At 38.3% G+C, this 117031-nt stretch overlaps 3 protein-coding genes across 9 annotated transcripts; all 3 read right to left on the reverse strand.

The window, feature by feature from the left end:
• Positions 1-16532: 16532 nt before the first annotated feature.
• On the reverse strand, positions 16533-57343 carry VCAM1 (vascular cell adhesion molecule 1). 5 transcript variants are annotated; one of them, XM_033067747.2, is made up of 10 exons: positions 46596-47613; positions 30413-31649; positions 29894-29991; positions 23632-23710; positions 22660-22938; positions 21661-21978; positions 21167-21439; positions 20308-20571; positions 19629-19895; positions 16533-17485 (listed from the first exon to the last, which is right to left on the reverse strand). In XM_033067747.2, exons 4-10 carry the CDS (start codon positions 23693-23695, stop codon positions 17325-17327), a joined length of 1626 nt encoding a protein of 541 aa, XP_032923638.1. In that variant the 5' UTR covers positions 23696-23710; positions 29894-29991; positions 30413-31649; positions 46596-47613; the 3' UTR covers positions 16533-17324. The 5 variants fall into 5 exon arrangements, with proteins under 5 accessions (XP_032923638.1, XP_032923640.1, XP_032923641.1 ...); XM_033067749.2 differs by lacking the exons at positions 30413-31649; positions 46596-47613 and adding an exon at positions 56530-57343; XM_033067750.2 differs by lacking the exons at positions 30413-31649; positions 46596-47613 and adding an exon at positions 36030-37085.
• Positions 57344-57446: 103 nt separating this feature from the next.
• On the reverse strand, positions 57447-60710 carry GPR88 (G protein-coupled receptor 88). The gene has a single exon (XM_033067593.2). The coding sequence runs from the start codon at positions 58552-58554 to the stop codon at positions 57484-57486; it is 1071 nt and encodes a 356-aa protein (XP_032923484.1). The 5' UTR covers positions 58555-60710; the 3' UTR covers positions 57447-57483.
• A 966-nt stretch (positions 60711-61676) lies between these two features.
• Positions 61677-116568, reverse strand: CDC14A (cell division cycle 14A). 3 transcript variants are annotated; one of them, XM_033067823.1, is made up of 16 exons: positions 116438-116568; positions 115928-116018; positions 105143-105218; positions 98833-98925; positions 96493-96572; positions 90167-90233; positions 87410-87472; positions 83298-83385; positions 81498-81728; positions 79346-79484; positions 76727-76883; positions 75960-76072; positions 74114-74161; positions 72944-73072; positions 71693-72011; positions 61677-63481 (listed from the first exon to the last, which is right to left on the reverse strand). In XM_033067823.1, exons 1-16 carry the CDS (start codon positions 116541-116543, stop codon positions 63452-63454), a joined length of 1830 nt encoding a protein of 609 aa, XP_032923714.1. In that variant the 5' UTR covers positions 116544-116568; the 3' UTR covers positions 61677-63451. The 3 variants fall into 3 exon arrangements, with proteins under 3 accessions (XP_032923714.1, XP_032923715.1, XP_032923717.1); XM_033067824.2 differs by lacking the exon at positions 87410-87472; XM_033067826.1 differs by lacking the exon at positions 71693-72011.
• Positions 116569-117031: the final 463 nt, after the last annotated feature.

Here is a 117031-nt window from a genome sequence, read left to right on the forward strand (position 1 = left end):
ATGAAAATAAATTGTTGGTAGTTAGTAGTGTAACTTTTCTCTTTTTTAAAACATCCTGTCCTTTTTGAGTATTAGCTGATATTTACAGGGCATTACTTGAAGCTTTTTAACTTTCATTTTTGTCCATTTACAATCATAATTTTTAACTATAGGGTTGGATTAAGTCACTTGTGAGAATGTATTAACCTTTTGTTCAGGAAGAGATGAGACATTGCTTGCACCTGCTCCACAAATATGTGCAGGGTTTTCTTATGTTAATCAGGCACATTTGAATCTTATATAAAAACTTCAGTGTGGGTGTACAGATACAACTAAGATGCTTACATTTAGTACTGCTCAAACAAGTAGTGGCAGTGACTCAGAAGTTCTATGTACCAAGGAAATGGGATAAATCCTCTCCAATTGTGTGTCTCTGGTGTACTTGCATGAGAGAATTGTGTTTGGATGAATGCAATGATCGGAGGCACTGCACTCAGGTATGTGGGACTGGAGTTGCAAGACAATAATACAGGCATTATATGCAGCCAGTTACGAAATTTTCTCCAGGAAATACTGTGCTCTGGTTCTGACTGAACTGTGCTCCTCTCAAAAAGGATATTTTTGAACCTTTTCATGCCCTTAGATCTACTGGTGACTGTTCCCCTTCTAAGCCCAGGTGTTTCGTTCTGGTCACTGAAATGTTAGTAACACATTCACTATTTTCTAGCCCAGTTGCTTCCAGTTTTGGGCCCCTCCATCCAAGGAGAGCACCAGTGGTGGAGTTGGTCTGAGGCTGGAGCCCCAGAGACACAGAAATGAGAGTCGCTCAGCCTGGCCAGAACCCTGACTGAGCCAGCTTGAGCTCAGGGCTCACCCTGCATTGTACAGCAGTTTTGACCAGAGGCCACCTGTGATCCCTTCCCACTTCATCCTATGATCCTGAAATCCCTATCCAGCAACTAATGATCATCCAAACATAGCGTGGAAAAATTCTCTAAAATATTCCAGCACAAGTTATGTGTAACTGCAATGCTGAAATCAACCCGGGGTTAAATAAAACACTACACTAAACAAAGGTGCATATAGGAAAAATTGCCAACACAAATTCTTCAGAATGGGAACAATGAAGGAATTTTAGAATTAGAGCTACATATTGAATTCAAAAGAAGTGACTGTAAACACAAACACCAAAACTGTTGGTGAGGGGAGAGAATAGGAAGTAATATCAATATCTAATAATCAAGTAAAATAGGTCAGCTTCCCTAATATTTGGCTGCAGAAAGGTCAGTAAAGACAGGTAAAACAAGTGAGAACACAGTCCTGCGTAAACTTGGGCTGAACCAGATTTTTACTTTTAATCCCAGATTTTCTACTGCCTTGAAGACCAAAGTTCAAGGCTCAGGAAGCCTACAGATAAGTGCACTTAAAAGCTAAAAGCTCTTGTGGAGTATGCAAATGGAGAATGTCCCAGCGCAAGCTGCATGACTGAATTTCTGTCCCACCCAACTGTCTCTCCTGTGCCCAGGAGGCTTTCTGTGCAGTGCTTTCCAAATCCAAAGTATTTGGGATCCCATAATGATAGGACATCTGCTAGAACAAGGGACTCTTATTTGAAAACCATACTTTCAAAATAATAACTGAATCTTTTTTTCTCATAAAACTTTTTTAGGATTACATTTTAGACGTTTTATGTCACAACACAAGTCTTCAAAGATCCATAAAAAGAACAAATATTAATTCAGAAAACATCTAATGTTATTTTTTTCTCTCCTTGCAGAGATATTTTTCTAGCTACTTAAGACTTTCATTACCAGATAAATGACTCCTATATAAAAAGACAATCTGTGAAAGGGTTTAATGATTTTTTTTTTTCATATGGAGACCTCTCTATAAACAGAATTTTACATGCATCACACTCTTCTAGTTTATACAACGCCAGCTGACTTGAAGTTTATCCAACTCTTGTAATCCAGAAATGCTTTAGTAGTTCATGTGTTTTTTCAGCTATTAATGTTTGTATCATCAGAACAAAGTCAAGCTTCTGTTACTTCTTTCTTATATTGGTATTGCATTGCATTGAAAAAAGTGATGAATAAAGCATTCACTTTATAACAGAATGGGTCTTCTACAAAAGGTCTGTGCAGACTAAGACAAATTCCAGAATACTGTGTTTTAGAAACAGCAGTCAAGGCTTCATTCTAATATAATAGCAAACATTTGCTTTTAATATGATGAAACCATGACCATGGGGATTTACATTTGTTTAACTGAAGATGGAACTTGGGCTATAGGCATAAATTAAAATGATTATTATATTATATAATTTGGAAAGAAAGGGAGAGTAAAGCAGTGAGTCTAGATGTCATTTCCTTCACTTTTATTCTACCATCATCTCCCCCAAATTCTCCACAGACAGCTATGATTTTAAATTCTATTTTGCTGAAATGGCTTGTTAAGAAATACTTTGCAGCAAATGTTTTATGCTCACTCAATATACCTTTCAGGCACAAAAATTTACCAATTATATTGTTTTTTACAAAAGTTAGTCCTTTCTTCCCCTGCTCCATTTTAACCTATCAAGGATAGGTTAAAAGTTCAGTCCTCTATCAACACCTCTCTATTCTAAGCTGCAAGGACAAAGAAAGAGTCTCAATTCACAGCAATTAAATTCACAGAATATCCAAGTAAGTCAATGTTGTTGCTCTGAAGCAGCCCTGGAAAGCACTGGCCCTGACTGAAGAGGGAATATCAACATGTGCTGACAAATCTTAGATAGCTACAGTGGACTCGTCATCAGAACTGAGGATAAGCACATGGCCCCCTTATGTTTAAGTGATTTGGTGGTGCTGTATAAATATCTCTTATCAGAACAGGATTGCTAGCATTCTCTGCTATGTGGGACAGTTCATTTTCATAATCAAATTATCAGATGTAAAACTATAAAGAAAGACTCTGTAAGCCAAGCTAAACTGTATGAAGTCAAAAAAGGACTTAAAAATTAATCACATTTTATAAAGACCAGCAAATCTTGGGCCTTCTGTCTATTCAAACCTTTCATCTTTTTATCCCCACATATTCCCCACATAATAGCTTTGGGCTTTGAACTTGAGCTCTTCAGTTTTACCCACGATCTTGCTACACTCTGTTGTGTTCTCAGCTGAAACATTCTTAGTATGACCACTGCTAGGGTTTTTTTCCTCTTTTCATTCCAAAATGTAGAAGTCTCTTCTCTCAAAAGCATTTGAAAATAACTCTTAATTCTGCTTTTTTCTTTATATCTTTTTCAATTCTAAAATGGAATTATTTCAAAAAACAACTACAAAAAAATCTGTCCGAGCTGCTGATTTTGTTGAAGGGAAAGGGAAAGAACTATACAGCTATTTCATGGAAACATTCAAATGTGCAGATTTCTTTCACCTTATTAATTACAAGTGGAAAATATTTTCAAACTTGATGGACTTCTGGAGATAAACAGTTAACTGGTTTGGAAGTTTATCTCTTTCAATAGGACAGAGCCTGTTGCCAGGTAAAGTTGAGAATATTTACATACCTGTATGAAGTTTTGATTCCAGAAGTGGCTCTTTGTATTCCCACTGAAGTTTACAATTTTTGCAGTGTGTTCAGCTCCTCTGAAACTGAGAATATATGTAAGTTTTCTTGCTTTTTTTTTTTTAATATCAGTTGTAAAACCTGCACAGCTGAAGACAGATTTATTTAGTAACAATGAAATAGACTATTTAGAATGGGTTAAGATAGTACAAAAGCCATATACCAAACTAAAATACTTTATATATTAACCCTTCATGCTTGCAGTGAGAAATTAAGGTAACAGAATCAATGATAGCCACCTTCACAGAGGAAAAGGTCAATGTGATGGCGAACAAAGTTGCTTTTAACATAGTTTGGTCAGTCAGCGAAAAAAGTTTTTAAACTGTGCTTTTAGATAGATTTGTTTGCTTCCGTCTCATAGGATGGTGACCTCCAGGACAAGATTTATGTCCTCTGACTGCAAGCCAGATTCCTGTATCCTGTTTATTATTTAATATGTGCCCTGTGCAATAAGCACATTTTGAAAAATAAAATCATTCAAATGCTTTGCGATTCAGTCAAGAGTCAAGCCCAAGCCCATATTTTGACAGAATTCAAGTGTTTTATCCAATGACTATTTAATGATCCTGAAACAGAAACAATGAAACTTTCTTCCATATGAACACCCCAGTCATCTTGGTTATCATGCAGGAAAAAGGGAGAGGCTCTGTCCCACAGCAAATTGGACAGTTAGTGATTATTGCAGTTTGGAGGGAAAGGTAGTTAAATCCATTCTGGCAGAGGAAGAAGTTAACATGTGGATCTTTTACGCTTGGGAGATGCTTTAATGCAAATATTGTGAGAAGAAGGAAACCCTTCCACCTCTTGTTCTGACTGTTAAATGACTATTGTGACTTTCTGATCAAAAGGCTGTGGGTCCCCCACAATACAAGATCACAAATGGAAGGAATCACATTTTCCTGCTGGGTGAACTGAGTTTTGAACTTAGCCACATACCACTTAGGTTCAGTAGCAGCACCAAGGGCTTGGATGGTTCCCTGCACCACTACTTATGGGCTGCACAGTGAGCCTGGGAACACAAACCGAGGCTCCCACTGTCCAGGAATTTGAGTCTCAGAGCCAGCCACCACAATCAAACCATTTTTACTTAAAGTTTCTTCTCCCACATGTGAGTGCCTGAAATTCACATTTCCAGTAAATCATAAGCAAACTGTTTCCAAGATCCATAACTCCCCAACTCCCCTGGGTGTGTAGTATGGGTAAGAAAAATAAGGACAAAATTCAGCAGAAGAAAGAAAGAAAACCTCAGCAAAAAGTACACAATTTTCCATAGGATCTCATGACATGTTGCAAAATCTCTGACACTTAGAAGGTTTAAATTACTCTATTTATCTAAGCTTCTCCTTCTTTATTTATTTTGTTCATTCATTGTAGCATGTGAGCCTGTGAAGAAATGAGCAATGCCCATTTCCTGCACTGCAGACTATCAGTGTCTCTATCTTGCAGACTCAGTTGCAATAGAGCCAAGTACTTATGACAATTTTTTTTTTTTTTAAATTGTCTTTTTCACTTCTTGGTTTTTTTAAATTTCCTTTTCTACTTCTATTTTTATTTTCTATGTTCAGCTTTCAAGTTCATTTCTTTCCTGTTTTATGTGCATTTCTCACCTTCTCTCCAGCTTTCCAGTTCCCTCATTTCCCTCTTCCCCCTTCCTCTCACACTACTTAGAGAAGCATTATAAAATCTAAGTATTGTTAAACGACAGAATTAGAAGTACAGTCTGGCTCCAGCTAACCTTGGTCCTTGTAAAACCACTTTACTTCCTGAAAACCACAATTGGAGATGCAGAGAACACTCAAGGACATCTCTGGAAGCCCCTCCTACAGTGTAAATGAGCAGAGGCTCAGTTCCCGTGAATGCAGCAGCCGTCTCTGCCTGCAGGGACAGCTGCAGGAACGGTGGTTCATGACTTCTTAGCAAATAGAAGGAATACTGGATTATGGGATTCTGCATAAATAGGGGAGAGACACAACCTCCTGCAGAGTTGGTTTGGGGTTCTCTGCATCAAAAAATTTGTTACTTAAACCACATGAAACTGAGGCAAATTAGGCTCGAGCATATAATGCTGTAGCTGTGCCTGTGTTTATGGTCAAGTTCCTGGAGCCAGCTGCACCCACAGAGCCTGGAGGGATAGACTTTCATGGGAACCAGGCTGTAGCCATGTCTGAGTCACTCCTGGCAAGTTCTTGGCTCATCCATCTTAGACAAAGTGAGATTTAATGTGTAGGCAGCATGAATTATCTGGGAGTACTGGCACAAGGAAGCTAAAAAGTAAAAGTCAGTCAAATACCATTGTAGCAAAAATGGATCCCCATTGTATACATGGAGATTTCTGAGGGCCTGCAATTACCTTTCAGTCCTTAGCAAAATAAGTTATTGGCCCATAGACAACAGACATCTTTGAAAGAAGGGTGGTTTTCTTTTAGTACTCCTGTTTAGGTAGCAGAATATTCTTCAGAGCATGACTAAGACTGCATCTAAACTGCTGGGAAGCTGGGATGGAAATTTCACAGAATTACTTGCATGAGTTCCCTGAGGTTTCCCAGCTTCATCCAGGAAAAGAACAAGACTGAATTTTCTCACATAAATGCAAGACTGACCTTCAGTTAAACCAAGATACGCAATATCCACACAAAGTCCAGAAATAAAAGATTTTAAAAAAGGTGTTCAAATTTTAGAATAATCTCTTTCCCAGCACTTTCCTTCTACATATGCTTTATCTACCCTGCACTAAAATTGCCACCATGTGAGGAAGAGCATTCTTCTGCCTCAGTAGAAGTAGCAAACAGCATAAACACTACTCTGGCACAGCTTTACTACTTCATGCAGATAGAGACATACTTCACCCTTTAATCTTAGAAGCAAATAGTAGTAGTGTTGGTGGTTGTGACAAACAGCCAAATTTAGGTCAGGGGATGACATAGCTGCAGATCACACTGTAGTTATGCTCCTCTAAAAAGGCACTGCTGTTGGTTGATATGAATTTTGGTGTTACACAGATATGTGTGTAAAGCAGCTGCCTCTAGAGTACCATGGAAAGTTATTTCCTAAGCAATTTCTTTATGAGAAGGAAGACAAACAGCAACTATTTGCAGATTTATGTGCTTGACTCATGGATTCTGACATAAAGTTTTGGGGGTTTTGGCATTTTTTGTTGTTGAGCAAGTGAGTGATAACACAAGACAACAGGAACAAAATGTGTTCTTAACCAATTTGCTGTTTCAAAACAATGCTGGGAAGATGCTGACATAACCAATGTATCCCTTGTACAGCAAAACTGCTGAAAGCAATTCAGAGCACCCATTCATCTACAGCACTGTGTCTGCTCCCTGGATTCCAGACTGCAGGATTTCTCCAGGGGGAGTGGACACTGAATCACCATGATGCAGCTCACAGCCCTGGGGCAGTGCTGGTGTCCTGTCGTTCCACCCAGCTGGGCTCTTGGCTAATACAGTTACTGAGATGGAAGCCACTGAAGAGTTGTTACACCAGTAACAGAGGGAAGCACCGGAGCTCATGGGATGTGCCTGAAATGGTCACACAACTCTAATCCAGAGAGGATGTACAAATGAGAATTTTCAAACTGAAAGGAGCAGAAGAGGTGTTTTCTGTGACTAATACTGAACAAGAAGTGAAAACTTCTCTTTTACTCAATGCTTATTTATTAAAACCAGAATATTCTGACCTTGCCCTACAGCAAAGTTTCTTAAAACTTTTCATGGTGAACAAATCTATGTTTTCATGGGCTTTTTTGATATTATTGGTGATTTATGGATGGCAGATTCTAAATGCCATTTACAATAAACTGGAAAGGGATATGGTTGCAAAGCACTGCAGGGCAATTTTAAGAGAGATGTAGTCCATCATCACATCTTCCTTTGCAGAGGCTGAATTCTGTACCCTGTGTGATCTCTGACGGTCTCATTAATATTTACAGTACAGGTCTTCACACTTAAAAGAATGTTAAGGCAATCTTAAACTCTTTCTGGGAATACAGATTTACTCTCATATGCTTTTCAATCAGGGATACTCTAAAGGAAGTCCGAAGTCCTAAATGTAGTTATCAAATACACTGAAACTGTTCTAGGAAATAGAAAGTATTTTTCAGTCATCTTAGTTGGAAAATCCAGGTCAGACTTTATAAATACCAAAGACTTCCAGAGAGCAGCCAACTACTTTCCACTTCCTGTCCACAGGAAATTTTTGCTGACATGTTGAACAATGACCATTTACATGAAGTTATTAATAAGTAGGCAATTAAAAATCACTATTCTAGGTGCAGTAAAAGTCTCTGCTGAGCATGCTTCTATGGTTAAAAAAAAGGGCATCTAGCAGGGGTAACATCACAGACACTTTCAACTGATGCAAGAGTGGAAGAGACGGCTCTGTCTTCATCCTGATGGTCACTGCCTCTGCCTTGGTTGCACTAGCCTAAATAAATGCAAGATCCTATAGCAATTTCGATTCAGGACCGGATCCAGTAAAAAATGAACCCAGAAGAAAAGAAAAAAGGGAGGGGTTGATGAGAAATTAGTTTTCTGTAAGGAACAGATCCTCTTTTTGGCATAGTATTGGTGACTGGGATTGGAAACTATGGATATCAGTCAGACCATGTCATCTTAAGATGACAAAAATTTTCCAATGCAAGGAATAAGAGGCAGAATAATCCAAGAAACATTATAGCTCCTTTAAGGTAAGTAAATGATGAAGCTTCATATGGAATAGAAAGTACCACACTGATAAGTGCTTATGAAAGGTGACATTGCACTAGAGGTTTTAGAGGGTGACAAATTATCAGAAACAAGGAGACAGAAAGGAGAAGTGTTTAAACCAATCAAAGGAAATACTCTTCACAAAGTGTCTTATTAAACTGTGCATGTCTTTTCCACAGGAAGTAATTGGGACAGCACTTAAAAAGGAGTCACAAAATTACTGGACTTTTACACTTATGACTTTGCCACAGATTTGGAAGCTAGATTGAGTCTTATGCCTGCATTTAGGCAATATATATCAGATTAAAAAAAAAAAAAACCAACCAAAACTCTTAGTCCTGCAGAAGCAGGTGATCCTAAATCTGTCTTCAGGGATGTCTCTTACATCCTCCTGTGAAACTCTGGTTGCTTCTTATTGCCAAAAATCAAAAATCAGTGTCTGTTTGAATATATTTCATCTGATCTTGTGTGGGAATTACATTCCTCCTTATCAAAAAACAATGATATCTCATGGAAGCCTCTGTCATGCATAGATACAGAAAAATGTAGGCAGGGATAATCACAGGAGATTATCAAGTCCAGTGTTTCACTGGAAGCAGGGCAAACTTTACAGTTAGATTAGATTGATCATGGCCCTTTCCAGCTGAATAGTAGAAAACCCCAAGGGCAGAGGTCCTACAGTTGCTGAGGCACCCTCACCATGTATTCATTGCTCATGTACAACTGGAAATTCCCTTATCACGTGTCCTGGCCATATCCTCTTGTCTTTTACTGTTCACCTCTGAGAAGGGACCAGAAACACACTTCTCCCTTCTAAGATGCGTTTTTTTACCTAGCATCAGTACTTAGACATATCTGCATCTTAAATACTTCAAATTGCAAAACAGATTAAATGGCATGGAAAAGTAGCCCTGCATTTGCCACAAAATTTCTCATACTTTGGTTTTTAAACCTGCCATCAGTGTATTTTTGAAAAAGTCATGCTTTTAACTCAGTCTATTTGTCACCTCTTGAATGTTTGGAAATCAAATCATCAAGAATTGGGTTGGCCAAGCACGTTAAATGAAATTTAAGGTACTTCTTTGTACAGTTTGTGTTTGGGCCATAATCTCAGGGTGACCTAGAAAGTGCACTGCACTACATTCCTTTAGACTGCAGACTTCTGTCTTTTTCCATCCCGAGGACGGCTCTTTTAAGATACTCAAAAAACATGCTTTCAAGATGTCTGTTCTTGACAGTTCAACTGCAGAAAAGATAACTGAAAAGAGGTATTCATTTTTAAGTACAGGCAAGGATGTTAATCTAGTGGTTCAGAACTGACAGTTTTTCTTTTCAAGTGTCATAGACTTGAGCTCTGATTACACACTCTTCAGAGGCTCCAACAAAAGAAGCTCTTGTTTCATCTGTGCTTCATGCTATTGGTCTATTGTTTCACATATTCATTTTGATAAATCTTACAAAATGCTACCTTGAAATTAATTTTTTGTCATTAGCAGTGGAAACAATACTTATGCAAACAATCTTTTACAAAATTCTATAGGTTTTAAAAATGTTCTACCAATTCAGTAAGATTCCAAATATTTCTCTCTTATCTGTTTTATAGTCTTTACCATGTTTTATTATTACTCTTATTAGAATGAAATTAGTACATTTAAGAATGCATTAGTAATTCATTAATACTCTCTGGTCCAGATTTCTACATACCAAAAACATTACTCTCCTACAATCCAAGTAACCTACTTAAAAAATTTTCCCCGTGTTTTTGTGGAAACGATCGGGAAGGCTTTCATTTTGTTTGCAAAGAACAAGAGCAGGTGGGGTGGCTGGTCTTGATCCTGCTAGTCCTGAACATGACTGTCCCAGCCATCCCCAGCTTCATTGAACTTGAATATTAAATAGTTGAGAGTTCTTCAAATGTGGAAGTAATTGATTACTCACCTGTATCATGTTAAACACAGTAATTGACAATATAAATTGTATGCAGAATTACTCCTTAATAGGTCTTCAGCTCTCCAGCTAGGTTGTGGGATCACTGCCAAATCCCTCTCTCCTGCTGTTGACAGCTTATGGCAATGCTGTGTAGAGTTCTTCACACTACATTCTCTTGTGTCCCAGACATTATCTAGAAATCTAGATAGCTCAGTGTTGAAAGATGGCTCAAACTTTCTCCCATTTTGAAGAGAACACAAACCAAAACAACGTAAGGCAGAACTTTCAAAAGCTCCCAAACATATTACCACAAGATCTCAAACTCAGCAAAGCAGTGCTTCTTCTCTTGAAAACAAGAATGTTGTGCATGCTATGGATTTACATAATTTCAAGTGACAAGATGAACAGCAAACAAACCCCCTGCAAGTTACTAAATGCAGTGAAGAAAACTCTGACTCAGGAAACTCCTGAGCTTCAAAGCAACTAGAGGTTGGGAATGCATTTAGAGAGCATATTATCATGCTTGTTGATTTTACAGCATTTTTTAGGTATTCAGTTTCACCTGCTGCTGGTTAAAAACTTGGCTTGACAGTGTGGTCATTCTTATGCTCTACATCATAATGAATATCATTTTCCTTTCACTGAATCTTTCCACAATTATCTTGTTACCTTCTTAATTTGGTCTCATTCAAAAATTATGCATATTCAACCATAAAAGACTGCAGAAATCTTGTGGGTGATTCAGCAGTAATCTCACGCAGAATTTAACTGCTCTTCCCTATTAAATCAATCCCAAGGATAAACAGGTGCCTTGATCATAACTCACATCTACTCACCTGTCTCTCATTTTTGCAGCAAGAGGATTTTGCTAATTAAAAAGCACATCTTTTGTAAAGTAGATTTTCATATTTGAAGAAGTGAATATTGGAGGTTTATACTTCTCATTTTACTGAATTAATGGTGAGCTATACACAGGAAGGAAAACAGGAACAATCACACACAGTTTAGAGGTAAAGTGTGCTCTTCAACTGCTTGCAACCACAGACACTACTGAACAGAAAACAAGAGAGGGAATCATTAAGTTCTGACAAAAAAGTTTATACACGCAATAAAATTGATAGGATATTTCAGTACATTTGTGTTTTGAACATAGAATTTCAGCCTAGGAATTACCTTTAGATGTGGAAATACATTCTCTTGCATTCTATTAATTTCTTTATCTACTTCTACAGATATACCACTTTTTTGGCAGTCACACAAAGAAAGCAGAGCCTAATTCTGCCGTGTTCTTGCTTTTTACTTCCCCTCAGACAACTTGGGAAAAGTCACTTATGCCAACATTGTCATGATTTCTCAAAAGAAGTGATCTTTAATCAATACAAACAAAATATTGTTATCTGCTCCATCCCCGCTCTGTTATCAGCACAACTCCTTTGTGAATATGCACTAGAACAAAAGCCTCAACAACAACGTGGTGCTGGAACTTAATTTTGTTTGTAAGAAGGAAATTTTCTTTCCTTTTCCCCAGAGCTTATCTACAAAACCTAAATTAGCTCTCAAAAATATTTATTTCTGCATGGTTTTCAGATATAAGCACCTGAATTATTACTCAACAGTGAATAATCATGCTGTCTTTCCTCACACAACTGTTTTGATGTTTTGATATAAATGATAAAATAGTCAATTTTAGTTGAGTGTGAAATCAACAGAAAACAATAGTAGATGTATTTTCAATGTCATTTCAAAAAATGAATGCAGTTGTGTTTTAAATCTATTTTATATTTATTCCTGATATAGAAACAAGTAAATGAATGCATGATTTGTGGTAATATCTTGTTGTTTGAGCCCATTAGTTGAAAGTCAAAAATATCACTGTCCTATGCTCTGAAGTTCTCTATTCAGCTGCATGTTAGCAGTGGTGCCAAAGGGTCAAGTGCTATTCTCTGTCCTTTACACTAAGTGCCTGGGAATGGAAAAACTAGTTTAATCTACCAGATTTGACTAGCAAAGAGGCTCTGTGGCTCAACTGGTAGCAGAATCTCAAAGTTACATCACTGTAACTGATAGTCTCCATCACTGGAAATCTCCAATACATATGAAACAACAACATGAAATATAACAGTTGGAGATACGTGGGCGTGTTCAAGACATGACATCTGTGTTGGAACATTGTATGCCACCATTTCTTTCAGCTGCTGAGAGCAGATGTCCGTATCTGCCTCTCATTCAAAAGGAAAGGAAAAATATTTAAGAAAAAAGCCAGCAGCATTAGGGCAGAACATTTTCATTTTTACAGTCATGCAGAGCAAAAATGATTAAAATGAAATGATCTTACTTTCCTCATATGCTCCTGTCTCTTTTAATACATATGGACATAGTGTTTATTACTGCAATTAAAAAAAAATATAAAAGGAAAGTAAGTATTGTCCTCCTTCAAGTCACATACACACTTGAGTCCCAGACCCCCTTATCACATCTATTTATAAAATATGTATTTGCCTTTTGAAAAAATAAATCTTTGTATATAAATGTCCCAAATTCTTCACATTGCAAAAATAAAAGTTCCCCTTACAGCGTAAATTTTCAACCTGTCAAAAAACTGTTTCTCTTGTTTCATTTGCAATGAACCTTAAACATAGCAGAACCACTGAGAGGAACCAAGGACCTTGAAAACAAGGGGAACTTCCCAGCCACGTATCTCACGGCCGCACATTTGGCCATTCCATGTACCTCAGCAGCACCAGGATTCCTCAGGTGAGAAGGGAAGAGGGATGGACAGGAGATTTCCCTGCTTTTGTACCTGCTGGGTACCCAGGTACTTGGAACAAAATGCTACTAAAGATGCCTGGTAGCTAACAGCAAATCACATCACTCTTCTCACAAGCATTTCCATATTTCTGGTAACATAACTTGCATCACTTTGGTGGCAGGATAAGTAGCATGTGGATCCCAAAAGATTGTTAGGCTTAAAAACTGTTGAGCTGCACAACAGACAGTGGAAGAAGAGAGGGAGTTTCCCTGATATAACCACTTCTTTCTTAAATGTGAAGTGGCCTTCAAACTGAGTATAGCGTCAAAAACTCTGTCAGGTTTTGATTGCTCAGTTGAATGGCCTAGGTAAAATTCAGTCTGGTTGGTTTGACAAAGTGTTTTTGCCTCATGTTAAAAGGTATGTGTAGTGCTGGATGGGATTTAGAAGAAACGACAAGGATTATTTACTGCTATAGAAAAGGCATAAATGTAGGTTTCCAACAGCCCTATGCCTTTAGTTTATCAAAGAAATCAGAGATGACTTAATTAGAGCATGCAATTATCATTTGGGTAGAATGGTGAAAAAGGACAGAAAAATTGGATTATGAAGTAGACCATGACAGGAAGGGCACCACTAACAACGAAGGACAATTGCATACTCTCTGTTTGTGAGGAATTTCCAGATCAGATCCCTTACAGGGGAGCACACTCTGCTTAAAGAAGTTACGTGGTCTGGCTCAGCAGTAAGTCTATGAAGCTGAATGGCTGCCCCATTCAGAGACATCTGATCATAATTTGGCCTTAAATATCCTGATTGAGTTCTGTAAGTCCCTGAAAAGAGGAGGAGCCTGCCCCTTCAAATACGAGGCCACCCATGTTATCTCCAGCAGATAACACCACCTCTCTCATGTGATATATATTTACTATCCCCTTCAGTATACCTAAAAAAATTATTTGAAAGCATTCTTGGAAACATTTAAAATATGTATATTTTCTTGTTTGAGCTTATCATGAAAGAATACATCCTGAACTGACTTCAGGGAGTGAGATTTGCAATCACCAGAATCTCATGAGCATTACCCAATGGTACTTTTGGGCTAAACTGAAGACAAAAAGACAAAGCTATGCCTGAGCACAGATCAGACAGGGGAAAATGCAAATCTATAACTTGTGAAGTGACTTTATAGAGAAAACTTGAGAGGACCTGTCACAGACCCCTTTCCTGATTGTAAAGATTGGCCCTGTGGCAGGGATTCTTACCTAGACCTTCAGGCAGCTCTGAAATCACTTGCTGAGCTGGAGCTGCTGTTTGTGACTTTTTGCCAGGGCAGAGGATCTGCAGATTGCTTGGTGAGAAACTGTGTAAGGAGAAGCAATATTCCTTCTGTAATTTTGAATAAAAAGAGAAGTTACTTGACTGTGAACTTTCAAACTTCATAGGACAAGCTTGTACTGATATCCTTAAGCTCCCTGGAAAATACCGAGTGTCAGACAGTAGTGCAGGAAATCCCCTGGCAAGACTTTTCTTTGTGATTTCACTGCTAGGAAGCTCACTGCCCACACAAGAGCCACCTCTCCTAAAACGGGAACTACAAGTTTTAGCTATTCACTTAAGGTTTCTGGGGGAAAAGCCAACCCTGTCGAAATCAAGGGGCAATTTATGTTGACTTAAGTCACTTAATACCTTAATGGAAGTCCTGAGAAGGCAGACAAGCCACGTGGATATTAACATCTGTATCTGTATCAGAAATACTGACAAAACTAATAGCTGAAAGAATGCTAGAAACTCGTGGAGGAATTTCCAGTAAAGACTACTCAAGCACCAAAGCACTGTTGCAAGATGGCTCGTATTTCTCTCCCACCCATCTTTCATCTTTTCAGTCCACAGAGGAGGTAAAAACAGCACAGGAACTTTCATGCCCTTTCTGTGAGGTCTGGCCCAAGGCTGCTCAGAGGAGTAAGAAAGCAAGGCATACCTTTTTGGGTCTCACTAGTAACCCAACAATCCAGGATGCCTCCAGCAGTGAAAGACACTATTTCAGGATGTCATACTCTGCCCACTTTTTCTGGTATATATCCCGAGAATTGCTCAACATCAATGCCCATTGAATTAAGGATGCTGTACAGTACATTTCTGTCTACTCCCTTTCTTTTTTTTTAAATGGACCTTTAGCCCATTAGTTTTTCCATTCTGCTTTTAAAGCAATTGATACTGAAGCAATTATCCCCCTGACCCTTCTGCAGCAGCTTCTAGTAGATTAACATTCACTCTGTAAAAAAAGTACTGTTCTATTATTTTTTTTAAACCACTTTCTCCTTAGTTTGCATATCCTGTAGTTCTGGAATTGCATGATTTAGCAAACAGTTTTGCATCTGTTGCTTGCTATCAACTGCCTTCACAATTTGGAAAACATCAGTCAGAACCCCTCCTCCTTCAGCATTCTTTCTCCAAACTGGAAAGTCCCAGGCATTTTCTTTTGTCCTATTTTCCAGTCCTCCTTCTCTGTATCTTTCCTAGCTATTCTTCCTGCTGTACAGACATCACAACCTCAATGATAAGGCAAAATGTGTGTGCAACAAAGTTTTGAACAGTGGAAAAAGTCATGCTTTCTGGTTTATTCACAAGACAGCACTGAGACAGGCCTGACATTATTCTGAATAAATATGCCTGGCACCACCTCCAAGAATTTATGTCATGGGCCTGTCAAAGCTCTCCTCCTCCTCTGTCTTCAATCTTTTCTTCACCCTCCTACTGCATGCTCACATTCCTCCAAGCCAAGTCCACACTGATCTCCCATTTTTCTGCTACACCCCCAGTTTCCAAACCTCCCTTTCCAATCTAGATAGACATCCTGCATGAACTGATTTACTGTGCACAAAACACTGCTGAAAACACTATGAAAATATATGGGAGATGTGCACCACTGCCTCATCCTAGAGCTAGCCTCATCCCAGAGCTAGCCTCATCCCAGAGCTAGCCTCATCCCAGAGCTAGCACCCACATTTGCATTGCTGTTGGTAGCGGTTGTTACCATGTGTATAATGTAAAGATATATACTTCTCCCATATCTCTGCTTGAGCTTCTTGTGTGCAAGTTTGGAGGGGCCAGGCCCACCTTAGCACAGTGGATCAGACCACAGTGCATCAGGATACATTTCAACATCTCAGCCACAGAACCTGCACCTCCCACAACTTTGCCTTTGGTGCTGAGCATCAGAACCCAGATGAGTCAAAGCACCACTGCTAATCAGGAGAAAGGAGGAAAGGAGGAATACTATCAAATTCCACCTCTCATTGTCTCCATCTTTACTTTTGCACAGAAGTCCACTATTTCCACAGTGAGGAGCTTGGGAAGGGCATTTCTTCAGGAAACAACTCACCCCCATTGCTGAGGAGCACAGATTTTGCCTGTGTCCCCTGCTGTGCCTTGAGGTTGCTGCTGGACTTGATTGTGCCTTTCCCATGACACCCACAACTGCTGCTGCCAAGGACAGTTTCCTTCCAGAGTAATGTGTATTCTGGCATAATTTTAAACAAGCATCACTAGGGGGATTTAGTCAAAGAAATCTATGGGTAGTTTTATTTTGCAGTGGAAATCTGTAAAGCATATTTACAATCCGCTAGAATTTTACAAGGAGGGTCTGATTTGGCTCATCACAAAATAATAGAATTCTGACATTGATCTGAGAATAATTGAAGCCAGCAAGAATACCTTAGCAGTCCTAGAACTTACAAGGTTATAACCCCAGATATTTTTTAATAATATTCAAAATGTTTCACAAATGAGCCTCAAAGGCTTAAATTAGTTTAAATTTGTTAGAAATGCATAGCCCAGTGATTGTGTAACTTCATTGAAAGTAGAGTTTATGGCAATTTCAGTGAAAAGAGAACATTTTCCAAACATTACCACAGACAAAGTCTATAAAAAACATTCATACTGCAGAGTAACACAAAATAAAAATCACCTGATCACCTCAAGCAATATTGATTTTTATCTTTGAATTAACAAAATTTCTCTGTACAGCTGCAATAAAACTTCAGTTTTACAAACTGATATTTAGTTGAACATATTTATAACACAAATTATACACTATGTACAAATCTAGTTCTCCACAGAACTCTTTGTTCAGAATGCTTCAACACAGAAGTGATTTATCAATTTCTAACTCTTCCTTTAATTTAAATACCAAAGTACTTATAAAAACATGAAAATAAGCCCATTTGCTTATCACATGGTGCTGTTCTTAAGTCACATGTTTGTTACCATATGTTACAGGAGAGTAGAACCAGTCACAGTAATAAATAAATGTGCTTATTATCAACTAAAGACTTATATTCACATGATCAAACTTTCAACCTGAGTGCTTTTACAAGACTGTAGGATCCATTGATTTTTGCTTGTCTTGACACGTAAATCAAAATTGCAACTGCAGGTACTGCTACTGCTGCTACAGCTGAGAATGCAATAATCAGTGGTATCGTCTGGTCTGGTTCTTCCAATCTTGCTGAAAATGGAGAGAAAAGGAAAACAAAAATGTGTAAATATTGTCTGAAACAGATACATGTGCACCACTGTAAAAGCAGCATTATTAATGACCTTCATTTGGAACATATTTCTGTTATCATGCACAAAGCATACTTTTTGTGTTCTCCTTACATTTCTTTCTTTAGCAACTTAATATTACATACTTTAATTCCTAGCCTTTATCTTGGTCTTGAATTTGCTATGCAAGTTCAAACCTATCTGATATCATCTACAACCAAGAATACTGTGAAATTCAGGAATACTACATATTATACCCAGGAAACTGTCATGCAAGGATCAGCTATGAACTAGTTGTACTCACCTTGACACAAATTGCACTGAAAAGTGCAAACAAAATAGGTTTAAGGCAATAGACCCAGCTATCTACAACTGGTCTCAATCTCTGTAATGCTGTTCCAATCTTACTGAAATATGAAGGACATATATGCTTGCGTAATTTTTGTTGACACTGCAGAGTATAAAGTTTCCATTCACTGATGGGAGAATAATTTCTCCTGACGGGCTGTTTTTCAGGACCATCTTTGAGGGTGTATGTGCTACATATAACAGTGATATTTTCTGGTGGATATACTAACATAGTAATATTTTGGAGAGGAACTAAAAAGAAATGCAAGGTAGAATTTAGCAACAAACAGAAGCAAAACGCAGGAGGCACCAGCAGCTTTTACATGCAAAATACTAATCCAACTAGTGGGCCCACTGTAGTAGTTGAGCATGTAGCTATAGACACTGCTCTGTCACCAGCTGTCCTTCACCACTGAAGCCAACAGCAGCTGGCACAAAGAACATTTTCTCAATTAATAGATTATGTTGCATAACTTTTACATTACATGGACCCTCTTTTCCTTTTTTAATTTCAAATTCACTGTTTATTTGTTTGAGTACATGAAAGGGCACAGACCAACAACCCAGAGGCTGATGTCTTCTTTCAACAGAAGAAAAACAGAAAAGGCAAAGGAAGGAGTCCTAGAACTGTATTTTTTTTTTTCCACAAGGTTCTGCAATTTTATATCCTCTTTTCAAAAGATGAAGTGGAAATATGAAAAAATTTGAAGCAGCAATTATTTTATGCATCTGCTATTTTGGAAAGAAGTTTTCATTAGCATTAAGACCCTATCACTTATGAGAAGAATCTGCACAATTCATGTCAGTTTTTTTAAGACAATTAATTCTAAATGAAACTGAAGATGTCACTCTGTGTAAAACAAATCCTAATTTGAACTCTGCACAGCAGTCATGTTAACTAACCTTTGACATGAGTACTGTGTGCTGAGGCTGCTCCCCAGTTCATTAACTGTGTATTTTCCTGCATCCCTTAGCTGAGCCCTGTCTGTGGTATATTTGCTATCTACTTTTTCAAGGGTTGTGAACCCATCACCAACTTTCTTTTACAGACTACTCCTAAGAGATGCAACACCTGCAGATATGCGAGGAATGGTAACACTTTGTCCTTGTTTCGCTTTGCCTGAAGGGGAAATCAAAAGTGTTATTTTATGGTGCAGCTATAAAAATAGTAAAGAACAGGGAAGACAGCTGAATTGGTGGCAGAAGTGATCCCTAAGCAAGACACTGTTGCTATGCAATAGGCAGAAGCAGCAGAGCTAAAGCAGAGAAGTCTGATTAGTATTGAAAATGGAACTTCGCTATCATTCTGTCTAAGTTGAGGAATCAGCATTTCTTGTAGCTTAAATGCAGGAGCAGGAAACAGAGTTGTAGCTTAGGGAAGGAGCTGTGATACACTGCTCCACAGAGAAGCTTCAGCACGTACTGTCTCCTCAAATCTTTCCTATGCAGATACCCATTGAGGCCTGCTAGTCAGGATAAATCCTTCCAGGCACTGCATACCTTCTTTACCTCATGCATACATTTGTCAGTTGGAAGGAGTGATGGAAGCCCCACTGACTTAAGAACTTCTCATAAGCTATCTGTACTAAGGCAGACTTCACGCTTCATTGTTTAAAGCTTCCAAAATCACTTAGTGACATTAGGGCCACCTTTTAACTCCACTGACATCAAAGACACAATTACCTCATTCTTCAAAAGAAGACCTGGACCTAAAATACATAAACCAAAAAACTTGTTTTCCGTCTTGTTCTACAAACCTTGAACAAATAATTTCACCGCTTTTTCTTCCTTGCCAAATTGATTATAAGCTTCACATTCATAAAGCCCCAGATCTTGACTTTTCAAGTTCCATATAGTTAAAGTTGCATTTTTAGAAATTTTCTCAGACTCTCCATTGGCCTTCTTTTTCTTCCAGGAGATCACGGGAGCTGGGTTACCAGAACTAGTACATTTCATTGTCACAGTTTCTCCTTCTTTAAGAGCAGCAGTGGGGATAACAGTGATCATTGTATTCCTTGGTCCATCTGAAAGGAAGAGTACTATAGTTAATCATCACTGGATTTTTTAGAGATGGATCCAACATACTCTATTGGATACTAGATTGTTACCCTCCCAAGCTAATTTCTTTTTCATTCTCAAAACAAAAGTAAAGTACCTGATATCAGAGTTTTCATACAAAGCCTCCACAGCCTAAACATTCTAAAAAAACCACTTCAAATCATGTAGGTAAGTTTCTCACTCATTCAGATCTGTCATTACATTAAAGATTTTATGACTTTGTTTTGTTCATCAGCACTGCTCCTTTCTTAGGGAAACGCAGAGGATTATGGTGATTTTTTGTTCTCACAGGGTTTATTTTAATTTGATGGCTATATTTATCACTGAAGAACTAAATAATTATTTTTAAATTAATAGGAAAACTTTACACATACGTACATTTCACATCAAGTGTGATTTCACTTTTGCTCTTCCCAAAGTTATTTTCTGCTAGACATTCATAGTCTCCTCCATTTTGGAACATCACAGATGGAAAAAGAATACTCCTGGCACTGTAAGGCCTCATGTCTGCCTTGTCATATTTTCTCCTTAAAACAATCTTGGGAGGAGGGTTACTTTCAGCAGAACATTGTATGGAAACATTTTCTCCTTCTTGAACTGTTGTAGAAGGTTCAATGGAGAGTTTTGTAATGACTGGAGCACCTGCATGACAAAAGAAAAGGCTGCTAGAGTAATGCAAAGGTACTAAAGACGGAGAGAAAGCAGGAATTTCTTGCTCAAGTATCTGTTTATTTTGGTTTTGATCCCAGACTTAATCTCTGTCAAAACACCAGTCCATCAATCAATCATAAAATATTACAACCATAATATTATTATGTCCAAAAGAGTTTTACCATTGAATGCCTATTAAATTTATTACTAATGACTAAAACTACTAGTTCAAAGAAGGAGACTGATGTCCTCGTGAAACTGGTACACACATTATATTTCAAGGAAATAACAGTGTGTGTCCCCCACCACTTTTTCAGATTCTTTAATGACTTTTAGTATTGCATTTTGGAAATGTTTAGAAGTGTCCATATACAACAGCAGTACTGAGAGAATTAGCTAAAAATTAAATATAGAAAGAAAAAGTACAGCCCATGAGGAACAGCCTTACATTGAAGCTGAATCCTGAATATGTAACAAGGAAAGCCCTGTATTTTCCTAATTTTTGGTGTTTCAGCATCCTCCACCCTCACAGAGATCAGCTAGTCAGATACTGGATAATATAGGTGAAACTCAAGCAGAGTTTTACCTTGTATAATAATGTCCACGGTTTCTTTCTCTGTTTTATTAGTTACCAGATTTATTACTTCACAGATGTACCGTCCTGAATCATTGAAATGGACATGGGGAATGGCAAGAACATTGTTTTTTATCAGATGCTGAATGCTTTCTTCAGCCAAATATTTACTCCAAACTATTTTTGCTGGAGGGTTACTCTGAGTCACACAAGTGAGGTTCAGAGAATCTCCTTCCATTGTCGAGCTGCCTGGAGATGCAGTAATGACAGTGTTTTGTGGACCAACTGTAAGAGAACAAAAGGAAGACAAGATCAGTATGCAAATGAAGAATGACATGCACATCTCTTAACACTAGTTTTTCTAGAGGTACCTGCCACAGAACACCAAAAAAATGAAAAATGTGTATCCCAGTAGCACAATGGAACAATTTTTCCAACTTAGCAAGATGTTTTCCTTGCAGCTTTGAAAACTAAACTAACCAAAGCCCTCGTACAAAAATACTTACAATTTACATTAAGTTTCTGAGAAGATGTTTTTTCTTCGGGTTCAAAAGTCATATCAGCAATTGGTAACTTGGCCACACAGGTAATCACTTTCCCAGTATGTTCAGCCGTGGGGAGAAATGGATATGTCACAATTTTGGTCTCTGTATTTGTGTTGTCATCTTCAGGAAAACTCTGGGCATGAAGAATGTGTTCACCTTCCTTTAGGACAACTTCCAGGTAGGAAGAAGGATACACATCAGGAATTTTACAGACAATAGTGGCTGGTTCTCCAGCAACTAAGGATGGGCTGATCTCAATGACAGGATTACTGGTGAAAGCTAAAAGAATAAAATCAATTTCTTTAGACTAGCAGAGATGAACAGTAGGGTCAACATAAAAGCAAGATCCAGACACCAAATATTTTGAGTTTAGAGGTGCTCAGAACATGACATTCTATCAACATTATTACAAGACATATCTTTATCTGAAGACCTACAGGTTATTTATAAGCAGTTCATACACTAACAGGAATTTTATTTGTACAATTGCTGAAACATGATCACAACAGGTCTAGTAAAATTCAGCATGGCACCTAAGCACTGATACAGCTGCCAAACTGTAGGCATTCAGAGCGATCCTTACACTAGTGCTATCCTGTTTTCTGGGCTGGTAGGTTTAGACATCTGAACTACTCCCCTGCAAATATCTAAGGCTTTGATTTTTTATCCCCAAGCTCTGGGAATGCATTCAGGCAAGTGTATGCTTTGGCTTTCAAGGATTACCAAAAATAAGAATAAATAATGCTAGTACAATCTTCAGTGCAGAAACCTAAGCAGAAAAGAGTTAAGAAAGTGTCCTGAACAGACATACAAAGGAATCTTAGAAGGAAGTATATGTTGAGCTATAAGAGACTCATTATCCTAGAATTAAAAGTTAACTGGTAACCACAATGTCCAAAACAATTACTGAGTTTTCTATCAACATGTACTATTAAAAGAAAATTTTATATTTTTACTTACAGTAAATTTGAACTTTGACACTCTTCTCCTTTTTCTCTCTGCCATCACAGATGACAGTGCATAGATAAGAGTGAGAATTCACAATGCTAACTGGATTCATAGTCAGTATAGAATGTGTCCTGTAGCTGCTGACTTTTCCTCCAAGGGGGCTGTCCATCTGTGTTCTCCAGGAAAAAACTGGTGATGGGCAGCCAGTGGTATTGCATGTGAGTATGAGTGTGTCTCCAATCTGTGCCACAATTTTCTCAGCAGGTATAATTTCCATTTCAAAAGGTTTAACTACAAAAGGGAAACCACACATCAATTCAGCAGCTTTCTCAACTTTTATTTTCCTATTTCTTCTCATGTTCTACTTTATGCTTCAGTTCTTTTTGGTTGTGTGGAAGTTAAACACAATAAAATAATAAACAATAAATCTCATACTGTGGTTTATATATTCAAAATACCCTATAAACATTGCTATTTTTGTCAAAGACAATACAGGTTCAGGTGACTAACAGACAGTTTTCATGTATAAAATGGCATAAATCACATTCAAATAAACGCATTGGCACATTATAACCTTTTTTGTCAGTGGATCTGGTTCTAAAACTTTTGAGGGGAGAGGTAGCAAGTAGATGGCAAAGACAACAGCAGAAACACTTTCAACAGGACATTTAATACCAAACTTGCCAGTACTGTCAGGAATGACAGTAAAAATCAAGCATGCAGTGATCTACTGCAGTTATATCCTAGACTGTCTTTTAGCAAACTCAATAGGAAAACGACTGAGTCATTGCAGAGCATAGAAAAGCTCAAAGCTTCCTGACATTTTGACACAACCACTTAATTGTCAGTTGTATTCACTAAAATGAAAAGATAACTGGAGAAAAGAGAAATAAAGATCAAGCAGCAAAATTTAGGTCAGTTTGCACTTAACAAAGTTTAAAAAAATAAACCAAGCACCATCAACCCCCACCTTCCCCAACTTACCAGTCCTTAACACACACAAAATTACTAGCACAGCCAGGCTTGTCCTTCCCATCTCCTTTAACATTTGGAATTGTTGTTACTAGGTAAAGAAAGTAAATTCAAAAATTAACTTTCTATCTCCTGTGAAGAAGCACTGTGAGACCTTGCTGCTCTGCAACAGCTTATTACAAGAGCTCCAGCGTGCTCTTTTTATAAAGGCAGAATGGGAAATCCCAGTTCGGGGAAATCCAGAGCAGGGAGGAGCAGACCCATATGGATCGGGAGGTGTCCGCTGGCTCAGCGCCCTCTGCTGCTTTTGTGAAAGCTCAGGAAAATAAACAGTAACAACCATAAATACAGTGCCTACTGCATTTCAAAAAATCTGTTTCAGAGCTGATTCTGCAAACGACAGATAAAATGAAAGAATGTGCGCAAGTCCAAGAAATTGAATGTAACTATATCTCAGATGAAAATGTTATTCAAATTTGCTTTTATATTTTTGTTGGACTGAGTCTTCAGAACATTTCTAACAATGCTCAGCTCTGTAAATAACATTACATGACTCAGTATTTCCTTTGATAACTGTTCTACCAGTTTAAGAGGTGGTGTTACTCATGTTCCTACATATTTTTGATCCCTAAAAATGAAGAAATAAAGCAGATAACAGAAGTCTGGAGATCTGACTTAATCAGCTTGAATCAGGCTCATAGCTCATACTGTTCAAATTAACTGAATAAACTAATATTCCCAGTGCCACTTTGTAGTGGATACACAAATCCAGTTTGGAATATTTTTGAGGACAATTCTTACTGGCTAATATGGTGGTGATGTTAGGAAAAAAAATAAAATAACATTTTCAGTGTTTGATTTTCAGTTGGAAAATGCTGTGAATGCAAAGAATGGTTAAAGGTTTGGTTTTTAATTCAAGTACTTCAGTAATTCAGGTACTACAGAGGGATCCGGACAGGCTGAATAAATTTGCTGAGGCCAGTTGGATGAGGTTCAATATGGTGAAGTGTCAGGTCCTACTCTTGGCTTACAAAAACCCCATGCAGCACTACAGGCTTGGAGGAAGAGTGTCTGGAAAGCTGCCCAGTGGGAAAAAGCTGGGAGTGCTGGCCAACAGCTGCTGAACATGAGCCAGTGTGTGCCCAGGTGGCCAAGAAGGCCAGTGGCATCCTGGCCAGTGTCAGGAATGGTGTGGCCAGCAGGGCAGGGATTGTGCCCCTGCACTCGGCACTGGTGAGGCACCACCTCAGTGTTGTGAGCAGCTGTGGGCACATCACCTCAGGGGACACACTGAAATGCTGGAGAGCATCCACAGAAGGAAAATGGATCTGGTGAAGAGGCTGGAGCACAGGTCTGATGAGGGGCAGCTGAGGGAACTGGGGTTCAGCCTGGAGAAATGGAGGCTCAGGGGGAGCCCTATCACTCTCTACAGCTCCCTGCAAGGAGGCTCTGGTGAGGCGGGGTTGGTCTCTTCTCCCAGGTAACATGTGACAGGACAAGATTAAATGGTCTCAAATAACACCAGGGAAGGTTTAGATTATATATCAGGAAACATTTCTTCACTGAAAGGGTGGCAAGGCATTGTAAGAGGCTGTCCAGGGCAGTGGTAGAATTATCATCCCTGGAAGTGTTCAAAAATGTGTGGCTGTAGCAGGTGGGGAGATGATTTATTGGTGAACATGGTAGTGCAAGTTCAAGGGTTAGATTTCATCTTAGAGAGCTCTTCCAGCCTAAAGAATTCTATGATTCTATATTGGTCAATTAAAAATCACTAAATAAAACCAGCAAGAAATTAAAAATGAACATATATGTTTTTAAAATGTCTCTGGCAAATCATTTGGTATGTAATAGGTAATTTGATGCCTGTATTTTATAAACAACACAGATTCAAATATCTAGGGAGTAATAACTTACAAAAATAAAGGCTGAAGTAACAATGGTGTAAATGCTAAAGAAATGTATTTGCTGAAAAGTTGGCTCTACATCAATATGTATTTTAAGTCAGTCAAAGTTTCCATGGTTAATGACCTCATGCTAGCTTCAAAATACCATGCTCAGGTGAGAGTTGTATCAGAGGATGTAAGGGTCCTGCTGTCCTACAGGCAGCATGTCTTCTTCAGGAACTATTTTTTACGGCTTTTTACTGACTGCAGCTTCTGCCACACCTTTGCATCTCCATCAAAGGACAGCTGGACAGTACAAGCTGCCACAGAAACACACTGGGTAAAATAAGAAGTATCAACGACTTTTTTCATGCACTCATGACAAACTCATAAATATAAAAGGGATGAAAGATCATGAAAAAATAAATTTGTGATCTCAGGCAGAAAGTATGTAATAATAATAATAATAAAAAATGAAAAAACATCCCAAGACAATCCAAGAATTACTCAGAAGGCAATAAAACAGGGAAATCTGAAGCATCTAGAAATGCCTAACCAAAAGTCATTAAACTAAAATTCAATGAATTTTACAATTGATTCTACCATAATAGTTTATTTTTATTAGTTTTTAAATTATTTTTTATTATTTTTTATTAAATTTTATAATTTTTTTTGTTGGAGGAGGAGGAGAAGCTGGAGAAGGAGGTGGAGAAGGAGGAGGAAGAGGAAGAATAAAACATTCCTAAGTGTCATAAAATGCAAGCAGAGCACTGTTCTGGAAGTACTGCTATCAAATCCAAAAATCCAAAAGCTATCCAGGATAGGAAATAACACATCTACAGGATGTGATTTTACTGTAGAGAAAATGGTTTTGTTGAAGGAAAGTCTACCCTCTCACTTAAACTGCAAAGAATTACTTTTAAATGATAGTCAGAGAGAAGCAAGAAATGAAACTCTTCTGCTTGGACTGCTTAAATAATCATCAGAAGCTAAGCTGAAAGAAAAAGGGCAATGCTTCCTTGTTTCTGGGAAATCAGTTTCCACACAGAAAAAAAAAATAAACATAGGAGGCCACATCTGCATACTGGAAAAGTTTTAATCAAGTCCTTCATCTGATAACATGAAATAGGAAATAACCCTGAGCAACTGCCATTAACTTTGCTGGAGCTGGATCCTTACCAGAGGGACTAGTATACTGTCTGATCAGACAAATTCAACTCAGTTTAGGTAAGAGCAGAGTTAGTCAACAAATATTACTAAAGGAAGCAGAAATCTGCCAAAAAATTAAAAAGTTTTAAAAAACTTTCTATTTCCACAACTTCAAATGTGAGCCCTCTATGTATTTTAGAAAGAATATGTACATTATTGTTGTTCCTACTATCCCCAGTATCAAACTCAAAATAGGAAAATGGGCATCAAGTTGAGTTATTTTCAGAACTATCTGTTCTGTCTGTAAACAGAGATCATCTTACAAGTTTTAGCATTTGACCTTGAGAGTCAGATAATCAAGTGTTTTATTCAAACAGCACAGAGGAGGATGCTGGGGGTAAAAATAGAGGAAGAATCTACTTCCACAGTGGGATAAGTATTATAGGACCAACTGGAAGAAATCTTGACACATGCAGAGTGTAAAGAGGACTAGAACCAAACAAGTATTACAAGAATTTTACTAAAGGCAAAAAAGATTAAAATATTTAAGCACCAGGATGTAACTACATGTTTTTCAATACATCTAGTAATCAAAAGAGACTTCTAAGGCTTTGATGGACAAACAAAGATAAAACAATTGTGTGTTGCAAAACAGAGTTTGGAAATACTGAACACAATTTTTGGCCTGGCATAAGAAATCACGTGTTCTTCAGGAAACTAAAATTTACATCAGACTTGTTTGGAATTTAAAAAAAGAAACCACTTCAGAACTGTGCTAAGCATTTGCTTTAATTCATACTTCTGCAATCCTGTTAAATACCTACAGGATGCTTTTATTAATTTCCTCTAAGCAAAAAAGATAATAGGTTCTTGAAATCTTAATGAATTTATTTAAACCAAATGCATGTTATCCAACATTTTTATACCTCTTCCTGCATTTTTAATATATTGCCCTAATATACTGTTTCATGGAGGCTGTTAGTGGAAAACTGAAAAACTAATCTTTTGCAGAATCTGGACTCTTAAAACCTTCACCACCGGTTTTATTTATGGCCAAGGACCTATGGTGAAGAGAAATTATCTTTTTGGCAGAGGAAATTTAAGAAAAAAGAAGGTAGAAGGAAACTCATCTAATCTGATATTCTGTTTCCTGTGTCAGCAATAAAATTCTTCATGGCACTTCATTACTGTATCTGCATCTAGAGGCACGATTTGGGACTTCTGCTAAAAATACTCAGTGCTGGAATCATAACTTCTGTATAGGAGCCCAACACAGAAACCTATCACTAAAGATCTCTGTGTTCCATCAACTTGAGACGTCAGAACCTTCCTCTGGAAGGCTCGACATTCTGGAGAGAGGATGCAGCAAAGTCTTACTCAACAGTCCTACAGCCTCATATCAAAGAGATGTCACAGCAAGTCCATACTTAGGGCCCCTATTCAAACTGCAGCCCTCACACATCTCAGGAAAGATATTCTTGGGATGTGCACTGTGGGTCTGAGTAAAGAAAGCTCAGAGTTTTGGATGCTTTACAGAAGCAGCTGGGATGAAGAGCTTTCAACCCAAGCAAAGAGTGTCTGATACCTCTGCAGGATGATCATGCCTGAAGAAAAAGAACCAGAGGACTGTGCTGTAGCTCAAATGAGAACGAATCTCAGAGGGAAAACTCACATATACTGGCAAAGAAGGAATGTCCTTCAGAGACATGCAAGGTAGTACCTTTCATATGGTCATATCTTGATAAAGTAAGTGGAAGAAAACGAAACTGGAGGACAGGTATGAAGACTGCTGATTACATGGCTAATATAGCAGGAAATGATCTGCCAGCCTCAACATTTTCAGTTCTCAGCAACATCAATAGCCTGCTCTATGGGTTATACACTGTCTCCTTCCGCAGAACACCTGGATTTTTGGTTCCCAAAGCTCCCCAATACTTTGCTTCTCCTGACTCCCTCTACCTGCTTTCTCACCACCTGACAATAATACAAGCTCTGTATAGCCCCAAGAGGGGGAGGAGAGCATTACTGACTCCCTATAATTTTCATCTCCGGATGGGAAGGATGAGATCTACATGCAGATCTATTTAAAGGGTTGTGTCTGTTTCAGGAATTGTAACTTTGTACCTAACTACAAAAAGAACACCAACGCATTACCCTGTAACCCACATCACACTCACAATTGTACTCCACATCTATCTTGTCATCTATTGCAAGAAGGAAAAGAAAATGAAACATCTTAAGAAAGTTTTATCATCTGCTTCTTTTCCTTTTCTGGAATTTCTTAAATACTGCATGTAAAAATAAATGTATCTACTTCCTGCATTATCTTTCTCAGGCACCAGCTTCTCAGTTAGGACACTTCCTGTCTGGTTAGTCTGAAGGCAACCAGCATCCACAAAGGTGCCAGATAAAATAATACAAAAGTGTGATAACTTGCATAGACTACAGAATAGCTAATTTCTTATTTTCTTGTATTAAGAGGCATTGTCCACTTCACAGAAAGAACAAAAATTTAATCTAATAATAAATAAAAGCCACTAGAGAAAAAAGTCCCTACTTTTAATCTTAGTCTTTTGTTACTGGCAAAGAAACATGCTGTGGAAATTCCAGACTTAATTTCTAAAAAACTGAAAGTAAGATTTTAGTGGTGCTGGATCTAAAACCGAAACTGTTGGAGAGCCTTGAAAGTGACAGATTTTGTATTCCAAGCCAAACTTCATTAGTTTGGATAGCTGAGCTCCTATTGTCTTCATAGTGACATAGGCAAAAAGAAGTTTCCCTCCTGAAATACTATCTAATGTATAACAAGAGTCAAATTCAAATATAAGCCTTGAAGTATTCAAAATCTCTTTGGGAATTCTGAAGCAAGACTCCAGTTTCATTATAATTTTGATCTGAATATACCAAGGCATATCAAAATCATTTGTTCTCACTGGAGAAAACAACAAACAAAAAAAACTTAGACAAAACTTATTCAAAATGGACAGAGTGAAAAAACAAAGTGGGTTTTGGGTCAATATGCAGATGATAGCCAGAACCTAGGATATGGCAAGTAAAAGTCAGATGAAAATATTTAAGAAGGAATACAAGCAAGTTACGTAATTCCCCCAACATGCCACAGGAAATTTCAATACCATTAAATCTTGTTATGTACTTTATTAAGGGCAGTATTTCACATGGTCAGAAGAAGCTTATCAAGACAGTTGGGAAGAACTTTTTGACCAAACTCTTTTATTACTCACCTGCAGCAGCTCTCCAATACACTTGTATATCAGCCACTTCCCTGTTTCCCACATCCTTCCTGCTCTTCAGTCATGAGGTTCATGGATGTCTCTATGCACTAAGGAACAAAAAGGGGAATGATGAGAGCGAGATCTGTAACAGACTTGCAAGAAATACAGAACTTGGATTCTCTTAGACAGGCTACTGAAAACTGCACTGCTACTAATTGATTATCCTTCAGCTTATCTTCCAGAATATATTTTTTTATTCTCCTAGAGTGGTTCATATTCTGAAATACTGTGCTTGGCTGTGTGTTTTTGCTGCCTTGTGTCATAGAAATGTTATCTTTTTTGTCCCCCAGTGGACTGGCTCACTAACAGGTAGAAATTTTACACAGATGTCAGAAAGGAATTAAATTACTTAACTTTGCAGGATTCAAGATTCATAATTTTTAAATCTTCCTTATAGGTAGGAATTATAGGGATTGCTAATTTTATTTATTTTTTTAAATACACAGACAAAGGACATCTTTCTTTTACCTAGATTTTGTCACCTTTCCCTCTCTGGAAGTGGACGGGAAGTCCTGAAGACACTGACCTTCTAAATAAAAACAACTGGGAATGAACCAATTTTTATTTCCATCAAGTCAAAATGACAAGTGTTCATGAGAAAGCATTAAAGCATTTTGCAGCAGCAAAATACGTATGTTTGTGTGTCTGTACACATACTGATAAATCAGCTGATGCTCAAAACCAGCTGCAACTCTGTTAAGGATCTGGCACCTTGCTTTTGTCTCTTGAATGTGCTCTATCTTAAATAAAAAACATGCTGGTTTGTTACTTGGACTTTTTATCTCTTTCCTTTTTTTCCCCCCTACACAGTTAGGTATCATCTTAACTGCTTTGTTTGTTAACACTTCTACAAAAGGAATATGCCAAAGTAGGAGTGGCTAAGTGATAAAAACCATAAGTAGCTGAATTTTTCTCAACAGGCAAAGGTAAGAAAGATGTGAGTTACTGGAATTTATTTCCCCTTCCCAGACAATTACTTGGCTAGGCATCAAAGCCCCTGCCCTTGTAGTCTGATATAGACAACTGAGCAAGAATGACTTTCATGGTTCTGTCACCTTTTATCACAGACCATGTTACTGTCTAGTGATAAGAGAGTTAACTTGAGAAATGTGTCACATGTTTGAAATTGCTCTCAGGCAGGATAAAAGTCTGTGCTGAATTAGTATGAGAAATACCTGACTTCCAACATTTCGATACTTCTCAGCCAAGGAACTCTCCTGAAATTTCCCAGTAATTGTTTGTGAATATCAAATCATAAGTAACAGATTGTTTAATGATCCTCTTGGTTGGATAAATTTTGCCTTGAGTTAATTTCTTACTATAGTTAGCTCCACACCATGAGGAACGATATTGGCAGCTCTCATTCAACAGCTCAGCTCAGCTCCAGGCAAACCTACGTGGTTCACTTGCAGCTGAATGAAACCACTGCTAAGGGAGATGACCATGAACCTACTGTCAGGGTTTTCACTTGGAAGCTGGGACATCCTAATGGGAAACAATTCTGTGCAACCCACAGTTGCCAACAGATAAAGAAGACAGAAATGTTTTAAGAGCAGTGTTGTTTCAAAGCAATGTTTTAAAAGCAGATCCTTTTGTGGATCAAGGATCAACCAGTTAAGTTGTCATAGGCTCATGAGCTCGAGATTAAACTTACCTCTGTTGCACCTTTCAGTACCCAGGATATCAGTAGCATGGTGACTTGGATCTGCAAGACCATCAGGATCCAGGCACAGGAAATTTCCAGAGATGCATGAGGGTGAATTCATTACGATTTTAAGCAAATCATCTTACACTGAGTTTCCCAGATTATTTTAATGAATGTAATACAAATATTTCACACTAAAAAGAAATACACTCCAGGAATTCTGTATCACTGATTTAAAGTGTTTGATACAAACCCATCAGCCTATAGGTGATTTATTTTTATATTTTATTACACTGACTCATCTGCTGTGGCACCAAGATCCAGTTGCTGATTTTGCTTTTCTTGCACTCTCAGGTGTCTTGTGCCATGACTATTGAATTTTTGTGGCATGAAGAGATTTTCATTCTATCTCTAAGGTCAGCATATGGATCCTGCTGTAGCTCATGGTTTCACAAAATGTGCTGTTACATAGCAAATAGAGTGTATCAACAATTTAGGATTTCAGACAATTTAAGAAAAATTGTTTCCCTTTATCCTGCACATTGTATTTATTAATAGGAATATTTATTTTAAATTTATTTTTCTAATATATTAATTGGAAAATTAATAAATAAAATTTTATTTAACGATTACTACAATATTTGCACATTTAATATAAAGGAGGATAAATTTTCAGGTCAAGTCTATAGCACAGAATGATTACAAGAATGAAGAGAAATTTATCACAAGATAGAAAAGTAAGCAGAGCATATGTTCAAAACTCCGTAACTACCCAGGAGGAAAGCAATTATTAAATTAATCTGCACTATTTAATAGTTCCTACTAGCTCACCATATTCCTTTTTTAATAAAAGAAACAACTGCTTTCTAATTTTTTGAAAGGACTGTACAGCTGATAAACGCTACTAATTTAGACTAAAGCTGCTGATGGTTATAAAGGTGAATAAATGAGGAGATGACAATCCTGCACAACATTCCTTGTGAAGTCAGTTCTGGTTTTGTGAATCACTTGTAAACTTCCCTTGATCTTTTATTTTCTTACTCTTCCTAATGAAATCTAATGTTTCAATGAATGCATATTATGGCACTAAGCTGTTATCATAAGGATTTCTATAATGTGCCATTTAAGACTCAGCTTATCCTTCCAAGGCTGTTTTAGACAAAAAATTAAAGCAAAAACTCAGACAACCACGTTAGTGTATTGACTGGCAAAAACAGTTACCTAAGGGACTTGAGTGTGAATAGCACTTTTCTGGCAAACCACTGTGAATAACTGGAAATCCTGTCAGGATCTAATTAGAAGAAATAGGACATAAAACCAAGTAAGAAGTTGTCTGTGACTTCTTGGTAATCTCATGACTACAGAGTGACATCAGTTGCAACAATTTCATTGTAACTCCTTAAAGTCACTGAGGGTTAAACACAGTGCAAGCCTAACTTATATGTGATCGGAACTTCAGTTTCACCTTGGCTGCAATTGCTGGCTGTGTCTCAAAAGCAAGACCTCTCTCTACATTATTCAGAGAGCTCTCTGGAGCTCATGGAATGTCAAGAGTCTGCAGGGAAAGTGAGTGCAGCCTGGATTGCCACGTCTGGCTTTACAAAACACAGAAGTGTTCAGTAACAGTGAGAGCAGCTTGATGCTTCCTGTATGAGCATGCTGGAACTACCCAGGAGCCCAAAGCAGTTTTAAAATCTTGCTGTTAAAGAGAAATGAAATCTGCCATTCCTGCCAATGTAACAGTGCTTTACATAAATTTCGCAGGTTCTTCCCTGAGAAACTTACTACTCAAGGTATGCATGAATATTAGACTCTGCCACAAGTTTATTTGTAAAATTTCCAGGGTCCACATATTGAGAGCTATTTGAAAGAGTGTTAAAACAATTGCTTTTAAATATGATAAGTTCTTCCTATGCTAAAACTTAAAATCTTTCTTGAAAAACTAGGAATCACTTACCATTGCTGCACAAAACACAATAAATAATGCAAATAGATAAAAGAACAAAAAACAGAAGAAATGGAAAACAGGAAGTAGGTATTAAGGAAAATTCTGAAAACATTATTAAATAGTCTTGCTTCAGTATCTCATGTATTTCAGGAAAACGTTTTTCTTATGAAGTAGCTCAAATGGAAGGACAAATGGTGCTAGCACATATAAGATAAAAAATATTGTAAAGCATATTCCTATTATCTTATTATTATTTCCACATATTACAAAATACATTAATGTTTTGCATTGGAGGTTACACTTTTTAATTTCTCTTGCCAAAAGGAAACTTTTTCATAATTAAGTGCTGCTGCTGTTTCTCCCTTACATTTAGAACTATCTGCTTATTCTCTTTTCCAGTATATATTAAAAGAAGCACACTTGTGTACACTTGTGTACACCAAAGCATTTGACAGAAAGGCTTGATTTTGCAAGAGAAAGAAGGTTTTTCTAGTCAATTATTCCTCTAAACCTTGGTAAGAGTAATGGAAAGTAGGCTAGAAGCTGGCTAGTACCTGAGATTTCATTCCCATTTCCCCATTTCCAGTCTTTGGGAACTGAAATCCTGTTTGGATGTGCTCATCAGTCTAGTTCTTACAAAGGAGACAGAGATGGACAGAATATACCTACAGTGGATCAGTCAGAATTTTTTCAAGTCAGAATCCCACCCCTGACACAGGCCAAAAGCAGATTAAAAGATAAAATCTTGAGAATGGTGGAAGCACAAGGGATACAGTTGCTTACACAGGGACTCAGAAACAAATGGTCACTGCATTGAGTCTGTATATTCGAGACCATAATTCAATACAAGAAAAATCTATGAACAAATGAAATTTGAAAAATATCTAAGAGATTTAGAAATACGACTTTACAGACATATTTCTAAAGCTTGCAGCCTTTTAAAACTTATCCTAAACAGCACAGAAAGACAGAAATTAATATATCAACTAACACTATTCCAGTTAGAACTAGAAATCACCTGCTCTGTTCTGCCACTCTAAAACCAGTTCTGCTGCTTTACTCTCTCTCCTCTTGCACTACTACTGCAAAACATTTTTCTCCTGCAACTTCAAAATAAGCTCTGTCATTTCTGAACGCCACTGAATTTTATCAACTGAGCTCTTCTTAGCATCCCAGCTTTGCATAGAGCCTCTGCCAAAGTTTTGAATTGTCCCACAGCTGTTGCTGCCTGCCAGCGCATTGCACCCAGGCCATATCAGTGCTGCTGCCTCTGTTTGGCTGTGTCACCATCTGCTGACTTTGCAGTAAAAGTGTCACAGAGCTGCCTGTTGGCACCCACCTGTAAATGTAGGATTTTCCTAAATTAATCATGTCACCTTCTTACTTAGGTTTGCACTCTGGCCTAGTCTACAGCTCAATGGACTCAAACAGAGAATCTTCAAGATACACTGTTAGACTTTGCATTGTTCTCTTCATCTGTGTAAATGATTTTTTAACCCTGAAAGCACCACATTTGGAATGACTGAAAGGCCCAGGAGCTGCTTTCCTTACTTCTTTGCAATACGGATTGGTGTAACTGAAATAATGAGGAACATCAGAATTCAGAGAGCTCCCGCTATGCTGGGCCACTCAGCATAAGCATGCATGGATGCAGGCTCAAGCATGAAGCATGGATACAGAAGAAGGTTGTCTTTGCCACAGCACAAAAATTTAAAAATTTTATCATAGGAATACACATCTTTACTTGAAGAGTGCAAGTTGGCTTTGCAAAACAGATTGAAAATCATGTCAAAATTGATCTCAAAATGCAAAGATGTTTCAAATTAAATATATGAAATAGTAAATCTCTAATGCTTATAATCAAAACCACTTTTCTTTCTTTGGTGTTTCTTTCCACTCTCCTCTTGGGAGAAAGTTGGCATTTAGCATTATAATAGCATCTCTTATCTCTCTTTAAACATTTCTCAATTTTAGCACAGAGGCCTCCACCTTCTCCCAATACACAATAGACGAAACCTTTCTAAGGCTTCAGCCTTTTTCAAAATCCCAAAGTCACACACAGGATGAAGAAAGAAACAGGATGTTCAAGTAAATTATACATAAATAGGAAGAAGGTTGTTTATGAAATGGCAACCAGAGTCCTGACACATACAATATTCTCACTGTTTTTTCCTTTGCCATAAGTTTTCTGACCCTTCTGGCTGTTTGTTTTGTTTTGGTTTTCTCTGGCTGATTTATTCATCAGCTTTTTCTATCACTATGGCAAAGGCAAATATCCCCTGGAAGGAAGACATTTTCCCTCCTCCAAGCTTCCTCTGGGACACAGAAGAAAGAACATTGATTTATCATCCTGCCAAAGTTGGCCACCTGGACAGAGACACCCATCATTCTCAGAACAGAAGTGCAAAACTGGAGTGTGCTCTGGCAAAATCCGCCTGAGGAACAGATCATTTCCCACATTTGCCTTTACTTAGGTCCAATGTCTAACTTACAGCAATAGTCAACATCAGCGGCTTCAGCAGAAGATGAAGACTGCTCGTAACCAGCAAAGTTCATTGTGCAATCCTTTAAATAATTTTCTTATTTGCTGAGATTATGTCTCCTTATTTGAGGTATCACTTCTTTCTTTAGCTTGTCTTACTTTCCTCCAATTATTATTCCATCAACAGTGAAAAACCACAAAATTGTTTTAAAAGTCATAATCCATTCAGAATGAACAATGCACTGGAAAATACTGGTGCATATAAATTTGTCTAATTTGAACTTTTTATCTCTGAAGACAGGAAGAAACTTCCCGAAAGTTCCCCACCCACAAATTATCATATAATCAGACAGTATCAGTATCAGAAATCATACTTAAATCAAGGAAATACAAAACATTGACTGGAAATGAGAGGAATTCCGACTTATTAAATCACAGTTCATGCTAATCTTCAGATTAAAAACTTAATCTTCCTCGTTTCATCTATGCTGTGATATTTATAACATTCAAGCTGCCTTTACATTTGATCTTTAATTGAAATAAGCTAAAGAAAGGTAGATTAAAAGATATTTTTTTTAAAAAGGAATTTAAGGTTAATTTGGCAATTTATGGATGCACCGCAGATTACTCCTGAAAATGTCTTTTGCACGCTACCTTTATTCAAGGTACATAAACACAAATTTGTTTCCTGGTGCCACAAAAATGCTATATCTGCATCTATTTTGCCAGGATTAAGACTCATTTTAACAATGAATTTGTTAGTCCCATTTTCTACACAACAGGGAATTTATAGCTCAAATCATCTTAGGTGTATTTAAATCTCAGTTAATTTAAAAATGCTTTTCTCAATTTGCAGGTGAATGCCAATATCACCAAGTTGTTTGCACGCATGCAAGTGGAGGCCAGGGACTACTCCTTCTAATGGAAACTCATTTGACTTGTCTAATAAGCTCAAAGGAAATGGAAAACACTGTGAATGAACTACACAGGAAAGTTTAAGACTTATCTGTAGAAGCAAAAGGAGAGAAAATGCTTCAGTATTCCAAGTTCTGTCGGAATCCTTCTAGACAACTCAAATGTTGAACCAATGTATCTATATCCTGAATTACATCAATCTTCAAAAGTACTGTATTCTCTACAGGGCACAACAAAATCCATATACGAGCAATTAGGGAAGTAATTTTTAATTTTAGTTCTCTTTAAAACATGGTTGAAAAACATAAATTGAAAACAAATAAACACCTTGATGTAACTGTCATGTGTGTTCTCCAATGGAACACAGACTTCATCTCCCTGATGCAGGCACCCAGTTGCTTTAAATATCCTGGGTTTTTTCCTTGCATAAAATATTATATTTCTTATAATATTATTATAGTTGGGGTCTTTTAGTTTATATTCATATACATGTGTATATATATATATATATTTCTATCAGCATTGTCATGTAGAAATGCATAATAGATAATAATAATAATATAATAATAGTTATTATTATTATTATTATTATTATTATTATTATTATTATTATTATTATTATTATTATTATTATTATTATTATTTAGGGAGAAAAATTAAGGCAGTTGAGAGGCATTAAAATTTTTTATTTGCTTCTCTATGGAGAAATGTGTGACCAGAATGATTTGGCCATACAAATGTCCATGAGTCTTTCTTAATAAGGGCCCTGTAAATTGTGCCACCAAACAGGTGGCAATTGTAAGTTCTTTATTTGCAGTAACTTCAGGAAATTATTGGCAAGGATTAGCACTAGCCATTGAATTTTGATTCTTTTGCTCCAATTCAAAGTGCCTTGTCTTCCTTTGGAAGGACTTCAAAATTATGAATGACTGCCGAGAAAAGCAGCCTTTGCTAGGAAGAAACAATACAATGCAATAGGTCAGTGGAAGTTTCCCTCTAAACTTTTTTTCATGCAGCCTTTTAGGGAGCAAAGGGAGGGAGAGCCTTCCATTAAAAATAATAAACCCCAACTATGTTACAGAAACACAAGCATTCACACAATTATGTTAAAGAGCATTAGGTGCCTCTGAAGTTTCCATCCTGAAATAGTTTCCTGTTTTTCAAAACTTCAGCTACTGATGCTAAATGCTAATAGATTTTCTTTAATGCAGCTCATCTCATTACAGCCCCTACGTCCTGTTTGTAAATCTGCCACTGAAATTAAGCTTTCATCCAGCTGTGAAGTCTGTCCAAACCGACCACTGTTACATGCCACTAGAACCTGATGTGAACTTTCTTGAGTTAAGAACTCGTCTTCTCTTTTTCACTGGGGGATACCTCATGTTTCTGAGATCCTACAGGAATAATTAAAAGCCTTAAAAATACACACAAAAAAGGGAAAACTGAACCACTGAACTAAACTCATCATCCAGTCCTTGAAGAATTTTTTTCATACAGCTATAGGGTTAGTTATAGACTTTAAAAACACTCATTGAAACCATAAAGATACATTTACAGAAACACATCTTCACAGGATAAAAGCAATTAGTCACGGATCAAATACTGTTAATGAAATGGAGGAGCTTTGTACTTCCAAACTTGTTCTAGGGAAGATGACTATTGATCAAAACACTTTCTTAGAAACTCCCACATCAATAGCTATATGTAGAAACAAAAAAAAATTACATAGTCAAATCTGTATTGACATCATTTGACTAAACAAAATTCATCTCAGGGTCCCTTCCAAGGCATATCTCTGTTCTAGCCCATTTTCTCTCTTTGTTTAAAAGAGACTGAGTCAGGCTTGTAAGAAACCTGGAAAAGAGATGTCTAGAAAGTACTGCCCTTCCAGGTTATGCCAAAGATCTTGGAAGACTTTAAAATGATCTCAGATTTTTTTTTCTTGTAAAATATGAATTCTCTGAATAAAGATGTAAAATAAGATTTTCTCTAGAATCTCTTAATTTGCTTACTATATTATTTTTTCCTGACATCTCAAGCAATAGTTTTCGAAGTCAGGGTTGCAACAGCATGAAAGCCACTTAGACCTGCACTCCTGCATTACTGCACTGATTTTCAGATTTTCAGACTTCCATAAAACCTCTATGCTTCCAAAACACAAAAACCCCAACCAACCAACCAACCAAACCAAAAACAAAAAAAAAACCCAAACCAAACCAAACCAAAAAAAAAAAAAAAAAAAAGGTGCCTCACCAGTCCTTACTCATTATCTCTACAGTTCATGAGATAAAGCATATTGATGGGAATGAATTACTGTATCTTTCCTACAAAGGCTTTTTTGGCTTTGAGATATCCTCTGGCAATTTAGATTATTTTGAAATTGTCACCCCTATTTAACTCCACCTGATTGCATGAATTTTCCATACTACCAACATCCTTAAAAATCACTACAGAAGGATGTCCTAGATAAAATCTGAAAGTACTCAACATCCCTTTTGATATTTAAAATTTTTTTTCAATCTGTTAAGCTTTGAATCTTGATCATTTTCTACACATATTAATGCCTGTGTACATCCGTATTTTACAAATACAGCAGAAAATGTGTTTTACAATTCTTGGTCATTCAACCATTTAGATTTTAAAACTACATCACCAGTATTTTAGCAAACTTTGTAGAAAGCAGACTGGTCATAGCAAAGGCCCCAGTAGATGTCATGGTATAAATGCTAATCTTACAAAGTAATTTTTAATATCTTGCATCCCAAAACATACAGCTGTTCACATTCCTTATTTTAAAATGTTCCTTAAAACACTCACAACTCTGTGAATTTTTACTGGTTTAATCTTTTTTTATCAAAAACTTCAGTTATTTCCAAATGGAGGTATTATCCAAGTATGGTGCATGGCCAGACCAAACACAAACTCCATCAATCCTTCAGAGCAAGCAAACCTGTCTCAGCTTTTTCTTGCATGTGTCCAGAGTAGTCCTAAGTGCACCTGCATTGTAGGTCAACAGCACAGCAGGTCTGCTGGGGCTGCAGTCCCACAGTCTCTGTCAGTATGACACACTAGGAAGGAACTTCTGCAATGAGACATTTTATTTAAAATTGCTATTAAGATTGCAAATCCACATACCAGAAAATGGGAAATAAGATAACTGAAGTTTGTATGTTTCTATGTTCCCACATACATTTTTTTCCCCCAGGAAGCATTCCATTTCTGTACTAGAAGAGATAAATAGATTGTGGTACCTGGTGAGGGGTTGGACTATAAAGACTCTTTGTACCTGCACTTTGTCTCATTTAGCCTTAATTAAAGTTACTGAACACTGTCATTTGTTCTATTTAGAGTAGCAAGGAATGTTCATTACTTTGAAAATTTAGTTCTTTAACTTAGTTAATCAAAGTTAATAGAGTTGAGGTGCTCCGGAGAAGCAGGTAGAAAACATCAATAAATTAATCAGTGGCAGTTTCTTTCACGTTTTGGTGATCTACATCAAGTATGTTGGCCTAGGTACAATATAAACACATGTGTTCAATTCAGTACATCTATTATCTTCTGAATAAGCTCCAAGGGAGGAGAAGGTTTTTAAATCCTGTTACTAATAGGAATTGCTGTAATATCCTCATGATTATGAGGAAATGCTTTGAGATTACAGACTAAAAAAAAAGAAGACATAATAACAGAGCCACAGAAAAAACAGCTTTAGGCCATATCCAGCTTCCAAATATTTTTTACATGAAAAGTAACACCCATTTTGTCCCATCCACATTTCCTTCATCCACAACCACTTCTACAAGGAAAGAACATCAAGCAAGACGCAGATTCTCAGCAATTTCCCTTGACAGAAGTTCCCATGTTTTGCTATACTTAGTGATTCTGAATTCCAGACAGCTCAAGGGAAATGACACCCCCGAGCAGAGACTGCGATTTTAGTCCCTGGAACACCACACCTGTAGAGTTCTTTGGTTACATGAGAAAAGAACTTGTTTTTTAGAAATGGGCCTGATAAAGAACTGTTCTGTGGCAAGCCATCTTATAAAACACAATAAATCCGAGCTCAGTGAAGTTTGGATGAGGAGGGCCTCAAAAATAACAGCCCAGCACCTATGGAGAACCCAGGTGCCTGAACCCAAGCAGCCAGCAGTGCCTGCTGTGAGACGCTCCACAGCACAAGTTTCTTTGGGCTCCTACTAGAAAATCTTACAGTTAACCATTAAAAATCCAGCCAGAGAGCTCATCAAGCAAAGAACACCAATCAGACTATGGAGAGAAAAATCTTGGGCAGAATTTAGATTCAGTAGTGATTCCTAACTGTGAGGGATTTTGTGTGATGTAACACCTGTAGTATGGAGTTACAAAAGGGAAGAAGTACTGAAATTTGGCCTGTTTAGTATCAGATAAGCTAATATCTTTTACCATTAAAAGATTACAATAAACACACAAAAATATATGCTCTGGAGGTATTAAAAGAGAATATTCAAAGGTTAGATTTCACCTTGGAGGTATTTTCCAACCTTAATGACTCTCTGGGTACTATTATCTCCTTTTTCAAACTCGGTTGGGGTATGCTATGAGGCTAAACTTCAGACTCTCATGTTAGACTCTTCTGCTGCAACTAGCTGTGGTACCAATCACTGCCAGTTAGACATCCCATGAACAACAAGCTATGCTATACAATGACAAAAATAACAGCCTGCCTTTTAACATGTTTACAATATACACAGTTTTATGTGCAATAATTTCCTTTTGCTCTTCTTTTGGCACTCTGCAGTTGTGCAAATGCCTTCCAAGTATGGCAGTGGAAGTCACAGTATAAATATCTAATGAGCACAAATACGTAAAACCCCTGTATCTTACAAGCAGATAGCTACAAAGAGAAATGCACCCTTGGGAAGCTCCCTCTCTGCCAAGAACTTCTGTAATACTGCAATGGCAAATGCCCCAAGTTAGTTTGATGAGGCCAAAACTGAGGAAGCACAGCTGTGCAAAGCACTGAAACAATTTACATGCTACTGTTTGTAAGGTATTTACACAATGCTCTCATAAGTATACAGATCTCCAGATAAACAAAATTGGTCTCAGACTCAAAGGAACTTAAAATATTTCCTCCTTCACTATCACATGTCTATACTTCCTTCTTGATTATTACGGGCCCAGCATCCTCTGGTTCTGTGCAACTGCTGGGGACGTTTGTCCAGGCAAACAACAACCTAGAACGATGAGGAGAATCTGCTGAATAAGGCAACTTGCTCTGACACTCTGTCTTTACAAATATGTAAAATACGAAACACTGGTTACCCTCCCATGGTAGAATAATTCAAAGTGCTAGCATTTAAAGTCACAGCAGGTATATAAAACTTCTGAAGCTTTCTTGCAGTATCATCTTTTAAGTACCTGTTCTCTCCTCTTTCAATTTCTTTTTAGTTACCAGTAAATTAAAAGTTATTCTGAAATTCTTCTTTCTGGTAATTAGTTTTTCATCTTATTTTCAGAGTTCAGTTTTACTATCTTTCTTCTTAATTATGAAATCACCTGCACCTTTATACACTAATTTCAGCACACCCAATTTTCCTTTGCATATTTATTTTCTCTTCCCAGTTAATCAGAGGTTAACTTCAAAACTGCTTCTATTTTCTTTAAAGACTCTCTTCTACACTGACAGGTCTCAGATTTCCTATCACCATAATTGGTAATGGGACTTTTTCCAGTCCTCTCAAAATCACATGCTGAATGTTCTCATTTCCTTTCCAAAAGGCATTTCTTACTTTGAATTGCAGCCAATCTCTTAGCTGAACACCTTTCTTATGCCTTTGCACACATTTCCTCACCAGCACCTGGAAAAAGTTAGCAAGATCACTCAGATGACCAGATTTTCACAAGCTATGGTTCCAGACTCTACTGACTGTAGCCTGCAGTTTAGGTTCCCTGACAGTTAAAACTATCACAACTGTAAAAGATGTAAATTACGTATGTAATATGTAAATTCTCAAACTCCTTGCTCCAAATACTTCCCAAATCTAGCCCTATATTATTTCTTAGTATTGTGTGCTCACACTATTGTTCTTTTCTCACCTAGTTCCTGCTCAGTCAGTCAGTTACTTCTTTGTACAAAATCAGTACAATTAATAAAGATTTCCTACTATTCTTTCTTTTGGAAAGAATCTGTTGGAATGCCCCCACCTACTGAGAAACATGGAAAAAAATTTCTGAGATATCGAAACTAAAACCTACTCCAGGAGACTAAAGAAAAAAGAAAAAAAAAATGATAAAACACACTATTTGTAAAATGAAACAAAACAAGATAGGATTAAAAATTCTTGATACTAATTTCAGTGTAGGCTCTTAGCACACTGCAGAATCTCAAAACCGAAAGCAAAATTAAATGCCACTTTACAGGTACTTATTTCTGATTATTAGTTGTGTAAAATACTGAAGTATATACATAACATGAGTAGAGGGTATTAGTTTCAGTTAACTGTGTAATGGAAGCCTCATATATGCTTAAATATTTTGCTATAAGAATCCTTACTGCTATTAAATAAGAATTGTAACTGGAGGTATAAAAATGCAATAAACTATTCCTTTAGTTGGCAGAGCATTCAGCAATGAACTCAGAGGCTCACAGACTTTGTGTAAAAAATCTCCAGCAAACTTTTACTACAGCAATCACATCTTAAGAGCTCTGAACATGTTTTGTACATATGTACTAGAGCAGACACTGTTTAATGAGGGTTTGAAATCTGTGGAAATACCCTTGTAAAAGAGAGGAAATGGAAATCCCCTTTGCATCCATTATCACTTCAAAATATTTTATATAATATTAATACCATAGTCATGGTGGAGTTCAATGTTTAGGAATACGGAAAAATCTTCTTGCATTCTGGATATTTTGTGAGGATCTGTAGGGGCCCTTATGGTTCCAGAACTTCCTGCTTGTAACTATTCCCACTCAGCAAAATAGTAATCTGTGTTAGATATTGGTCCCTTCTTTAACTTTTATGTTGCAAGAACTCTTGTATTTCACAAGACTAGACTAGAACTGAAATAAAAAGAAAAGGAATGTACTTGGTCAAATTAACTCCTGCTTCAAGCAGATGCTGCAGACAGACCAGGCACAGGGAGGCGAGGCTCCTTCCTCTGGCTTCTTACACTGGTTATGAACGTTTTCATCCTTTCCTTTAGTCCTCACCTGTGCTGGAGCAAGTTGCTTTTAGACATTCCTGCTGATAATAAAAATACTGCAGCTTAGAACTTCAGTACTGGTCAAACCTTACACTCAGGGAGAAAATAGAGAGAAGAAAAGCAAAAAGAAGAGTGAGAGGCAAGCAGGAATCTCTGTCCTTCCCCCACACCATGGGTCCAGAAGGAAGGAAGGCTGCTGCTCCCAGAAAGGTGGCTCATAAGTGAGGAACTTTGGGCAAGCTGCATTTAGTCCTTGGGCAGGCAGCCTGGGGATACCCTGTACCTGAATTAGGGCAACTAACTTACTGAGTCAGCACTGGAAATTTGTCATGTAATTTGCAATGGAATAAGGAAGCATATATTTACAGATAGAAATAAACATAACATGTTTGGCACCTTCCAAGGACGTTAAAGAAATTCATTTACAATAAACTATTTTTATGGCAGAAGAGTGATTTTCAGTATCCATAATAATTATCTGAAATTCTGATCTGCTCTTCTAATCAGTATGTTGTAAAATGCCATGTCAATGAAGAGCCTATTCAACATCCTACTGGAATGTTGTATATTTCTAATACACTCCTGGCATTTCCAAGAAATTATCTTCATTGTAATAAATACCTGTTGGTTTATTCAGAGCAATTAACAACTTCAAGAAATGTTAATGTTTTCATGTACTGTCTGTGTCTTCTGCTAGAAGACGCACAAGGCTCTAGGCGTATTTCATAGACCCTGCTTGGACTTCCTGTGAACAGTCACCAGCCAAAATTTAACTATCCTAGTACTTCTAGTATTTTATAATCATATGGCCCATAAAATACACTGCTTTGATGAACCATCTTGTGAATAAATTCACACAAGAACAGTGAAGTAATATAAGGAGTTTCCATGTGTGATGAGCAGCTTAAAAATATTAATGTTTAGAACTTTTTTTTAAACATATTCAGAGATTCAAAGCACATTAAATTTATCAACTCATGCTATCTTCAGTTCACCTGTAACACTAAATCCACAAACAGTCATGCTGGATTTCTTGCTGAGTGTGGCTATTTTATGGCTGTTGCTGCAATCCAAAATTAGTATTTTATTTAGTATCAGCACTTTCTTGAAAACAAATACAAAGTTGACAGTTATTTTTAAGAATGTGCTGCATCACACATTTAGAAAACACAAATAATACCAGCAAACATGAAGGAGATGTACCTTATGGAGTGTCACAGGAAACAGAAATCTCACAGAACAAAAAGATCTTCCTATCACCAATAACTAGAATTTGAACTGCTATTGTTTATTTAAAACATAGGGAAAACTCTGCTTCCTGTCACTATACATGTATTTTTGCTCCATATACAACATGACCCTTGACTTATAATAGACATTAGAGAACTCCTTGGCTTCTATTCAGTTCAGCCACTACACACTGAACCTGCAGAAGGTTCAGCCAACATCCACACTACTTTAAAAGGATTTGACACATCATCAAAAAGACCAAAATATGAGTTTCCTTGAATTCTAGGAGGAAAGCACTTGAATGGCAAAAAGAAAAAAAAGAAAACCACAGAAATGCTGCCAGGTCAGACAGTCCTGCTTCTTGTTGCTGAAACAGCACAAAGCAAAATTCCCAGCTGTACAAGTACTATATCAGCTCTCCTATATTTCTTAGGTATTTAGAATGCTGAAGCCTGAAGTCAGTTCTCCAAAGTCCAGAACCAAGTGGCAAACTGCATAGTACAGTCCCCACTAAGGAAAAAATGTGTGATTCCCAAATAAATTAATAAAAGATATTAAAAAACTAAGGCCGGTTTTTAATAAAGCAGCAGGAATCTATGGTTAACTAAGGACAAGGCTCATGATCTGCCATGTCTGAGTACAAGCTGGAGGAATGGTAGCACTGATGGATGGTGCTCCCCTTCCTGGGTAATCTACAGCATCTCTGTATTCCATGTCAATGGGCACAGCAGCAAGTAATTGTTGTCTCTAAAGGTGTTAACAGGAACGAGAGTTTTTCACATGTTGCTGATAGAAGGGAAAGACTTAGTGATTGGTTATAATTTTCTCTGAATTTTATTCCTAAATCCCACCTCTTCACCATTTTGGTGATGGAGGCCCTTTACATTCTCCATCTCTCGGGAAGCGTAATTTTTTCCCATTTAAACTTCAAGTATGTCTTTCTAGTATACTGATACTAAGTACAGGAGTTAAAAAGGACTCTGGAATCACCAAATACACAATAAAGTAGGATTTGGCAAATTCTGTGTATCTTAAAAAGGGAGAAAGATGTAAAAAAACCCCAACTGCTGTGAAATAAATTTCTTTGATTTCTTACTTTTAAACAGATTGCCAAGTTAAAAGTAACTGACTTTTTGGTATTTGCTAACCTAAAGGATATTTGTTTTGCTACCACTGATTGCTCTAATAGCCTTCTACTAGGTTCTCCAAATTTGCAATCCCACTTCACAAATTAATGTGTACCTACCTCTTCACACAACTTCTACAAACTTTTGAACTTCCTCCACTGTGCCTTCTGTCCACAGATGATTCCTTCTCTTCCAGCCTCTCCTGAAGCTTCTTCCATAAACTTCCTGTTTTCTTGACAGTGTTGACTATGTCCGTTATCTCATTTTCACTTCCAAGGAGATGTCTTGGTCTCCCATTCCTTCCGATCCCATTTTCTCCTCTTTGTTCCGACTTCTTTGCTCTGTTTGTTTTCCTGCTTGTTCCTTAACACTGTCCTTGTAGGCCTGCTGTTCTATGAATTTGCTTCAATGACCTTTATATGCTCTCTTGCAAATGTGTGATCATTAAAATTCTGTAGCTATATTAAGCTTTTAAAGTCATCTTGCTCATCCTATTTTTTTCAGGATTTGCAGAAGTTCTGCAAGTGTCTTCCTAGCAACTACTAACCTTGAAGCTTTCCTAGCATTTCCAAATTATTTACATGCTCATCTATACCTCTTCCTGTCACATTAATGATATACTGAATTCTGAAGGAACAATATGGTATTTTTTGTTACCTTCTGCCATGATAAAATCCTACTAAATCAGTTATTTTTTGCATTTCTTTCATGACAGATGCACCTTCGTGTACATTTTACAGCAATACCTCACCTCTAAGACAACAACTATTGAACTCCTCTAAAAAACAGGAGTCTTTCTTTAGCAAAAGACCTTGGTTCAAATATGGAATACTGCAATGCAGACCCCTTCACTGCATAAGCAAAAGATAAAAATGAAAAAGCCTAGAGGCTGGCTTCACTACAGATGTTTCTCTAATGGGGTTCTATTTACTTTCAAATGTTGAGACTTTAAAGTAATCATAAATTAAGACCTCCCCAGACTTCCAAAGCTCCCAGATGATTTTATTTTTTTTTTGTGTGTTTTAACAACTTTGACATTGTCCTAAGCAATTCTTAAGCTTAAACTGCCTACTTGTGCAGAATTCCAAAGCTTCCAGATGTTTTTGTTTATTTGTTTTGTGTTTTAATAACTTTGGCATTTTTCTAAGGAGTTCTTAAGCTTAAGCTGCCTACTTGTGCTCTTAAATAGTAATTACTGGTTAGGTAAAGGTTTTGGTTTGCCTTGCAATTTTAATAAAAGCTATATTAATATATTCTTGTCTGACTTTCAAATGGATGAATTACATATATTTGTTACCTAAAAACAGTAAAAAGCAGAGATTATAGAAACTGACATATCATAGCAAAAATATATGTATATAAAGACAACTTAATGAGTTCTTACCATAACTGTCCCAGATATCTGCTTGAATGAAAGGTATACTTTGGTAGTGTAGGTCCATTTACCTCTATCCTTAAAGTCATTAAAGGAAGGTTTAATGAGTGCTTCAGGGTGGATTATTTTTCCCCACTAGGTTGCTGGACCCAATCAGATGAGTGCATTGATTTCCTGTAATTGCACATATGTGGTACATAGCTTATCTACTTCCATAAATAATAATGTATATAAACAGAAATATCTGAGCATATGTTTAAAAATCACAAATATGTTTAAGTTATGTTAAGGCAATGATGAAGAAACTATTTCTCACAGCTTTATCTGTGTAGGCAATCTTACAGCCATTTTACATCTGCTTTATTTTCCATGTTTATATGCTTAAGTCTGGTTGTGTTATAAAACCCAAACGGTAACTAATTGTATCAGCCTGTTCTCTCCCTAATTCCACTTCAAAATTTCTGACCCTGTTTTTGCTGATAGCTACTGAATTCTAGAGGCTTTTTAGACCAGATAACCCTCACAACTTCACCCTGTTCACCAGCAGGACGTGGTCCTTTTGGACCATAGTGCCATCTAGCTTCTCTTTTCCTGACCTCAGTAATTCCATGTGTGGAACACAGCTGAATGATGTAGCAGAAGAAGGGCCAGGGAACAATCATTTATAGAACTATCAAGTCAGCTGACTATTTATCTAGACATGCAGCTGAATTAGGGGAACCTGACAATAAACTCTTCTTTGATAATCCAAATGTGAGACAAAAGAATCTATTTTCCTTTGGAATAGGTCTTACTGCTTCCCTTCAAAATGGGAAAATCATAATCTTTACTGATGTTCTAGGCAAGCTACCAATGCCTTTGGGAAAGCTCTGGCACCATACAAATACCAATACTATTACACACTTCACAGGACAGCAAGTACAGCGTGGCTAAATCCTCACACACTGCTGAAGCTATTTGTTTCTTACTGAAAAATCTCTGGTTTCAAAGGAGAACAATTTGAAAATTTCGAACATTCCTTGAGGTGCCTAGAAAGGAAAAATTCTAGAAAAAGTATCCTTCCCTTCACATGATGGTGGGAGGGTAATTCCTTGCATACACACGGAATCAAAAATGCCTGGGTTTTATTTGCCTTTGCAATATATGCAGGACCTAACGCTATGCAAGCATACAACAAATCCAGTCCCTTTAATACCTGAGGGTATAACTTTAGAAAAAGAAGTGCAATTGTAGAACACAAAGAGTCTCTTCCAGGTCTGGGTCTGACTAACATCCTTGGCAGCTTCTGCTGGACTACAATCTAGCTTGCTAAATCTTTCTTTTTAATTCACTGCTGTGCCTGTTACTACCAGGAGGGATAGATATTTCATGCTGTGTCCCATGAGCATGGTTTGTTCCTCCACTGGCATCATTATATGAACTTTTTACTACGGATTGACAAGTACTTAATGCTGTTAATGCCTAAGAGGAAAACAACTGATATTTCAAACATTTTTTTTCAGAATGAATGTCAAGATAAAGATTTTCCATTAAATCCTACTAATCAACAGAACTTCTTAAATGATCAAGGTATATTTAGGTCTTAATCGCTAAATAATTAACAAATTAATTGAGATTCCACTGCTCTTTTTCCTTTCCACATAAACCACCTTAAGTCTGCAAAGAGATGAGAATAAATGGGCTACTGAACATGTAAAGGTGGCATAAATGTGCAGCTCTTAGAGAGAGGCAGGAGTTGTGGCCTTTTCCAATGGGCTTGTATGAGGGGGGATAACTCAGATCACTGGCTGGCCCCTGTGAAAGAGCAGCTGCAGCTCAGCAGCCCTGTTCCCAAAGAGCCAACAGACACAGCTGTCTGCACTGTGACAGCTTCCACCAGCATCAGACACCCTGGGTTAACAGCTACCAACAACCTTGGCATCACTGACAGTTTTCATGGACATTCTTGCCTAAAGCTTGCCCACAGACTATCTGAATGAAATTATTTATACAATAGGTTTTTATTCTGCATTATTTGCTCCACAAGTTGCGTTCACACAGATTCCTCAATATGCTTTTCCTAGAACCTTTTTTACATTTGGGAAGAGATTGTTTATACATTTGTATACTTATGAGACAACATTTTTTCTTTATAATTAAATGAAAAATTTCTCTGAAATCTAAAAGAAAATAGGCCATCTGTATAAATAAAATCTGAAGAAGCTAACAGATAGTGACTTAATTTTTTTTCTGAGAGCTCTGTCACACATAAACCAGACCTATTTTATCCTCTGTGAAGCCACACTTTCTCTGTCACCCACAACCTTGTGCAGTCTTGTAAACATATGTCTCCCAGGAGTCCTGATCTCCAGATCAGCTTCTCGGCATTAGGGCTCACCAGTCTCTGACATAACAGAGACCTCGGGAGGAGCAGCCAAAACATCTGGGACACCATGTGCTCTACTGCAAAAGGGTATGGGGCTCATCTACCACTCTGACACATGCTTTCTCTGAAACAAGATTTCTCTGAGCAATAATTCCATTTTTAAAATATTCCTAAATTTCCAAACTCAGACAAAGGGATGCTCATCAAGGGATATGAAGTTCTGACAAGTTTCGTCTATCTCAAATGAAACAAACCCATAGTTCAAAAGGCTACATATTTTTTTATTACATACACATGTATGTACATGTAAGTACGTAATTCTTGAATGTTAAGAACTCAGTAACAAAATATCTTCCCCTCAACGCTCTCAAAATTTATTTGTGTTTGGGCTGATACCAAGCATGGGACACTATCATCTCAAGGATTTTTTTAGCATAGTATGACTACATTGCAGAAGGGACTATAATTATAATCTTGACATTACCATAACGACCGTGGTTGCTATCAGGTGACAGGTATTATATAGATAATCAGTAGACAGCAATATTTAATGATGCATGAGATAAAGGAAAATTAATTCATGCCTTTAATTCAGCCCAGAGCTATCATTTGTTAAATCTGCATGTGACTCTCCTAATCATGTTCATATGTACATAACAGTTACATTAAACAATAAAGAGCCAAGCAAGATATCTGCTGTGAAATTCAGAAAGCTCATATTTACACTTTATACAATTAATAATTTTGGTGTTTCTATTTATTACTATTTTAACACAATAGAGTTCTATGCCTTGATTTAATCAGCATTTAAAAAAAAAAAAAAAAAAGAGCTAGTAGCCACAGTGGAAGGGATAAAAAAATAGAAAGAGTAGTGAGTCTGGCTATTTTTTGCCCATGTTGCAATATACCAACCTTTTCGTTCAATCTGTCCAAGAGAAATAATGCCACAAACTGAGAAAAACTAATCTAGAGTAAGGGGAAGTGCTCTGTTGAATGAAAGCACCACAGTTATGCTCACTGGAGGAGCTAAAATGGCTGAACATTTCAAATCCTGAAAGATTTTATCACTATCTTTATAAAACAGGACAAATTGAAAGAGATATTTTTATGGAAAAGGACACTCCTGAAATGAAGCTATTCCAGAATGTGTACAGGGTCATAGGTGAAATGCAATAAAAGACAGAAGAATAATCTTCAAATCTAGACATAAAGAAGTACTACTCACATATCTTCACAATATTTCTGGTTACTAACTCTGTTCAAACCTTGGTGCTCCTGTCTCCACAGTGACAACACTGCTACAGCCATCTCACTGAACCTTAGAATGGAAGATGCAAAGTTTATAGAGAATCACAGGAACATGTGCTTAATGAAATTACATCAAACTCAGTGTCAGAGGTTCCAGGCTGAGAAGAAACTGGTTATCTCAGCACTGTGGTTCACAGAGGCAAGGCAGATAAAGGGCTCAGAAGAAAACATAGAGGATATGGAACACACATGAAGCAAAGTTTGCACAATGTTTTATAATACTGACTATTTTTCAATTCATCATCTTTGTTTCTCAAGCTCTCCCTATCACAGTTTTCCTCTGTTGCTAATGCTCATTTTATTGCTTTATGACTGACATTACACCTCCATCACATCATCAGCTTCAGAACAGATCAGGAGGGATGCAGCTCTTGCCTGAAGCATAGTTCTGTTTTTAATTCTGCCCTAAGACTGTCACAGAGCAGGTGAAGACAGCCTGAACACAAGGCATCTTTGGTCTTAAATGAATCTTTTCAATAACAGCAGCTCTGTTCTTGTTCTGTGTGCCTTGGCTCTTGAACCACCAGAGCTGATTCAGTCCAGTAAGGATGAGATTTATTCTTCCTTCCTTTGTGTTTCTTTAGTAATTAATACTAATTATGCTTTTCATCAGCTGTCAATTCTAGAGCAGCAGGAGTCAATCTCACAGAAGTACAGAAAAAAGAGACTTTTAAAGAATGCTGAAAAATTTTGGCAGAGGCACATTTATTATTCATAACTTCAACCCATTGTCTTACAAGAGGATAAGTTCAGCATGGTGAAGTCTAAGGTGCTACACAGCTCCTTTGATTGGCTTGAGTTCCCCTTCCAGCTGGTAGCTTGCCTTCCTTCTGAACAACTCTCAAAAGCTTGGCTCTAAACTGGCGACAAGCCTGATGTCTGGGGTTGCAGGTTAGACATCCTACAGTTTTCCCTAAACACTAAACAGTTAACCTTCCTGGAGTGGTTATTATTATGCCTCTTCAGAAACCCAAAGCTTCAGGCAAGAAAGCAGCCACAAACTTCTTTTTTTTCCTCAGGATTGTTTCCAGTTCTTTATTTTCATGAATATCCATCCCGACTCGAGGTAGGGCAAACTGTACAGGGGCCCTTACCATGTTGAACTCCTTGACAATAAACAGACAAGGTGGCCCACACTCTTCAAGCAGAGCTATTTTCCTATAAGGTCATGTTTTCCACATCAGAAGAGATCATTAGATCACCATGTATGGCAACAGAGTGGTAAGCATAATAAGCATAAATGTGCTTGTTCTGTAATGATGACACTTTTGTTAAGTTACTATGATTGAACTCTTCAGCCAAAAAGGTTTTTTCTCCAGCCTTCAACTATTTTTGGAATTTTTTTCATATTGCCCTTTTTTTACACAGCCTTACTCAAATGCAAATATCTGTAAACATGGACAAGAACTTGGTCCACTGATCTGCATAGTAAAAGCCCAACTTCAATGCCTACTCACTCTTTAAGTAAATATTTAAGTATGTGGGATTTGTCCACCACTTCTTTAGTCTTAGTTTACAATTATCTCCCAAAACTTACCCTGCTCAAGCAGTTGTGCCCTGATCAGCAGAATCAAGAACTTTTCCCTTAGTGAAGAAAATTACAGAAGATACTGAAGAAAGGGAAAGAGAAGGAAAGAAAATAGACTATTACCCCTGGTAAAATGATGACAGTGCATGGGAAGGATTGACATAAAAGACCAAAAAGAAGTAGCTTTCTTAGAAGTTAAACAGTCACGAGAAAAGCTATTTTCGCTGCCATTTGAGAAAGGGACTTCTGAATTTAAAGAATATTGCAATAATCTAGTTATGTGATTTAAGATGAAATAGAAAGCTAAAGTATATGTTGTCACTTTTTTCTTTAATGAAATGCTACACTTAAATGTCTTCATTTGAAAATAATCTGTATGTGGGTTTTTTTAAAAATAGCATCAACTTGGTAGTTAGAAAAAAAAGGTTCACAGTGTGCTTATGGCTGACTGAATCTGGAGGTTAGCTAAAATGTTAACTCTGCTTGTCAGTCCAGTACTGCAGTTGAACACAGTCTCCACAGGACTGCTGATGCAACTCATACCCTTTTTGATTTCAGAGTTTAAAGAAAATTTGCTGGTGTATGGAATGCTTTGTTAAAGGAAGAAATTGAGAATACAAGTGCATGTTTTTATTTATTAAGAAAAGCATAGAATTCTATTTCCTCACATACAGAGAATCAAAGAATTTGAGATGTTAATTTTTATCATAATCCCAGGCCTCTTCTGGCTTTCAGATTTTTCTCTGTGCTGTTTCTTACAATCAAACTGCTAGTGCCCCTGTCCTGCCTTCTTCATCTCCCCTTGTCATAATTTCCCAGCTTCACCTTGCTGCCTGTTCTTTCTTTTTTGAGGGCAATAATTGCCCAGTTTTGGTGGAGTATCATATTGTTGTAGCTACCTAATTTCACAAAGCAGCTCTACAGCTTTTCATAACTATTTTGAATTAAAGGTGACTTCAAAAGATTGAATCCAAACTCTAACTTCAGGAACACTCTCTACAAGCAGTTTTCACAAATAACCCATACCTCAGGGTGTTATTTTGAGGCATCAAAATTGTATTTTCAAAAAGCAGGTCCCACATATATTTCTGTATGGGCAATCCACAAACTGAGTGGCAGATTTATTTGGGCCATAATACATCAAATGGCACTTTTTCAAGCACATCAGTGCAACTGGCCACAATTCATCCAGACTATTACTGACTCCTACCTTCTCTTCTTTCCAGAAGCCAGAGAAAATAGCAAAGGAATAGGTAACTATTGCATGTGAACAACTGCACTCCTCTATCACTACTGCATCATAAATTCAATGTTTAATGAGCTCTCACCTCCCATCTAAAGCACATCAAGCCAGCTAAGACATGTCAATGCCAGCCAATCTAGGAAGGGCAGCTTCAGGCTATGCTCAGACAACTTGCTTGGCACAACACCAGAGGAAAGGAGCAACTCAGTTCAAGCAAGCTTCATTTGAATTGGTGACAGGATTTTCCATCGTCTTCATTTACACCTCTTGAAAGAGTGTTTGGTTGAGACATTTTAAAGGGCAATTGGCAACATATCCCTTCTGTCTGTAATTAGTTGTTTGAGCATGACAGAAATTCACACTGAAGAAAAATCACCACTAAACTAGCAGAGGACACATATAAATCATCTGTAAATTAAAGCATAGAATGACAAAAACTGAGAAGAAATCCATTTCCTTAACCAAGAAGCAGTACCACACAGGCAGGAGAACTTGAGCCAAACCGAGCTTCCATTGCAATTTACCATGGAGTATTTACAATGTGGAAATACAAAGATTATGGCTGTAAAACAAGGCATACAGGACTTTACAGAGCAGTAATTTCTCAAAAAAACTGATCTTGAGACAAATACTCTTTCTTAATTACTTTAAATTAATTTCTTTTCTGCGTAATGTTATTCAGGTCACCTGAGTATATTAAAACAGTCAAAGATTTACAGTCAGATGTAATTACATCAAACTTTCCAAGGGATTTCCAGTTGTTTTCTGGAATTGATGCATAGCATAAGGATAGCTGTCTAGAGTTTTGTACATCATAGCATTTTTATACATATTTGCATTTAAAATGTGGTCTATATAAAATACAGGCATTTCAGATTTAACTTGCATGCTATTTCACAAGGGAAGAAGCCCAGAACTTCCACTTATCTGATGGTTAGGACATTGAATTCTGAAACAAGTTATTGCTTTAATTCCAGACTAACATGTTCTGTAGCAAAAAACAGGGCAGAGGCATTGTCTAATTTTTAAGTTTGATTTTTTTTTTTGCTTATGGGCTCAGTATTGAGCTTTACCAAGTGTCTTGAGTTCCTTTAGCCGTGGTGGGAGGTGGCAATATGCATTCTTCTGTAGGTTCCAGCCTAAGGATTATTTTGTAGTTGAACAGTGTCTTACCCTCGGGTGGCCCTTGGTTGAACTTTATTTTGGAAGTGAACCAGAATATTTTCCAGTATTGGGAAGGCTGAAGCAATTTTCTTTCTCCATTTGCTACACAAAGACAGCTAAAGCACAGCCACAGCAATTAGGATGAGATATTACAACAAGGATATAGTGGTTCCTTCACTCTCCAAGATATGTGCACAGTGTTAATAAAATAAATCTTGTATGTTCAGTATTTCCTTGCTGGCCCTCTGCATCTTTCTGATGCCATCACTCAGAGGAACACTATCTCCAAGATGAAGGAAGAAGCTTTCTGTAAGCCTCAGACTCAAGGAAACTTATTTTAGTTTTCCATAGGTGTTTGCAAGTAGCTAAAGTTGTTTTGAAGATGTTCATACTTTTTCTGGATGTCAATTAAAAAAATAATCCTTTTGAGGCCTTCATTGTTTGTGTTTTTCAAATCCTGACCTTAACAAGTATCTCATCTGTGATGATGGAGATTTTTTTAATGCAAGGACACAAAATATTTGTATAGGGCTTTTAAATACATCATTGTATCACAGATTCCTAACAGGTCTCAGTCTTGGGTAAAAAATTAATTCTTCCCTTTCTCTTAAAGCACGTTCTGTGGAAACCCAAACTCCACCAGATAAAGCAGGCAGAGTGTGTGGGACATTATAAAATACGGCCAAAGGGTCTTTTATGTTACTACCTATCATGCTTGTCTTTTCCTTATTATTATCCCACCATTAAACTATCCTCATGAGAGTTCTAAGTTTGTGTCACCCAGTGCAACAAACTCTTATTGTGACAAAGTTTCCTATGTTCCATGAGGCCATTCTTCTCGAGACAGCACAACTAAGGTGATATTGCTTGTGGATGCACAATCAAAGATTCAGAAAACAACCCGCTTCTTCCAGACATTTGTGCCAAAAGGCAAACACAGCACTAAGTATCGTCACCATGAGAACAACAGCAACTGCGATGGAATAGAGGAGGGAGGAAGTCAAGCAACAGAGAAGGAAATACAAGGATTTCAAGACCACTCCTGGGAGGAATGGGCCTGCAGCACTCACCACCGCAGTTTCAGTGCGAGGAGCTGTCTCCTTTTCAAATGCCACACAGAACCTGTTGTTTTGTATCTGGCAGACGCTGTGAAATCATACTTCTGCAATAATATATCTAAGAGAAACACGACAAACTGGTAACTGAACAGGTGACAAGGTTAGATGGACACCACCAGTCTCCATATTGCATTGTATTTTATCGAGTGCCCATAGGCAAAGGCCTTTGCTAAAACAGGCCTTAAAGAGCTTTCAAAACAAAATATCCCAACCAGATCACCACAAAGGTGAATATGTTTTTGTTTTTAACAGTTTCCACTGACAGCATCATCCTGAAGTTTGCCAGAAAGCTGAAGGAGGGTCTTGCATGGAGCAGAGATCAGGTATGCAGGGGGAAAGGAAGCAGCTCCCAGTGTCTGTGTGCGTGTGTGTTTAATGAGACACCTGCCAGTTCTTCACAAACGAACCTTGTGCTCAGGGAGCTCACTTCAAAGGACTACTGTAAATGCTGAAAGAATTACATTGATTTTATAAAAACAAACTTGCATATGCCTCAGAAAGAGCTGTCTAGGTGCCTGTCTCATACTGAAATCTCTAGAGCATAACAACAGTTACGTGCGTTGCCATATTTACCGGTTATCCCAGATTCCTAAATGCACCGCTTTGGCTGGAGTCCGGGCCGGCCCCGGCAGCAGCCGTGCCGGGAGCGGGGCTGAGGGGGCGGGCGGGAGATCCCGCCCCAGTGTCCGTGCCGGTGCCTCGGGCAGCACCCGGCGCTGCGGGGCCGTGCGGTGGGACAGGGAGCGGGCAAGAAGTGCGTGGGGTCAGCAAGGAGCAACAGGAGAACGTGTGGAGGAAGAAGCGCTACCGGGGCGGGGCCCGGCCGGCTCGGCTGCCCGACGAGCGGTGGCCGCCGGCGGGAGCGGCTTGAGGTGCCCGCGGGGGTCCCGGCTATGCCCCGGCCCCTCAGCGCGGCGCGGCCGCGGCGCTGCCGCTGCTCCCCGTGCCCCGGCGCCGCGGCAGCTGCGGGCAGGGCGGGGCGCCGGCAGGGCCCGCGGCGGCGGCGGAGGGGCGGGGGGCGGCGGCCGGGCCCTCGCCGCGGGGCAGGACGGAGCGGGCCGCCCGGCGGAACTCCTCGCTGCGCCACGTGTAGAGCAGCGGGTTGAGGGCCGAGAGCGAGCAGAGCAGCAGCCAGCTGGCGGCCTGCAGCGCCGGCGGCGCCGGGCGCAGGAAGAAGCCCAGGAGGCTGACCCAGACCAGGGGCTGGGTGCCCAGCAGGAACACGCAGCAGAGCAGCAGGACGGAGACGCTGCTGAGGCGGCGCTGGGCGCGGCGAGGCGGTGGCGGCGCGGCGGGGAAGGGCAGCTGGTGCAGCAGGTGGAAGTTGAGGACGCTGACCCGCTTGGCGCTGCCCCGCACCCGCCGCACGATGCCGAGGTAGCAGTGGAGCAGCAGCGCGGTCTGGCCCAGCACGGCCAGGGCGAGGAGCAGGGCGGTGTAGCGAGAGCTGCCGTCCGACTGGGCTGAGCCCAGGGTCCAGAGCCCGGGCAGCAGCGGGACCGGGAGCAGGGCGAGGGCCCAGGAGAGCCCGATCATGCAGCCCGTGTGTCTCCGCTGGTAGAGGGCCTGGTACACGCTGGGCAGCTTGGTGATGAGCACGTACCTGTTGAAAGCCACCAGCAGGTGCGAGGCCAGGGAGACGGTGAGGCCGAGGCCCAGGAGCCCCCCTCGGAGCAGCCGGTACTCCGCCGAGCGAAGGGAGGAGGAATTGGGGGGCAGCAGCCCCAGCACAGCCTCCTGGGGCATCCACAGGGCGCACACGCTCAGGTCTGCCGCACAGCCGTTCACGATGAAGGCATTGCTGGTTGTCTGCAGCTTCTTGAAGGAGAAGACTAAATAGATGACCATCACATTGGATAAAGTCCCTGAGATAGCCAAGACTGCGTAGAGCAGCGACAGAAAGATGCGGGTCCCGGAGGAGTCCTCCCAGAGCAGCAGCAGAGGCGAGCTAGCACTCCAGGAAGAGGCGTTGGGCATCTCGCTGAATGCAACTCAGTTTTGACTTTGCCCTGTAAATCCCATCCTTGTCTGGGTCAGAAGTTCTGCTGCAGGAGTCCTCACCAAGCACACGGGAGGCTGTGCAGCTGAGAGACTCTAAGGCAGGTTTCAGTCATACAAGCTGTAAGGTCCAGAAAATGCTGTTTGCAGTAACGATCCAAAAACCAGCAGTGTCCAAGGCAGGTAGGCAGCAAGAGAGCCCACAGATTGTAGCTGGTGAAGGTGGGTCCATAGGGAGGCAAATGGCTGTTGGCAGACCAAAGCACGAGTGAGGTTTCTGTAGCTGTGAAAACAGCAAAGGCAGCAGCACCTCGCAATCGGCAGCAGAAACGGCAGCAACTGATACAAAGCTTTGCAGTTTCTCCTGTGCCACAGTACGTACACTGTATATCATTCCAGGAAGATTCAGCCCTTCCACTCTTCATGAATTATTCAGCAGATTTTCAACTTGTTAAATCAAGAAGGAAAAAAAAAAAAAGCCAAACCCTATCATGCTCCAGAAATACTCCAACTACACAGTCTGACTCTTTTTCTCCGTGCCTTACCAGTCTTCTGGGTCTAACCCATTTACACAACTTTCATTTGAAGGAAGGTTTTAAACCAGTATCAGTGACTTCTGTCTGAAATACAGTCCATAAACTGTAGAAATTCCTCTGCTGGATAATCATCTTTTTAACAGATTTTTTACCTGATCTTATTTTTGATAAGAGAAAGCTCAGTATGCTTCTGCAATTTTAGTTAATTTTAGAACTGATCTGTAATAACAATATACTTTCCAAATGAATTCTTTCAAACGCAATAGATATACCAATCCTTGTAAGACAGTACTTATTTGAGGAAGCCAGTTCTCAATCTCTTTACATCTCTTCATAAACCTCAGCCTTTTCTCAGCCCACAGGAAACCCTGCATTGCCACTCTGCCAGAGGTGAAAACTGGTGTTAGTGAACACACAGGTAACACAGAATCAGTGTAGTATTTGAAACGGTCTCACTCCAAAATTAGCTCCTGGAGAGATGAGTAACAGCTCCTGAGGTGGACTAAGAACTGACTGAAGAGTAGGCAATAACAATCCATTCCCAGATGGAGAATAATTCGTCATGGGATTCTCCCAGGAACTCTACTATGCTTTACTCAAACAGGGACAAAATATGAACCATCCTTAACCTGGACAAGACTTAATAAGAAACTCAGTAAGAGAACTTACATTTACTTTGAAATTAATCGGAATACTGGTTAATTTTGTGATGAGCTTAAGAAAAAAGTTGCTTTTACAGGTAGGTTACATACAGGCTACAAAAGCAAGCAATCGCAGCTTGTAAGGTATTATCTGTACCAGAGACCATAAGGCATTTTTAGATCTTAAACTCCTGATGCTAACAAATGACAATATCAAAATAATGTATTAGGAGGTAGTTTTATAGTTGCAATATACATTTTTCAAGTTTAAAAAGTTAACTTGTGTGGGTTAATGGATCTTGCAATATAGCACATCTTTTATGTGACAAAAAGGCTCATGTTAACAATTGACAGAAATATTGATCCAAAGGTGGATTTGTTACAAACATGAATATCTATGTTCACTTTTAATTAATTAGATGGCTCATATGCTTAAGGTTAAAGACATAGCTCAGTGATTTACTTGATCAGGCCCTTAATTACCATATTTTTTTGCCTGCTGCACTTCATAGTGTAGATCTAATCAAGTGTCAAACCTTTTGAGGCCTTTCATTGTTTAGCTGTCAGTAAAGAACAGTTATTATAGAAACTAAAATCCTCCTCTTTCTGCAGTACTGTAATTGAAAAATAGTCTCTGAATCTGTAACAAGAAATATCTCCCTAACTGAAAAGCTTCATAATGCATACTTTGGGATGATGATGATTAACTGTTTCATAAGATGTTAGCCACAGATTATTATGCCCAATAAAGACCTTTAGATTTATGTAATCCATCCATTCATGTTTTTAGAGATCTTGCATGCTACAGCTTGTTTTCACAGAACCAGATATATTTATATTTGAAGGAACAGAAATGGTAGAGTTTAAGGACAAGTGAACACAGGATAAAAAATAAAATTCAGGCTATTTCTTGAAAGCTACTAGGTTCTAAAAGTCCTTCCTGACCTTTCACTGTTCCAAATTTTTTTTTGTTGTTAAAAAGTTGATTGTTGCAGAATACTGACTTACTTATGAATTAAAAAAAAGTTGGTATTTATATATAATAATATATTTATGTATAATAATATAATAAGCTGGTATTTATGTATTTCAGCTAATAGATCAGTAAGAGTCTAGAAAAAGGCCAAGGGAGAGGTTGATTCCTATGTGTTAGAAGCCTTTTAATTAGCTGTTCTTCCTATAATAACTCTGCACATTCAAATCACCGTTCCTCCAAATGCAATGGCAGAAACCTCTTGATGTCTTTTTAGATCAGACTGTTACCAGAATTTGGGCAACTTGGAAATCATCTGCTCTATTCCCAGCTTTTCCATTCCTTTAGAGTGGCTGTGGAACAGTTACACACTATCTACATCTATTGCAAGAGAGGCTGACAGGAATATTAAGCACTAATAAATAATAGATAAATAATCATGTAATGCAACAAATTTGCTGAAAATCAGCAACAGAGTTAAACAAATGTTAGAACCATTTAATGACTAGTTTTAAATTGAAGGAAGGACAAAAAGCTAAAGAAAGTGAAATTGTTTAGATTCTTATGAACAAAGAACCTGCTGTTTGTGGGACTAAGAGACCTGTTGCACATGCAAAAAAGTCAAGGTATATTACACCTGTAACAAGGGGCCTCACCCAGGAAGGATTCCTCAGTTCAGACACAGCTCTGAAATTACTGTATTTTGAAATATAACCCTATCATCATAATATCCACACGTCGATTAAATACCTGGCATTATACAAAGCAAATACAAGAGGGTTTAGAGAGGTTGTTAAAAAAGGTATCTATCTTCCTAATGGCCTTTTGCAATGCCATCCTACTTTTAAGTACATTACATGGTTTACAGGAAAGAAGGTGATTTTGAAGAGTTATGTTCAATTAGAAATCACATCATCAAAAGATTAAGAAAAAACCAAGAAACAAGGAAGCTGGCTTATAAAGGCATTTTATTATCAATTAGCTGTATGTATATATATCTACATTTCAAAATTAATCAGTATTTTATTAAGGAAAACTATTTATAACAAAGTACATGAGAAAATTCTTTGAGAGGTAGAATTACCTTACCATTAATCTATAATTCATATACAGTTTATTATATATATATGCACACACATATGCTACTTTGTGTGTGTATATGTTATATATACACAGTTGCAAAAATGTACAGTATTGCATGTAAATTTTATTCAGTGATCTTGATTTTTATAGCTGCTCTCAGTATTGCTTTTTAACACTTTCAGTACAACTTTCCATAACAATTTGTGATCTGATCCATTTAAAAAATGATGTAGCACTTAACATCAGTTGTAAAGCAAATGCAGGATAGTCACAGACCTCTGGGAACAAAGACTGACAGTTCAGCTAAGTTTTATTTTCAAGTTTCTGCATATGTTGGAAAAACAATCAGGTAACGAAGCCGTTTTGTTTTTGTCTTGTACATGAGGGCAAATCAAATCCTCACAGCTGCTTATATTCTCTTCCTTACCATGCACTTGTGAATTCTGAAAATGTTACACATGATCTTTAGTACCTCCCTGTGACACCATTTCATCCTAAGCCTCATTCCTAATTACATCTGACTGAACTGAATGTTCCACAGAGCAAAGAGTGTCTTTACTATGACAAAAACCTTCCGTGATACAGGAGGCTGCCTCAGCTATATGCTAAACAACAAATGTAAAGGTTTATGAAGCATCCAGTTGATAGCTAAAATTTAATATATATCCAAGATTTACTGTGTGTTGCTAAGGAAATTGTACACACACTGCCAAATGTAGGTTGAAAGCATGCAAGTATGCAGTGCTACCTAATTTCATTGTACATTTTTACCAACGTCAGTTTGGTCTGCCTTCATTTTTGCAGCATATATTGCATAGCAAGAGTTAACACTCTACATTGAAAACAAAACATAAATCCTTTAAGACAAATTGAAAGACTGTTAATTGTACAATTGAGTCATCACATAAATTACTTTTTTGTTGCAGTAGAAGATGTAATTACATCACATCTCGACAAATATTTTCCCTTTATTTTTCTTTCATAGTGTTTCCTTGAGAAACGTTAGCAGCCAGAGGTGGAAAGCACACTATGTATCAAGTGCTTTTAGTTCATATTGTAATAACAAGTCTCTCACTAGTTAGACTTCCATCAAATTACCAGAAGACCAATTAGTGAAAAAGTAAATTACATTAGGTTCTAAGCAATAATGATGGACCCATAAAACAAGAAAAATCTCTTGTTCATAAAAAAATTTATACCTTTGATAAACATGTACAAAATCTTTAAAATACACATTTCTGTAGCAAAGTAGACCCTAAATTAAAATATATTCTAGTTTTTACATAATTTTTATATAGTTTACCAAAATATTCTTTTAATACACATTTTAACACTGTACACAAGTTAATAAATGTCTTAATGAAACTCATTAGAAATATATTCAAGCTGTCTCAACATAAAAAATTTAAATTTGTATATAACATGGGGTAGTAATTTCCATAAATTCAACTTCAGTGCATCTGCAGTAGTCATTAACAGTAAATTTCTGCCTGTTAGGAAGTTTCCTCTTGGTGTTAAGGTTTTAATACATCTTGTATTGAAGGTTCCTCCTTTTAATGAACACCTTCTTCTTTTCAGTTTCTCTCCATCATGAAGGGCATTGATTTGAAGAGCTCAGCAGGTTTCACCAAAGCAGCAAGGCTTTAGTACTGAACATACTCAGATTGAAGGGACTGTGCAGAGAAGAAAAACTGATTAAAACTCACTGGAGAGGTTTTATTTATATATAACATGTAGTTTTCACTTAAAGAGTAGACAAAGGACAGAAAGAAGAAACATAAACAGAGTTGGTGGGGAACCTGAATCTCTACATAGGTAAAGAGTAATACAGAAGTAAAACAGAAGAAATTAAAATCTGAGTATAGTAAAGTTCATCAACTTTCCTGTATCTACACTTATTTTTCCAAACCAGTTTCTTGAGATTCTTAAAAGAAGTGTTATAAGTCCTTCAAAATACCACTGCTGCAGTAACTGAATTGTTTCCACTTATCCTGAATGAGAATCCAACTGCTACTGTAAAAGTCAGCTTACTGTAGATGTTGATTCAGATAATGATACAGGAAATACATGATGTAGCTCATTATTGAGGAAAAAAGCTACATCAGTATTTACACAGATGGATAAATTTATGTATGCTACCAAAACCAGATGAAAATGAAGCACTGCAAATGGTTCATTTGGATTACTATCAAGTCAGTATAATTAAGAGAAAATCATAACCTGCTGTACTGTATTTATTTACATTTCTGTTTCTACTGAAGTCTAAAGTCTTACTAAAACGGATTAATCAGCTTAGACAGTATCCAGTCACGTTACTAGCTCCTATACAGATGTGTTTAAGAAATCATTCTGATGAATGTCTTGTACAGTGGTGAGCTGTCCCAGATTAGTATGGTTATAAATAAATAGTAAATAAAACCCCCAAACCTATTTTAAAACTGCACCAATTCTTCAGAATTAGAACTACTGTAGACCAACATGACTCCTAAGACACACTGGACCCTCAGAGTCTTCTCTTCCATTTTCCTACTATTCCTAACTAGTTGTTACAGAAAATGCTCTTTGGCACCCATAGTGAAACCTGTTAGTCAAGTGCACAGTAAGTTATCTATATCTTCATAGCTCTAATATCACACAACTACTTTCCCTCTATATTTTAAGTCTCAGTGTATATTTTCAAAGTTGTCTTTTAAATGCATTTTCACATCTTGAAGATTTGAGACCATCTGGATATTTCTTCCTAGGTAGAAAAGTGCTGTCAGCATATAGATTTGAGTACCACTGACTGAAAAATGTCTGGTTTTAGTAAGAGCAAGGCAGAAGGAATAACCTTTCATTAATGAGCACTTGAAACTTCTCTCTTAATGATCCTCAAAGGCTTATTTTCAGAAGTGTATTTTAACAACTGGAAAGATGGTTACACTTAATTAGTGCAGTATTTGAAATAGATCCATCAAAACTGAATCCTGAGTAAAGCTCATTAATAAACATTTCAAAAAGGCATGAAATGTAGTTCTATATACTATATGTAGTCATATATACTATATGTTGTACAGTAATAATTACTTTAAGCTTGGACAGATGAGAGATGACCAGAATGCACTGTACACTTTTAAAACCAGCAAGTGTTAGTTACACAGAACTGAGAATATCAGCCCCTTCACTCAGCAGACAGCAGTAACCAGGAATTCTATATCACAATTGCAATAAAAAGCAAACCATAAATTGAAGATTCTGAAGTTTAAACTGTACTTCTTAAAATTTTTAGTAATCCAAGCTACAAAAAATTCGGAAAAAAGAAATCAAGAAAATATATTAAAAAACCCCAAATACCCAGCAGCATGTATTGTTTGGAAACAGGATAGCATGTTTTGGTAATTCTCCTTACAGATGGGTAGGCAGAGTTTATTTGCTTTCAAATGGAGAAATATTTTTCACTGTGTTCCCATCCTCATCATAACTCTACTTCACATCCCTATGATTTCCTCCTAACATCTCAAAGTCTTTTCTGAATATAGGTAAATAATTAAATCTGAACAGCTTTTTTTTCTGATTAATCTATGTGACTTCACATAAATTTCTATCACTAAAAACATGGTGATAACTGAAACAACTGAGCTATTGTAAAGTATACAGATTTACATTTGAGTTTGAAAAATTTAAATATAGCAGGAGAGACTTGTTTTGATTTTTTTGGGGCGTTTTCAGAGAAGTAATTTGTGCTCTAAAATCTCTTCACATGTCTGAAAAGATTGACTGCAAAGTTTCAAAGCCTGTAATTGTAGTTTCTTTCTTTTTTCTTTTCAATCTTTTGAGGAGTTTTCTATTTTAAAATTTACCTTTGCCATGACTCAACGTATGGCCTATGTTTCTGAAATCTTTATTAAAAAAAAATCTCCAATCCATTTTAAAAGTAATTTGCTGGATTTAACAAAATCTTATTTAAAATAGAGTTAAAAATAGAAGGTAAAAAACCCCAAAGAAAATTGACTGCTGAATTGCAAAAATGAGAGTATAAAATCAGTTAATGGAGAAGAAATCTCAATGTGTATTCCTACAGTGGTCCCATGCCGTGTCAAGCTTGCCATTTTATACCCAAGTAACAGACATTTAAACAAAGAACTAAGAATTAGATAGTTTCACTACAGTTAAGGATATTTAATGAAGTTTATGCTGAAACAACTGCTTAGATCACTTCCATTTTTTTCTTTTAGAGGAGGCACAGAAAGCCTCCTGGAAGAGAAAATAAGCACCAAATCCACTGAGGCACTAGAACTGTATTTGCAGACATGCAACTGCAGGACCAAGTCAGCCTGATTTTGAATTCTGTTTCAAGACACAATAACCCTATAGCATTTAGGTCTATTTGTTAGGATTTGAACATACCCTTTCCCCAGATAATTGCAAAAATGTAACAAGTTTTTTGAATTGTGCATCAACTCTCCCAAAACATTACTGCAATAGGAGTGCTGCTGCAGGCAAGAACTACTGAGAATACACAAGAGCCACTAAACTAACTCAGGATGCATTAGAGAAAATGCACACACACAAAGTGATCCTATGGGTCTGCTGAATTTACACATCAGCAAGATGCACTAGTGTTTGTCTGGTTTTTGCAAAGCCTATCTACATTAATGGTAAGTTCTTAAGAAAAACCATGCTACAGGTAGAGATGATGTATGTGAATTTTAAAACACTGCCAACACTTCTCAATTTTTTGGCAATGTTTCCATCTTGCCAGTTTCCATGACAGCTATAGAAGCAAAAGGTGACTCATCTTAAGACTACCCAGTTACATATTCTCCAATAAAAATACATTTCAAAGAGCGATATTTGGATTTAGAACTATTGTAAGAACAAAGCAAAAATCTTATAGCATTACCTTAAGTGTGATTATAGTTGAAGACAGTAATTCTGCAAATTTTGAGAGATTCTGTTTAACCAAAACATGCACTTTGTAAAATAAAATATTTATTCTATTTGATTGTAACAGCAAGTTTTATTTTCTTTGAAAATCAAGCTTTTCTTCTAGTTCATCAGCATAAACATGATAAAGTGGATTATAAGCTTGCACTGATGAAGGACAAAAACCATTAGAGAAAAATACCAGTCTGACAATAGTTATAGTCATGGTTATTTTTATTCTTCCTTTTTGTTAAGTGGAATGTGGAACAGCAGTATTAATGCTTTTTCATTGCAAAAGAAAAGAGAAGACCAGTGAATAACCTTCTCTTCCATAGTGCGGGAAAAACTCACTAATGAGTTTAGTGAACATGAAATAGAACTGAAAAATTGCTGTCCTAGCCATCTCAAAATGCTCCTGAACCACTCACATTAACAAAGATAGACAACTAAGAGTAATAAGGTAATTTTCTAAAATAAAAGTACTGCCTGATTACAGCTGGTTAGCTTGATATCTAACTCAGGGAAGGGAAACTTTGGCAATTAAGAGAAAGGGAATTAATATAATTCAAAAGTCCTTTGATGAGCTAAGTGAATAAACAAAGCACCAGGACATGCAATAGACTTCTGTCAGGTACATCACTTGATGTGCTCCAATTAGAAAGAACACAAACACTGCAACAAGCCTAGGCTGGGCTGTCACGACTTTCAAGTAATTTCAGCATCTAAAGCAGTGAAGTGGAAATGATTAAACAGAATTCTGCTTTTAAAATAATTCTGCCAGAACTGGTAGCTTGGTAGTCTGTATTTTGCTGGTGAGCTTCAGACCACTGGTAAGTGCCACCAGAAGCAAAACAGCTGCATGTCAGGGGCTGAAGTGGTAAGGAAAAAACAATCTTCCTTGGAGGGTTAATTGGTCCTAGACGGAGAGGGGAGGGGAAGGAGAAAGAAACCCAAACCAACAAACCAAATAAAAAGAAAAGAGATAAATGCTTTTCCACAGAGTTCCACATGGAAAAAAAAAAATCCCAAACCAAACCAAGAATCAATCCCTCAAGGAATGCAGGACATGGGACTTAAATAGAAGAAATAGAAGTCACTACCACTGTCATCAATGGCAAGAACACTTCCTCCCCCCAAGGTCTCAGTCCACTGCAGTCAAAGAAAATAAAAGAATCTATGTATTTATAAGCAGGCTAGCACTGAGTAGCAGCTTTCTGGACTAGAAAGATTAAAAAAAATAAAAGAATTTGAACACCTTCTAAAAGCAGTTTTGAGCTACCTTAGCTTATCATAAGGAAATCAAATTGAGAGTAGCACGAGATCTCCACAACAAGAAAATAAGATAACAAGGGCTATAACATTGACATAATAGAGAGATACAGAAAGTTTCAGGTTAAAAGTGAAATAATAGTACTCTGTTCAATCAGTGGACCAAACATTCAGAAAAATTATCTTGTCCTCAAAATAAGCCATCTGTATTTGCCAGTGAGCTGCTCACTACCAGACAGAAAGCATTCAGAGATTAAAAAACTGAAAAACCTACTTTTGTCTTAAACCTCAGGACATCACAGTAACTGCACTCAATTGTGCATAAAATGGGTAACAATTTAGTGCACTCCTCTATGACTGGGAGATATACATAAGGCTACAGAGTACCTTTAGAAGCAAATGCATTAATCAGAACATATCTGAAAATCATTCTGAATGGGAACACTTTTTAGCCATTATTATACTGAAAGAATATTACTTCACAGGTAAATCAGAAACTTGCACTTCTCTATATAGACTATGCATGGCATTACTCTTGCTAAGAAATGCTGTTTCTCACATCACAGCATATAATATATAAAATAGAGTACTTTTAGCTCACCTCACTCTTCAGAGAAGACTGGAGATAGAATCTTGTTTAAAGATCTTGCTGCATTTGACTGTGTATAACCTCTACTTAAAAGCAAGCAACATCAAGCCAAGAATTACTCAAAGGTGATATCCTTTATATCCCTTATATCCTTCCATGCATTACTAAGTCATTAAGACAGACAGGAAGAAAATTAAAGAGATTCTTAAAACAGGAGAATTGTGCATTTTAGAAAGGCTTTTTTTCTTTAAAAATATTTTCAATTCAACCTAAAACTTTACACTCTTTACACTATGCCTAAGAGATTTCTTTTAAATCAACGTTTTAAGTAATTTAATACTTCTACTGCAAAGAGACAGCAATTAATTTCCTTCTTCACTGCAATGCACAGAACTGTAAGCACCTCTCTGTTGCCAACATAGCTATTTCCCCTGTTCATGAATTGCTCCTTTCTTCTTCCTTAAACTACACCCCCTCTCCTCACATAGATTTGGGGAATTTTTGTCAGTGCCAACTATGTTGCACCTCGAGGTTTTATGAGACTAAGGAGAAACACAGCACCATCCTAGAATTTTGTAAATATCTAGACACAAAAAATGCCCCCAAAGTGTCACCAATACTTAATTTCCTGTCCTATGCTTATAGAACAAGCCCTCTTACATGTCTTTCATTGTTAAAAATAATTTGTAGCATTAAGTTATGGCAACTACCTCTCCAAAGGAGGTGACAGTTCTGAGTTTTTAAGATGTTATATTTACATTCAACTTTTTAAACTTCTTGAGGAAAACAGGCTTACTGTTTCTGTAATGCTTTACCTTATCATTTGGAAGCCTTGTAAATTCTGGCCTATTGTGAATGATGTCAGCTGATTTTCATGACTAAGTCATGTTACAGTTACAAGGAGTTTCTTCCCCTTAGGGTGCTGCATATAAATTTACATGCATACACGTTATGCATAATATATAGCTGTGAGTAAAATATGGATAAGAACCCTCTAAAAATGCTGCTGGCAGCATATAATTTACAAAAGAAACAAAAGAATGGGAATGGGCTGACTCTCCAAAGAATTATTGTTCAATACATTAAATATTAGCATGGAAAGTGAGACATTAAAAAAAACCAAACTAAACCAAATCAGCCAATTTACCACTTATTATTCAGATGAGTGAGTGCTCTCACCTGCTGGTATATTGACTTTTAGTTCCAGGATACTCAACAGGACCAGAGGACTGAATTTCTGTAAGCATGTTGGATTAGAAGACTGGGAACACCTAAAAAGGGTGACTTTCCAGCAATCAGAATGCATGAACAAATGAAAGGTTCATTAATGTATCTCAAACAAACATTCCTGGCTTGCTATACAGCTTTTAATCTCTCTCTTCATCTCTCTGCCTGAAGAAATTAAACCAAATTAGTTAAACAGGAGCAGTCCTCTTGTTCTAGAATTGTTTCATCATAGAAAAATTGTTATGGCTTATATATCTCACTTGAAAAATCTCAATTATATATAGTTTACTGGAATCCTTTAGTAGGGAAAGAGAGTCTAATTAAAGAGGTGAAGATGTGGCAACATTCAAGAATTCCCTTGCAAACAAGTTACTGCTGCTGTTTAAAGTAAAGTTTAAGCTCCATTTTAGACTCAATGCAGAGCAGTGATTCTAAAATCATGGAATATCAGCATTTATTTCAGTGGATAATAAGCTTTATTTTTTTTAAACAAAACGAATCTGAAAGGACCAAGTATTCTGAAGAGCTGTCTTAGGTCAAGCAGATTCTACCACAGTAGGAAGAACCCACTGAGCTGGAGAACACAGAATCACATTCCCTCAACTAACTTCAATATTCTGTTTATATGGGTTAGGTTTCAGTCACACATACAATTTAATTCCACAATGGAACAATGAGATTTTATTTCCTACTGTTGTCTATCCTCAGAAATAGCAATTCATGCTCCCAAGTTACAAAGATATGGCTTCTGAACTGAGTGGTGCCAATCTAAGCTGTTAACAAGAGGGTGGGTCATCCACTTCTGCAGGAAGAAGGGAACACAGCCTGTGAATGACCTTTTGCAGGACATCCTACTTACATGCAATGCATGTTATTAGCTGTTTTAAAACAAACTCACCACACAAAAACCACTAGCAAGTGTAACACCAGAACTTTCCTTATACTGAAACAATTTATCAATGGTAAAGGAACAGAAGAGTGATGTCCAATACTCAAGTTAATTTTACACAAAACCAATTTTATTTCCACCCAGTAAAAAAAATAAAAATCCTAAGTGTCAGAACTAGTCAAGAGAGGCTGACAGGCTCCCTTAATCATAGGTAAAATATATTAAAAAGTGTACCATTTTTTATAATTAGTAGGCTATCAAATCCTTGGAAACCAGGTATTTTAAATTGGTTTTAGATTTATAGTAGTAGATTCAATTATTTTTTCCCTAGAATAGATGAAGCTATTTCTGATTTCGTAACTGAAATTTCTCTAGTCTTTCTTCTCTGCATTTTGTATAAAAACACTTTCAAGTTGCATTAGTTTATCTGTACATCCTCTTTATACAGACTCTTCTAACAGAAAAAGAGCACAAAATAAGCTCAAGGCAGGAATGTTATTAAGGAATGAAAACTGCAATGTGAGACCATCAGAAATACCTTGTTTCTAATACTTTCCACATTTGGTGTTAGAAAGGAGTAGGTTTCAAGTCAAGAGCACTAATTGTTTAAATAAGCCCTATCTTTAAGGATTTTCTATTTCTGTTTACTATGATACATACAAAGGCTTCTGCACGAAGATGGACACACAATTAGCTTTGTGTTATGGATAATTTGAAATAAAATCTAAAGGGTAAAAAGGTCCATTAAAAAAGTTATCAGGGAAGATGTGAAGTTCAGGTGTCATTATTTTCATGAAGCTTCCATGTAACAGATGCTTAGAAGAGACAGAAACAAAAGCAGCTGAAATGACAGGTAACAGACAAAGATGCTGCTCAGAAACATTAGACCAAGTTGGAGTGTTATGCAGAGTTAAGATTTTTTTTGCAACAGTTTTGCTCACAGACATAAGGAAGAAAAAAAGCATCAGTGAGCTGCCTGAAGGCACTGTTGTGACTATGACTTACAGGAATGGACTCTGGTATCGTGCTGGAGGAGTTGTAAGGCCCATAAAGGAAGGCTGGTGCGTACTCATCTGTCACGGCGCTGTGAAAATTGCTTTGGCTGCTCAGGTTGTTGCCACTACTGCTGTTTCTGTTGTATAAGTTGTTGTTCAGTTCATGGTTTTTTCTGTGTGGCAGCTGCAAGCTGCCACTCAGGTGACTGGAGATATGGCTTACAGAAAAACCTGTCCTAGAGGACAATGATGTCATTTTGCTCTCATCGTCATCTGAAGCAGCATACAGGTTCCCTAGAGAACTGGCTAGTCTGGAGTTTATGGAAATGCTGAATGGAAAACACATGCAGGGAAAAAAATATTCACAAGGTATGTAGAGATATATACAAATATGTAACAGACAGTTCAGAAGACATTAGGTGAATAACACAGACCATTCTAAAATTATCTGTGTTTGCACACAGGTTCATTTTCTAGCTCCTAAGTAATGAAAAGCAGAATTCTTTGTAAGGACTTTCCAAATTCTGCTTATTCAAGCACTATGCCATGGCCAGCTTTCACCTCTATCAAACCATACACACATGCAGGAGGCGGTGTTAAATGTTTAGGCAGTATCTGATACACACTGAAGTACTTTGTGTACATGGAACAGTTTAGGAACTACTCCTCTGTTTTTTGCCATCAGTTTTGTGATACAAGCCTTCAAGTACCCAAGAAGTAATATGACCAAATTTTAGACTAGAAATAGAGTGCTCTGAAATACCTCAAGCTGGTTACTCTGTTCAGGCAAATATTTGTGGACATAGTTATTAAAAATGCATCAATTATTCTGAGTGTTGAATATATATAATTGCTTAGGACAATAGTAATAATAAAGCTGAATAGTAATAAATCAAGGGTTCATAAAAAAATTAATTACCATTCAGTGTTCTGGGAGTAATCGTATATAAACTAGTAGGAATATCTGCAAAACATCCATAAACTGAGGTAAGTGAATGAAACATAACAAACCACTTGAGCGAGTACTGTTTCTGATGACACAATCTCAATAAAACTCTCAGACCAACAGGATAGATTTTGGATTTTCCTTGTTTTTTAAATGTGTAGGCAACTAAAGCTTGGCTAGTGGAACAGCAAATCACTGTAAGTAAATTTAAGTCTTATAGCCATGAACAGCAAGCGCTTCATAGGCTGCAGATGTGCTGACAACCACTGCAGGATACTGTAAGCATTTGAACCAAAATGAGAAGAAGAAAAAAACCTTTTAAGGTTAGAGCCTGAGGATGCGGAAAGTCTGCTTATTCTTTCTGCAGATGGTGAAGTAACTGCCATCACTCTGGAGGCCTTCAGAGGAGAAATGGATCCTTCTGTGCTACCTGAAGTACTCAGTCTAAAAAGAGCAGAGAGTTTCAGTGAGGAGCAAGATTTTGTAATTAAAATATATATCTCCAACACATAGTCTTTCAGTACATAGACTGGTATTTTAAAAAGTGTGAATTCTCAAGTCTGAGAACTCAAGTTTGCCTGAATAAACGTATTTTTTTAAAAACGCTTTCCAGACATCCACTCCAAGTATTTCCCCTGCTGCACCTTATTAAAAAGTTACAAGCTACTTTTTACCTTGATGATTTATGAAGGACAAGTGTCCATTTCTTATAAATTTATCACAAATATAGTTTTATAAATATCATCAAATATCACATCAATATAAATTATCATATAGTTTTATAATGAATTTCAGAACTCTAAATATAAATTAGATTAAGAGTACTTTTTGAGCTTATAGAGCAAGTATGAGTAGAAAAACTCAAAACTAGTTTTCATGAGGTCAGCATTATTTCCAAATGAAAATTTTCACAAAGTTACACAGAATATGCAGTTCTTTTTATGGTGGGATTCTTAATGACAAAATTCTTCATGTGTTGATAATGAGCTGTCTGTATGTTACACTGGTACTCAATTTGTTACTATTATGGCTGTCCACATTAATTAATCAAAAAAATTAATTTTCTCTAACCCTAGATCAAGGGATACAACAGACCCTAAAGGATGAAAAAGCTTGGGTACAGGCCTCCAACTATAAGCACAGAAGAAAAATTACATGGAGCAACTTGAATTACACACCAAAAAAGGGTAAAACATTCATTTCCAGTGCTAGCCATCTGGAGAAATCCAACTCAAAAATTCAGGTCACAAAACTGAAAAAAATGTGCTCTTTTTAGTATTAATGCTTGATAATGATAGAAATTTTGTCTTTTGTATTATCAATTCAATGGGGTAAGGCATGCAATTTGCAGGTGTTTAAAAAGATTTGTTACTGGCCTATGCTCAGAAGTCAGAAATAGTGATCACATAAATTGATTAGCAATGATCCAAAATACTGAAAATTAAGACCCTAGTCAAATGATGTACATAACTTGAAAGTCAGTACCTGAAGGGCTGTGATATTGACCTGGTGTGCAGCTTCATGTCTTGCAGCCTAAAGAAACAAAAGCAGCAATCTTTATCCAAGGATAAAACACCTTTCCCCTCTGCCAAATCATATCTGTGTGTCTCAGGTTGGCTTAAAATATAAGAGTCAGAATTACTGACTCTTGGTTATCGATTAATCATGGCTTTAATTTAGAGTTAAAGAACAGAGAGTTACTTCAGATTTAATTTCAAAGTTCACATTTTTACTAGTTCTGAAAAATTCTAAATTTCTATAAAGAGTACAGAAAAGTAATTACAGAAAGACATCTAAGCTTGATTAAGAATACAGTAATTTCACGAATACAAGCCGCACCAATTTGACCAAAATTTTGGTGGAAACCCGGAAGTGCGGCTAATATTCCGGGGCGGCTAATCTATTAACAAAATTCTAAAAGCTGCCAACACGGAAGTGAGAGCCCGCGGCAGCCCCAAGCCAAGCTGGAGCCCGGCCGGCCCCGGCAGAGGTGGGAAAGCCTGGCAGAGGCGGGGCCAGCAGTGTGGGGGCGGGCGGCAGAGCCTGAGCCAGCAGGGCGGGGCAGGGGGGCGGCAGAGCCTGAGCCAGCATGGCGGGGGAGCCCGGGAGAACTGGGGCTAGCAGTGCAGGGGAGCATGGCAGAAGCAGGAAGGCCGGCGGGTGGGGCTGCCTGGCAGCGGGGGAAGCCCAGCATAATCGGGGCCAGCAGCGTGGGGGAGCCCGGCGGTGCGGGGGCCTGCAGTGCCGGCCAGGGCGAGGAAACGCGGCGGCAGTGCAGACGGGAGGGGGCGGCCGGCGAGCCTGGTGGCGGCGGCGGCAGCCCTGCCGGCGGGGCGAGCGAAAGCGGCGCTCGCGAAGCGCCGCCGCCGCTCGCGAAGCGCCGCCGCCGCTCGCGGAAGCGCCGCCGCTCGCGAGCGAAGCGCCGCCGCCGCTCGCGAGCGAAGCGCCGCCGCCGCGAGCGAAACGCCGCCGCCGCTCGCGGAAGCGCCGCCGCGAGCGAAAGCGCCGCCGCGAGCGAAAGCGCCGCCGCGGGGCGGGCGCGGCGCTCGCGAGGCGCGGCGCTCGCGAGGCGCGGCGCTCGCGAGGCGCGGCGCAGGGCAAGCGAAAGCGGCAGCGGGGCGGGCGGCGAGCCCGGCGGCGGCAGCCCTGCCAGCCGGGCGAGCGAACGCGGTAGCGGGGCGGTGCTGACGGGAGAGGGGGGCCAGCGAGCCCGGCGGCGGCGGCAGCACCAGTCGGCCAGCCCCGCCGAGCCGTGGCGCTGAGCTGGGCCACCCGGCCCCGTCGGCAACCATGAGCGGGCCGAGCCTTCCTGGCCCCGCCCCGAGCCAGTAAAGCCCGCTATGCCGCGATCCTGTTACTAATTGGCCAATTTGTGAAAGCTGCGCACGGATTCTCGCGACGAACGAAAGTGCGGCTAATATTCGGGGTGCGGCTTATCTATTGACAAAGACAGCAACATTGTCGAGGCACTGGGGGTGCAGCTTATAATCCGTGCGGCTTGTATTCGTGAAACTACTGTATTTTGTTCAAGTTGTAAGTTTTAAAACACTAGATATAAATTAGAAAATTTTGAAGTATTTTTTACATTATCTGTTACTTCTACACAGTAAGAAGGCATCCCTACACAGGGAGATAGAGGGCAACAAAGGAGAGAAGAAAAAGATTAGCAAACCAAATCTGCAACTAATAGGTGCAGACTTGGAGAAGTTTCCACCACAGAAGGCAGTACAGGCAGTGCCACTGCCTTAAACAAGACCATGTACTTGCCACACAGATCTGATACCATGGACTGAATTTAAAACTGCAAGTTACCTCAGACTGGTATAATTACCTCAGAGCTCCAGTTGTAGCAGAACAAGGCTGTCTCCGAGTTTTTAAGGCATTCAGCTTATCTCCCTGTGTCATCTCATTGTGAGCTTCCCCATCTTTGTCTTCAGAATCATTCTGGGAAATAGAAGTATGCAAGCAAGGGAATGTATCAAATCCTAGGAGAGCGTAATTTCAAAGCCCTGAGCATCTCCTTGCCAAAGATCAGAACCCAGAAGGCTGATCTACTGTCTCCTGCAGACATGGCACTGCTCTTTGTGTAGTCCTGGGACATGAAATGTGCCTCTGTACAAACACACTCACATGCGGCTTTTGCAGAATGCGAGCTCAAAGTCAGTTCACGATGCTCAAGCCTAATGCCAGCATTTATTTACTTCAAGGATGTCTGTTGGACATTTATATACACCTACATTATTAGTTAAAAACTTAGAATAAGCAGATTTTTTGTTTCCAGGAGGAAAGCTGATGTGTTGTTTACCTTCGTTCTCAAGAAAACAACTGAAAATCCTGAGAGAATTACTTGAAGCAATGCAAATCTTTTGAAGCTTGAAGAATTACCTGTAGCAGCTTTAAATATTACTTGATTTTTTATTTTAAGTCGAGATTTATTCCAATTATGACCTATAAAAAAGTTAATCTGAGGAAAAAAAACAAACTAAAAAAACCTAATACTAATGCAAGTCTAAAAAGCCAAAAATCTAGAAGTTATCTATAGCTAGTTATTAAAAGCTCAGCTTCAGTCTGTTTGAATTTTTTCCTAAGAACACTTACCTCCTTGTATTGATCCAAGTCTTGTGCTTTATTCAAGTTGTCACTGATGGAAATGTCATTCAAGCCACAAAGAACTCTGTTAATGTTTCCATCCAGTCCTTGCTGTTTCTGCTTTGTTCGGATGAGATCTCCCTCCAGCCATAACATTGCTTGCTTCCTTCAGGACACAAAACCAAAACCACTCAGATCAACACATTCACATACACATAAAAAACAATATGAAAACATACCATGCTTACAGACTGCCAACATTTGAAACTTCTGTACATCTTCATCTGGAAAAAAATTTACATGTTTATCCCAAAAAATTTTATAACCTCAATACTTAAAAACAACAACAAAAACCCTCCAGAATCACCAAATAAGTCTGTAGTTGTCACAGTACTAAAACTTCATTTTATCAAATCTTCTGGGGAAAGAAGTTGACTAAACAGGAATTTGTAATCATATTTTAAAGGCTCTTAAAACACAACTTAAAAAATAATACAAAATAGTGTTTTTATATACACCATGTGCAGCATAATTGATGATACAGAACTTTGCAACTTACTAGCATAAATTTTCTGACTACAGATATTGTGTAGTGAAACTACAGCTGACCTGTGCAGTGCAAGAGGATGTAGTAATGTAAGGTTCGCCAGGAGTCTAATAAGGACTTTCAGAAATTGAAAGAACATATCCTTCACACAGGTGGTAAAATAACAACAATTTCTTTTCTACAATGTGCATGGGCAGAACTGAGTTTTTGGATGAGGCTGCATTATTCCTCTATAAGGAAGGTTACTGGGTAGGGTACCAGTGATGCTAGCTCCATCCAAGAACTGAGACACTATTACATACTATAGAAGCAACGTTAAATTCCTCCACTAAACAGAGAAGTAAAAAAAAGAGGAATTAAATAAGAATACACTTTCACAGGAAACTTTTGTTTGGAAACAAAATATTATGTCAAGCCTTAAGAACTAAGGGAACTGAGCCAACTGCCTAAGCTTTTGCATAATAAATGCAAAAGGTAAGCACTTCAGAAAAAATTCACTGCATCCCTAGTAAACATCACGAGAAGGCAGAAGAAAGGGATGGGGGAGAGAGGAAGTGCTACTCAGTTCCACCTAACAGAAGTAGCCTAGAAAACATGCTTGAATATTTAAATACTTTTTAAATCTTTCAAGATTATTGCATATGCAGTAACAAACTGATCTGATACACACTGAAGTGGAAGAGTTTCTATAAAAAAACCCCTAAACTAGTCAAACCTCTCTTAGCAAACCTCAAAGAACCTAAGAGATTAGGCTTCGACATCTATGAACCTTGGGAGATTGAAATTCCAAGATGTTACCTTTTTGTCAGATGCGATTTTGCAGCCCTGAGGGCAAGACATTTTATATTAAAAAGATGTAACTGACATTCTTTCCCAACGCCATTTTGACACCACTGGTGACATTGCTTGACTTTTGTCTGATTGTTGAAACAGGTATCTACTACCCTTAGGACAGCAGAAAATTCTCACTGAACAACACCACAGCTCTCAGCTATGACAAATGCAGGTAGATCTGAAGGATCTTTGCCTATCTATAAAATCAAGCCAAGTAATCCTTCAATACCAAGTCAAACTAAGAAAAGACATGGGCCTTGTCTTTCCTATCTTGTAAGTAAACAGCACTTACTATTCACATTACCTACTACTTTTATTGTAATTTTTCTCTACTGTGCAAGTAATTATTAAGAACATATTCATCCAAGCATCAGCACTGTCTGAAGAAGACTAATCTGACTCCAGTCAACATTTGTAGTTTGTGAAAGTTTGTGATCTGCAGTGTTTTCAATACCAGTAAGCCACCTCTCAAATAGTGGTGTCCATTTAGTTGCACTGGAAAAAAAAAAATTCATTCATATGCTGCTTCTCTTGAATGACAGTAATCATCTCTTTCTATCCAATATCCTATGGATTTTAAGATGCAAGGTCAGTGCATCTTTTACAGTATTTACACAGTATCTAGCAGAGCTAGTGAATTCTTTTTTTTACTTGTAGTAGATTTTCTTAAAATATTTTACCCCATAAAAGTGAAAATGCCTCCAACTAAATATCATCAACTCAAATATATCAGCACAACCACTACAGTAGTAAATGCACAACACAGAAACCACTATGACATTAAACTTACTGTCTACATCACTATCATTCATTTCCAGTCAGGATCACATCTGAAGCTGTATTAAAACCATACATTTATTTGGCTACAACTACTACCTCCAAATGAGAAATGTTTCATACATCATGCTGAGGAATATGATGGAGATCATAAGCTTTCTACCAAGTACTTATTTAATCTTTAGTTACAATAAAGAAAAACCATACAAATGATACCTTTTTAAGATTAATTTTAAGAACAGAAACATGTAGTCTTGAGGCCCTGTGCCCCTTTAAGGGGACAAAAAGCATAGAATTCCAGAGAAGCTGACTGCTTCTGAGTAACTCAGATTTCAATTCCCTATTAACTAACCTCAAATCTGTAGAACAGGCAATAACTTACAAATATTCGTAGACAAATTAGATCCTATAAATAGTGCAAGATGGATAGGGATGCAGAGGAGCAAGAAGGTACATATATGTATACATACTCTTCCAAGAAGTGTTGCTGGGGTCCTATAATAGAGCCTGGGCGACATATTCTTATCCAAGCAATGGCTTCAGCATGTGTGAACTTGTAGTGCTTCATTATGTAACAAGCAATCAATGTTCCTGTTCTTCCCAGGCCAGCTAGAGAAAGACAAATATCAACAGCCATGGATGTAAGGAAATGGGATGTAAGGAAACTCCATGCAACGTTCTTCACCGTAACAGTATTTGAAGAAATACTTTCTGATTCAGTATCCCATTTATCACACAATTCAATTTCAATGCTGTAGATACAGGGACAGATCTTTCATATGTAGGAAAAGTTAATGTTTAAAAGAACACCTGCAACAATGATCACTTGTGGCACTTGAAAAGTTCTACCCCAAACACAATCAAATCACTTTTAAGAGGCCAACACAAGTACCTAAAACCATGGTGCAAATACATGTCACATCTCAACAGGGAGCAACTCAGTGGGTTTTTCTTTTTAAATCAGTTTTGTTGTGAAACCAACACATAAAACTATTTACTGTCATCTGTACAAACAGCAATCACTCTTGACCAGTGTATAATTTTAGATATCAATAGGTTAAAATAATTTAACCCATTGCCCAAAAAATCCCAAACTAATCCTGTTTTTAAGGGGACAACAGAGACACAGAAAAATTAGCTTTTACTATCAGTGAAGTCTCAAACTACAGCGTGAGAATTAACTTCTTTCTAGCTCTGTCTCATCTACTAGTAAAGTGTTTTCCCATTTAAAACTTATTTCCCACAAACACAGTATTTGCAATTTACAGTCTCACAGTAGCCTACTATTGTTTATGCACCAACAACTATCCAAATGGAAATTCTCCAAGCAGCCAGACATCTCTGCTGACAATTCTATACACAACCACAAGTTCTTTACACTTAACCAATAACTAACTCTGACTTTTTTGAAAGTGAAGATGATTTAGGCAGGATGAAGGTAGAACTTCACACACAGTGAGGTTCCATAATTGTAGCTTGGAAGACAAGCTCTGAAGAGTCATTTAAAAGGCAAAGTATTGATTTCAGTTCCTTCCTCCAACATTCTGCTAATGTACAAACTTTCCATGACAATCCTTTGCAATTAACTGTTCTATCTCATGAGACAAGCAGTTCTAGTGTAATAGCTGTGCTCAGAACACCTCTGCAATATATCTCTGCCTGAGTTAGGCCTGAGTTAACTATTGACTTAACACTGCAGAGGATTATCTAGGGTGGCGTAAATACTAGAAAGAATAAGACTGTTGATTTGCTTACTAAATGGTCAGACCAAAATACCAAAAATACTTCAGCATAGAAAGCACATCTCCAACTCACTACCAAGTATGTTATATTCCTTAAGCAGCTAAGCCTGAAGCAACTTACTACCAACTTCTGCTAATCAATAGTTTATACTCTCATTTAGCCAATTAGCAGATTCTCAGCTTATCAATGCCAGAACTTCCGGGTTCTAGCAACAGTAACAACCTGCTGACAAATAAACCTGTTTATCTTTGACATGCCTATTTATTGTTAATGGGAAAATTATGAATAGTGTTATTCTTGCTTCTGATCAGGCAAGACATTCGCCTCCACCATGTCCTTACACAACTCTAAACACAAATCAAGCTGAACCCTTAAAAGCCTTTGTTAATCTCTCTTGACTAAGCATGTTTTGTGCATTTTCTGTCTGGTTTGCTGAATTAGGCTGGTTTGAAATGCTGGCATCACAATAACTCACATCAACTTGAAATGTGGAATTCATACTCCACAGAAAAATGTAGAACAGTCAAAAAACACAAAGAAAACCTTTTAGTGTTTTGCATTTCCTAGACAATTATCATAATGCTGTGAAGGCATAATGCAAAAAAGAAACCTGCATCAACTAAATCTCAAGTTTTCAAATCATATCAAAAAAACCCACAGAACAATGAAGAATAGATTGTCAGTTCCTACAAGTCACAGTGTAGGATGTAAGGACTTCACATACATAGGAAAATAACAAATATTTGGCATATATTTAGTCAAGCACTATAAAGCATTATTACTCTCACGATCTGAAAGTGTTGTTAAATGCTGCATTTCTGGGATAAACTCCATGGATTATTTTGAATTTCAGTCTGAGAAATGAATAGGTGCACATACCTTTACAATGTACAGCAATGGCACCATCAGCATTTTCACAGATGTTCAGGAACCTCTGGACTATACTGTCACTTGGTGTGCTGCCATCGATGAAGAACAGATCATAATGCTCAAATCCTGCATCAGTAAAGCGTTTTGCCTCATACATTTTTTTGTTTAGTCTTATGATTGATGTCACGTTATGCTTCTTGAAATAGGGAAAGTAGGCTTCAGGTGCATGAAGAGGATAACCTATAAAAAAATAAAGCCATAATAATTTAATGTCCTAGGCTCATGAAGTTCAAAATCTCACTAATCAAAATGAAAACTTCTTGAAAAATAAACATGCTAATACTAAATATGTTTTAATAATTTATTCAGAATAGACATGTTAAGTGATATAAAAAAATTGTCCAAAAAATGCTCATTAAGACCACTTTTATAATAAAAGTATTAGGAGGCAAGAACTTAAAACAGAGCCTATGTGAAACACTGTACTGTCTCCCATAAGCCCCCATTCCTCTCTGCAAGGGGGAGTTACACATAAAGCTGAGGACATATATGAATTCAGTGTTTCAGGACAGCTGTTTATCTAGAGTCAAGCTGCTGATCAAAGAATAAAAGTATGCTTGAAGAGGAAACACTGTTTCTAAGGAAAATAGATTGCTCATCTATATTATGGACAAGAGAAACAGTCAAAGGATAAACTGCAGTACCAAAAATTCTCCTGTCCTACTGGGAAGTAAGACAGCTTTATTGCCTTGATTCTCAGAGACAAAAGAATCCTCTAGATGAAGATGGGGGGACAGGGGGGGAGGTCAATGAGTAATTACAAGCCAGCTGTTCAGGACAAGTTATACATGCATTAGTAAATGCAGTTCGAGTCACAACACAATAAGAAAAATGTACCTCTGTAATGTGTGCATGCAATCACCTGGGAGAGGGTTAGCTATTGTTTCATAACTGGATTTTAAGTGTGTTAATTTAATAATTTTCAGTTATATATGTTATAAATAAAACACACATTTTCCAAATTCCATGGAACAATTTAACTAAATTCAGAAAAAATTTTGCAAGAAGGAGTTGCAACAATGATTGGGGAAGAAATCCAAATCAATCAAAATATTTTCTGAGTTTTGTTTAAATTTTCAGTGGACACTATGTAATCAGTAGCATTTCCGTCATAAACATGAGAGAGCAGAAGAAGGGGATAGGCAGGGAAGGCAGATATTCAGAAAATATGCTCACATAAACAACAGGACATGGCACAAACAATATAGTCAAATTCAGAAAAAAGCTGATGGTAGTGTTTAAATGACTGATTTTCCTTCTAGCTGGACCAAATCTCTGCCTTCCCTCTGTCAGTCAAGCATCCAAGTTTCTCTTTTTTTTAATTCCACTAGAATCACATTCCCTAGGTTCTTCACATTACCCCAAGTACCTTCAGTAGGAAAGGCAAGCTTCTTTTAAGTCTTTCCTGGTCTGTGTCACAAAACTCTTAACACAGTCTTCTGTGTTTAATACAACTCACCTTTAATTCTGCACACTTACTGTATCAGGTGTCAGGTTCCAGGAGAATAGTAAGCAACCTGAGTCTCTCAGGTTCTTTAGGATGAAAAGCCACTGACTGTCAGAAGAATTGAAATTCTTCTGGCAAAGAAGAATTCCAAAACTTTTTGAATTAAATTCTATGAGTGTACATAAAATGTTCTGAAGATTAAAACTGATCTATAACCTCTATTATCTTCTGCTCATTTGCTGTGATGGTTTTACACACTGGAAGAATAAGATCATAGCATAGTATTAAAACATACACCATACCATTTTCAAGTTTGCTTTTTGGGTGTGGTCCACTAAAAGCCAAAAATTTTCCTGGAATAATCCAGTTGAAGTCACCATTTTCCACTCGCTACAAAAATTTCAGAAGAGAAAAACATTTTAATATAGGTATATACAAGGTTAAAGAAATTACTCAAGATTTTATTTTACACTTTACTATGTTCTTGTTGCATTAAAACAAACTTCAAATGGAATTAGCTAGCTTAACATTTATGGGACAATTAACCATAAGCTGCTTCTCAAATCTATCTTGATAAACTGAAATGCAAACAAAATTTGCTTAAGTTTTCCAATAAAAGCAGAAAGATCCTTTATGAAAGGTATTTCTCTTTGAGAGGGTTCAGTGTTTCAGACACATATTAAGAACACTGACAAACACTAACATTCTTCTATGTTTTCATCAAAAACTATGGGAAAGTGCTTCCTTGTGAGGTACTAGCTAAAAAACCCAATTCACAGAAAACAAAAACCAATTAACCTTCAAAGCAATTACCCTTTCCCTGTAGAAACTGAAATTTACATATTGGCATAACCTCTGATGAGCTAGTAATCACAGAAGGAAAATGGAAATTAAATAGAGACCAAATTTTAATAAACTTTCAAACCACGACATTTTGCCTTTCTTGCTCACTTTTAAGTGAAAACCTAAAAAGCCTCTTCAAATTCTGTCACTGCCGAAAATGAAAGCTTCTTTGGAAATAAGTAACGTCAACTGTAGTTCTGAACTGCCTTCTTGTCTTTCCTTAATTGAAGACTGCTCATTCCTTGCTTGGCAGTGCAGCTATTCTCAGTATGACTTTTAAGGACATGGCCCTTGGTTCAGCTGCATTATTAAGCTTGTGTTTTTGGCTCTGAGCTCATCAGAACATCCTAATGAGTGAAAGGTTCTGATAATGGACATCACTGTAATCAATTCAGCAACTGTTTGCTTAGCTGAGCCCATTAGGCTTGCACCCAATGTCCCTGCACAATGGAAACTCCTGGAAGTTACCCAGGTTGCATAAGGACTAGAGAACCAACCTCAGTGCCAAGCCAGGACCCTGCCCCCATTGGTGTCACAGACTGACATCTCAGCACTGCAGAACCCCTCTACTCCCTTTAGGGAAGAAGTCCTGTTCAGTATGCTAGAAATATTTTTGTATTTGTATCACTAGTTTTACTTGTGGATTAAGTTCTTGATAGTAACAGAGGTCATGGCAAATACAGTAATTTCACGATTATAAGCCGCACTGATTATAAGCCGCACTTCCGGGTGCCAGCAACTTTTCATTCTTTGTCCATACATAAGCTGCACCTGATTATAAGCCACACATTACAATACAGAGTGTGATAAAAGGTATCTATTCTACCACCATCTGTTGAGGGTGGGGGCAGTGATCATTATCTCCCCAGCAGATATTCTGCTAATGGGCCATCCATTGAAACCAGGCCGGGCATTGTTCTTTATCTTTTCACAACCCATCCTTCCTCCAGAGAGTAATTTCTGCTAATGACCCATTGAGTCCCACTGTGTGACTGATAAAATTACTTCATCCCATTGGAAGTTGCTCCAGCCAGGGGGAAGAGCCCAACATTTCTTACCAAAATAAAAACAGAGGTTTTGGGACACTAAGGAAGCCCCTTCCTCCACTGGACTCCAGAGGAAAACCAGATTTCTCCACATCACCACTGGACCTTTAGAGGGAAACTGCACCTTGTACAGGAGCACTGCTCCAACTGAGCCACATCTGTCACTGCAGGAGGATGCAGCCACCATTTAATGGGACTGCTACCAACACCCTGCCTGACAGGGTGTCAGGTTGTACTCTGACTTTGTCAGGGGTTGGGGTTTGTTTCTTTGTAGTACTTCTATTTCTATTTTAATTTCTCTAGAAAAGAACTGTTATTCCTAATTCCCATATTTTTGCCTAAAAGCCCCTTGATTTCAAAATTATAATAATTTGGAGGGAGGGGGTTTACATTCTCCATTTCAAAGAGAAGTTCCTGCCTTTCTCAGCAGACACCTGTCCTCCAAACTAAAACAGCAACTTTTTCTTCTTTGTCCATATATAAGCCGTGTCTGATTATAAGCCGCACTTTGGGTTCGGACCAAAATTTTAGTCAAAATGGTGCGGCTTATAATTGTGAACTTACTGTAGTTTCAATTTTTATCAATATGAACCACAGGAATCTCTGTATATGTGTGTATATATATGCTCGACATTACATGCAAACATCATTATTACTAAAAAGCCCAATCAGTAATTTATTTCCAGTCCAACAAAAGGGGAATTAGCTGCCTTGATAACATAGTAAGATCAAAGAACATGAAATAAAAATTCCTTTTAGCCTGCTCCATTTAAGTCGTATGCAACTTTTATCTAAATAACCACACATCTAAAGATCTAACATAGCAAAAACCTGTAACATTTAGAGTTTTTAAAATATAGCACAGGACATAACAAAACACAAAGCTGACCATGATGTGCGAAAAAAAAAGACATACCAAAAAATGGACAAAAAATTAAAGATGATTCCAAATTCTTACTCCTTTAACTCAGCAAACAGCATACCTAAACATCATTGACATGTACGTACTTTTCACACTCTAAAATAATGTTAAGCTTTAAACAAGATAATGGGATAACTTTAGTTAATTATTTTAAGCCTCTTTTTCACCCAGCCTAATGCCTACTATTCATACAGAATTCTCAACTACCATTTGTTTTTAGAACAAGTTTTATTTTTTGTACATAGAGTAAGCAAAAAGCAGCAATTTCATATCTTAAATTTTAGTTCCTGTTTATTTAATTTTGGTAATTCTGCAAAGGCTATACAGTTTTTTAACCTAATCATTATGGAACACTGCAGGATACAGAAATCCTTCTACAAACGCTTTCAAGTTTAGTGAAATAGGCAGATTTGTGTTACAGACTGCCTACTGCAGACACCTACTGTATAGATGTGCTGTCAATTAACTTTTTCCACTGTTTATTCCTCTTCTGACCTCACTTTCTTGAACATCTATGAAGCATTTCAGTAAGTACCTGAAATACATACAGCTATAGGAAATGCTTTTAAAATGGAGATATTCAAACTTAGCAACTTTATTCTCCTTACTTCCAAGTTTTCTGAAAATTGCAATAGGAGTTGAAGAATATGGGAAGAATACTGGCTACAGCAAAGCAACACAAGTTTAAAATGAGAGTTAAATTTATACTCAAATGTTTAGTACACCTCTAGTTTATATATCTTTATGCTTAACCAATACAACTATAGGAATTTATAGGTGCTCCAAAGACAATGTCCAATAAACTAATTATTGTCACTGGCTTCTGTAAAAGTCCTTTCCCTTCCTTGGAGTGAGACCTGGTAAACAAAGACCATACAACTCTCCTGGACCAGATGTGTATACACCTTCTGTGCCCGAGATTTCCTCTGCACACAGCCCAGTCCACAGGTACAGCACGGCATATTTTAAAGCTTCTCTAAAGCAATGTAGCTTGGGATAACTTTCTACTACCAGCAGATATGCATGTTACAAAGTCCTAAACTCATCTAGAGACAACCAGAGTATCTATACCTAGCTTGTAAGAAAGTTGGCAGAACAGGGAAATACATCTGTTAGCTTTTTAGGACTTCATTAAGGAAATATTTTGAATGCATTTCCTTTACCACAATTCCACATAATGCATCCTCACAAAAAAAAAAAAAAAACAACAACTCAAAATCTGCTTAATCTATGTGGCTATAAAAAATTTGCCATGTATTTGGGACTAATAGGAATGGAAGAAGGAGCTAACAAGTCCTGAAAGAAAACATTCTGTGGGTCAGCTGAGACCTTGGATTGTGTCCAAAGGAGAAGATTGGGAAAGCATGAGGGAGGTTCCAGAAGCCAGAAAACAGTGAATTTATGATATGATGCACTGAAATTTCAAAGATAATAATCCTGCATGATCTTCACAAAGAGCGTACAGGTTTCCATGTACATACCTTACATATGAACACTGGGTTTTACTCAAAATGTGTTTCCAGTATGTTTTAAGTTGGAGGATACTGTATACTCCTATTTTAGGTAGCTCAAGCACAATCAATGCATTATTAAATGTACAAACCTCATAGTGTTCATATTCATCCACATCAAATGTCTTAAAGTCAAAAAATCCATGCTGCAAGGCCTAAAAGGCAACAAGGGGTCAGTTTACACTGAAATACAATATATAATCTCATTTTATAATATTTTTTGAGCAAAACTAAGTCCCTAAATGTTTGTGCTTGTGGCTTATTGAAGTTTTTACGTTAAGACAACATTACTTTTTGCACATATCAACAACACAGACAACAAAAACTCCAACAATGTCACTGAAACATGTTAGGCTCATTATTTCCCCTCCAAAGACATGAGAATGGGACACAAGGTTGTTGCATATCACTTAAATTGTAACATTGATTCTCCACATCCCACCACTGGGCTTTTTTTCTGTAAGGCAGATGACAAGTTAAAAAGCAATTCCCTTTTTGTCATACACTCATTTAATGATTCCTATGCCAAATGTATTTTCATGCAGTTGGACATAACAAAACATCGAACACTGAGAGTTTATTGATTTTCTGCACTTAGTATGATACTCTGGTTTTACCACCATAACACCTAGGCAAAATGGCATATACAGAATGCAGTGCCATGTATAATCTGCATTTTATTATTTCTTTTAATACACATTTCACAGGTACAATGAAGTCCACTAACTACATTAGGCAGTATTTATTACAGGACTGAAAGAAGTTTTGTATTTGATTACTGTATTATTATTTACAATGCCACTTTTGTACTAAAGATTTGTATTTAATAGCCATATTGAAAACAATTCTATGAATATGAAATTCATAGTCAATATTTATTTCAAATTGGTGGAAGACATTCCTGCAGCATATATTTATGCTGAACCTGCTGCATTTTGAGAAACACAGATACTGCACAAAATTCCGGAATTAGGTTGTGATAAGAACACATCACAGATCTATTATTTAAAACCAATAATCATCAGACTGCCATTGTTTGTTACATACACAGCACCTTTTTAGGACAAAAGAAAAACAGTTTTGTTGTAGACAAGATAGGCTCAGTGACTGGACCTTCATGAAACCTAAAATACTGAGAGGTTTGAATGGCTGGTTGGTTGCACTCCAGAACTTGCAGGCCCCCTGAATTACCTGATATGACAGACACACATGCAAACATCAAATTTATCCAGGAAAACTAACACTACTTTTAATTAAGGCATACATTTTCTGCCCAAAGTGTTTTTACCTCTGCAGGTGAGCTAGACAAAAATTCAGCAATAAACTTTAAGAGAACAAAGGAGGAAAAACTGATTCTCACCATCCTTTTGATGTATTAGCTGCAGATAAATTACAGTGACTGCACTGACTACTTCAGATCTTCAGGATCCGTAGAATGCCTCACAAATTACAGTCTTGCTGGTAACTGACAGCTCCTTTCCCACCCCCACAGAACTAAAAATATTAAGCTTGATCTCTCTTTTTCCAATTTTTAAGAAACACTTGTTTTGCCATTTTAAAGAATGACAAGTGGTCTATAAAGTATCTGTACAGCACTCCTCTTATATCCTGCTCCCTTCACCAAGAACAGTGGTAAATGGTAAACCAAATTTAAATGTCCCCAATTAAGAACTGATATAAAATTTTTTAAGAAAACAATACTCGAGCTTAATAGCTCAGGACTACTTAAAATGACACATCAAACCACTAGTAAGATACATTAGTTTTCATTGGTTTTAAACAATTTTGAAAAGATCAGTGTCAAACACTGAACCAAGAGCTCTGGGGAAAGCTGGGGCCAAGTACATGCAAAAACTGTTCTGATTAAATCACTGTATAGCTTGGTATCTATTTCACTTGACTTCATCAACCTGTCATTCCCTCTCACCAATGGCTATAAATGACCTGTTACCAGACTCTGCACAGTGCCTTGCATTTAGAGCAAGGCCTGGTGCATGTGAATGTTCCAATTCAGAAGTTCAAAAAGTTGTCAAAGGCCAGGCCAGGCAAGTCATAGTGCAACCTTCCTCCACCATCAGTACTCAAATATAATCATCAGTAAGTTAGGCTTCATCACTACTCATTCACAGTCTGCTCTGAAACCAGGTTTCATAATCTATTGAACAGTACAGTAATTTCATGATTACAAGCTGCACCGATTATAAGCCGCACTTCCAGGGTGTCAGCAACGTTTCGTTTTTCCTCCATAAATAAGTTGCACCTGATTATAAGCCGCACTTTCATTCGCAGCAGGAGCCGTGTGCAACTTGCACAAAGTTGCCAATTAGTAACAGAATTGCATGATCACGGGGTTTACTGGCTCGGCCCTGCTCAGGGCCACCACCAGGGAGCGGCCCCAGCCCCGCTCGCTGCTGCCGCCGGGAGACAGGGGAGCAGCACGCCCAGCCGGTGCCACCGGGAACAGGGAGAGGGGCATCCCCGGCTGCTGCCGCCGGGAGGAGGGAGACGGGCGTGCCCAGCCAGCGCTGCCGGGAGGAGGGAGACGGGCGTGCCCGGCTGGTGCCGCCACGTCCCCCGGGGCCGGGCAGCGCTGCTACTGCGCCGCCACTGCCCCGCCGCCTGGGGCCAGACGGGCTCTACCTTGGCTTGGGGCTGCTGCTGGCTCGGACTTCCAGGTTAGGAAATTTCCAAAATTTGTTCATATATTGGCCACTCCTGAACGTAAGCCGCACTTCCGGTTTGGGAGCAAAATTTTAGTCAAAATGGTGTGGCTTATAATCGTGAAATTACTTTTCTTCAGGCTTTAAAAATCAATGTAAACCTATTTTGCTAAGGAAAAATGTTATTACCTTATTTACTCCCTGTAAACAGTCCAAGATGGTAAGATTGTACGTGCAGTTCCCAAACGAAGCATCCCTACAGATTTAATACAAATGAATTTAATATACACAGAATTATTTTAAGAGCTAGGGGAAAGGCAGCACACAACAGAATACATTCAAGCTACTCAATCCCCTTGGAGAACCCTGAATTAAAGTTCAAAAACATCTTTTTAGAAGTTAGTTCAGGTTAAAGTACTCTCCCACCCAAGATCAGCTCAGAGTAAATGCAGTTAGATATTGCAAGATACTTTACATGTATATTTTACATCAGGTAACTTAATCTCTTTTCCAAATTACTTATGCTGTTCTGGAACAGACAGGTTTGCATCCTTTCATGACTGTATGAATACAGTAACAAATAAAGCACAGTTTGCTTTAACCATCTTTCAAGTCTTAATTGAGTTACACTAACAGGGATAGGCAAGTCAGACTACCAGTTTGGAATTAATTTACAGGTTTTCATTTTGATGTCCAGTTATAGATATGATTAAAAGTTATTCTGATATAAATAACTTGAAAATTATTTAACCTCAGTACTATGACTATGAAAATTACGACCTGTCTGTAAAAGATGAAGTGAGACTCCAAAGCAAAATATATTCAAGTGGTAAGAGGCACATTAAATGGAAAAAAAAAAAAAACACCAAAAAATTCATTTTTGAAAAATAAAAAAGTACTTTCCAAAGTGTGCTCCAGATCACTTTGATTTTAACAAAACTCTGCCTGAGTAGCTTATTTCCTTATCACTCATTAAGGAAATCTCTTATGACTTTTCTCTTAGCTATCTTAGACAGTCCTAAGAACTGTAATTTATCAGAATAGCAACATTTTAGGTTCAAACAGGTACATATTTAATCTATAACTGATTCAAAATTTCAATCTTTCATTCAAAACTCTCCTTTTTTGAAAAAACTTGGTATAAATACTATTAAGTTTGTGATACATTCCTTCAATATCAAGCACTTTAAGAGTAGAAAATTCTCCCTTATTCTTTAAGAGCAGAATAAGTTTAGCAGTTTTGAGCAGGCAGCGTTCATAGAAAATGTTTTAAATGTCATATTGCAGGCAGGCCAATCTAAAAAAAGCTTTTGAATTACTGGATTATTAAAACACACTTAACTATAATTTTTTAGAATGGGAACTATGAATTGTGCATGAACCTTCCGTATCCAAATCCAACAGAAAAGTTTTAAAAATTAGAATCCATAAAGTATTTTCATTCTTTTGAATAAGCAGAACATATAAAAACATGTATATGAATATATTAATTTTACAGACAATACATTTTTGACAGATAATGGATTAACATGATTATTTTGAACATCTCAGTATAACAGATCATTTTTTCATGAAAGCATTTTGGCGAACAAAAAGGTCTCATGAGAGAAAAAGATTAAGTGTCCAATGGGAACAGGTACATAGTAGACAAGGTTTAAAAGCTGTACCAGTTTTCTGGAGGGGCTGACAGAAATAAGATCCAAACCAATGCAAACCATAAAATCAAATATTTCAAGAAATAAGAACAGAAGATATGATTGTAGCAGACAGTTTATATATTATGTTATTTTGCTGTAACAAGAATATAACTTTTTTAAAATTTGTATGTCTATAATTACTTCTTTGACTGATAAGGCACCTAATAGTGCTGTTCATAAAAACTATGCCAGGGAAAAAAGCCACATAATCCCTAACCATTAATAATGAATACAAAATTCTATGAAAGAGGGAGGGAGGATGGTGAAGCTGACCTAGATGCACAATTCCAGGTGTACAGGATTGTCAGCTCCAGTTCCCACAGCCAGCTGTTACCAGTGACCTGCACAGATGCTGGTAGCTACCATGGATTTCCTCCATCTCCCATGTCTCAAATGCCTCATTTCTCCTGATGTTCACCTGACCCTTAAAATAGGTTGCTGGCCACATGCTTTACTACAGTCTTTTGTGCCCACATGAATAGCCACCTTACTTTTCAAACAGTAAGAGAACCCTGTTCACTTTCAAAATGAGAAAAAAAAAAAGTGAATATTTCAAGGAGACACAGATTTAGTATGGATGTGAGCTGGCATTACTGAGCTGCATAACCCACATCCAATTTTCACAGTTGTTGTAGCTGACCTCAATACTACATAATGCTTTCCCTTGCACCAAACCTCTAAACACTGTCAATAACAAAACAGTTTGTTTCCCCAGCACTTGCCAATAAAGAAACAAACCCCAGAAGCTATAAACTAAAATCCATCTCTGAAATTCGTGCCATTATTTAGAGACTGAACATAATAATATTAAAACATATTTGTTTTTTCGTCGTAACAGAGAGTTTGAGGTAAAAATCTGAAACTCTGTTTCTCAGTAAGTAACCGGTATTCATGACAATTTTAACTGGTGTTAGCACTGTTTTTTAAATGGAAGTGAGAAGATACATTATAAGATCTTCAAAAGACTAGAGCGTCACCAAGTGACAGTGAATCAGCCAAAAATAAGACAAAAGTGTCTCAAAGACAGCAATGCCTTATCCTGCCAAGTTATCTTTAGCTTTTCTATTATAAAAACAAAACAAAACAAATTTTTCATGAATTTTGTAAGAGGAGTGATTTGATTTCTTTCTACCCCTGAACTGTATTTGCTGAAGCTGTCTTTAAATGAAATAGCAGCTGAAGACCTAAGCCGATTAGGGCTTTTTGAGGTCACCAAGCCGCACGAAAGTAGATCAGTTTCCCAGTGATCCCTTCATGTTGTAAACCTACCTCAGTACTCCACAGAGAATCTGACAATGCTGCAGCTTCTCCCTATTCAGCTGTCTATTTTTTTTTTTTCAAATAAAGGACACTTCACGTATCAAATTAACAAACTTGTTAAATAGTCTAGTTGTAACACTTAACTGATCATTGCTCACTGATAAACTCAAACTATTCAAACAGAGATGACCTATACCACAGAAGCTAAGTGATATCTAAATTCCAGGCTGCAAGAATAAATTCAAGCCAACAAACACTGAGTAGCAAAGATTAGTATCTCCAAATTATTTTCCTTATACACCTTAGAATATGAGGAAAGAGGTAAGATGTTTGGCTTATGTCTTGAAAAGGGGGGGAGAGGGAAATGTCTCAAAGGCTTTGAAACATGGGAGGATGATTAAATTATTTCTTTCTCGTTTCTAGCTAATCTATATGGTCCCACTGCAGACCCTCATGAGATCTACTTGCCCCTCTCTCAGCACCAGTAAATTCTTTAGCTTCTTGTATATACCAACCTCCACCTATGAACTCATTACCCAAATATCCCCCTCCCTATCAGACTTCCCATTTCTCATCTAGTTTCTTATCTTACCACAATCCTTCAGTTTCTTTCCTCACTCCTCTTTGTGTCCCCTCCAGTACAACCAGATTACACACCCATCTTCCCCAGCAGGACAGACCACACTGCATAATCTGCTCAGGCTCTAATCCACAGCCAAGACCCGATATAGTCCAAAGCAGATCCAAAAGAAAAGATCAGTTCCACACCATGCAAGAAAGAATGCTCAAGAAATCAGGATGTTTAATTCTTCTGGCAAATGCTCCTAATGCTATATTCCTTCTAGAGAGAGCAAGGCTCAAGATCAAAGTTTTGCAATAAAAAACCCAAAAGAAGCAACAAAAGCCCATATACATACCAGATCCCAGCCACACCAGACAAAACCCACCACAAAAACCCCACAACTGTCAAAAGCTTTAGCTTTAGATAATCATTTCTCTCATAGCAATCTAGGGCTTGAAACACATGAAAAAAGACTGCAAAGTAGTTATGTTTCAGAATATCCTACTCTACAAATTTATTGTCATCTTCTGCTGAGAAGCTGACAAATGGAATTAAGAGATTATTCTTTCATAAGCATTTTGCCACCCCAGACAGAAAATCCTGAGTGATCGCTTCGCTGGACTTTGCCTTCTTCAATGTTTTTGGTTAGTATAACCTTCCTAGGGAAACACAAAAAGCTCTTTTGCATATAATATAAAATTATCTCCAGAAAATCTTGCCACTTCTTCAATTTTTTTGATCCCTCCTTTGCTGCTTCAAGAGTAGCTCACTGTTCTATTTTAGAATAAAATTTCATGAATTCAAACTCAGAAGGATTGCCATTGAATAATAAATTAACATGTAACAGGAAACTGTTTTGTGTCATTTGTTACTGTGGTTCCAATCAGCCTCACAAGAAACCACAGAAACAATTACTTTCATTAGTCCCTTCCCAGTCAAGCAGAAACAGCATCTTCTTACTATTGCTACTTCTGTCAATATCAGTATTGTCAGGAATTTGTTGCAAGGCAATAATCTATAACCTTTGACTGGAGCAAACAGCATCCTGTGAGACTGTTGTGCAAACACACTATTCCTCCCAAGTCTTCCATCTTACAGTTTTGGTACCTGACAATTACAGTAATTTCACGACTATAAGGCGCACCCTTTTGACTAAAATTTTCCCCCGAACCTGGAAGTGCGCCTTATAGTCCGGTGCACCTTATATAAATGTACAAAGTTTGGAAATTTGCCAACCCAGAAGTGTGAGCCGCGAGCCGCGGGGAGAGTCGGCAGGGCTGCGGCAGCCGGGAGGAGGTGGGGCTGCAGGCAGCAACTGCGCGGGCGGAGCCGGCGGCGGATCCTCGCCGCAAAAAAAAAAAAACGCGCCTTATAGTCCGGTGCGCCTTATATATGGGCAAAAGTTCAGAAATTTGCCGACACCCAGAAGTGTGCCTTATAATCCAGCGCGCCTTATAGTCATGAAATTACTGTAAATTTCTCCACTTTGTCAAAACCTCTTTTCTACACACCTTAATTTTCACCTTGGCAAGGGTGAGAAAAACCTAAAGACATATCAATTTACTACAATACCAAACATACATTTCTTTAATGGGTCAACAAGATACAGCTATTCAGCTATGGGGCCTGATGAGCTGTATCCCAGGGTCCTGAGGGAACTGGCTGGTGTTGTAAAGCCACTCTCCATCATATTTGAAAAGTCATGGCAGTCAGGCCCAGTCTCTAGTGATTGGAAAAAGGGAAACATTGCTCCTATTTTTGCAAAGGGTAGAAAGGGAGAGTCAGAGACCTGCAGGCAGGTGAGCATCACCTCTGTGCCTTGGAAGATCATGGAGCAGATCCTCATGGAAGCAATGCTAAGGCACATGCAAGACATTGTTTAATGTAGATTATGACCACTGTATCATACAGAATTTCGAGATGTTTAAAATAACTGATTTTTTTAAAATGCATTGTACCAAGTATCTTCCATAATTACCTAAAAAATATGGATACCAGAAGCTCAGTTAATTTCTTGGGCTCTGGAGAGCTATCAATGACCAGGTCAGTGTATAAATTCTCTGCCAAGAAAAGCAATCGCTGATTTAATACCTTTTTTAAAAATGTAGCTGATGGTTTAAGATTTTGCAGTCAAACTGGTCTTTACATAAAAGAATTCACCACCCCAGTAGTTTATACTGCATCTGGCTTCTGTGCTAAGCATGAGAAGAGACAATCTGATTTTCCTTTGCTGAGTGGCTGAAGAATCAGAGGAATTTGATATAGACAAGGTAGGTCTACATTTACAAATGCATTGGCCAACAGTGAACACTACTTGCAAAATGCTGATTGCCCTAAAAGGGTATACTGACCTTCTTGCAGTTGCCTTTTAGTGTGAGTGTTTGCATAAGAACACCATGAAGTATTCTTATCCAGAAAGCATAAGGGCATTTCACAGTCTACATCATGAAAAATATTTGCAAGTCTCTCTATTAGATAGGTATGATAGCTAAAATTCCTTAGATTCAAGCCTCAATGTGACCTTAGTACAGAGAATAAAGACAGATTGATAGAAACTATGATTCACTAAAAACATTCTGTAACCTTAATATCAGTATAGAGAAAATATAACAGCATAAAATTCCCTTCAATCCTTTAAGTTTCACTAGCTAGGAACTAGGTAATTTCAAATATTTGCATGGTTTCCAAATAGTAAAACACAATGCATTATGAAGAAAGCGTTTAAGTGCTAGATCACAAACGTGCGAAGAACTATTTTCAAAATCTGACAGTTTGCTAGACTAAGTCTTACTTAATACTTATATCAATCAAAATGATTTATTATTCCCACAAACAGCAACTAATTACAGAAGATGTAAAAAATATTTTTTCTGGAGATCAGTCATTTCCATACAATACCTATATCAGACATAAAACACCTTTTTGGGAGGCAATCTAAACCCCAAATTTTTAGCAAATTTCAAAACAAGGTAGCCTTGTTTCTTGTGTTCACATACCTAAATGGAAGATATGGTGGGTTAGATCCAGATAAAAGTGTCCTGTAAGCTTCTTCTGGTGTTTTCTTCAAGTATATAACCTAAAAGGGATGAGGGAAAAGGGGAAAAAGAAAAAAAAAAATCAGCCCTGAGCCTGAAAAGTCTTTAACCAGACAGTAACTTCCTCCAGCACACTGAACTGATAAGAATGCATGTTGCACTTCATGACCAATTTCTGTAACATATACAGACCAGAAAATACATGCTTACACAAAGAAAAGATTCAGGTATCAACAGAAGTCAACAAAAACTTGGTTTTGTGTCAATCCCTTACTCTTAAAAAAAAATTGGAAAAAAAAGTCACTGCTGCAACCAAGAGACTCTAATGTTGCATGAATTACTGTAAAATAGCTTACATTTAAAGCCCAAGTTCTGGCTTGTAGATAAAAGATCCTTAGAGGGTAGTTCAGAAAACTTCACAAAAAAGATGAGTTCCTATCTCATCAAGCAACTGTGAATCTGAAGTAGGGGCAAATTTGTACCACACGTTTTCCCAGTAATGCAGGTTTTATTTGACAGAAGTTCTGACCCTTCAAAGCTCTGTCTGCTCAAAGACATGCAATACATGATGCTTTGAACTAAACCTTGGTCATTGTCCACACAGCTCATAAAAGCTTGTAATAAAGACACTAAGAGGAAACAGAAAAAAGATATTAAGAACACAAAAAAAAAAAGAGGAGAGGGAAAGAAACACTGAACAAGCTCCTAAAAAATCAGAAGTATCTCAGATGTCAAGAGCAAAGCAGTAACTGAAGGAAGAAGGAAAATGTAATGAAGAGGAAAACATTACAGTACATCTTCAGCACCTAAAAAGTAGTGAATTCCATTAATAAAAATCAAGGAGACATTTTCTGACTCGTGTATCAATGAAAAGTCAGCAACCAAACCTTAGCTTAATTTTTAATCTAATATGATGAATCTTCAGAGTGCTTTCATTCTGCAACATACACAAATTTAACAAACCCTAACACAAAAGCCCATTCTGAATAGCTTGGATAAACTGAACTAGTATTTAAAAGGTAATGTAAAAGTTTTAAAAAAATTACTTTATAGATAGTAACTATTCTTTTACAGGATTTTTCTTTTTTTACAAGGGACAAGGTTTTCTTTCCTTTTCCCACTGTCACTGCTGTAACTCTTACCATGCGGCACTGCTACTTAAAAAATCCAGATTCAATAAATACTGAACATTTAACTTTTTCTTTCTCTGACACTTTCATTTTTATGTTCTCAGCTGCCCGAGTGATGATGTGGTTGAAAGTCCCCACAGTTAGGCACATGACATGTAGCAATACTGGCCCCATGTACAGGCAGCCAAGAAAACTCGTATTTCCAAAAAAGCTTACAGAACAAAAAGGGAATCAATATTTTCCAAGTCCACCTTAACAGTTTTCCACAGCATTCCAAATGCAATTTGGGTTTGTGTTTTTCCCACCTGCACCTGCCATTTACAAATTAGAAGTATAAAGGACAGCACCCCTCTAGAGTTGATAAGACTACCAGCAAACAAATCCTTCATGTTTCAGGTAGGGCTGTCAAATTTAAATTTTTAAATTAGGAGAAAACACTCCTGCAAGCAAGTAACTGGACATGCAATAGTAGTTTGCTATTACCCAGTCATCTGCTGCATAAAAATGACAAAGTTAAGAACTTAACAGCTTTTCTCTCTCACTACGTTACAGAAATCTAATAAAAGATATTGCTACCAAAACACACGCTCAGAGAAATCATGAGAAAGAAATATGTCCAGTCCATCTGCTACCTGTAAGGAAAAGGAACAGGAACCAGGACGAATAAACCAAACCTCCTCAAATAACTTTCAAACACCAGTAGAGCTGTACTCCACTGTCTATTATTCTGGGTAGACTATGAAAACTAAATGAGAAAGGAAATCAATTCAATAATCACTGTGACTCTGGTTCAGTAACTTTAAGAAGGCTGTGGGAAAAATCTTTTCTACTTCCCCGTCTGACTCTCATGAGATGAGAAGTAATTCATGCTAAAATGGTCAATTAGAGGGAAGTGATTTGGATTTTCAACATTCAAGAAAATGGTATCCTACAGAAAAACATACAGAGGATCTGCCAAAGCCATTTCCAGTGTAGTAAAATAAATGGAGTTAAAGGATGATGACTGGATTTCCCTAAAGTTCATACAACAGAGTTTTCAAAGACAGCTTAGAGACAAATGAAATGACCATCTACCCATCTCCCTAAAGGAGCATCCCTTGAGAAGCCATTTGATACATAGCAGAAGACTCTTAAGGAAGGCTGAAGTATCCATGTGATCAAAACTACTTACAGCATATGCACCTATCAAAAACGCTGCGTTCGCTCGCTTCCGCTGGTCAAAACTGGTGTAGTACACAATCTTCTTTCTTGATAGACTGAAATACTGTTAAAACGAGAAGAAACAAAACAGCATATTTACTAAGAAAATAATATGTTTTAAGAACACTTTAGCAGAAGCACTTTTCCAAAACTGCAAAACAGATTTGTTTAGAGAAATTCAGAGAAAATTCTTAGCAACAGGTTCTTAAAATTAAAGGAGAAAAAGTTACTGACACTGAACAATATTCCTATATCACAGATAAGTAAGAGTGCAGGGAAATTGCCACTGTTTCTGGGCAGATCTCTTGGTTAGCTGTATAGAAACATTCTATAAAGTGGAGCTGAACCAAAATCTTAAATATAAAAACTGGAACTTTTCCCCCAGGTGGAAATATATGAAACACTAGCTTATGAACACTAATTAAAGACATAGAAATTTTCAAACTAAAACATCCTCCTGTATGTTAAACTTCTTTAGCAAATAATTCTGTGGATATGACAAAAGAAAAACTCAAGCAATCAACCTTACAGTCATTTTATAAGTTAAACACTTCCATCTATACTATTTTAAAACTGGGTGACAGACATCTTTAGAAACCTTCAACAGCAAGAATTAACTTAAAAAGGTAAAAAAAAGAAAAAGAAAAGATTGTATAAGAGAAAAGCCTGAAGGAAAGGCTAGGCAAAGACAGAACTAGTAACACTCGCAATTCTTGTTTCTTTATGAAGAAAAGAAGCCTGTGTCAGAATCCTGGGGACAAACCTCCCATTGAAAACAAAATCAACAAGCACCAGAAAAGAACAATAATGACAAGCCGCAGCAAAGCTATTTAAAGCCAGAAAGAGACATTATTGTCACTTAAAAATGGCAAGTTGAACAATTTACTGCATTAATAATCTTCAAAACTTCATGAATTGCTGCACTTCCATTGCGCTCTGGCACACCAGTGCATGTTTTTCCAGACAGTACTCCTACAGTTTTGAGGAAGTCATAAACAGATATACTAGATTCTGTTTCTAAAAATTTGAAGTATTTTTCTATTTTTAAAAGTTGCATGTTCTATAAAATGCCCTAATACCAGTGCTGCTGTTACCCACTTCAGGTTTTTAACTCTTGATGCTGTTGACTCTTGGGAAGGGGAGATAAGGTATCTGCTGCAGAATAGTGTTTCATTGCAGTGCCAACTGTATTTCACCTCCAGAAATCTCTCAACGTCCACTCTCATCTCAAAACTTACTGCAAATTTTAGAACAGTTTTAACCACAGAATCTAATTTTCAAAAAAAACAAACAGCCAATCAGCTCAGGAGAAAACTGATGTAGGTGCCACAGTGAGTTTCTTACTCCCACCTCCCAGAGGAACAGCACCTTTAGCTGCAGTTCTAACTGTACCTTCCAGCCTGGTCTTACAAGCCACAACTTCCAGAGGTGGAAGAAACGAGAGTTAATGCAATTGAATGTAAATAAGACTGTAATTCCAGAAATAGCTGGTTGCTGTTGATTGGAAGAGGTTGTATCTTGAAGCCAACAGCAAAATCTCTCTCAGTGTATATGCAAACATACAAAGCACAAGTCGTTACTTAATTAGTGAAGTATTCAATTATTATTAAAACTTGACAACATGAATCCCAGTACTTTAAGATTCCTCCCTTCTTCCCCCTCCTCAATTTTTTAATTTTAGTGTTCTCTAACTGCAATTCCACCCATGATGTGTAGGTGGTATAAGATTACAGTAGTTATGCAACAGTGACAGAACTTCAATTATAACTTATTGACTACTACTTATTTTAAAGCAAAGTTCTTTGCAGCAGTTTACAGTTCACCTAAAACACTATTTTAAACTGCAAAGCTAGCTAGTGAGAAGTTAATTTCTATGTAGCAAGACCATTTTCTTGTTTTATTTTATAAAATGGATCTTTTAATCATATGGGTGTATCAAGTCATTCCAATTTTGAGACACTTTTATACCCAAAGTAGCCATAACCTGAAGTTTCCAGAATATTTAGATGAAAACAATGGATCAGTTTTACTGCATGATTTTCAAAATTTAAGGGTTTAATCCTTGTTACACAAAATATTTAAGTGTTTTGAATCCTCACTACAGCTTTACCACAAAACTGAAAACTTATGCCTTATAGCATAGCAAGAAGTGGAACACAGTAGCACAATTTAAGTTTTCAGAAGCCTATAAAACAAATAACTGCTTTAATTTGCACACTAGTTACAGAAAATTAAGTCTTACAGTAGGTGTTTGTTGAAGTGTCAATGCAATGCATCTGTTAATATTAATACGCAATTTGTCAACTCAGTGCACTTTTATTATCAAAACTAAGCAGTATGATCTATTTTAGAAAAAAACTGATTTTTTGACCCTATTCAATAAGCTACATCTACTCCTCTGGCCAGGTTCAGTGATGAGCTTTCCCAACAGTTCTGGGAGGTTACTGTTTTTACAGCTCCAGAGCTCCACCTGAGTGGATTAGGGCTTTAGTTCCCTTAGGCACAGTACAACTCTGAAGAACCAGGACTGTTTCAACATGGACATTTTCAATACAGGTCATCTAGGGAACAACTACAGTTGCAGATAACATAGTTGTTAATAATCTTTTTTTTTTCCACAACAAAACTAGGGTGCACACACTATGAAGCACTAAAAATATTCTTTACCAGTGAGAAAATTTTATCAGTTCACACATAATTAAAAGATAAATTTTAACAGTACAACTTAAAAGTATCTGTCAACACATATCCCAGAGGAACACACTGAAAGAATCTTGTGAATTCAAGGCAGAGGTTACACAGACAGTGTAGTGGTTTTTGCTTCATATAATAAAACTAATTCATAAGGTGTACGAGACTGTTACAGAATATTTACTTTCAATGTAAGATTACATCTTTTCTTTTTTAAAAGTTCCCTGTAGATCTCAAGAGAGATTTACTTGCAGAGAATTTATGACAGGTTTAGAAAGTGCTGTGGTGGACAAAAAAGTGCTTATCCAACCAAGTACACCAAATCATCTGGGCTTAAGCACTATGATTGTTTCAGGGTCCCAAAAGGGTTGCAATATGGTAATAGCAACCATCCCATGATAATCTGCAGTCTTTTGCCTCCTATGTGCAGCTGGTGACAGTGCAGCCAACCCTTAAGGCAAAGGTCCTTAGTCCAATCTGCATTTTCCACCTCTGAAACAGTCATCCCAAGCTGCTTACACATCACCTGATGCCACATAAGAATAACCAAGCTTTTGCTGCTGCAAGGCAGGGAAGTCAGAGGTCATGACCTTGCAAACACCCTGGTTCAGGCCCCAGAACTCCTTTTGGGGACGTGTGAAGGACAGACAAGAGGATGAGCTGTAGAAACGGTGACTAATTCTCACCCGGGGAAGCAGAGCAGTCACTGCAGTCACTGCAGCCAGGCTTACAGTCCCCAGCAGATGCACTCCTCTGAGGCAAGTACAGTAATTTCACGACTATAAGGCGCACCCCTTTGACCAAAATTTTCACCCGAACCCGGAAGTGCGCCTTATAGTCTGATGCGCCTTATATAATGGACAAAGTTCAGAAATTTGCCTACCCAGAAGTGAGAGCTGCGAGCCGTGGGGGGAGCCGGCAGGGTCATGGCTGCCAGGTGGAAGCGGGGCGGAGTGCCGGCGGGCACGCCCCGGCCCCGTGAAGGAGGGATGGCCCCTCCACAGGCACACCTCAGCCCCGTGGAGGTGGGATGGCCCCTCCACAGGCACACCCCAGCCCCGTGGAGGTGGGATGGCCCCTCCACAGGCACGCCCCAGCCCGGTAGAGGGGGTACAGAGGGGCGGCGGGCATGCCCCGGCCCTAGTGAGGCGGCACGGAGCGGCAGGGGCCATGCCCTGGCCCCTTTGGGTACAGGCGGGCCTGGAGGCCTGTGGCACCGCCCCTGCCAGGTACAGGCGGGCCCGGGGGCCCATGGCTGCTGGGTTGAGGCGGGGCCTCGGCCAGCAACCACGCGGGGGGAGCTGGGGGCGGAGCCTCGCTGCAAAAAAAAAAAGTGCGCCCTATAGTCCGGTGCGCCTTATGGTTGTGAAATTACTGTAAATACACATGCAGAGGTTTCAGCCTTGGGCTTCACAAGCCTACTTACCCACTGCAGATGGCATCTGAATTAGGACAGAGCGTGGCACAGATGTGAACCACTAGAAGAGCAAAGCTTCCATCAGCAGTACTGATCTACCCCCGGGGTAGTGCCAATCAGCCACACTGGAGTCCATCCATAGGGAAGTTTCTATACTACTTTGGCAGTGCTCCAAGCTTTAGTTGTTTGATTCCAGGTATTACTTTCCAGTGGTTGCACTATCAAGTTACCTTTCTCTCTTAGGTACTAGGCGTTTATTTTAACCTGTCTGGAATTAGCCTCTGGCAAGCCAGCAGCAACCAACTGCACTTACTCCCAATGGAGACCTCTCTGTTCCGGTCCTGGCCAGATGTACCCTTCACTCAGCAGTGCAAGTACATTCACTTGCCTCAAAAAATAGAGAACTTACATTAAAATTCACAATACAGTTTGCTAAACCAACCCTGCAAATATCAGTTCCAATTCAGTCCCCTTGTTTTTTTCCCATCATAACATTCAATCTTCATCAACTATGTTTACAAGACACTTCTGATGATTAGCTTGCCTCATTCAATGAACAAGATGATGGTCTTAGAACAAGAATAAAGACTGCAGACACATTCCTGTTAATACTGAACCATTAAAAAAACCCCTGAGATATTTATTAATTGCATAGTTACTTTCTGGGCCAAACTCTTGGTACCTAGGTTCAAGAATGAAGGCATACAGTAATTCATGAGACTGTATTAAGGTCCCCAAACTGATCACAGTCGCAATCCAAATCTGGAAAAGACAGATCTGATCTCTCTAGCTCCCATGGGCACAGTAAAGTTAGAATAGTATGTTTATTACTGGCTCTTGTCTAGAGTAACTGCTTCACAGAGCAAGCATTCTCCAGTTTTTAATAACACAAATATAAAGCCAAAAATGGTAGAATTAAGATAAAAAATAGATTCCTACGGAGTAAGAATCATTGGTCATGTGTTTGAATGGGACAGTAGCACTGCAAAATAGGGTGATAATGTATTTATAAGGTGCATGGTGTCATCAAATAGAAAATCCAACATTTTCCCAATGTGAGCAGAGGCATTCAAAAATTACAAATTAGCAGAGTTTAACTTTTTATCTAAGCGTCTTTTAAAAGTAAGAAGCAATGTAAATTTTCACCAGAAGCACTTATTTTTTTTCAAGAAATTTGCAGCAATTCTACAAGCCCCTCAACTTGCAGAACCTCCCTTAAGAATTCACAGAATTCAGCATACCCCTAAAAGCAGCAGGCAGCATGAATCAACTTAACTAAAGGTTTCATTTGTGGCACTATAAATAATGTCACTTTCAATAAAGGGACCCTCTTGAGAGTGGCCAAAGCAATCACATTTGTTGTCCCATTTTCCCCTTCTGTCAGTAACAGGTCTAATATTTTATATGATAAAGATTTTAAATCTGTAATATTTAGTGAAGGGTCTTCTCATTATTTGCCCACAAGTTATATTAATCAGCATTTTGGAATTAAAACATCCGTTTCATTTCTTGCAGTTGACAGATTTTCTATACACACTGCAAATCACTTTTTCACAAGTATTTGGAGAAGATGAAGCCTGAAGCTGTACATATGTTCAGAGGGTCTGGCTGGGATAGAGCTGGGATTTAGGCAAAGCAGTCAGTGTGATGCTGTAATTCAGATTTGTCATCAAAACTCTGCTGATAACACACCAGTGTTTTATCTACTGCCAAGCAGTGCTCTCATAGGCCCAAGGCCTTCTGTTTCTCTCTCTGCCCCCATCACCTTTTCCACTGAAACTTACTTTCAACAGTGGGATTTGAGGACCCATGTTTTGTTCCTTGAGTTTTGGCTTTTGTGTTCCTGTTTTTTCAGTTATTCAGACCAGAATACACACTTTCACTTTCTTAGCAACAAACCTGTGACACAATCAGCAGCTTTTGCTACTACTGTCATGGAAGCGTTAAGGTGAGCACAGCCTTCAGTCACCTCCTCACCTCCTAACCCAAAATGAGGGCATATTATTTTCTTTCACTCTTCAGAGGGAAGAAAAAATCAGCACAAAGTATATCCTTAAAAGTTAGCAATAACCATCTAGCTAATAAGCACCTAACAACCACTTTCAAACGGGCTAATTTTATTTTAATTTGAAAATACAAAAATATAGAAACATTGTTTTTAAACAAAGCTTACCTTTAATTTCTTATTTAGTTTACAGCAGTATCTGTATAACATTGCCAAATTTAAAGGTCCAAAATCTCCATAGAAACTAGGAAAAAACAAACAAAACAGTATTATTTATACAAAAGAGCTAAGCAAATTTCAACATGCTTGTTGCGATAATTAAAGCTGGAAATCAAAGATACTGAGTAGCCCATAAAAATGGAGCAACAGGTACAGTAATTTCACGATTACAAGCCACACCTATTATAAGCCGCACTTCCGGGGTGTCAGCAATGTTTCATTTTTTCTCCATAAATAAGCCGCACCGGATTATTAGCCGCACTTTCGTTCGCAGCGAGGATCCACGTGCAACTTTCACAAAGTTGCCTTTTAGTAACAGAACCGCGTGATCACGGGGTTTACTAGCTCGGCCCTGCTTGCCGCTGCCACCGGGAGGAAGGGGAGTGGCATGCCCGGCCGGTGCCGCTGGGAGGAAGGAGAGGGGCATCCCTGGCCAGTGCCGCCGGGAAGCGGAAGAGGGGCGTGCCCAGCCAGTGCTACCGCCGCGCCCCCTGGGGCTGGGCGGGCTGCAGCTCAGCTTGGGGCTGCTGCTGGCTCGGACTTCTGGGGTGGGAAATTTCCAAAATTTGTTCATATATTGGTTGCTCCCGAATGTAAGTCACATTTCCGGTTTGGGTGCAAAATTTTAGTCAAAATGTTGCGGCTTATAATTGTGAAATTACTGTAAGTCCTTTACTGATTAATTAAAAAAGGAAAATAGTAACAATTAATTTAAACTTATTTGTAGCTTCAGTTTAAGATAGTCCAGTAACTACTTTTCCCATTATATACAAACATTTTAACTACAGAATTATTTTCTTCATCCTATGATATCCAGTCTGGTTTTGGCCAAAACCATGGAGTGAAGAACTTGGAGACATGATATACATTTAAACCATGCTGATGTCATTCTAAAGATTCCACAGCTGCTTTAGATGAGAATATGTCATTACCTACTATCAAGAATAAGGTAAACAGAATTTTTTATGGGTGATAAAATTTATTTAATAACATCTAGTCTTGATCTCTGTCTGAAGCTTAAGCTCATTTCTTTATATCCCTTCCTTCACTATTCCAGAGATTAGATATTACATACACACTTTACATCTAATTGTTTCCTTTTGTCTCCCAAATCCTCCTCCCTCTAGGCAGTTCTTCCAATTTATTATTTATCTCATGTTCTAAATACCAACTTCTCACTGCTCTTGTTTCTCTCTGTGTTTTAAACTGTGTTACCTTTGAACAACAATCTCTGGCCTTGAGGTAAGAGCTAGTAGCAGTGATCTGTATAGGAAAATTATTGCACAACAGGAGTTCCTTGTAGTGATTCACAAAGCTCCTCCTAGCAAACCTTCTATATAGGCACCTTTACAAATAACAGCAGCCTGTATGCAAGCAACTAACAGCAACCACTTCTAGAGCTCCCTCTCCATCAATTGTGCAAAACTGGTCAAAATTTAAGATGCAAACTTCCTCCAGTAACTCTCCTGTTGTGCATAAAAATCTATCTTGATCATCTATGCAAATATGCTGAAGCATATATTATGAATTACAGTGAAAATGGACTACTACTTAAACTGCTTTAATCTGATCTGCCTTAAGCCTTTTTGATGAAAGAGACAGGAAGCTTCTTGCCTACTGACACACAAAACAAGCCATCAGCATCTGAATGCATTCTATTTGGGGAATCACAAAGGAAAAAGCTGTTCTGGACTTACAGTCTTTGAAGGAGCAAAAAGCTACTGAAATTACATGATAGAATAGATGGCAGTACCTATCAAGCTTTCTCCCCTCTGGCAAAGGGTTTATTTTTCAGGAAAATGAATTAGATTCCAGTTGAACATAAAAAGAAAAGCTCCACTTTGAGGACAATTAAACACTGGGAAGCAATTGTACAGAGAGGTTGTAAAACCACAACCAAAGTGTACAAGATCTGAACAATCTGCTCTTGTCAACCTTGTTTTGAGCCCATGGGTTGCATTACATATCTGCAGAGTTGCCTTCTGCTTCACCAATTCTGCACAGACACAAAAACAAATTAGGAGTGTGTCTTCTTTTTTATAACATCATTGATATCCTCCTCCCCATATTCTCTCAAACAAGAAAGCAAAGACCAGCGTAAAAAGAGACTGTCATATTAATTTGGTCACTCTCTAAGACAAGTAGCCGTCCTGCCACACCAATGCTATTTCAGTATCATCTCCTTCACAATATCAAGTATCAACACAAGTGTTAGTTAAGATTCAGTTCAGCACAAAACATTATGATGTAACTACAGGAGTTAATTAGCTGCCAAAAAGACCAAGGTGTCCAACTACTAGAACTTAATTTGCAGGTTGGACAGAAGTTGACTAAACCAAGCGAAAACTGCAGCCACAGGAAAGAAGGGTTTAACTTCAGAATTCATCATCTTCTTTTAGGTAAGTCTGCTAGATATGCTTAACAATGAGTTTTAAAACAAAAACCTCCATACAGTTTTTCTAGAGGTGAAATAAAAACGTTTTAAGGACAAGTGTGAGTTATGACCAAACAAGAAGTTAAAACTGGAGCTCTAATAACATTGGAGTGAATGTAACTCCTAGGAAAGTTATATAGAAGGCTTCCTAACATCTCCTCCCATACAGTTGCACTAACACATGAATCAAAAACCCCCACCCTATCCTACTCCATCAATTTTAGGACATGCTTTCACTGAAATGTAAGATGGAAGAGTAAAACTTATGATATTAAATTATTCTGGAAAAATACTTTTTAAAGTACTGTGGAAAAATATGGAATGGGATAGTTACTATAATACCTATAATACTTTTAAAAAAAAACACATTGTGAGCAAAGAATCAGAAAGATATAACTGAATACACAGTTCATCTAAAGAACTGAAGAAGCACAGTCATGCTTTATGATAAGATTTATTACAATTCATTCGCTAGAAGTACATCAATCTGTCGTACATCCACTTCTACTTTTCCACATGATTAAATTTGAACAGCAGTATAGGAAAAGTACATGAAAAATCAATTTACAAATTCATCCACAAGACAAATTAATATTTTGGTGGGTATAAGGATAAAATATATTTGAGTCTATCCAGGAAGTAACTGCCTTTCTACAAAATGAAGTCATTCAGCTTCTCTCAGCCCCCAAAGTAAAGATGCCACAATCTTTGACTATTTCTCCATCACTGATTACCATTAAAAATCCTGTGCTTCTCTTAACACAGTGGAGTAGGGGGTAGAAGTATCTGTGTTGAAGACTCTGGTACTACCCCTGTTTGTCTATGCTGCAGAAACAAGATCTTTCTCAGAATCCAAAACCAATCAAAGGAAAGGCACTTCCAGTCCCTGCTGCATCAGTGCTACTGCCCATACACAAAACCACTGCCAAGTGCCAAGTGATTTCCCTACAACCATAGAAGCAGTATAAACCAGCTACTGCCTTTGCTGATAAAACATCATGGTTGAAATGCAAAGCAGAAAGTTAAAATAATGCACATAACATAACCTTTCTCCATTTTATACCTCTAAATTGGAGTAAGTTAATTATCCTTTCTTTTATGGGGCTAAGTGAAAAAAGTGCTTTACAAATCTTCAAATCAAAAGAGTTCTCTGAAAGATAATACAAGGCTCTGTACTGAAGTCAATGAACTCTGATGTCCAAAATCTTTATTCAATTTACATCCCTAGACCTAAATACAGTTTGTGACATGTTTAAGGAGAAGGATTTAATCCTATGCACCCCCATTACTTTTGCTACAAAAGACCATTTTTATACTTGAATTGGTGACACTTGATCCTGGTTCACCCAAAGGATTTTCATCTCAAGACCAGAATTTTAAGTAAATGTAAGTGGAACATGGGGAATAATGGGTGGGGTAAAGGGAATGGGGATGAAATGACACACCAAGTCATGAACCAAATAAAGTATTTTATCTGGCAAAAACTGAAGATGAACATAAGAAAAGTCAAACAGCCACTGATAACAATTCAACCAATATTATTTCACTCACATCTCTTTTACATCTAGATGTTTTAACAAAGCATTTGAACACACTAAGAGAAACTGGAATGCTTCTGAAGCTTAAGCCAGTTGAGAGACAGACATCTAGAGGTGGAAACCAGAGGAACAGAAGGCAGGTATGATATTAATTCACACACAATTATATTTTGTTTTAATCAAGTACCTAGATGATACCTTAAATTACTCTTCTTCCTCATCCCATGGAGACTTGCTATCCTTATGCTTCTCAAAGCAAGTGGCAAAACCCCAGAACATGCTAGCTGAACATTTAAATACTCTACTTCACAAATACTATCATGATGCCACGTGGAAGCAGTGGTGCATGTTTCTGGTACCTGTTTTGTCCTTAGAATAGAATCCTAGGACCATTTCTTCCTACCTGTAATTTGTTGCAGTATAAAGTAATATCTGAGGCATTTGCTGTACTGTGCATCGTCGGAATGGTCATCCCCTTAGAAAGGCCAGCCCACTGCTCTGCTCTGTCACGCAAACAGCCGCTGTAAATTCTTCAGGGAATTTAATGGTGAAGGAAATGCAGCCCATATCCCTTTAGCAAGAAGTCCTTTCCAATTGCAGTTCCATGGGATGCCACATGAAGGTGCCACGAGTCAGTTCAAGCCTGAACCAGCACTTCCGAATGTAAACTTTTTATTAGGCATTTGAATATCTCTGACCCTTGTGCTGGAGAAAAATGATAAACAGATTTTCCATCCTGAATGATTAGATGATGCCACTCAATGAAGGAATATTATACCCTAGCAGACATTGAATTGATAACCTCCACAGAATCACAAGAGTGTGCTGAGGTCCCTTTCGGTGGTACTGCTCTCCAGTCTCTGTTTCCCCAGCCTGCCCCTACATCCAGGGCTGCCCCATTCCAGGTGCAGAATCTGGCACCTGCCTTTGTTGAATTGCATACAGTTGGTGATTGTCCATCTCCACAATTTATTAGAGTCCATATTAATCCCAGCCAATCTATCAGGCCAAGACATCATCTTTCAAAGATAAAATGCATTACTTTACTCCAGATGCCTGATACTTCTTCCCTACAGAGTAGTAGTTTTATACTGCCATTCGCTGCCCATCAGGACAGGAATGATGTTTCTGGTTTCAGTCATTGGTTTAGTAACTTGAAAACAGAGGCACCATTTAATAACTGCAATCATTTTCTGGAGTACATATCCCAGAATTGGAGCTCAAGTACTCATTAAAGTATGAAGTTTGCCTTCTTAAAGACTTGTAATCATATAAAGCCATTTTCCTGCCTCAACAGGAGCCCTCCAAGTTTGCAATTACTTAAGTCAAAAGATAAAACCAAGAACCTGGAGAAATAACAAAAAATACAGCTTCCTAACTGCAAAACTTGGCTAATTTTTCAGCATTTTACAAATGTCCAGCTTCCTATTATAATTAAGCAATGAGATGCTTTCTCTTATTGTGATTTATTCTTCTCTTACTCCCTCCTCCCTCTTTCCTACACAGGAACATTCACATCACTACCCTCTAAGGGCTTTACTGCATCTGTTCTGAGCCTGGCCATTAAACAGTACAAGGTCCAGGTGCTGCACAAGTGGCCACCTGACTATTCAGCTACTTGCTTCAAATCATAAGCTGAACACTTCTTACATGCAACAAAGTCTCTGGATGAGAGAGGATCAGTCTGCACATTCATTACAACCTAACTGCTGGTTGGCAAATCTTACCTATTCAGGTTTTTTTCTCCAGCTCCAGTTTCCTAAGTGTTTCTCCTCCTCATTCTCAAGCACATGAAAAAAGGTGAGCACTGTTTTCGTACTCTAGATTCCAGTAACACGTGATTTGTTAGGAGCTTTGTTAATTGGGCTGAGGCAAAATTCCTAATGCTTAATGCTACTTAGGGATTGTGTGCTTCTGAACAAAGGATGATACAACAAATATAACCCTGGAAATATCTGAAGGTAGGAATAATGCAGAGGCTCTGAATTATGCAAAAGCCCCCAGGTAATTAAGTCCATTTCCTCTTGGAAGTTCCAAGTCCTCCTCAAGATCCTGATTCTTCAAAACCCAGCAACTCACAGATCTAAGTCACAGATAATTAGAATAGTTATTCCAGATACACAATTTTTAAATCTAGTACTCCTTGATATCAAAACCAAATTAACAATGAAGAGGTTCTCCCACAAAAAGTTGCCCCACAGAAGAACCTTCAGGTCATATCAGAAGAGTTGTTCCCTTTGGGGAAGAAATCTTGACAGAGGCCAAGATGCACATAAGGGATTTCCTAGACAAGCCACATTCCCATCCAACAGAAAACTGGAGCTTAGAAAGCTGCTGTTTTATCCTGGTACCCTTTTACTGCAAACAAAAGGAAAACCTCCTCAATGCTACTGGCAAATACTTTTATCTTTTACTTATGAAAAAGCAAAGACAGACATGATAAAGCAATGTATAAAATTAAGTGGAGAAATTTCCTTGTTTTAACTTTGGACAATACTACTACATTATCTTGGTCATTCAACAATCAAGGTTGGGTCTTCAAAATTACTGACATGAACTAGGAAATCCCTGCTTTGTGTATGAAGTGACAGCTCTGATTGCTGTAACAAGAGTTTAAGTCTAAGTTTTCTTTTTCCTTCCAATGATTTAAGCCACAGAAAGATTGAGAAGTTCAGGTTTCCTATGCCAGTACTTTAACTGGAGAGCCACAGAAAAGCAGCATTTAACCAAAGCAAAATCAGATAGGCTAACCCTTACTCTTCTCACAAGAAAGACAAACAGCTTCTTTGCATATACACATGCAATAGAAGAAACAGTACTCATTTAATATTGCTGTAACTAAGTACTTCAGAGTCTTGCTCTACTGCTACCTAACTGAAGTAGTTCTCATGAAGACTGCTGTGAAAGAGGCAAGTAACATCATAGCTCGAAAGAATGTTTTGGTGTAAAGCACAATTTACACAGACTATCATATTTACTACTTCTACAGCTCCTTACACCATGTCAAAGACTAGATCTGTAAAAGCTGTTTATACAAGAGATCCAAAGTCAGAACAAATGACTGAATAAAATCATTATGATTTATGAAGGCTGTCATTATAATTCATCAGTAAGAGATTCCTGTTTCACATGATTTAAATTCTGACTTTGTTTGAGAAAACTACTCAGAAATAAAGAGGACATTAAAAGTTGCTTTGATAAAACTAAAGCCCAGTTAGCCAGTGAAGTGCAGTATTTTCAACCCAGATCTGCTTACTGGAAGGTGAAACGTGAAAGACGCTATTCTTAGAGAATAAAAAGCTTCTTACCAGTGCCTAACTCATTAACTGAGGTCTTGCCAAGGCAAGGTTTGTCTATTTGCCAAATGATAATCTTCATCAAGATGGATTGTTTCTCATTTAATTCCATTTTTCTGAAGCAATTGTTACCTGTACTACACTGTCCTGAAAGACCGTGTTCCCTTATAAGAAGTAGTGCAGACTTTTTCAGAAGGAACCTCAGAGACTTTCAGAAAGACTCAGAAAATCTTACAGAAACAAAAATATGAAGGAAGAGATTTCACGACTGTATCATTCCACTCAGGTTTCTCATTCTCCTAACTGAAGCATTTGTATGTAATTTCTCTGGCATAATAGGTTCAAGGTTAAATTGCAGCATATTTAACTAAAATAGTGACAGTTCTAGTAGCAAGCTCCTAGTCAGCTAGTATTTGAGATAGTCTTAAATGGTTTTAAGAATGTCTTTATTATCTTTTTAATGCAAATGTTTAAGTTAAGACAGTATTATGAAGTCATTAGAACAGTTGAAAACTTCCAGCGAGAACTGAAGGCTAAAGTGCTCAGGATTACATAACCACCCTTCGCACATAGTTCAGTGATAAATCATGTGACAAGCAATGGGAGCAAGTCAACCCCAAACTTTGCAAACCATAAAATCTACCACTACAGCTCTTTTGTTTAATAAATGGGGTATAGTACTAATATAAAAATTGCTTCCTTATGTCTCTTCAGGAGTAAGGGGGAAAAAAAGGGAAGCAAGGCAACGAATTTTTAAGTATTATGTGATCCAGTAACAGGTTCTCTGTAATCAGGCAACTCCAAACCTACATATTCATGAGGTTTTCAGATCAGATACTGCTTCAGTGAAGCAAAATGACACCTCTGTAAAGTCAGCCAAATAAAATTCTGCAACAAGCTAACAGAACAAGAGCCCAAAGAAAAGCAGTTTACTTCCAAACACAATGAAGTATCTTTGTCTTGTCACTACAATGATGCATCTAAGCAATGTTAAATCAATAAACAATTGTATAAATGCAATTATTTCCACACCTCACAGGTGCTGAGGATTTCACACCTGAGCAGACATCTCCTATCCCTCCCTCCTTGGGACTCTCTGAACAAGTCATTTGATTAAAAAGGAAAATGGCTGTGGAATTCTGACCACAAGAACCACCCAAGACTCTGCAAACACCGTTCTGAACTACAGCATTTCAAAACTCACTTCCAAATATTTATTTTGCTATCATGCAACAAATACTTCTAATCACTTTCTCAGAAAGAAGATTGCATTTTTGAGGAAGCAAGGAGAACATCTGATCTGCTGTACTAAAGTTACACTCCAGTACTACTTACAGACAAGCCCTGTCAGGCCCCCACTTCGTGTGCAGCCTGGGAAACACAATGGACTGATGTCAAGCTTGTTGATGAGCATAAGGGAAACTATAGTAAAATTAGCACTTCCCCAAGAACCGAGTCTTGCATTCTATTCCTCAATTTACCTCCAGCCCTGCAAATTCAGAAAGTTATTAAAAATATACATAACATGGTAACCCTACTGACACCAGGTTTTATTTCCATGAGACCACATAAGCCTCCTTGGATATGAGAGGGCAAAAAAAAAATTAACATCAGGCATGGGTTTATTACCAAATATTGTGTACACTGATAAGGATAGGTACTGCAATACAAATACCAGGGGAAAGTTTAGCAATGACATGTAAAAGGTTATTACACAATTCCTTGGTACCACCTGGTAACTGTCACTTATTTTGATATCACATTTTAGCATTTTATGAGCACAAGACAGAGAGTATCTTTATGATATCAAATACAGGACAACAACTCTAAAATGGGCCAAACAGATTAGGAACCATCAATTCAGAACATATACCAGGAGTGTTCAAAGTCTTCAGAGGTGCCCTAGAAGATGAAGGAAACATTGCCTCCTTCCATTACCTAGTAATTATACTTGGTATCAGGTTACACCCTCATATGTAGTTAACACTGGGTTAAGGAATATACCTACAGAATTTCCTCTACATGTTAAAGAAAATTATGTTCCCCTCACCCCCTCAAATTTCCCAATACTTTTTTTTTTTTTTAAAATACAATACTGTCCTTACACAAATACCTCAGTTACAGATCTATGTTACTAGAGCCATTTGTAACCAACAGTACAGAACTACTCCCCCTTCCTATCCACAAGTTTAAATGCCACATAAGATTTCTTCACACTTCCTAAAAGCACATTAAGAATTAAAACATAATACTGAAGTCTGGAAGAGATACAAGTTTCCCTTCTTAAAGCAAATTGAACACTCTCATACTACACAAATTGCTCAGGACCTTCCCCAATTGAGTTCTGCTTTCAATATTAGCTCAACCCTCCCTTAGGATATTCCAAAGGTACCTTCCAACCAAAATTCCTTAATGATAATTAAAAAACTTACTCCCAACCCAAGCAGCCCATTACAGAAGTCAACTTTCAGAATGCACCACTGTGAACTCCAGCAGAACACACATAGTTTAAGAGAAGAAAACGTGTTGAAAAGATATCCTGAAACTACAGTCTGTGCATAGAAAGTAAGGTAAAAACCAAGGAATATTGGTTTACATCTCACAGAAGCAGTACTGGTCACTGGAGAAAGGAGGGAAGAATGGATGATGTTCACAATCGCTTCAAACCACTTGGAAAATATGTTATACTTAAAATAGGAACACATTTTTTGTTTCAGTTCTGCTGCAGCACACCCTGTGTTAAGCTGATAGGTATATATCATCCCACAGCAAACAGTTGATTTTGGAATGCAGTTCAGAGCACCAACTTTTTAGCCACAGTACAAAATGATTATTTGTTTGGGGGTTTTTTTATGCCCTTAAATAATATTCACAACTATAATAAGTTTTTTTACATTCTAAGCAAAGTCAGTGTCTTACCAACATGAACCTTTCACCTTTTTCTGCTGTTCTAAAGATAAAAAAGCCATCAAGAAGTGCGATCTCAAAACCCTCTAATTAAACCAGAGTCATAAAAGAAGTTGCAGATGCTCTTCAGAAGCGCATTTAAACATTGCATTCTCATGACTCTGCAAACTTCATACTCTCTACACAGGAAAATACAAGAAAAATAAAACAAACTACTGTTTATCTAGTCATATCAAGTAAGTCTTCTATTTAAGACACCATTCAATAAAGTGTGATTAGTCCTAACAAACCTCCATGTGTTAAACAAATCTTACAAGGCTCAGATATCCTTCCTCGAGCCCAACCACAATTTAAGCCATTTAACTGACCTTGCAAGTTGTTTTTATGGGTCTGTTTTTTACGAGCCACCTCGTTAAACTAGTTTCAGCTAATAAATAAATATATTGGGACAAACTTCAAGCTCAAAAGGCAACGGGGCAAAAACATTCCATACACTGTATCAGTGTGTTGGGGAGACTGATCAGGTGATCACGTTGAATATGCAAACCACAACACTTACTTTTCATACACCAGTTCCTCATCAGTACAGAAGTAGTGGGTATTTACGGTACTTTTCGGTTTAGCTCGTAAAGTAGCGAAGTACAAGCGATCTGAAAGACAGATAAGAGGCACGGCGTCGGACAGCGAAGGCAGGCGGCCACCGCCCCGGGGCACGCCTGTCACCGCGGGGCGGAAGAGGCTCCGCCGCTCCTATTTCTGCTGCGTGAGCGGCGGCGGGAGCGCCCGGAGCGCTCCGCCCGCGGGCCCTGCCCCGCCGGGCCCCCCGCGCCCCTCGGCAGCGGCTCCGACCCAGCGAGCAGCGCGCAGCAACAGGTGCGGGCCCCGCGCCTCGCCGGGGAGCGCGGGGAAAGCAGCGCCGGGGGCCCGGGGAGCCCGCCGGGCAAAGGAGCCGAGCCGGGCACGCAGCAAAGCCGGGGGAGGGCGGGAGAGAAGCCAGCGGGTTTCCTCTCTGGGAGAGGCTCCGGGACCCCGCGGGCAGGGGATGGGGCGGCTCCCGCCCCGCTCTCACCTTTCACGAACTCCGAGGCTCCCCCCAGCACTTCGGAGGCGGCTGCCGCCGGCTCCATCTTAAAGAGAGCGCGGAGCAGCGAGGCGCGGGGCGACTCCGAGCTCATGGCGCTCCGGGGCAGCGCCGGCGGGGCCGGGGCGCGCTCGCAGGGACGCGACCCGCTGCCCGGAGGGTCCGCCCGCCAGGGCCCACGGTGCTGCGAGCGCGGCGGCCGCAGCCCGCATAGGAGCGGGAGCGGAGGCGAGAACGAGCCCCGGGACACGGCGGGCAAGCGCCCGCAGGGACTCCAGCTCCACCCCGCCCCCAGCTAGGAGACGCCCCCGGATAAAGCGGCAGCGGGCGGTTACCAGGCGACCGGCGGCGCTCTGGCAACCGCGTTACGGAGCCTTTGTGTCGCCCGGCCCAGGGCTGACGCTGCGAGTGACCGGCCCCCGCGCTCCCCCCGCTCCCCGGCCCAGCAGCGCCCCTGCTCCGGCAGGCAGCGACCCTGAGCCGGCACCGCCCCGCCCTCCGCCCCGCCTGCCCGGGCGGTGCCGCAGCGCCCCGCTGCGCTGGGGCTGCTTTTCCCCGCCCGGGGGCGGCCCGTAGCGGAGC

The sequence above is a fragment of the Catharus ustulatus genome, chromosome 9 (assembly GCF_009819885.2).
Source record: "Catharus ustulatus isolate bCatUst1 chromosome 9, bCatUst1.pri.v2, whole genome shotgun sequence".
Classification (NCBI taxonomy): Eukaryota; Metazoa; Chordata; class Aves; order Passeriformes; family Turdidae; genus Catharus; species Catharus ustulatus.

What these genes read in the sequence shown, in the direction of transcription:
- VCAM1 (XM_033067749.2), bottom strand. Translation starts at nt 23,695, where the DNA reads ATGTTAAAGGAGATGGGAAGGACAAGCCTGGCTGTGCTAGTAATTTTG. An exon ending in TCAGAAACTTAATGTAAATT is followed by an intron (nt 21,440 to 21,660) that starts GTAAGTATTTTT and finishes GTTCTCTTACAG; the next exon opens with TTGGTCCACAAAACACTGTC. An exon ending in AATCACACTTGATGTGAAAT is followed by an intron (nt 19,896 to 20,307) that starts GTACGTATGTGT and finishes TCTTCCTTTCAG; the next exon opens with ATGGACCAAGGAATACAATG.
- GPR88 (XM_033067593.2), bottom strand. Translation starts at nt 58,554, where the DNA reads ATGCCCAACGCCTCTTCCTGGAGTGCTAGCTCGCCTCTGCTGCTGCTC.
- CDC14A (XM_033067823.1), bottom strand. Translation starts at nt 116,543, where the DNA reads ATGAGCTCGGAGTCGCCCCGCGCCTCGCTGCTCCGCGCTCTCTTTAAG. An exon ending in AACTAAATAAGAAATTAAAG is followed by an intron (nt 98,926 to 105,142) that starts GTAAGCTTTGTT and finishes TCGTTTTAACAG; the next exon opens with TATTTCAGTCTATCAAGAAA. An exon ending in GCTACAACTGGAGCTCTGAG is followed by an intron (nt 74,162 to 75,959) that starts GTAATTATACCA and finishes TTGTTTCTTTAG; the next exon opens with GCTGCAAGACATGAAGCTGC.